The sequence below is a fragment of the Stegodyphus dumicola genome, chromosome 6 (assembly GCF_044657685.1).
Source record: "Stegodyphus dumicola isolate Sdum_Otavi_A_Nest chromosome 6, ASM4465768v1".
Taxonomy (NCBI): Eukaryota; Metazoa; Arthropoda; class Arachnida; order Araneae; family Eresidae; genus Stegodyphus; species Stegodyphus dumicola.
In genome coordinates, this window is record NC_140773.1 from 61,652,508 (window position 1) to 61,796,686 (window position 144,179).

The following is a 144,179-nucleotide window of genomic DNA, read 5'->3' on the forward strand; positions in this document are numbered from 1 at the left end:
AACACCCAATCAACAATTGATGCTCAGAACCTCTTAGCCATACTGAAATCATGTGCCCCATTGAAGTTCTCTAAGATCAGATGGAAAATAAAAACATTTTAGATTAAAACTGCCATTTAATTACACGATGTTTTGTACATTATATATAGTATACACAGAGATTTTTCTTCTTAAAGTAGCATGTTGTAAGTAGCGAAGAATCGTAATGCAATGAAATTAAAAATGGCACTTCTTTCATTCCAAAAGTCCAGCGGAATTTAGGATAATTGAAAGTTCAGTTTTCTAATTTGAATTCTAGAAAATAATTATTTTTGCGTGTGTGTGCGTGTGTGTGTGTGATAAAACCGCGTTACTATTGAAATAAAATGAACTGGTGTGAGTTGCAAATGGATAGGCGTTGGAGAGGACTGCGACTTAACTTGAAGACTTTGCTGCGTAGTTAGATGACACTCGAAGAAAACATATAACCATAAATTCCAAAAATAATTTTATTCCTGGATCATAATGCACATTATCACTGTGGGTGCGTTATGCACCACCTTATTTTGTTCAGCTTGCATGTTAAACAATGAACAAATTTAGGAAAGTAAACTTTGGTTAGCTTGGGGCACAGCGGAAAGCAGCAGAAGAGACGAGGGAAGAGAAGAAGAGGGAGTTGTGACGTAAGTACCCTTTTCATACCGAATTCCATTTCATATCAGGTGACACTTTAATGTACAAGATTTTGGGTTCAGATTTCATCGGCAAGTGCGCATCAGAACTGCAGGGAGTAAAAATTATTTCTGTTATTTTTAGAATGAAATGGAAATTAAAAGTCTATTTATTATTTGAAAGCTAGATTTTTATATTTTACATATTAGATATTTTATATTTTACATATATATATGTATATATCAGTTATAATTCGATTTTAATTTATGTTATTTTTAACAGGAAAAAAAATTCCACACTCCACAGATTTATTCGAAACACTAGCAGAAAAATCTGATATTCACAAAAATAATACGAAAATTCACCCCATAAAAAAAAGATTGCAAAGGGCGGGCTAGATAAGCATCGATTGTACTGTTATTATTTATTCCCTTTCTTGGCTTATTTTTTCCTACAAACAGTATGTCTTTTAGACTTACAGTATGCCTTTTGAAGACCTGAAAGCTGTCACCTTGTTTACAATATTATCTAGTTAATCAGTGTGTGACGAATCTGCGTGATTATTATGTCAAACAATGCTATGTTCTATTCCCAGTGAACCGCTGTCTCCTATGTTTCGGCCTCTGCTTCATCCAGTGCATGAAGTTTTGAATACCAAAAATGTTAACATATATAAGGAAAAAGCTCATAAAAAGATTTATGTATTTTTTACCTTATTTTTATGTTACTGTGAAATTCTAAAATATGTTAAAGTAATACCACACAGTAAAAATCCAAAAATAAGGAACAATCAGGAATTATGTCAATCCAGTTTTTAAAATTCTTGAACAGCATTTATTAAATAAAAAAGGAAAGAGATTACCAGGGGAGTTTTGATAACGTATTCACGAATAAGTAAAATACATTGCATTTATTAAAAGCAGTTTTAAAGAAACGTAATATCAATAAATGACAAAGATGAAAACTTACACTTTTTTAGGTTCTCCTTCGTTATTCGGTACTCACATTAATAATTAACTGGTACCTGGTATCATTAATAATTGCCATTTTTACGTCATATTTTTCATCTGTTGTTCATAAATATAGTCAGATGAATGGGATTCCTAGATGTGCGGTTTCATGGTTATCTCGATGAAAATAACCTCTATTTCGTCTATATAGTTGCTGACGAATGCATTCCTTCCCTTAGACAGATAGCTATAGCGTACTTTGCTAAAGCCTAATAAATCTAGTCCTTGATGGAAATTTTGTTCTAAGACTAAAACTGCTTGTCAGCATCATAAAAATTTCTTGCTTCTCAGTTCCAAAAATTCTTAACTCAATCGTTTAATCCCCCCCAATCCAACAAAGTTCCGATATTTATAATAATTCCATAATTAATATGACGGTTATTAGTCTCCCAGAGAATGAAATGGATGCATTAAAATATAATTTTTCGCAAAGTTGCAAACCTTTCTTCGCAAATAATCGCTTCTAAATTCAGAATTCGCTTCAAAATTCGTTTTTAAATTCAGCAAAATTACAGAAGCACAGACCGATACCATTTAATTATAACAACACACTACCACAACCCACCACTTAATTATCCACAATGTTAGCGTTAAAGTGGTCTCAAATTCAAATTGCATGCCGGCCGCTTGCACGACGTGAAAGCAGCTGGCGGATCGCATGCAAAACCTGCAATCAGCTGTGAGGATAGAATTATTTTTTAACAAAATTTCAAATAACTAGATCAGTTTTAACTTAATTTCAAATTTCACTTGTAAGGATCTTAAGTTTTACTAACGTTTATTTTTATTTTAAATCTTTACTATCACTTCTTATTTTCTACTTCCGGCCAGAATTATAAGCGTTAAGGTTTTTATGCAAAGTTGTCTGGCGAACGCCAAGTATTTAAGTTGTGGCTTTTTGCCAAGCGAGAGAGAGGAAGCAGTTGAGTCAAAGCAGGCCGCTTACCTTAGAAGTTACGCAGTTGCTGTTTGCCTTCCAGGCCAGAGGTTTTAATCCTCTTGATAAATTTAAACGTATTGTAGTGTTCACAGTCTCTGTACTACATACGCTTCCTGTTAATATAAGGCCAATCTTCCACGTTTATTAGTTTAAAGTTACATTAGAGTTTAGTTTTATTTTTTATACTTTTACGTTAGACCCCAAGTGGCGGGTCAGTGTATTCCGAAGTACGGAAATTATTGTATATAGAGAAAAATAAAGGGTTTTGTATACCCTTCATGTGTATCCTGTCTACTTACCACAATTAGTGAACATAACTTTAGTAAGCTCTCTGTTCCGAGTCAGGTCCTTGTATGTTCCCGAAGAAGGTAAGAAGGAACATTAATCCTGATAGTGGCGCCCAACGAAGAAGAATAACCATGGCCGAGTTTCAAGAAGAACCTGTGCTGCCTGCAGAAACGGTTCAGAATCCAGAAATGCCAGCTGCCGCCCTGGAAGGATTTGGTTATATCGTCCAGACCATGCGCGCTTCGATGAAACCAGAAGCATCATTTAATGGAAACTCACCGGTAACCAGTTTTTTGGAAAAATTGGATGACCACTTCATGCTCTACCCCGTGCACGAGTTTCAAAAAGTTACCTTAGCTACCAGCGCTTTGAGGGGCCAAGCGCTTAACTGGTTCAAATGTATAGGCAGAAGTCTCTTGGGTCAAGCAGGAAGTCCCACCTATACTTACGAAAATTTCAAGACTGCCCTACTAAGAGCCTTCCCTGTTGTAAGGGATCGTGCGAAATTAGAAACGGAACTTTTCAGTATATATCAACAAAGAATCGAAAACCTCTCGAGCTTTATTTTAAGAAAAATTCACGTTTTCAAACTCTTGTATGGAAACCGTCCGGATCCTGAAATAATTCAAGTGATTTTGCCGAGGTTACTGCCCCAAGTGCAAGACTTTATTGAATTAAGAAATCCGACTACACTGGAAAAGTTATTTGAGCTAGCAATCCAGTTTGAAAGTAGAAGAACGGCGGACGTCGAAAGAAGACGCCAGTATCAACAGCGAAACCAATTTGGTACGCCAAGACTACAGCAAACTCAAGCACATGGCTACGGAGAAAAAGCGAATCAGTGGGCAAGGAAACCCGAGCATTCAAAAACAGCCGGCGAACGTCGACAGTTCAATAACAACCCAGGAAAAAAGTCTCAAGGCCAGTGGAAAAAGAAGGAAAGCACGGAAAGGAAAAATAATTTAAACTAAAACGGATTTCTGCTGACGAGAGGGTGCGGAAATCCGAAGGCCACGAAAACCCCTCTTCCTACAAGTTAAATACAGTAATGGTGAAAAATTTGACTCTTCCGAAGATTGAAGTCTTGGTGAATAATATCCCAGCCACCGCACTCCTGGATACCGGCGCGCATTGTTCCTGTGTGGCAGAAGAGTTTTTTAGGAAGTATTTTCGCAAATACCGCATATATAATGCGGATAATACGACAGTGTTAGCGGCGCAAGGAGAAAAATGTAAGTGCGTAGGTAAAGTACCTTTGTATATCCGTATCAAGGACGAACAAGTAAAGGTGATGTTTTTTATAGTAAAGAATCTGCAAGCACATTTAATTTTAGGAATAGATTTTCTTTCAGAAGCACAAGCTACGCTGGATTTTAATGAAGCGTCCCTTAAGCTGACAATGAAACCAGTTCGTACAGAAAACGCTGAACCGCCGATGTTAAAACTTGACCACCTCCCTAATAACGAGCAAGGAAGAATCCGACAAGTGGTAAGTGAATTTGCTTCGTTATTTAGTGATATTCCAGGATTTACTCAGGTTACTAACCATAGTATTGACACCGGAAATGCAATGCCAGTTCGTCAAAAACCATACCGTTATGATAAGAATAAGAAAAAAATTATAGAATGGCATATTACCGATATGCTACGTAAAAAGATCATAACGCCCATCTCAAGTAGTTATGCTAGCCCGGTGGTTTTATGTAAGAAAAATAATGACTATCCTTTGACGCATCCAAAAAGATGGAGATTCGCTATTGATTACCGTAAATTAAACTCCATAACTAAATATCCGGTATATCCGTTACCGATTATAGAAGAAATTCTAAGGAACATAAAATCAACCAAATTTATGACGACTTTAGACTTAACGACTGGTTATTTTCAAATAGGGGTGAGGCCTGAGGACGTGCCTAAGACTGCTTTTATAACCAAGTCTGGCACTTATGCATTTTTGCGTATGCCGTTTGGCCTTTCAGGGGCCCCGGCAACATTTCAGCGATGCATGGACATTGTGTTAAGACCTGTTCTTGGAAAGTCCACATTTATCTATTTAGACGATATCATTATTACTAGTGATAATCTCGACCAACATGTACAGGATTTAAGACAGGTGTTTTCTTTATTAAATGAGGCCGGTCTAAAAGTTAATGTCGAAAAGTGCAAATTTGAAGCCCCTGAATTAAAATATTTAGGTTACAAAATATCTCAAAAAGGGATCGAGACAGATGAATAAAAAATAATCGCTGTACAAAAGTATCCGACTCCAAACACGGCAAAGAAGCTCCCTTCTTTTCTAGGACTTTGTTCATATTATAGGTCCTTTATAAAAAATTTTGCAGCTATTGCTGAGCCATTGTTAAAATTAAAAAGGAAAAAGGCAAGATTCTCGTGGACGGCCGAAGCCAATAGTGCTTTCGAAAAATTAAAACAAGCATTAACGCAAGCCCCTGTGTTGAAATTTCCTGAAAAGGATGAGAATTTAGAAATTTCAGCGGATGCTTCGGATTATGCGGTAGGAGCGGTACTTTCGCAAAATCAGCAGCCCGTGGCATTTTTTAGCCGAACTTTAAATCAAACACAAAGAAACTATTCCGCGACCGAGAGAGAGGCACTTGCAGTTCTGTTAGCAGTGCAAAAGTTCCGAGTCTATTTTGGAAAGGCGCCGATAACAGTGTACTCTGATCATGCGGCGGTAACTAGATTGTACTCAGGGAAAAATTTATCCCCCAGGTTAATAAGATGGGCACTCAAGCTGCAAGAATATAATCTGGTAATTAAGCATACCCCTGGAAAGGAAAATATCGTAGCAGATGCCCTATCAAGAATTAAAATAGACGAACAAGGAAATACCGTAAAGGTGGCAATGCTTACAGCATGTACAATAAATTCCCGAGAAACTGTAATAACCGAACTGGGTAAGGATCCTGAGTTTGGAAGCATTTATGAGTATTTGAAGGATCCTGAAAATTTTAGCCACCAAGATATTGTGGCGATAAGAAATAGGGCGGCCCATTACGAACTAATAGATGGTCTATTATTCTATACAAAAACTACGAATTCCAACAACGAATTTCGACCTGTTATCCCAGCTAGTCTTAGATTAAATATCCTGCAGGAGCTCCATGACAGCCCTTTAGCTTCTCATGCTGGTATTCGAAAAACTATCCAACGCGTACGCGAGGCAGTCTACTTTCCTGAACTGCAAAAGTTAACAAGGGCGTATGTCCAGTCCTGCCCAACATGTCAAGCAGTTAATTATATTAATTTCCGCCCGGCCGGGTTTTTAAATAGTATTAAATCCGAATTTCCAAATGAAATAATTGGCATCGATTTATTGGGCCCTTTCCCAAAAAGTCAGTTAAATAAAAGTCGCTATCTCCTTCTTATGGTTGATCATTTTAGTAAATGCACCGAAATTGTTCCCTTAAAACGAGCCTCCGCGAAATTAGTTACTGATTCTATTTTAAATAAATATATTTTAAAATACGGGGCGCCCCTAAAAGTTATATCGGATAATGGTCCTCAATTTGTAAGTAATATATTTGAAGACATGTGCCAAAAACTGGGCATACGTCATTTAAAAATGGTCCCGTATCGGCCGCAATCAAATATAGCGGAACGGGTCAATAGAAATATAGTGAAAATTATCCGTAGTTATGTTAAAAATTTTCATAAAAGCTGTTATAACTATGTCAATGAATTTGCTTTCGGCCTTAGGACCGCAAAACATGATACAACGGGCAAAACTCCTGCTGAGTTATTTCTAGGCAGAAAGATTATAAGATTATAACACCATTAGATAAATTATTTTATGTGCAACAAAGAGCCCCAGAATTTAACATGGGTGATATAGAAAAACTAATAAAAGAAGCAAAAAAGAATACGGAAGTAGCACAAAGAAAACAGAAGCTCTATTATGATTTGAAACGACGGGGAGTAACTTATAAAGTAGGGGATGAAGTTTTAAAAATTAAGCATTCACTTTCTTCAGCACCAGAAGATAAAACTGCCAAATTTTTTCCACGATTTGAAGGACCATATGTTATAGAAAAAATAACTCACGCTGTAGTAGTGTTAAAAGCCAGAAATGGTGAAACCTGTTCCGCAAACATTGATCAAATCAAGCCCTACTTCGATCGTAATAAAATGCAAATATTTTCAGATCTTTTGCAGGATCCGGCACGGCAGACACCGCAGGCACAAGCTCCAGAGGTGGAAAAACGACAAGTACAAGGGCAAGCCAATAAGAGGCAGGAGCAAGTGAAAAGAAAATTGCCCCGCGGAAAATTTGAAGGTAGCAAGAAAAAGAAGCCGTTCCACCGTCCAGAAAAGAGAGTTCACGAACACCCCCAGAATGAAGAAGGGAGAAGGACGACGTATGTGAAGAGAACCAGGAGAAATGACGGCAACTATAACCCGGCTCTAAAACGGAAGATCGACTCATCCGACAGGACTCTCCGCAGTAAATGTAGCCGAACTGCGGAAGGGCCATCAGCGGCGGAGGAAAAGTTACAAGGAAAATTTGAACGGCCAACAACGAGGTCCAAGCAGGAACACGACAGAAGTTTCCCGGTTCCGCCAAGACCAGCTGCCATCAAACGGCCAAGACCACAAGCAGAGGAGAAAAAGAAGGTATTCAAGGGTGGCCGAACTGGTGAAAAAAGGAAGCTTCCAGAGGAAAGCACTGAAGGGCGAGCCCGTACAAGAAGGAGGATAAATCACACAACTATCTGCAATACCTTTAAAGACTGGGCCCAGAAAAAGATGTCCGAATATCACAAAGATAAGTAAAATTTTATGTTACTTTGCAAACTTAAGTTAATCTTTCATCCTTACTGCAAGTGGCAGATTTCAAGAAGTTTTACCTCATGCGAGGTCTACCTTTATCGCCAAAAGGGCGAGAAATGAGTTGTTACCGATTTTCGTATTATGTTTTTAAATTACTCGCGCGTAAAATTAAAGTTGATGTATAATAGCGTTGTGTAAAGACTTAAATATTGAAAAAAAAGTTATTGTATAAATTTTATTTAAAAATTCTAGCAAGAGAGAAGTTTTAGTCTCAAAGACTTTTTGAAATGTAGTATTTCAATGTAGAAAGAATTGGCACTTGCTTTGAAAAGAATAGAAGTTAACAATGTACTACTAATGTATGTTTTCAAATGTGTAAAATTAACGGCATGTTGATATGTTCTTATATACAATGTGAACTGTTATTTTAAATGTTAAGAAATACCGTGATATGGTAAAAGTGAATGTTAAAATTTTTTTATTCGTGTGACTGTAAAAAGACTAAAGCATGGCGAATATGTGTTAAAGGTTGAATGATGTAGTTAGGCTCTCTGACGCTACACTTTAGAGTTAGCCACTTTGAGAAAAGTACCTCAGGGTTTAGAGTTGAAATTAGGGTGTGTTAAGAGGTCTTGTTATGTTGAATTTTAACACGTTAGTGTTTTGATTATAGGAGGAAGTGTGGAACACGTAGACAGAAACACATTCGTGTTTGGTGTTCTTTTACAACACATGTCAGAGAGCACGGGGAGAGATAATTAAAATAGTCATGAATGAAATAAGAATGTTAAGAGAAGTATAATTGTATATGTTACTTGCCATTTCATTGTGTAACATTTCATTAAACTAGTTTTCCTTCCAGATCTCTGGAAGGAACCAGAATTGAATAAAAGCTCCTGTTTAGATGCAGTACAGATGAAAAAAAAAAAAATTGTTGTATAACCTGGGAGCTGCTATTGTGAAAAAAAAAAAACAAATTTCTTTCTTTTAAATTTCTAGTTTCTAGCGAAGTATGTTTGTAAAAGATTGGCCTCGCGTTAGATTCTAGAGCTAAAAGTTTTCAACAAGGCCGTTTTAGACCTCAGTTTCAAACTAATTAACTCTGGCGGGAAGTATGTAAGGATCTTAAGTTTTACTAACGTTTATTTTTATTTTAAATCTTTACTATCACTTCTTATTTTCTACTTCCGGCCAGAATTATAAGCGTTAAGGTTTTTATGCAAAGTTGTCTGGCGAACGCCAAGTATTTAAGTTGTGGCTTTTTGCCAAGCGAGAGAGAGGAAGCAGTTGAGTCAAAGCAGGCCGCTTACCTTAGAAGTTACGCAGTTGCTGTTTGCCTTCCAGGCCAGAGGTTTTAATCCTCTTGATAAATTTAAACGTATTGTAGTGTTCACAGTCTCTGTACTACATACGCTTCCTGTTAATATAAGGCCAATCTTCCACGTTTATTAGTTTAAAGTTAAATTAGAGTTTAGTTTTATTTTTTATACTTTTACGTTAGACCCCAAGTGGCGGGTCAGTGTATTCCGAAGTACGGAAATTATTGTATAGAGAGAAAAATAAAGGGTTTTGTATACCCTTCATGTGTATCCTGTCTACTTACCACAATTAGTGAACATAGCTTTAGTAAGCTCTCTGTTCCGAGTCAGGTCCTTGTATGTTCCCGAAGAAGGTAAGAAGGAACATTGAACCTGATACACTGACTAAATATTTCTCAAAACACACATAATTAATAACATTAAAAAAAATTAAAATTTTCGTGATTATTTTCTACCTATAACAAATTTCGGTATTCTTCTGTTATCGGGACCGGATTCAGAAATGTATGTATGTATCTGGGTGTAGTATGTGTTCCTGTATGCACATATATATGTAGGTACGTATTTTTGTATATATACACACACATACACGCAGAAATATACATACATGTATTACTGACTTTGGCTCGATAACAGAAGAGTACCACAATTTCTGTTGGTTACATTTCGTAATTCAGATGTACTAGCAGCCGTTATAAGTTAAATATTTTTATCGAAGGGCAGAAAAAAATTTCCTATGACTATATGCGAATAATTATACATTTCTCTATTTTTTACTACAACTCGGCATTTGATGGTGTTTCGAGTCTGATAACGTTTGTAGTTGTAAAACACTAGGAGAAAATTTACTGGAAACTATCTTCATCACGGATTGTAGATGCTCATTGGTCAATCGGGCCCTTTTGCTAGACTTGCTAATTTTCAACTGCGAAAAACACTGTTCGTGTATTAAGAAAGTGATTATTCGTATTGGAATCATTCGCAACAATCATTTTTATTTTTTTGACAAGCAGGAATAAAAGTTAATCAGTATCTTTAAATCTTTGAATAAGATTTATATCACGCTGTCAATTAATTAGTTTCGCTTGTAGATCTTTTGATACGTATTCACGTTAGCTTTTAATGGTAATGAAAATAATTTAAAATCGGGCTCTAAATCACTAAATTCCTTTAATCTGCCTTCAAATTCTTGTCGTTAACATGCTACTTTTCTTGCTTACTCTTGAGGTTTTTCATTTAGATTAATAAGTTTAATTTTCAGTTTAAATTTAAAAGTTTACACAGAAGCATTACGTGTCAGTTTTATGTTTAGTTTTTCCTTGACGCTGTTTATTGAGAATATTTAAATTGCTGGCTAAATCAAGGCGAAAGACTAAATCACTTATCCAAATATCATTATGTAGTTTGTCGATGGTTTTATTTTATTGCATCATGAAATTTTGTTTATTAAATCAAAAATAGTTTTAATACAGCTTCTAGACTTGATCACCTCACCCCGTTATTATAAATCATTTCTCAGTACAGTGGAACCTCGAGATATGAGTTTAATTTGTTCCAGCATTGAGCTCGTATAGTGAATTTATCGTAACTAGAAACAAATTTCCCCACTGAAAATAATGGAAATCCAATTAATCCGTTCCGCGCCCCCAAAAATACCAACATAGAAATCAATTTTCATAATAAATAATACAGAGTCCTAACTAAGTCATAGAGCCCTGACTGGGGATAGGAATGTGAGGAAGACGAAATGGGTTACTGTGGGGAAGAGGAGAGTACCCCTCTGATTCAGGAAGGCTCTCTCTTCTTGAGAATTTTACCCTACTGGAAGCAGGTTCTGAATCAGAATCACTTAACTTTCTTTCACTTGCAGGTTGCTTTACCAAAAACTTATCTAAATAACATTTGCTTCTGTCTGCTTTTTAAGATGCCTCTAAAATGCGACACCACATTGTCATTACACAAGTCCATAGTGCACTCACACACTGTTTCATTACGATGATTTTCTTCAAAGAAAGTTTTCACTTCTCCCCACTTTTCTAACACTTCTTTAATCTTGCTAGAAGAGAGGGCATCATCTCCTGTTCTCTCCTCCCCTAACGAAAGCTTTTCTACCACCTCTTGCTGCTGTTTGTTAAGTAAAAGTTTGGACAAAGTTACTGGAAAATTTAGTGCACGAAAGTTCGTCCGTTGTTAAGTTCTTAACTATGCTCCTCCACTAACTAATCCAAATCAGCACCATCCACATCCAGACTCATACTTTTCCCCAGAGATACAATTTCTTCGACTTAGCTGCACTGTGTTGTCCACAGATTAATGATGGAAACCTAAGTCAGGAATACTCTGAGGCCACAGTTTTTTCTACGCTGAATTCAGGGTCCTCACTGAGACTTCTTTCCAAGCCATATTAATGAGGTTTAAACAATTTAGGATGTCGAAGAGATCCTTCCAAATTTCTCTGAGAATCAGGCTTGTATTTTGATCACTTCAAAACACCTTTAAAACAAGGCCTTCGTGTACAGCTTCTTAAAGTTGAAAATAACTTGCTGGTCCATAGTCTGGAGAAGTAGAGTGGTGTTGGGAGGAAGAAACTTTTATGAACTGAAATTCCTCCAGCAAATCATCTTCAATCCCTGGAGTGTGTGCAGAAGCATTTTCGAGGAAGAGCAAAGGCTTGAGTGGCAACTTATTTTTGTGAAGGTATTACTGAGGGACTAAAAACTTCATTGACCCACTCGACGAAAAACTGTCGTGTTACCCAGACTTTGCTTTTGGCCCACCACATCACATTCCTTTGATTTTTCTGCACATTCCTCCTCTTGAAAACTCCGACGAGTGGTAGACGAGCAACAGCTTGATTTTTCAAATCCACTTTCGTTGGCGCAAAACAAGAGGGTAAGCCTATCTTTCATTGGCTTGTGGCCAGACAAAGATTTCTCCTCTTGCGTGATGTAGGCCCTCTTAAGCATTTTCTTCCCAAAAAGACCTGTTTCATCCCAGTTAAATACTTGCTGGAAAGAAACCCTCACTAGTAATAAATTGTTGTAACTCTGGCCGAAATTTATCAGCAGCAGCTGTATCAGAGCTCGCAGCCTCACCATGTCGCACAACACTGTGAACACCGGTTGTCTTTTTAAACTTTTCGATCCATCCACGGCTTGCTTTAAATGGCTCCTCATCTTCAATCCAGGCACCTAGTGTTTTTAGAGAAGGTCCAAGTACAGATTGTTAGCCTTAGCGCAAAAGACAGCTTCCGACACCTAATCGCCTCTTAACTACTTCTCGTTAATCGACACCAACAACAACTTCTCAACGTCTTCTAGAAGTTTTGGAAGTAACGGTAATGCTTTTGGTCATATCAAAAAGTTTCTTAATTTCTTCCTTCTTCTTCAGAATGGTGTAGATCGTAGATGTTGAACGGCCGTAAATAGTCTTCGCCAATTCCGTCACTCTTACACCACGCTTATGTTTGCATGATTTTTTTTTTTTATTTTCAACGGCCATGGCTTCCTTTTTTTTCTTTTCAGCACTATCTGAGGACACAATCTTCTTGAGAGACATTGTGAAGTAATTATTTTCCCGTTAAATAAAAAAAAATTAACACACAAGCTCACAAACACGTAAATCAAAGAACACTGAGTGATCTGACGAGGGGATTCCCCGTGTGAAGCCGGATTGGGAAACGCGCCACGCATACCAACAGCCTGGCTCGTTGCTCATTACTCGAGTTATTGCTCGAGTTATCGCTCACACTGTCCTCGTATCTCGAATTTCTCGTATATAGAGGTGTTCGTATTTCGAGGTCCTACTGCAGTTCCTACGAGTGTCAATATTTTATGTTTTATTAGGATATGAAATACTCGAACTAAAAGCAGTAAACATCTCTAAGAATTTTCCTTTGAATGGCATAATAATTATTGTTGCGTGAATACGGGCTCGTAATAGATTGAATGCATAAGTCCGATAAAAGATTAATAAAATTTATTCTTATCAAAAGAAATATAACAGAACACTTGAATTTTCCTCAGAGATATTCGTACAAGTGTTTCACAATACCACGCAGTATTTATCAGTAGTTATACTTCAAACTACTAAAAACGTTAAATTGAACGCAATGCACAGTGCATTTAAAGAGAAAACTAATTCAAATATCTCAGTTCACACGGAACTAAATAAATCGCAATAACAATAACTAAGCAACTAACTAAATTGAACTGAGACGGTCTTTCTTCGGCCTTAAATAGTTTTTAACCGGCCGCGCGAGATTTTTCTAGTAAATTCTGCTTCTCGAGATTTCTGGAAAGAAAAAAAAAAAAAAAAATAGATAATGTAATTACGGTTATAACTAACATAATGCTCAATTACATTTATTCAATTTCAATACAAATTAAAGAGATACCTATTTATTGAATTTTAAATGCACGTGCTCCTGTTTTTTACTTTCCTTGCATAGCTTTCTCTTAATTTGTCTCGTAAATAAGGTTAATTATAATTCTATTAAAATTAGCTATCTAAATACAAAATTCGTAACATTATGTTTGGAATATTTCCGTTACATGATAAAATGCTCCAAAATTTCTATAAAAAATATATGCACCAACGTTGCGCCCTGTCACCGTTAAATTAAATATATTGATCTTATTTGTTATGAAGTTATACGGTATTTCGCCCGCCTTCTAAGCATGCCTTCGTGTTGTAAGGGCCGGCACGCTCGGCGCGTATTTGAGAGGTCTGTAGTTCGATTCCGGAAGAGGGCATTGCTCATTTTTCACATCTCCTACTTCCAAATAACCTAGTGACTCTACAGTGGCGCTTGAACTACAAAAGGTGGTGGATGATGATTCTCCACCACCAGGATCTGGCTACTGGGTCCCCTAGTTGTCAGTCGCCCTTTAAAAGGGGAGTATTATGGTACTTCTCCCACCTTCTTAGCATGCCTTCATGTTCATGGTGTAATTGCGCGTATTCGAGAGATCCGTGGTTCGAGTCCCGGCGAAGGCATTACTCATTTTTCACATCTCCTGCTTCCAAATAACCTATTGACTCTACAAAGTGTTGCAAATTCATTAAAAATATTTTAAAATGTGTCATTCTGTTTCTTTTTTCTTTCCGTTTTTGTTGTTTATTGAAATTATTCTATAATTTATATTCTTCTATAATCCCATAATATATTTCTTACATTTAGAGAAATTTTATCTCAATGGAAATGCCTGACGTCTTTCTCTGGAGGTATGATGTTGGGCATGTATCTCTCAGCAGAAAATTGTTCGACACGTGTTGCCCTATACCGGAAATGATCCATATTTTTCTCTAAAATTATTTGTATTGTTGAAGGAGGTGAAAAAAACAGCTTTTAATGATTTTTATATATCGTGATCTAACCATGTGATAAATATACTAAAAGCAAAAGCCGTTCTAAAAATAGTCGTTCTAAAAATAAAAAAAAAAAGTTGGAAATTTCTTATTCACTGGCTAATAAAACTTTCGCTTGAAAATGCTCGTTATTTTGGGAAAGAGTGTAAAAACTCTTCTCAGGGTCGAAACTCTTTTGGAGTAGATGCCAAACGAAATATTTTCTCGAAGTTTCAGCATGGAAAACATCGCGGTGACTCAGCGATATTTTTGTGTAATGTAACTATTTCTATTTTATCTTAAACATAAACATATGGATACAACATCTTTAATCTACAAGGAACTACTGTAATCAATGTAGAACAAAATAATGGAATTGCCTGTCACCTGTGTAAACTGATGTTCTCGGATTCGTGCTTCACTTAGATTGTGTTATCAGTATCATTTTAATTCTAAACGAAGGACGATACTTCAAGAATTATGCCAAGGCTAAATTTTGTCACATGAAGATAAAGTTTGTCCTTCTGATTCCTAATCCTATCATAATAATAAATTAGGAAAACTGTTTTTCAAATTCTAGATAACAACTTCGCAGAAATCGGAAAGAAATAATTTAAAAAATTTAATCTATGTTATTAAAAAATTAAGGATTTGTAAGTACGTGAGTTCGTCTCTCTGTGAAAACAAGCAGTTGCACTTAGAGCCACAAAATTCTGATACGAACACACGGACATACGCACTTCCAAGTCCGAATTTTGAATTTCGAATTTGTTTTATTTACTTTAAATTTGTATAAATTTAACGAATTTTATGTTTAAAAGGCTTCATGAAATCAATGCACATGTTATTTCCGCACGCATGTCATTATAACGATGCACTCCTCTTTTATAATCTTCAGCATGAGAGATTAAAATTTGAAAACTACATATTATAATAAAAATCTCAAATTTAGAAAAATGTTTTAAGAGAAATTTATTGTTAAATCTTTTATTTAATAAAACTGAAGCTTTCTACATAAATATTATTAGTATATTTGCGATAACTTACTATTATTTTGGATACGTTATCGTATTCCTCAGTGCCTAAAAGGAGCTTGTTGTTTAACAATTAAATACAGAATGAAATATGGAACAGCTTTTTTTTCCCTTCGGATCTCAACTGTATTTATTTTACCGTATTCACCCCCGTTTTCTTTTAGCACATGGCTCTGGAAATTTTTAAATATTCACGTAGGTTTTCTCCTTCCTCAAGGCATCCAGAAAGTGAGCTCCCGTAAATTTTAAATGGAATCTACCACGTTGTGATTTTTTTCGTCTTACTAACTGATTCTGTAGTGGATTTTGAGTGTATAGTGGGTCTATCTAATGCTCTTGATGGTTTGGAAGATCACTCCATGTAGGAAGACAGATTGAACGATGACAACGGTCACAATGCCGACAATTTGCAAGCTGTAGCAGACGACACAGACAACGGTTCCAGCAGCATTAAAAGATTTGAGGCCTAGGAAGTAGCAGTGGATAACAATGAGAATGGAACGAGATTCAAGATACAGAGAAGTAGAAATAAAGAAATTAGTTAGTTTAATGTTTATATTATTATACATTTTTATAAGAATAGACATTTCTTTCAAATCAGTAATATTGTGATAGTTACCGATAGCTTATCCATGAATACTTTTCATTTGCTGTGTTCTTACTCCAACCGCGTCCTTCGGAAATTACATTATTCACATAATTTTCCTGTCTCAGTTTTCGTACAGTAAAATTAGTAAATAAAGGGTGAATAGGGGAGCAATTATTAGCCCAGGTATCAATAGTTTGTTTTTTCTTCTGCTTTTTATTGAAGGATTCGATGGCTAGGGGATCAAACAGTGTTCTGTAGCAATCATCATACATATTTCTATAGTAAAATTACTTTTCTGTAGATATCTATGCAAGAGAGTCTGGCAAATCTTTCTCAAATGAATATCGAAAAATAACAAGAAAGGAGCTTAACGATATTAACATAAGATTTAGGTTTAGACTAGAGAATAACGAATACTGAAGAATTTCTACATGAATTATCAAGACGTGTCCGCTACTTTACTCAGGTGAATAAACATATTGTGAACTCAGTGATGTAGTAAACCGGGAAATTTCTTACACGTTGAATGATCAAACGAACGCGTTGCTAGGAGTGGCAGGGAAAAAGAGAAATGCTTTTTGAGTAAATATTTTTTCTTAATTTTGTTGTGCTAGTTCATTCTCTAGATACACGTACATCATTTGTGGGATTTTTTTTTTTTTTTTCCTTTTGAGCGATCTAATTCTAAGCTTTTCCTCTTTGAAAATCCTGGAAGAAAAATTTCTTGTCAAAGTAAGCAGATAATTAAAGTAAACGTATAAACAACTGTGTTTCATTGTTTCTTAAGAACACCTAAGGAAAGAAGTCAACTCCGGATTAACTGGAGTAATATCAAAGTTGACATACACGATTAACTCAAAATCGCAGTTGAGCTGATGACAGTTAAAAAAACACAGAAAAAAAGAAATAACCAAGTTGTAATTAATAAAGAAATACTATTAATGATTCACCTGTATTTCCAAGAAGTTTATTCTGGGAAAAAATTCATTTGATTACGAAAATAAATCAATATTCACAACAAAAAGAACACGCTATTAATAAAGGAATATCAAGTATTATTAGAAGTGAAGAAACTAAGTTATAAAATAACGGGTGGCCATAATTAAACTGACAGAGCTCACAGTATTCTGTAGCGCGATCTATTTGCGAGAATGACTCCACATTTTGTAGGAAGATTAAACAAGACGGGGGACGAAGGATTCCGCGAAAAAAAATAGTTCCAAAAGTCACCGCTAGGTGAATATTTGGCGCTGTGTAATAGAAAATAGAGTGTTAACAAATGCAAATCAATACGGAAATTACCTTTTACTTTGCATTCAAATGAGGTTCAATGCGGCTGCCGTTGTTGTGGACTACATATTGCATTCTGTGCATAGTATGCACAACAGCAAAAAGTAACATGTCTGCAGGAATCTCCCGTATAGTCCGTGATATGTTATCCTTCAACGTAACCAGGTCCTGGACCACTCCTTGATAGACCTTGGACTTAAGGTAACCCCATAGCCAGAAGTCGCATGGGGTAAGCTCAGGCTACCAAGGTGGCCATGCAGTTGAAAAGTAGCGGCTAATGACTCTTTCTGTTGTGAATTTCTGTCGTAGCATCTGTCGCACGCGTACAACAACGTGTGGAGGGGCTCCATCTTGCATGAAAATGATTTCCCCCATCTTGCATGAAAATGATTTCCAGCACTTCGCTGAAGTGCCGGATTGACAAAGCTGTTCAACATGTGGCGATATTTCTCTGCGGTAACAGAACAGGTTTCCGGTCCTGTCGGGGTAATGTTCTCATAGATGAATGAACCTACGATAAATTTTATTCCGCATTAATTTGCATTTGTTAACACTCTATTTTCTATTACACAGCGCCAAATATTCCCCTAGTGGTGACTTTTGGAACTAATTTTTTTTTCGCGGAATCCTTCGTCTTGTTTAATCTTCCTACAAAATGTGGCGTCATTCTCGCAAATAGATCGCGCTACAGAACACTGTGAGCACTGTCAGTTTAATTATGGCCACCCGGTACATAAAGCACAATGCATAAAAAAACAACGGGAGAAAGAAATCTGAAAGTGTTCGAATTTTAACGATTATCCAAAGGGCTGTTTAAAAGCTTAACATGGTTTCTTAGTAGAGATTATCAATAGACAGGGCCCGTTTGGAAACAGAAACATTTTATAGGATACTAGATGAATACAAATTAAAACCAACATGTGAACGATTCATATCTTCTGTATATTTCAAAGGCGAAAAAATACATAACGTCATTTTTTTTAAATATTTAATATTTTCAATTAGTTATGTCACGAATTAAATACATTTTTATTTAAATCAGTCAGAAAAAAAAAAGGTAAAACCAAAATAAATAAATAGATAATATTCTTATGAACTACCTCCTTTGATAATTAAGACACAATAACACGCCGAATAAATACTAATTCAGAAGACAAACAACAAAAATCAGCGTTATATTTACAAAAATTTCACAGGACTAGTTTCGATGGTTTTACCGAACCACCATCCTCAGCTGCAAAACCGCAAATGAAAACTGTGAAATTTTTGTAAATTTTCATTTGCGGTTTTGCAGCTGAGGATGGTGGTTCGGTAAAACCATCGAAACTAGTCTTGTGAAATTTTTGTAAATATAACGCTGATGATTTTTCATTTGCGGTTTTGCAGCTGAGGATGGTGGTTCGGTAAAACCATCGAAACTAGTCCTGTGAAATTTTTGTAAATATAACGCTGATTTTTGTTGTTTGTCTTCTGAATTACCTCCTTTGCTTTCAAGTAGCTAAATTTGTTAATCAATAACAAACACATCAAATCTGACTGATAAACTATCTTACATTTTGCAGAATGGCAACAGACTTAAATGAAAAGTGAAACAAAGCAAAATCATGTTTTGAGATTAATAGCCGTTTTGGGTTAGAAATATATATGAAAAGTGAAAAAATATATAATGTTGTTCTTGAAAAATCTGCATTTATTGTTTTTAAATAGTGTAGTTTTTTCATGAATAAGAGACAGATCAGATTTGAAAGATAACGAATATGAAAGATCATACAGTTTCCCAAATGGCAACAGACCTGAATGAAAAGTGAAGCAACGCATTAAAATGAAAGAGCGCAAAATCGGGTTTCGAGATTAATAGCCTTTTGGAGCTACTAAGATAATTTGAACTTTGTCATTCAGCAGCTCGAATTCGCATTTCTTTTCCTTTTTGGCATTTTCCAGTATGTTATTTCTCGCTGATTGTTTGTGATAGCAATTTTTTCATCATCTGAAAATAATTTTTTTTCGCTTTAATAGGCTCATTTTAATCCGCCAGCCGGTTAAGCCGAGTTAATCGAGAAATGCTGGCATTTCTAATTGAACGCCTAGTCTTACTTAAAAAGCGGAAGATCAAATGACAGAAATTATGTTACAAAGTTGGAAGGCTATACACTAATTGCCCAGTTAACGCTCAGAATGTATTCTTGGGGAACAGCGTTATAGGACTGAACTGGGCCATTTTAACTTATTAGATATAGATATACTCAACCAGCAATAAATATAGTTAAATTTAATTCTGTTTGATCTTTCACATTTAATCTTGAAAGTGTGACATATGAGTAATTAGTGTATAATTATAGTGTTTTTTACAAATAAAGAACAAGCTTAACATTCAAGCGAAGAATAACAGAATTATTTGAAAAACAGAACTAGTGATTCCCCCCCCTTTTCTTAATTCTTAAATTTAGAGCACAACGAAAATATTAACCGCAGATGAACTGCACTTCAATATTTATTTCATAAAAATGTAATGCAGTGGTGTACGTCCGTTTCGAAATACGTCCAACTTGGTATATTTCGTATTGGGACAGGTACAAGCAGAAGCGGACGGAATACCAGAATTTTACTATTGGTCGCCTGCCTAACTGTGCAGTTTCGTTCCAGTTTTGAGGCAGAACTTCCCGATGAGTTGGAACGAGAGTCTACCACCCCTCTTTCTCTACTGTCAACCTCTTGAGAGGCTATTCGGCTTGCTGTGTATTTTAAGTACCCCCTTGTCTTACATCCACTATACGCTTAGAAACATCCATGCTTTCTCCTGGTTTCGAGCCCAGGTCCGTCGGTACGGCAGTCGGCATTACTAACCACTACACCAGCTAGATATTTGTCTGCTACTTATGTTTGATATTTGACATTTGTTTGATTTTTACGATGATGTCTACGATTGTGGTAAACAAAGACGCTATTAAATCGGCTAACGTTGTGAAGGGCATAAAATCGATTGCCAAGCAAAGATCAGATACATTAGAGCACGTTAAATAGAAAAACATTTTAAGTTCGGTGCTTCATTTATGCGCAATGTTTATTTCACCCACTGCATTTGCATTTTAGAATTAAACAGTCTTATTGTTATTATTATAACAATAGGATTTTTCTATAAAAACGGATTCATTATTCTCCCTTATCGGAAAAGTTCGTTTGTATGCGTCCAAGGATCTGGAACATATTAATTACGTATACCAAAGTACCACTGTAGTTTATTTGTCCTACTCAACTAATGTGAGGACCAACATTCGGAAATAAACATTAATCTTAAATCATTTAATTAATTAATTAAATGGGAACTGAATAGTCAGATGTGCATTGTGTCATCCATCGCGAAGTGCAACAAAACGTATCCGTAATGCCATTCAATTGTACATTATCAACATAGAGCGCGTCGCTAATGTATTTATTTTTCTATTTCTTTGCTGACCCTTCTGTATTGTAAATGTAGTATTGCCGCGGAGAAATCTTCTACAGTTTGAAGTTGTTTAAAATTACTATTTATATTAAATAATTTTAAAAATGAAATTACTGATTATAGAAAGAGCGTATATCTTATCAAGATTTATGTTTCAAGTTGAAATGATATAACAAAAAGTTAACTGCCGTTTGTAACGACGCGAACTGCATTTAAGAAGGAAAACATAGGCAGTTTGGCCATACCTGATTTATAACACCGAAAACATGATTCTGTTCAAATAATTTTAAGTCGAAATTATTATGCTTATTAAAGCCGTAAAAAGTCCAAAATATTATTCAACTTGATGACTCCGTAACTCTATTTCAAGTTCTTTATGTACCAAATTAGGATTATAGTCTGTCTGTCTCGTTGCACAGATTTCAAGATTTAAAATATGGGCTTCAGATAAGTTTTCACAACGTAGAGAACGCATTTTAATTACGGGGAATTAGCGCTGCAGTCACTCTTCAAACCCTCTCCTTCTCTCCTGCTCAGTCAGTCAACGAGCTGCCGATGCACCTGTGCCATCTCTTCCTAGTACTTGACATACTATTTTAAGAATGTCTTGTTTTGTGTTGTAAATATTTTTTTATAGAAATGGATTATTTTTCATCTCATTACAGCTCATCTGCATCATGACCACAACATGGTGATCTGCTAAATCAGGGTTTTTTAAACTGTGGGTCGGGACCACCAAGGGAGTCACGGGACCAGCAGCAGAGGGTCACCAAAAATTTTAGCAGTTTTGATATTTCTTTAACTTGTAGGGTTTATATTTATTTTAACTAACATTTATTTTAAGTTTAAACTATCTTTCCTGTCAAGCCTTACTTTCCCCTGGAACTGCCAATGCCAGAATATGTAAATTTGAGTAGAACGCGCAAGCATTCAAATTATCAGCGGAAGTAGTATGATTTAAATAGAAGGAAACGAGTTCGGTGAGTTAGTTATTCTTACTTCGCGAGCGCGGAGGTAGAAATCGAGAATTAAAGAACCCCGCGTTGCGGCCTATGTGCTTGGCGGGAAGTAGCTGCAATTGTTCCAGTGAGCTTCGAGTCTGCTGAATTAGCTGCGGTATTTGTAAAACGCGGTGAGTTAGTTATTTTAGAGAGCCTCGTAGTTAGAATATTGTCTTTACTTTCTTTTCAGGTTTTTATTTTTATTTGACTGCCTAGTTGGTACAGTTTGTAAGCGTCAAGAGGACGCAATTGTAATTGAGTACGTTGAATAAAAAGGGACTTAAACCCTTTATAAGACTCTGTGGTTTATACAAACTTTCACAGTCACCTCTAGGTTGCGTGCTAGTTAGAGGCGCGCAACGTTATAAACTTATTATAATAATTTCACAATTACCAAATATTTTTACACAGTGTATCTGAAAATAGATAAAGCTAAGACAATACAGAGAAAAAAACGAAAAAGGTTTCGACGCATTCTTTTTATAATATAAAAGTACATTTTCCTTGCTTTGCACATGACGCTGTCATTTCGTCTGTTACTTATTTAAAATTTCGCATTTTTCTGTGTCTTAAAATTAGAAATTAAAGTTAATGATCTAAAACTGCAATAGTATATTACAGTACAAGTGAAAAAATTGACAGTTTCACTCAAGCGTGTGTCGGATTTGAGCAATACTTATGGGGTCCCACAACATTTTTAATATAAGTATTATTGGGTGCTAGGAGTCGCGAAGAAATCTCAGTGATAAAAAGGGGTCGCGACTGACTAAAGTTTAAGAAACCCTGCGCTAAATGAATCGGACTATCAAACGTAGCAATCGGCAGCTCTCTTATGCAATTTCTGGGAACCAACAGCATTCCTATCAGCGAAATTAGTCAACAAGATATTAGCTATTTATACATCAATAGAAAAAATTTCAACTCACGCTTCAAGGCAAAAAATTTTCTATCTACGCGGATCAAAATCCATTCATACACACTTTCAAACAAAAGCATGTTAAATGTTTGCACATCAAATCAAACATCTGGATTAAATATTTCAATTTTCGATGGAGATTATTCTTCTTTTAAAATGGCAAATAAAACATCATTGCTGATACATTATCTAGGACAGGCATAGGTATTATCTTACAACTACCTACACTTGGTTATAAAAAAAATTGCTGAATAGTTGCTTAACGATACTGAAGTGCCAATCACTTCGTCAGTCAAATTTATCACTGAAGTTGAAAAAACATTATTTTCACTTGAAGATATAGTATACCTGTTTTGTGAAACGTCAAACCAATATCCCCATCCTTTTCTTTCTAAATCTTTTAGACAATTAGTTTTCGAAAATTTACATTATCTTTCTCACCCTGGAACATCAGTTACCGCTGATTTAATTTCCAAAGGATTTGTTTGGCCTAGTTTGAGAAAGAAAATCAAAATGAAAGTTATGAAAGTTAAAATACGTGACAAATGTTAGGAACTAAGCTCTTTAAGCATACTAAAGCTCTAGTTAGTCTATTTGCTCTACCTGGCTCGTGTCTTTCTCACATACACGTGGATTTTATTGGACCTCTATCACTCTCGAACGACAATCAGTATTGTCTGATCATCACTGATAGATTCAGCCGATGACCTAAGGTTATTCCTACGTCAGATATGTCTGCTGAGACCACTATAAGTACCCTTTTGCACAGTTGTCTAGATTTGGAAGGCCTGTCACAATTACAGCAGATCAAGGAAGAAATTTTGAATCGTCATTGTTTGGAGAACTTATTACAACTATGCTAGATATCCACAAAATTCATTCAACTTCGTATCACCTTCAAAGCGACGGAATGATGGAAAGATTACACCGACATCTCAAAAGGGCTCTTACAGCCCGTGAAAGTACCAAATGGACAGAAATCTTACCATTTGTATTATTAAGATTGTGCACAACTAGGATGACCTAAATGCAACACCATTAAGATGACCTAAATACAGTAAGCTCTCAATTGGTATATGGCACTTCTTTACGATTACCATCCAATCTTATTTCTACAGATTTTCTCATACAATCTATTGCCACTACTTATGTTTCTAATTTAATTGCAATGATGAGAAAACTTAACCTCATTGTTCCTACAGGTCATGCCAGTATCGAAGCTTATGTAAATCCGTTACTAAAAGCCCGCAAACACATATTCTAAGCATCGCCCTCCGCTCGAACCTCCATACTCTAGGCCACACCCACTTACAAAGCGAACAAACTAAACCTTTGTAATATATTTAAATCAAAAACCAGCCACCGTTTCAATAGATAGACTTAAAACTTCCTTTCACTTTTTGGAAAATTTGGATTTGCCTAAACCAGCGATTCTCAACCGGTAGTACGTAAAGAAAGAATGTATTTTTAACTATTAAATTCAAAAATTAAATACCCCAACATCCTGTTTAAGTTTCTTAGTTAAGTTTATTACTAGCACTAAGAACATTGAAAAGAAAAGAAAAATTGTTTATAGAAAATACAATAAAGTTATTTATCATTTGGGTTTACTTGGAATGGAGATGAAATCGACCCTCAACCTCAGTGCGTTTTTTGCGATGAACTGTTATCCAATCAAAGTATCAAACCATCTTTTCTTAAAAGACATTTTGAATTTAAGTATGACAATTTAAAGGATAAATCTGAAGAATACTTTAAGCGGAAATTATCGGAGTTAAAAAATAGTAAACAAGTAATGAAAGGTTTGTTACTTCAAGTGAAAAAACTTTGGAAGCTAGTTATCTAGTAAACCAAAGAATAACCAAGACTGGGCAGGCTCACACTATTGGAGAAAACCCTTATATTACGAGCAACTAAAGATACCGTTTTAGGTTTCGGGAAGAGTCTGAACGATATCCGCTGCGTCTGCTCTCAAAGAAGCGGCGAGATGACAGATCTTAGCTTGGGAACCCCATCCATTCGCATCCGCCACTACGGAAAACTTTATCTTATACACTTGCCAGGAGGTCTTCCCATCGTATATAGATAGCTTCAGAGAGGGACGAGCAGACATAGGTAAAAATTTTAATCCTTTAGAACTGTTTTCTGCTGTTGCTATACACTTCTTTAAGGTGTCAACTTCTTTGGCGACAGCAGCAGAAAACTTGTCATCAATTTGGTGTTGAACGACAGAAACTGTTTCTTCAATTTCTCCAACTCTGTTTTCAACCGTGTCATTTCTGTCTTCCATAGCCTCAAATTTGTCCTCTATTACGCAGGTGATTTCTCTTTTATTTCCTCTTGGCCCACTTTCATTTCATCTTTAACAGCTTCCATCTTTTTGAACGGCTTGTATTTCTTCTTTAACAGAAACTTAGCCAGCTTTCATCTCCTCCTTAACGGAATCTTGGTAAGCTTTCATCTATCTTTAACTGAGTTGACAGTCCCTTCCATCTTTCCCTGGAATGCAGCAAATACAGTCATCAACTGTCTCATTTGTTCTTCCATCGCTCTTATGATTGCCATTCAAATTCCACTTTTGACACCAAAATTGTTGCGTGCGTACGGGTTCGTAATAGATTAAATGCACAAGTCGATAAAAAGTTAATAAAATTTATTCTTATTCCAAAAAATAGAACGAAATGCTGAAATTTCCTCATGGATATTAGTACAATATCACAATATCTCACAGTAGTCATATTTTAAACTACTAAAACGTTAAATAGAACACAATTCAAAGTGCAGAGAAAGCTAATCCGATCTCACCGCGATTTTACTATAATCAACAAGAACTAAGTAAACAACTAAACTAAGATGCTTCTCTCTGGCTTTTTAAAGCTTTTTAATCAGGCACGAGAATATTCTGGTAATTTTTATTTTCTCGAGGTTTCTGCAAAGCAAAAGACTACAGTCACAAGATATCTATTTATTAAATGTTAAATGTGCATGTTCCTGTATTTTTACTTTTCCGGCGTAGCTTTCTCTTCAAATAAATCGCGTGCTGCATTGCACGGGGAAATAAAACAATTTTAATTACAATTCTCTTAAAATACCTAACTAAGAACAAAATCCATAACAGTATTCATAACAGAAAATTGAGTAACGACTCAGTTGTCCGTTAAGGCTTGCAGTTAGGTCTATCTCAGATAAACACACCATCAACACACTGAATAATGAGCTTAAATCAAAGTTTAATAACTACTTGTATTTAAACCATGCCCATATTTAACTAAGCCATATGTTTTCAGTAGCTCACGTAAACTTGATATGAAACATAACAACCACAGGCGTGTCAGTGCAATTAAGAGCACTTCCACTCGATACTGAAAAACTTGCCTTAGCCAAGCAAGAATTTCAGTTTATGTTGGACAAGGGTATCATTCGGCAATCGAAGTCTCATTGGGCTAGTTCCCTACATTTAGTCCATAAAAAGGATGAAGTAATTATACTATATGCAATGCGGTGACTATAGACAGTTAAATGACCAAACCATGCCTGACCGTTGCTCGACTGCCAGAGTCGAGGATTTTTATATTATTTTTCAGACTAAAGTTACATTCTCAAAGACTGATCTAGTAAAGGCATACTATTAGATAACAATCGCTGAAGAGGATAAACCAAAGAACCGCCATAATTACCCCTTTCGGGTTATTTGAATTCAATGTCCCGAGTTTCGGACTCAGAAATGCGTCAGCTACCCTCCAGCATTTCATCAGTGAAGTTTTCTTTGGTTTGAATTTTCTATTCCCATATTTAGAGGGTGGGTTAATCGCCTCATCATCTGAGGCTGAATACAAACAATATCTGCAGATGGTATTTGAGAGAGTGAGCAAACACAATCATCGTATTAATGTATCGAAATCCGTTCTGGTTGTAGAACAAATTGAGTTTCTGGTTTATCTGGTTACTTTTAAAAATCATGTCCCCTGGTTAGCAAGGCTCAAGTTGTAGAGACATTAGATATTTTTTGGAAGCAAAAGTGATGAAAAATGAGCAGTGTCTTCGCCGGGAATCTAACTACGGACCTCTGGCATACGATCCCAGCGTTCAGACCACCACACCACGAAGGCAGGAGAAATACCTTATATACTACCCCCCTTTTAAAGGGCGACTGGGGTTTTTAGGGTACCCACTCGCCAAATCCTGGGTGAAGAGATTCATCATCCACCACCCTTTTCAGTTCGGAAGCCACATTAGAGACTTTAGGTATTTTTTGAAAGCAGAAGTGATGAAAAAAGAGCAACGTCTTCACCAGGAATCGAATCATGGACCTCTGGAATACGCTCCCAGCGTGCAGACCACCACACCATGAAGGCATGCCAAGAAGGCGGGAGAAATACCTTATAAAATCATCCTAGAATACCCACTGCCTGTAGCCTTAGAAAACTTGCGTAGCTTCTTGGGTATCATACATTTTTATCACAGGTATTTGGGAAACGCTGCTCAAACACTTTAGGAGTTTTTAAAGAAGAAAAAAGTAAAAAAGTTTCTTTTTTAAAAAAAGAAAGATAAAAGAAAAGTCCCATGGACTGAGGAGGCAATGCAACAATTTGAGAAATGCAAGCACGATTCAGTCAATACTGCCCTTTTATGTTTTCTCACATCTCGATGCCCGTTATCTTTATGCACTGATGCATCAGACTGAGCTATGGGATTAGTAGTGCAACAATTTGAAGCAAGAAATTGGAGGCCAATTGCTTTCTGTTCTAAGAAATTAAATGATGCTCAGAAATCTAACAGCACCTAAGATCATGAATTCTTGCGTATGTACCTTTCAGTGAAACATTTCAAGTATATGCTCGAAGTCAGAGAACTTGTGATTGTAACGGATCATACCATTGACATTCGTCTTTAAACAAACAAACACACACACACACACACACACACACACAAAAGGGGGGTAGAGAGAGAGAGGGAGAAAAGGAATCCCCGAGACAATTGTGCCAACTATAGTACATTTCGCAGTTCAGTACAGATATCCGTCCTATTAGTAGAGAAGTTAATGTGGTTGCGGACACTCTATCCCGTATCTCTGTTATTGATTACGAACAAAATGTCATAGAACAAAGTACAGATGCAGAATTTAAAAATCAAATGGAAAGTGATTCAACACTTAAATTCAGCCAGTCAGTACTTCCGTCTTCAAAAATTTTATGGTGGGATATTTCCCAAAAGAATTATTCGGCCATATATTCCACCTATTTTCAGAAGAAAACTTTTCTATCAAATTCACAGTTTTTCACACCCTGGCATTAAATCAACTGTTACGGATTTTGCATTTATTTAGCTACTTTTAGTAGAATTTGTAATTAAAATTGTTTTATATTCTCGTGCAATGCAGCACGATACTTATTTGAAGAGAAATAAGCTACGTCCGAAAAATTAAAATACAGGAGCATGCGCAATTAACATTTATAAATATATCTCTCGTAACTGTACTGTTTTGCTATCCAGAAAAATGGAGAAAATACCAGAATTTTATCATCTAGGATTTAAAAGCTTAAAAACGCCGGATTAAAACATCTGAATTCAGCTGTTTACTTAGACCTGTTATTTGACTGTAGCGAATTCGCTGTGAGATCGGATTAGCTTTTACGATATTGTACGAATATCTCTGAGGAAATTTCAGCATTTTGTTTTATTTGTTGTGATAAGAATACATTTTATTCACTTTTTATCGGACTTGCGCATTCAATTGATTACGAACCCATACGCACGTAACACTGCCATGAAACAGAGATGACTGCTAGTTTTGTGTGGCATATAATGAAAAAAAAATTTAAAGATTGGGCCCGAGCATGTATCAGATGCCAAAATTCTAAAGTTATTAGACATACCAAATCTTAATCTGCGGAATATCAAGAACCAGATCGTCGTTTCAGTATGGTGCACATCGACCTCATCGGCTCATTACCCCCTTCAAATCGGAATCAATACTGCTTAACCTGTATCGACTGATTTATTGGTTGGATGGAAGTCACCACATTACCATTCATCACTACAGAAATGGTAAGCAAAGCTTTTTATGAGCATTGGATATGCAGATTTGGCATCCTATCTAAAATTATTACGGATCAAGGAACACAGTTTGAATCACAGTTATTGAGGAGTTTGGCTGCAATATATGGGGCTAAGGTTCTTCACACTACAGCGTATCCCAATCCAGTGGGAAAACTGAAAGGCTTCATAGGACGTTGATGGCTGTCATAAAAGCGAATAATAATGCTCAGTGGACCAGAGTCGTAGCTAGGGTTTTCAGCGCTCAGGGACAACTGAAGATTTCGCGACCCCTACTGCTTGCCAAAGATGGAAAACATTTAATTCTAAAATGTCGTAACATCAGTTTGGCGCCTCTTGGATTCTGCGCCCGGAGACAGATGCCCCCTGCCCCCCTCTAGCTACGCCCCAGCAGTGGACTGACAAGCTATCAACAGTTCTACTGTGTCTCAGATCTGCCCTACGATGTGAGACAAATTACTCGATTGCCCAAACTGTATATGGAACAAACATTAAGCTATCTGTAAATTTTCTGCTCCGCTCAATACTAAAGTACCAAACAGATAATTTTGTCCACAGGTGTTTAAAGTCATGCTCTCATGTTTTTTTGAGAATAGCCCGGGTAAAAAACCCCCTCAAACAAACATATGCGGGACATTTCAAGTATCTGACAGAAATGAGAATTATTTTTCTGTACATTAAAGGCAAAACAGTTAATATCTGTCTTCACAAACTAAAGACCGCATACATGGTAACTGCTGATATTGATACAATTTACATATTTTAGGCAAAATGATAATGATAAACGAAACTAATAAACATTCATGCGAAACGCTTCCTCTAGCTATGGATAACAGTAAAAATCTTTCAGCCAACACCCGTTCCAGTAGACAAGTAAAACTGCCCTGCCGGTTTCCAGATTGAAATTGATAATACAACTTTCCCTTCGTTTCCCACCACGTAATTTTAGTGTCGTAACTTAGTTACTGGTGATTTGGAGTGATATTGGAAACAGTAAATAGTTAAGGTTAGGTACCACTAAGATGACGGCCGTGGTAATGTATTTAAAATTTCAACTAGATTATTACTGCATAAGTTCACGTAGTAAGAATGATGTAGCTAATTTCTAAAATATTTAACAGTAACTGTGTACATTGAAAATTTCAGTTTGCATATATCCTCTATTTGGAGGGCGCTGTGATCACGTACGATGGAGGCAGGATCTTGGAAGAGCTCCTGAATTTTCAAAGGTGTTTTCCGGAAAATCTTCATTTATTTCAGAAAATTTTCGCGAATATCCTCTGCATTGTCTCTTTCTCAAAGCTGGGAGTTCTCCTGTACCTGGGGGATCTTGTCTTCCTTGCAATCTTTTGCAGCACTAAGACGGAGCGTTCAGATAAGTAGAACTTCTTTTCTCTAAGCTAAATCAAATATCTGTCACTAAAGTACCTTTAAATTCATTCATTTATTATGATCATTATTATTATTATGCTCATTTTATTATGTTTTGGCATTAAATACTTAGTAATTGCTTTAAATCATGTGGTTCGTTTTTGGTTACCATCTCGTAGGGACGCTATCCTTATCAGTAGCCCTTTACCCATTGGGGCCCCTTTGAGGAATGTCTCGAGAGCTAAAAACACGATCTCGGGCCTCAATGAATGTACAGAGTTGTAGTTTTTGCTCCTTTAATCTATATTTCCTATCTATTTAAATTAAAAGCATATATTAATACAGTGCGCCTCAAATTGATAAAATAGTACACATATAATAAATTATGACCATTAACTTAATAAATAAATAAAATGCTTATTTTTTTTAAAAAAATTAATTAATAATAATAATAAAAAAACTCCGTAATTTATTTACTTATTTATTTTTGCTAATATGTTCTCGCCTTGTTTTGGATTTATGATTTTATCCGATGGTGTTTTCTGAATATATAAATATGTTGGAAACCGCAATAGATGATGTTACTTAGTTTAATGTATAACTTTGCATGATATTATATGTATCTTGATCTTATGTGTCTTCTGTTACTGTGTCTCAAGGTAGAGGCTAATATTGGTTTCCATGTAAAAAAATAAAAGTTTAAATTTAAAAAATTTTAAATTTTAGTTTCCTTGTTATAGCAAAAGTTAGCTTCTAAACTTGACTTATACTGTTATGTGACTGGACCCCCAAAATTTATTATTTTATTATTAATTTTCCCCATCTTTACCTCTATTCAGCTTTACAAAACACACTCATTACACACACCTGGAAGACTGTATTTAATGTAAATGATAACAACTTTGACTACACTCATGAACACAATCGTGTTTTTTTTTTTTTTTTTTTTTTTTTTTTTTTTTTTTTTATAAAACAAAATTCTCTTACTTCCTTTCCTTTTCTTTCTATAGGCCCTTTTTTTTTTTTAATTATAAATAATTTTTTTTTTCCTCTCCATTCCTTTTGGGCCATTTATTTTTTACTTTATTTTGTCCCATCTTTTCTTCCTGGCCTTTCGAACTCGTATAAAATATACGAAGTTCCTTTTTACTCTCCTCTGAAATACGAAATTGCCCACCTTTCTATATACCTTTCCTTCGCACCTATGCTTGATTTTTCGCCCATCGGTGCACAAAGACTTAGCGGGTGCAACAAAAGACATCTGTCTTGTCTGTCTATCCTCTATTTTTTTAAGGTGTTAGAGCCTTCATGCAACCTACAAACTAACAAAAATTAACAAAAAGGAGACTTCTAACAAATTAGTTTCTTGGCTATTATGTTATAAGCTCAAAGAAAGCCGTCTTCTGAGCTAAAACCAAGTACATCAAAATGTTTCCACCTTACTACCTTTTTACAGATGACGATTCCTTTAGAAAATGATTAAATTATAAAATACTAATTTAAACGACTGCGGTCTGGTGCTGCCCTCTCGGGGCTAAATTATCAGTTACATTCATATGTGTATTAGCAAGACGCCGGATGTTTTGATCTCGAAATGAAGTTTGTTGGAACACGTGTGTACTGATATTTGTTAACGAGATGTCGGATGGCAAAGCAACTATTTCAATCATTTGTATATTTTATTAATTTTATTTAAGCATATATCTTCTTCTTTAGACCTTTTTTATTCGTTGGAGAAAGCTTTTGTGTTAAAATGTGGACTGAGTTAAACGTTTATTTTAGTAACATTGTAAGAACTCTCATTTGTCTTTTCTTTGTTAGCGTTTTTATAGTATATCAGAGAATACACAAGAAAAAAAATGTGACACCTGTGAGAAGGTCAGCTGCCAAACTATTGATAGTTTTAGGTTCAGGTAATTTTTTATTTGAATTCCTTTGAAGTTTACTTATAGATAATAACGTTAAAAGTTTACAAATTTCGTTTAACTTCAATTTTTTATTAATAATAAACCAAGAGTTTTAAGTGTAGCTCCAAAATATTTTCAATGGGAACTTGTATTCTATAAAATTAACCACTTATATCTAAATCATTAATTGTTATATGAGAGTGAGCATTTTATTGATGAAGTGGGAGGAAGTTCTAAATGAATAATTTTTGGAATAATTCTTATTCTTCTTCTGCCTACGCTTTTGAGAAATTGTTAATTTATTGTCTTGTTCTACATAAATATTGAAAAAAATTAAGATCTATGTGACATACATTTGTATTAAGTGGGTACATAAAATAGCATGTTTAATATTAATTTTGTATTTATTTATTTTTTAAAGGAGGGCATACATTTGAAATGTTGCGCCTCATCAGCAACTTAGATGGAAAATTTAGGCCCAGGATATATGTGTTAGCAGATACTGATATACTCAGTGAACAAAAGGCTCAAGCATTCGAAGCTATTAAAACAACTAATGTAAGTACCATGCATTTCTTTTGTGTATTATAATAGATTTGTTTAGCTCTTAGATCATCATATTAATAGTCTATGCAGAAGTGTTAAATATTATGAGTACCAATATTATTAAAACAAAGTGGAAAGTGCAGAATCGCCCACTGCTTGGTGCGTTTTTAAGAATTGCACGTACTCGGTATCCATGTACACATCGACTTAATGTAAAAAAAATCCCAGAATTGCACAAAAAATGACATTGCACACTCCCTTGACTTAATCCATGTATAAATCGACGTATTTTCACTTAAAAAGGTCAAAGAAAATTGACAAAAATCCAATTCTTCTTACTCTTGTAAAAAGCGCCAAACAAGTGGATGATTCTGCACTTTAGCCCAAACAACTAATGTAAGTTTCATGTATTTCTTTTGTGTATTATAATAGATTTGTTTAGCTCTTAAATCATCATATTAATAGTCTATGTAGAAGTGTTAAATATTTATGTTTTGTAAATGAAATCATGAATTCCTCTCAATTCCTGAAGTTCTGTATGTATACTTGGAATATTACTGAATGTCTATCAATGTATACTTTTGCAGACAACATGAAGCTTTGTATAATTCATTGGCATATTACTGACAAAGCTGCTAAAATTACTAAATGTTTGTATTTATATTAAAATTCATTATAATACATATTATGAAAATTTTCTACAATAAAAGCATTTTTTAAAGACGGCTGTAGTTAATAAGTTTTGCTCTTATATTACATATGAATAAGAAGAGGAAATAGAGGAGCAAGAAAATGATGCCTAAGTATAATTCGGAATTATTCTTGTCAAGGCCGTAAGCTATAGCTTGTGTAGCTTATATGTAAATCAGACACTTGATGACAAATGTGAGAGATTGATTTGGTTTTTTCAAACCTGCTTATATACTCTAAGGTAACTGAATTAATACAAATGTTACAATTTAGTAGATATTTATTCTGATGTATTGTCTCCAGAATTTACTGTACAATCTATAAGTGCATTACAGTTATGTGAAGATGACCTTAAAAAAATTATTGTTCGCCAGAAAGGAACTTCCACTGTGAAATGTTACTTCTTTTTATTACTTTTTTTTTAATCATTCCTATGATTGTTGCTACAGTAGAAAGATTCTTTTTAAAGCTAAAATCATTAAAAATTATAGAAGAAATATGACTCGGCAGACTTTTGCTTTTTCTATTGAGCATGATGAAGCAAGTATAATAGATTCTTTTGCCTTTACAAAAGTTTGAAAACGATCACTTTGTTTAAGTGTTTCATGAATCCATTTATTATTGCAAATGCAACTTGATTAGTATTTATTCTTTTTTTAATTAGTTATGCTTATTGATATTGTTTCTGTTTGGTTTTGATGTTAATAAATTTTGTTTATTATTAAAATAGTCTTAAACTGCTTAAAAACATTACATAAAATTCAATTATATGACTTATATGGCAATTATATGATATAAATAAATTCTGCACAAAAATAATTATTTGACACCCTTACTTTAAGTTTTGCCTATGGGCCTAAAATTTCTAGCTACACCACTGTCTTTTGGATACTTTGGGGTAGAATAGGCAAAAGAACCAAAATTTCTTAGTACAGTCGAAACTCTTTAATCTGGACCTCAAAGCTACAAACTTTCTACACATTGCGTTTACGCATGCGCATAATAAGTTTACGCATGCGCGTTTAATGTATAATGCACGGTATAAGCTAAGTTAAAATTTTCTATTTCAGTTAATGTTGCAGATTACGTTGTTCCTTAATCTTCTAATGGGATCCAGCTTATCATTTTTTTGCAGACTGTTAGAGCAATTTAATAAAAGTAAGCTTGAACTTTTGATTATGTCAAAAAGAATTTCCGATTCTGAGGCTGCCAAAGGATCTACAAAGTGAAAGCATATTTCGATGTCCATAAAACAAAAAGTGGAATTGCTGCAAAAAATGGATAAAGGCATATCCTTTGTTTCTCTAACCATTCCGAAATCTGTTTATCAATTTCACGCAGCTCTGCGGGGTGGGGTGGGACGTCACTGCATGCAATGAACTGGAAGTTGATTTGTCAGCACTATCCTTATCTTCAGGGCAGATGTTTTTATTTTATTCGGCTTATAATTCCTTACTAAATGTAGTATTTCATCTCTATGTATTCCGTCTTTGATATGATTAAAATCAAATTCCTCATCATTATAAATATCACGAATACACATCAAATAGTTTTCTGGTTGCAATTTTCTAATTTCGATATATGCGCATGTGTACGCGTTGAAAGAAATATTTAATAAATATTAAGCTTTTTTTTTTTTTTGTAAATTTTGATACCCTTTAGATCTTAATTGCTCTTTATTTCATAAATTATGGTTCATATTTTTAATTTTATAGTTTCTGCATGCCCTCTTACCAGATTTAAATTGATGATCTGTAATCCGGAAAAACCGATAATCCGGAATCGCCGAAGTCTCGACGAGTCCGGATTAAAGACTTTTGACTGTAATGCTAATAATCCTTGAATTATTTTGCATTGAAACTTCTTTAAAGATGCAAAGTATATATTCCTTTATTTATTTATTTTTCAGAAATCTGAAGAACTATATACCATAGAAAAAATACCCCGCAGCAGGGAAGTCAATCAGTCATGGCTATCCACAATTTTTACCACTTTAATCTCATGCTTCCATTCATTTTTGCTAGTCCTCAAACATAAACCTGAAGCTGTAAGTATAAATTTAAAATAATTTAATTGATTCTGTATTTTATATTTAGGGCCAGATTTATTCATGCTAAGCTTCTAAGCTAAATAATTTTAAGCGTTTCTAAGCCAGGCATGCACTTGATAAAGAGAGTGAAATACATGAAAAAAAAAAAAAAAATGCAAAATCTTATGAGCTTTTTGTATATTTAGTTAATAATAGATGTACAAGGTGTTTCTAAACTAATGCCACAAATGTTAGCTCCCAATCACATTATGTTTCGGCTATGCAGGACTTGACGTCGAAAAGGACAATTCTCAGAACCTGCACAATTTCAGGAAACACACGTATCTAGGTTACCATTCTCACATACTATGAAGACTTGAACACCAAATACTACTCAATTATCGCTCAAATTGGGATCATGTGATCCTTCAGAAGCAGAACTTTCATCTGATTGGTTGTCTCTACCCAGGATCCAAGACATTTTCGGTGAGGTTTGAAAAATCCCGCATAGCCGCAACATTATTTCTGTAGCTAGGCGGGACTTCGCTTCCAGTGGGGCTCTTTTTTCTAGGAATCCTCCCATTTAAACCAGTGCTACCAGAATCTCGTTTCTCAGAAAAGTCCCATCTAGTAGGGACTGTAACTGTATGTGATAACTTCTTTAAGGGGTGCTAGAAAACTCTGAAACAAATACTTATTTCTATAGAATGTGTGGCAATAAGCATTTGTTAACAAATGCAGCAGTTAAGTGCTAGGAGATGCACTTAGGCATTCATATAAAAGCAAAGGTTTTCAATGGAAAATTTAGTCAAAGTACATTTATTTCAATAGGTATTTTTACCAAGTGTAGTTTGCTGCAACATGTCCACATTCCTGCCAACAGTGCATCATTATGAATATCATTGATCCATATCTCTTATTGGAAAGTCTGGATGGAACAATTTAATTGATATTTCTCCAACAATTGTTGCTGGAACTGTTACAGCATATACCACCAGCCCACCATTTTAAAATGTGGTTCTAGCATGTTGCCGTTCCAGCACAACAGTGCATGCTTACCTAGGTGCCACACAGTGGCGTAGTGAGGGTGGCAAGGGGGTGTATGATGCCCTGGGCGCCACTCACAGATGGGTGTCAAATGGTCTCCAAACAAGATTTTCATCATATCACTGTTTTTGGGAGGAGTGCCCAAAAGGTATTTTGCCCTGGGCACCAGTTATGCTCGCTACTCCACTGGTGCCACATTTCCAAGTAAATGGGTTGGTCATGGGTGACCTAACACTTGGACTCCATGCTCATTGGATCCGGCTCCTCTTTATTTATTTTTATGGAGACATCTGAAATTTCTCATGTATGAAATTTCCATTGAGTCTGCAATGAGGATCTTGCTGCCAAATTTTCAGTAGTTACCACAGAAATCTGGGATATGCCTAGTATTTTCTAGAGTACATGGGAATTCTTAGGTTGATCATGAGATGCTTGTGTAAAAGTGGCCATAGTAATTTGAACAGCCTGTGTAAATGTACACTACGTAAAGAAAAAGAAAATGAGACAGTTCTATATCTCCCTCTGTATTGGACCTATTGATGAAATTCAACTTGTGTTTTTCATGTCTTGAAACTGCTACTTAGGATATATATTAGATTTTTATATTGCATCATTTTAACATAGGTATTTTGACACAAATTGGACTTTATCTGAAATGACATGCCAATTTGATTTCCATATTTGAATTCTACGACTGAAATTATACCAAACTGCCAATTTTTGTAAAAATCTCACGAGTAGTTTTTGAAGAATTAGCTCTCAAAATTTTAGCTCATCAATGTTAATTGAATTTGATGTATATTTATTAATATCTCTTTTTTATTAAACTTTCTTGCTTCCTTTTTTCAGAATTAAAAATTTAGGCTGAATCCAAATATAATTTGCACATTTTTTACGATTTATTTTAAAAATTTGTATTTAAAATATTTTTTATAAATTTTTTGTATTATAAATCTGTAAAATTTTGTACATTATCTTAAAGTACATATATTTCTAGGCACACATGCAGAAAATTGGAGCGGAGCTTTTTTATTCAAAATTTAAGATGTACATGAATTGGTATTGAAAGGTATTGAATTGGTATATTTAAGATATACATGAATTAGTATTAACATATTGGAGCATTTTGAAATTTAGCATCTTGTTTTTGAGCGACAATAATGCCAAATATGGTGTAAGCACTTTGTTAAAAGCGTTTGAAAGTATGAACATAACTTTTTTTTGCTCATCTGAAATGAAAAAAAGGAAAGGAAAATAGGTTGCTATAAATTAAGAAGTTTGCCAAGTAAATTATTCTTGGCAAAAACTGAGAAAAATACGGCAAGATAAATTTTTGAATTTCTCCATAAATTTTGCACCAAATTTTGCAGAATTAAATATTTAAGTATAATTTGAGTCGTAGAATCAACATATGGAAAAATTGGCATGTCATTTCAGAAAAGTCTGATTTCGTGTCAAAATACCTATATTAGAATGATATTTTATATAAATCTAATATAAATCCTAAATCGCACTTTTGAGACATGAAAAACGTATTTTGAATTTCGTCAATCAGCCCTGTAGAATGGGAGATATAGAACTGCCCCTTTTTTTTTGCTGTGTGCAGTGTACTTTGTTTCAATAGTTTCTGACATTTATATAAGTTATTTCATTTATACAGTCAAAAGTCTTTAATCCGGACTCATCGGGACTTCGTCGATTCCAGATTATAGATCATCAATTTAAATCTGGTAAGATGGCATGCAGAAATTATAAAATTAAAAATATGAAACTGTAATTTATGAAATAAAGAGAAATTTTGATCTAAAAGGTATCAAAATTTACAAAAAAAGAAAAAAAAAAAGCTTAATATTTATTTTTTTTACTTTATTAAACATTTCTTTCAACGCGCGCATGCGTAAAGCATACATTACGCATAGTCGAAATTAGAAAATTGCAAAACCAGAAAACTATTTGATGTGTATTCGTGATATTTATAATGACGAGGATTTCGATTTAAATCATATCAAAGACGGAGTACATCGAGATGAAATACTACATTTAGAAAGGAATTATAAGCCGAATAAGATAAAAACATCTGTCCTGAAGATAAGGATAGTGCTGACAGATCAACTTCCAGTTCATTTTGCGCGTCCCCCCCCAATTGATAAACAGATTTTGGAATGGTTAGAGAAACAAAGGATATGCCTTTATCCATTTTTTGCAGAGATTCTACTTTTTGTTTGATGGACATCAAAACATGCTTTCGCTTTGTAGATAGATCCTTTGGCAGCTCCAGAATCGGAAATTCTATTAGACATAATCGAAAGTTCAAGCTTACTTTTGTAAAATTGCTCTAACAGTCTGCAAAAAATAATAAGCCGGATCCAATTTGAAGATTAAGGAAGAACGCAATCTGCAGCATTAACTGAAATAGATAATTAGATAATTTTAGCTTAGCTTATACCGTCGGTTATACATTAAACGCACATGCGTGAATGTCTGCGCATGCGTGAACACATTATGTGTTGACGCATGCACAGAAAGTTTGTAGCTTTGAGGTCCGGATTATAGATCATTCCGGATTATGGGTGTCTGGATTAACGACTTTGGATTGTATCTGGAAAAATAAAGGCAATTTTAAAAATTTTTCAGTCAATTTGTGTATAAATTTGCCAGAATGTAAGACAATCCTTTCCTGTCCTTAACTTGCCCCTCTAAAAATCTTGCCTGCCGTACATCTATTAAGATGATGTATCACTTAGCTTTCATGTTAAAAGCATATTTATTAGTTTTGTTTCCAAGTATGATATTCCGATAATTTAATTATCTTTCTTATGGAATCTGTTCCTTGTATGCTTACGTTCAGTTCAGCTCATATGCAGTCATATTATGTGCAGATTCTCTTTCTTTATGAAACTTTTAAAAACTTTGAATCATTTAATATATCAAGCTGTCTTATATTTGATGTAATATGATATATGTTTAATGTTATTATGTTATCAAGGCATTGAATATCTTTTTAGATCCTGTGCAATGGACCAGGTACATGTGTTCCTTTATGCATATCAGCATTTTTCCTTCATGTAAGTATTCTGCCCTTTATCTCAGATGTGTGTATATAAAGTTGCATTAGATTTCTGTACAATTTTCTTTTTTATCTTATGTTATTTTTCTTTTCATTTTTTAGGTTCTAGGTTGGAAGCACATTAAAATGATATATGTTGAAAGCATCTGTCGAGTTAATACAATGTCTTTGACGGGCAAAATACTCTACAATATAGCAGATCATTTTCTTGTACAATGGCCTGGGCTAAGAGAAAAATATCCTCGTGCTAAATATCTTGGGAAATTAATCTAATTATTTTAATTGTTATTTATTGTTTATTATTGTATAGATGATATATCTTATTTTGAAAAACGTGAACATAATTTTTCACATGGGTATGATATATTAATGTAATTTATAAAATGTGTCTTTAAATTTCTGTCTTGAATGATTACTCCAATAGTATAATAAAAAAGGAAATTTATTCTGCAAATTTAAATGCAACATAAACTAGATATATTTTTGGATAACTCAATTATGATTAAAGATATTTCTAATAATATCCAGAAATAAACGTAAATAGCTTAACAATTATCAAGGAAATTAGAAATTCTGAAATCAAAAAGGCTTGTAAATATTTGTTTCTTTGTTGAATAAGAATTAGAAAAACCCAAGTCTTATTTCCAATCCATATGTTATAGCCAGTCTAACCAATAATAGTCTTAGCTTTTCTTAAATAAGTTTGTGTTATATAAAATGTTTTTTAAAAAATCCATTTTATTGAAGATTCTTTTCTATGCTATAGCATAATTTACTAAGCAAAAGCAAGCATTTATTTTTATTTTGTTTGCACATTTTATAAAAGGGAAAGCTGCTCTCTAAAATGAACAATATTTGTAAATATTATGAAACATTTTTCTGATTATATAAAATTAATTTAATTTATAAATGGTTTCTTGGAATAAATTATTTTAAATGAACTTTATTGAAATAAATAATAAAATAGAACATTTAAAACCCTCAGAAATGGTAAAGATTTTAGTATTAAGAGAATAATTTTTTATGATTTTCTATTTTGGTATTTGACCAAAACTTTATAAAAAGTAGCTAGATTGATATTCATGAATGAGAAACTTATTGAGTGCCTTTTTAATATGGGTATTATTGCAGGGACCTTTTTAGATACTGATTCTAATAAATTTGAAATTTTGGCATGTGAAGATGGATGTTATGATTTTTTTTCCATTAAAAAAAAAAAAAAAAAAAAAAACCTCCAGAATTTTTTTCTTTTGCTTTGAAAAACAGAAAATTTCTTGAAAACATCTACAACAAGCAAAGGTTGCTTTTGTTGACATATTCTCTTCAAATAATTCTTCTGAATATTAAAATTAGGGTTACAGCAATTTCTAGAAATGTTATGAATAGTTTAGAAACAAACTTTTGCATTTTCCTAATTAAAATGCTGTGAAAATAACTATTTATATGTCATTGTTATTTTTATATTAAATTAGTTAAATTCAATTGTTATTTTGAAGAATAATTTTTCTCATCATTTAATGTTGTCAAAATAGCCATGGACAAAGATGATCACATTGAATAGTACCTACTGTAATATACTGACTGTCAACATTGAGATAATTCATGATAAGCCTAATAATTCCTACATATTTTGATTAACACAGTCATCACAGTAATGATGCACCGTCATCCTACTTCCCCCCTGCACTAAGAATTCCCCTCTAGCCCTAAAGTAAAAACAAAATGCGAATTCCTTTAAAATATTTTTATATCTATCGCTTCCTACAGCAATAACATATAATAATCCCTGTAACGATGTTAAAATATTAAAAATAATAAAATAAAAATCATGAATTTTATGCAAGTTCAGAATATATCTGAACCTATTCCTATTAGCATCTTGATTATTGCCAAAACTTTAGTGAGAGTTCAGATCAATCTCTTGACATTGTCACTAAAAATCAGTATTGCTAACAATGAATCACTTGACCAATAATCTTCAAGACAAGATTTCATGATAAGTCCCATTGCAAAAATAAGTCCTAAAAATTTCTCTATTTCTACTACATCATTTGGTTTTCAATGATGTACACAACATTTTAATTTTCTGTTGATTCATGAATACATTACTCCGTGTACCTGTTGGTTTCTGATACAATCATTTGCATAATTATTGTAGTGACAAATAAAGAAAAAAATTCTATGTTATGAGAAGGCTATGAGGTCTGCGCATTCTGAATGCATAGTGCCAAAGCCACCCTGAGAAATAATATCATTAGCCTCTCCCTATTTATTAACTTTATGCCATTCATATGATATTGAAGCTATCTGGGAATCAACAGTTTCACTTTCACTACTTTCGGAAATACTTAACTCTTTCAGCATCAGTATTTAAGCCTTAGGCATACTGAACTGACTCCATATTTGTTTCATCTTCTTCTGCAACTTCTTGGATGTCATGAATTTCATTTTTGATGCTTGAATTGGAAACACAGTCAGTAAATTTGCAACTGCTTTCCCTGCCCGAGTTTGTGTTGTCAGTAAGCTCTTCATCAGATAAACTGAGGTATTTTATTATCTTTTCAATTGAAAAAAGCTTTCATTTAACCAGTTTTCTTTCTAAAAACATAAAAAGTATATGAAACATATGACAGACCTGACAAGTGGCATGGATATGAAAATTGCCCCAAAGCACTAGGAATTGTGCAATTAATCCCAATCATGTAAAAACATAACAATATAAAGTGGAATATGCTGGAAATGTAATAAGTCACTAGACATGCTACAACAATGCAGAAAAGCATTTTATAGGGGACAAGTTATCTCGCCCTAGTGCACAGCGAATAATTTTGGGAGGCTGAGAATATTTCGTCCATTGCAGCAAAAGTGTTAATAGGTATTGAGTTCACACACGAAATAAAAGTTATGTTTGTTGTGCCTTCTAAACTGTGATATTTAAATTCTTGTTTTTAAATAAAAAGTGAATTTTAAATAACAGCTGTGTGATTTTCAGTACTAATTTAGACTTTCCTGTTAATAGATGCATTTGTTTACAGTCTACAGCAAAATGATGCCACTGATATGAATTTTTTTTTATATATACTGAGTTTAAAGAACAACCTCATATATTTTTGTATTTTTAAAATGCCTAGCCTGCTGCCCAAGTTTGGTATTTTTTCGTATAACATAACCAAACCTGCCTATTTTAGATCTGCTAGTTAAAGCAACAAATTTAGTTTATAGGTTTGCATAAAAAAGTTTATAGGTTTGCATAAATGTCCATAAATCTAATTTACTTATTAATTTAGATTTCCATGCTTATGAGCATGTAGATTGGATTTGCAATAGCGGTATACAGAAATAGTTGATAATAGCAAAAATACTTTATACTGCATGATCTTCCATAAAAATAAGTTATCTTTTTATATTCTATAATGTAATTGATTCTTTATTTCATAAATAACATTTGTGTGAAAGTTTCAGTAAACTGAGGTAGGAGATTTTGTTATTGTAAACACATACATGTATAATCAGGATTTTTTCCCCCACAGTAATTTTTTTATTACCTCTATGAAATGCATATTCTTGATATGAAGTAATTATTAAATTCTTGACAATCTTCAATTTTTAAAATCTAATCTCATTTGGTAATTTTCATTTTATTATCCATTGTGCAGTTTTGTTCTCTAGTATACCATAACAATATTTTTTTGTAATTAAGATGCTTTTTGAATTTATGATTTAATTTTGAATATTTTACAATCGTTGTTAAAACTAGTTTTTTAAAAAGCAAAAATTACAGTATATCTTCTTTCTCAAATTTTTAGATATGGGGCATATCTAGGAAGTAAATAAGAAATGGGAGCAACTAGTTGAACAAAATTTATTTTGAAAGAGTAAAACTTAAAATGGGCTATTATTCACATAGGCATCTATGGCACTGACATACTTATCATACTTAAGGACAATTTTTTTTATACTTTTATCATGCACAGATGATGCTAACCTGCGAGTGGAAAATTTAGCAAGCAATAAAGATGCTCAATATGAGATAAGTTAGTTACGTGTAAGCTTTGTATATATTGCATCACAACAGAAGTTATGCTTGCGGTTGTGAAAAAATTAGAATCTTTATTTATTTTATACATACTAGAAATACATACTTAGCTATGTGAAATTTACCATTAAATAATCGAATTTTATGCTGCTGATGTGATGCATAGATCAGCAGTAAAATAATGATGTCAGAAACTAAAGGATTGAAAAACACCCATTCATCAGTATCAATGAAATGCTGTGTGGCATTGATAAGAAAATGCAATACAATCGACTTATGATCACTGATGAATTCGCTGCAGTTTCTGTTATGTGTCAGTTCATCATGTAGACAGAAGCAGACGTGCACAGTGTGACAATGCATTTTTATGCTACAGAACATAACTTTTGTCATTTGACAACTTCTGATCTTCATTTGTAGTAGACAAAAATTGCTAAATGAAAATCGTAATATCCATCTGAGAAATTAATATTTATTGAAATGAAGTTTACTGAAGTACCCACGACATTCAATATTTATGCTTAAAATATATGATTATATAAAAACAAATTTGTATGTTAGATGTGGTTTAAAGAATTTGTAATTCTGTAGTTAAAAACATTAAAATCAAAATTATATTTATTTGAAAATATATGTGACTAAGTGTAGATAATGGATAACTTGTATCCATGCACAAAACCTAATTTTTTTAAGAGTGATAACTTTCTAAAAATATAAAAAGTTAATGCTTGTTTCTCTTAGTGTTATTAAGGATTCTTTCAAAAGATTTCCAGGTAATAACTCCTATTTTTCAAAACAATTTTCGAAAAATTTAATTAATATGAAGATTTGATATAGGAAAATGAAAAACATACATTTAATGAAAATATGTACATATATGGAAGTTTTTTTTTGGTAAAAATATTTTCATAGTATTAAATTTTTCTTTTTATAGCTTAAAAAAGTGCTGGAAATGTTTTTTTGGATACTTTATTACAGTTAAGTTATTCATTCAGTTGTTCCATTTTGCATATTTGTTCTGTAACCTTCTGGATTTAATGTCTGCCATCTCCAATAGTCTTCACCTGTTCAAAAGAAGGAAAAAATCTAAATTAAAAATTTCATAATAGTTAGTGTGATTTTTAGAAATCTGTACAATATATATCTGAAAAGAAAGTTATTAAATAGCAAGCCTGATTATAATTTAAAGAAAAATTATACATAATAAACAACGTAAATTTCTTTCTAATTATATGTAATGATAATGCATTTTGATACCATATTTCCTTCCAAAAAAGCAGTTGAAGCACCAAACTGTAAATACCTTTGGAAGTTATTAATGCTTCCGTGTAATATTTACCACCTTATTAAAGATTTTCTGCATGACAGATCTGCATTGCTCTCCCTTGACCATGTTTCTTCCTCCCGCATTTTGGAAAGAGGTTGCCAGACCTTAGGCCAAGGCTCGGTTTCCGGACCTTTATTGTGGAATTTAATTATGAATGATCTACTCAATAGACTCTCACATTGTCCGAGTTGTAAAACAATTGCTTTTGCTGATGATCTACTAATTTGCTTTCAAGAGAAGTGTCCCATTACTCTCTTTAATACGGCTCAAAACACCCTTAATATTATTTCCAATTGGTCCAGAGAACAGAAATTGGAATTCAATCCTAATAAATCTAAAATTATGATAATTAAAAGAAAGCATGTCAGCTGTATAAACCAACAACTGTACTTGGATAATACCTTACCCGAAACAGTGAATGAAATAAAATATTTAGGCGTTATTCTTGATCATAAGTTTTGTTGGAAAAATCATATTATGTATTTATCCAATAAGTGTGAAAATAGACTTAGAGGACTTAATCGTGTCTCTTGCAATACTTTTGTAATTTTTAATGTTATTGATATGATTAATTTTTAATGTTATGTAATAAAATTTAATGTTATTGATATGATTTATAAGCAGGGTATTGTCCCCTTTATTTGCTATGCTTCTAGAGTGTGGGGAACAGCTTTAGAAAAGAAGATTAATTCCCGTATACTTCGCAGAATTCAAAGAATTGTACTAAGAGTTGTGCATGGCTACAGAACAATTAGCTATGAAGCCTGTTTCGCAATTTCAGGATTTCCTCCGATTGACCTTCATGTTTTGAATGACAAAAAGTTTAAAGATACCATCAGCAAATTTATGTTCGATGCCAAGGTGTTGTTTGAAGATCTTCCTCATCCTGCCAATCGTTTGCCAATTCAAACTATCATTTATGACAATTCTGTTGATGATAATTTCCCTGTTGTGTGTTATACAGATGGCAGTAAAATTAATAATCGAGTTGGATTAGCTTATGTCGTTTTCCATAATGGTTCTGAAGTGGAATACAAACTCTTTAGAATTCCCAATGAATGCAGTGTTTTCCAAGCCGAATTACTGTGCATTAGTGAGTTAATTAAGTGGATATCTAACAACTGTTCGCTAAATTTCTTATTCGCACTGATTCTCTTTCATCCTTATTTTCTCTTAGGAATATCTTCTCATATAATAAATTAATTGTGACTTCCCATGCTCTTCTTAAAGACCTTAATAATAAAAGTGTTGATGTTATCTTTTTTCATGTACGTGGCCACACTGGCAATCTAGGAAATGAACGGGCTGATTCGTTGGCAAAACAAGCTACACATCTTCAAGTAATTACTCCAATGATACTTCCTAAGTAATTTTACAAGACCAAAAGTAGGGATGATACAATACTCGAGTGGAATGAACTATACAGGAATTCTACTACTGCCTCTTTGACTAAACTATATTTTCCTTCCATTCCTCACAGACTGAATAATAAACACTTTTTCTGCAATTTTGAAGTTACTCAATTTCTAACTGGACATGGTAAATTCAATTCATATCTGAAGAGATTTAGATTATCTAGTACAGACTTGTGTTCATGCAGTTTCGGGGGAGTGCACAATGTCGAACATTTGTTGTTCTATTGTTCATAGCTCAAGGAAGGACGAAAGGAACTCATTTCTAAGTTAAACTCTGTGAATATTACATTTCATCCCCCTCTTCATGTTTTTGTCCAACATAAAATGGCTTTCTCTTTTTTCTGTAAATTTATCTCTTACGTATCATCTGTGAATTTGTAAGTTTATTTTATTTTGTGTTGTGGTGTTGTATTTTTTTTTTTTTTTACTTACTCTGTAAGCCTTGTGTAATACTATGTGGTGCACAAGGATTTAAAATTTTCAATAAAAAAAAAATATATATATTAATGCCTTTAAAAGTGTGCAGATTCCAGTATATGGTAAAGAAGTTGTGTTTAAGAACCATTTCATCAACGTGAGAACTTTCAGTATTAATGATTTTTGATTAAAGAATTTAGTTTTATCATTGAGCTATTGAAGAATTTAAAATATTTTATGATCCCTCCAATTTTAAAAAAAAATTAAATGTTAAGAAGTAGCTTCTCATAGGGGATTGGGAGGAAATAAATTATCCATAGCTAGTCCAAGTTCATATTATTCCTCATAAGGTTTCTCAAACCAAACATAATTCAGCAATGCATTAGTGTAAATTTAGTAAACAAATATGAATTTTTAACATTATGAAATTATGCTAACTTAAAATGATTGAACTTTTGACCATCTATTTTTTATATTCAATGGCAACTTGTCACTGAGCAACTTACACATTTCTTTTAATCCATATTCTGCTTTCCATCCTAATTCTTTCTCAGCCAAACTGCAGTCACCCCAAATAGCTGGTATATCTCCACGTCTTCTATCTGTTATTCGGTAAGGTACCTAAAAAATCAAAAAGAGTCGAAATGAAATACTTTATTAAAATTTAAAATCATTACACTGCTAAGGAGTCATGAAATTCAACTCATTTTTATTTATCAAAATTTAAAATTGTAATTAATTCCTTTGCCTTATGTCTGACTATTAAATTTATATGAAAATACAAATTTTGCTTAGCCATTCTTTAAAAGCTGCTGAGAGATTGGAGAGGAGATTTTAGCTTAAAAAAGAATTTAGATGTACTGACATAGTTTAATACTAATGTTTATTTATGTTCTTAGATATATTTTTAAGTTTCAGAAGCGGCATGAAGTTTCAGCATGATGCGGATACCTTGAAAAGTTCACTGTAACTACACTATTGATAGTCATATAAAATATCTTCCCAACGAGATGCATTAAAAACATACTTGTCACTCTGCAAAATATGATATTACTTATTACTGCATGATGAAAAAAAAAAAGCACCTTTTCAAATTAGAACTATGTTAAAATGCTGAATTGCTGACTAATTTAACAATTTCTTTTGCTAGGAATTTTTTTCTTTTACTTACATGATGAAAATTTCTGTTATGATAGTTTTTAGTTAAAAGTCCACCATTTGTAGTTTTTTTTTTAATTTTTGTATAAAATTGTAGATTTTAAATGTAAAATGTACAAAATTTGTAATTCACTTACCTTTTTTCCACTCACTTTTTCAAAACATTCAACAAGCTGAGCAACTGTAACTCCCTGACCAGTTCCTAAATTATACACCTGTAAAATAACAATGAATTATTTTGCTGTTTTTATGTACATAATTTGCACACAACACAACTTTGATTAATGTACGAGTTAAGGGGAGGGAGCGGAATTAAGAAATACTGTTAGGTAAATTATTTTGTATTGCTTTTTGCATTATTTTTTTGTAAATCTTTCTTTAAAGGTAAAGTTAATTGCCTCTCGCCATATAACTACTAATGATAAATTAGAATTCTGAAAATACATGTATGGAGACAAGAGACCCTACATAAGATATTCTTCTTGTACAATCCTATCAAATAATAAACCCAATTTTGAAAGAATAATACTCAATTGGGATAGAAATTCACCTATACTTGGAGACTTCAACGCCCCCTCAGCTCACTGGAGTTATTCGACATCAAATAGTATTGGTTGTATGGTCGAAAATCTTATTGATTTCATTGAGAATGAAGGACATTCTCCAACTTTCCTTTCTTAAATGGAAGTGAAAGTGTCTCTCATCCTGATTTATACCTAGCCCACTCAGCTCTGTCATGCAAAAAACAGCTTGAGTTAATTGATAGTCTCGGTGGTGCTGGACATAAAATATTACTATCCAGTATTGTAAGATATTTACATGGAGCCTAGTCAGGTTTTCTTGTGGTTCAACTATAAAGGCCTCACTGATACATTTATAAACAACTGCTTAGTTTCCCCAAATCTCGAACATTCTTCAAAACTCTTTACCCATGCTATACTAAAGTGTGCTTCACTATGTGTCCCAAGAGGACAACAAAAGAAATATACCCCTTTTTGGAATAACAAATTGCAGAAGCTTTGTGAGGACAGATGTAAGGCTCGAAATACCGACTTTAGTGAGGATTGTATAGCTTTGAGACACAGGCTATATTAATACTTTGATAGCATTTGATGCCATCCTAATACTATATTTTGATCAATGTTTGAAGCAAAGCGTGCCTCGTATACAAACTTTCTAGAAAATCTGGGCTTTAGGAGGTATGCCACAAAGGCTCATAATTTTTGCCCTAGATAAACAATCAAAACATCATAAGAAATGAACGTATTAAAAAAGGTTTTAAAGAGCTCACTACTGATAAAGATATTTCAAACGCTTTTTGTGGGCATTATTAGCAGAGCGTCCTACAGCAGGCTTTAAATATTCTTAACACCTGGAGATGGTCGTAAATACTGATAAAAACCACCTTTCAACTGTTTTCGCTCAGTACAAAGCATCACGACATCCAACTTCAGTTTAATGACAAAGACCTGAATAGAACTTTTGATATTGTCTACTTGGGTATTCATTTAGACCCAAAATTAACTTGGAGGAAACATATTGATTGAAGCTTGATAAAGGATATGCCAGATCAAGACTATTGAAATATTTCGCTGGTGTCACTTGGGGCTCAACCCAAGATATCTTGTGTGCAGCCTATAAAAGTTATGTTCATCCTGTTGTTGAATATGGAAACGAGGCTTTGATAACCGCCTTAGATGCTGTTAAAAACAAGCTTGACCTATTCCAAAGCAACATGCTGCTATTAATCACTGGTGGCGCTAAATCAACCGCTAAAATAGTTGATATGGAACTTCAGATTGAACTAGAACCGTTAAATGAAAGGTACCAAAAGGGGGCCATAAACCTCGTTGAAAAAATCTTACGAAGAAAAAATAACTTTCTAAATTATTACAGACCAGCAAACGAAAGATTAAAAATCCACATTTCCTTCCTTTCTACTGTTCACGATCTTTATGATACCTATGATATTCCTACACACAATCAAAGCTGCTGTCGAGGAATCTAGTAATCTTATTCTTCTCCGAGGTATCAGCCAAACCATCAAGCAGAAAATTTTAGATAAATGGCAAGAAATCTGGGATGCACAATTAAATAATAAGCTAAGAAGTGTGAAGCCTAGAGTGCAATTTTGGGAAAGTACTCGAAACCGAAGGGAAGAAGTACTCTTGACTCGTATTCGAGTCGGCCACTCCAGAATCACGCACAATTATCTTCTCAAAGCAAGCAGAGAGTGAGCCAATTTGTCCCTACTGTGATAGCATTTTATCTGTTCGTCATTTTTTAGTGTCCGAATTTTAATAGACTAAGACTATAGCATTTTAACGAGTGTGACTTGCCTCTTGACTGTTTAATCGGGAAAGAGGCCAATAATAATTTATTACTATACCTGAAAGAAACAGGTTTCTATTATTTAATTTAATTTAGCTTTTATTATAGTGTAATTTTAATGTGTTTCTTCGCTTGTTACATATCATTTGCTGAGTTTTAATACCTACTCCTTTTAATATTCACCATTTTATTAGTTCATGTAGATTTTATGACTTAGCTAATTGTTGTTATATAAAGTTTATCCATCTTTTTATAAACTAACATGTGTTTGCCGTATGTAACCTTTCTGGTTATGCGCCATTAACTCAACTACCACCACCTACACACAATCACCAGATTTTTCCTCGGGAATTATATCCTGTTCTAGGTTTGTTTTTGGTTTGATTTAATATGATTTAAAATTTTGCAAAAAGCCAATAAATAAAGAAAATAAATTTGTAAAAAGACATTAATTTAAGAATTTACTATGCCTTCATGGTTCAACATCCTGATTCGCCGGTTCGTATCACGTGACCCGAAATGATCTGATCTCACGTAAACTACGCTACAAAAATTTAATTCTCTCAGTAATTATCTACATTAATTTCAAGTTAAATCTTAATTTGGAATACAAGTTTAAATGCAAGAATTATTTCAATTCGTACGAATAGCTTACTCAGAAATTATGTAAAACCGCAGTGCTTTACTTCGCTAGTGCATTCTCAGTAGAATTGATGAATTTAACCCTTAATTTTGCTTTTCCTTTATTTTCACCTTCGGGTGAGCGGTGCGATTGCATCCTAATTGACTTAATTACCGCAAATGGTCTTGAGGTATAAAATTTATCTTTTGTAAAAATTCTATGTAATTGTATGCCAGTATTGAAAGAAACAATCTGATAAGAAATGGCTGCGACTTGTTGTGAAAATGAAGCGTAAAAGGTTACCAGCGAAGATATTCCGTCTGGCATCAGTTGTACCATTATTGCCGACTTTATCGTTTGCACCGGCAAAACGGAAAAATACCGAAAGGAACTTGCTTTAGAACACTGTGTTGTGAAATTTGTAAAAGAATATCGTTATAGTACAAGGTGTCTGAAATGGAACTATCACGCTACCAGATTAGAACCATCATTTACTTCCAGATCTGTTGCAAAAGGTCAGCTATAGAATGTCACCACATCATGTGTACAGCTTAAGGTACTAATGTTGTATCATATGACACTGTGAAGATTTGCTCCTGAAAGTTAAAAAACAAGGACCACAGGACATTGAAGAAGCAGAGCGCTCTGGTCGGCCTACTGATGTTAATGACGTTCGCCTGCGAGCCTAAAGGTCCTGCTTTCATTTTTTCCCCTAACTTTATTAAAAACATATTTTGGCGGAAAACTTTCGTTACAACCAGATGTTTAAATGCACAATATATTACGAGTTCTTCAACAAAATTACGATATTCTCAAATCGTATAGAAAAGTAAGGAATACAAAGCAGCAAGAAGACAAAATACCCGCTGTTAGAGACAGCAAATCGACGTAAAAAAAATATTTCGGTACTATTCCGTTTTGAGGACCGTAAAAAATCGCCAAACTATTGTTGATGCCAGTGATGCCAAGAAGAATTGCGGCAACCCTAACGCAAGAAAGGAAGTATAATCTTATATATATGCGGCTTAAGTGTTTGTCGCCGATAGCTTATTGGTTGCTTGCGTAACTGCAAATTGTTTTATTCCCCGTGCAGTGCAGCACGTGACGAATATTATGAGAAAGCTAAGCCGGAAAAAATAAAAATACAAGAGCACGTGCATTTAACATTAAATAAATAAATTTAACACCTATATATAATAGAATTTGGAAATATCTAACCGGCAACGATGAAAAAACAAATAAAATGAAATAAATAAATATCTTTATTATATGCTGCTTAAGTGTCTGTTTGTCGCCGATAGTTTATTGGTTGCTTGCCTAACTGTACTAGCCAATGGGGTGAAGTTGTCACGGCACAGGGTTGCCGTTTCAATTGAGACGTAGACAATTGCCTGTAAAAGTTGCCTTTGCTATGACCGTCAATAAGTCTCTGGGCCAAACACTTAAGCGTGTTGGCATTTTTTTACCTGAGCCTTCATTTGGACACGGTCAACTTTATGTTGCCTGTTCAAGAGTTCGTGAAAGAATTGACGTAAAATTAAAAATAATGGATGGTCCTCTGCAAGGCGAGCTTAAAAATGATGGAAAGATCTACACAAGAAATGTTGTGTACAAAGAGATCTTTGACATATGAATTAACATTTTATTATTTAAATCATCTTTATTTAATGAGCTAATGGTGGCTCTTAAGAAATGTACCGCCAGTGGTTTCCTTCATTGCACTCTACTTTAAGCAATTAAGCAAGTAGAAAGGGGAAACCCCGTGGGGCAGTAAGCAAAAGGGCGTTCTAGCCGCCTGCCGTGTGTAATTCAGTTTGAATTAGAAGTTACCTTTGCACGAATTATTTTAATTACAATTTATAATATCTAGAACAGCGGTCATTTCATATGACCGCCAGGCTTTCTAGTAGTAAATAGTTATCTAAGATTATTGTTTTAATTTAGATAAAAGGTTAATTTCATATAATACTTTTTTATTATTATAATTAAAAGCATAAGAGCAAATAGCTATTTCAGATCATTATTATAATTTATATAAAAAATATGATGTGTACACCACATGACTTCATTGTACGGAATATTAAATTATACGCATTTTTTCTTGCATTTCATTTAAACTTATTGGATTGAATTAAATCTACTTCGCCGACAACGCATAAACCACAATAGAATAAATGCATTCTTTAAAATTCACTCTATTTGTTTACCATAGCGACACTCTGGCGCTAGGTTCACTTAACAGTATTATATTTCGTTCATATTATAACTCAGAATGCACAAAATTTATATCATTTAAAGAATTATCTAATCGTTGCCATATGTTCTATTCATATACTATGATAAATATAGAACGATGTATAAAATAAATTAATCAAACAAAACAAAAAAGAAACAGTTTTTAACAGACGATTGAGTATTTCTAATTCAATTAATTCAGTTCTCACTTCGCAACAAGGCAAAAATACATAAAAACTCAAAATATCTATATTAAAAATTACGAAGTAAATCTTAAACACTTATTTCCTCGAAAAAATTCCAGAAAGGATTAAGCATGATTTAATTCCAATAATAAATGAATGCGTTATCTTTGTTGTTGCGAAGCTAAGTTTCTCTAGATTGGCAACAAATCCACTATCCTGCTGTTTCAAATGTAAACAAGCAATGGCTGCCATCAAAAAAAAATATTAAGCTTAGCGGCACTTAAACAACTTTAAAATTGTTACTAATTCTAAAATTATTGCATACAGATTTACTAAAGGCATAAAAATCTTAACCGGATGATAAGAACAACATAACTCAATCATTTTTAAAGCAAAAAATGTACAATTTACAAACATATAAGAGTAAAGAAACAGATAACTGAGCAGGGTAACAGAGTGGATATATATATAAATATATTTATATGTGTTTATTGCGGCCGATTGCAACCAAAATACGAGGTGCACATCTACATATTATAGCAGTCTTATATACAAAATTTCAACGTTCTGAGGATACTCGTTTTTAAGTTATGCGAGATATATACGTTCGTACAGACGCCACGAAAAATTCTCTTCAGAATTCATTTTAAAGCAGTTTTGTAATTTTTTTGGAGGAAAAGAGTATTTTATTCTGTCCTTATGTACAGATATCATGCAGAAACATCGTTAAATTGCATTCGATAGCGGTCAAAATGGATATTTTCGTTGAAATATGCTGCCTGAAACTTTTCGCGATTACAATACTTCCTTTTTGCTTCGTACAAGGAGGTAAAAAGGCTAAACATAACTAGGTGGCTACCAAGTTATCGCTAAAGCATTATTTCATCTCGTTGGTTGTTCAAACATAATTTTCTATAATGAATGATGCCTTTTCTTTGAAAAAATTCTATTGCAGACTTTTCGTAACTGGGCAATTCCCACATAGTTAAATCCACAGCGTTTTCAAAAAAGGATTTTAAAATTAAAGTAGTATTTCAATGGTGTCTTAAGAAATATAGAACTGTCTAAACTTACGCAATTTGAAATCAGCGTGTACGCTATATTTGGCGCTTTTGCGCATACACTTTCGCTGCAATTTTTTTTACGGTCCTCAAACGGAATAATACCAATGATTCTACACTGGTTATCATAAATTAAGGAAAAATCACAAAAATAGCGATAACTCCCACAAAAATAAGCCAAACCGTGTAAAATTTGAATATGTTGCCAAGTAAGAGTAGCTGAGTAAAACTGCGATATGCAAATTAGTTGCGCTGCTTTCGGAATACGTCATCTGCGAGGAGCATAAAAGTCCATGTTTGAGAGCAAGCCCACATATTTCACTGTGACAGTGACGTCAGAAATCTGAGATAGCCAATTCGTAACAATGACCTCCAGGCATCATTTGTCTGCAGAACTGCGATGGAGAGCCATTGGGAGACTAGAGGCAGGATAAAGTCAAACAGAAGTGGCCAGATGGCTAAATGTGAGTCCTTCTGTGGTTCATAGACTTTGGAGGCAATTTCAAACCACATATTCGGCATCTAAGGAGGTTCAGCCAAAGACGGCCAACTGCTACGACGAGCGCCGATGATCGATATTTGACGTTATGTGCACGCAGGAATAGAACCGCTACTCCGACTCTTCTTAGATCCTCTCTTGCTGCAGCCACTCGATGGTTCGTGTCAACGTCAAGGCTTCACGAAGGTGATCTGTATGCGAGGCGAACAACCATTTGCGTGCTACTCAAGTTACGCCATAGGAGGGACTGTTTGCAGTGGGCGCGACAACATGTCCACTGGATGCCTGAGCAATGGAGGGCTATTCTCTTTACGGATGAGTCCAGGTTTAGTCTAGAAAGTAGGCGATATTTGATATGGAGAGAACTTAGAAACCGTTATCATCCGTCAAACATCCGTGAAGGAGGTGCATACGGAAGAGGCAGTGTCTGTGTTTGGGGTGGCATATCTTTGGGTGGATGCACAGACCTACATGTTTTTCCAAGGGGAACCGTGAATGCTCATGTTTATAGAGATGACATCCTTGATGCTTATGTGCGCCCATATGCCGGGCAATAAGTGATGCTTTCCTGTTACAGGACGACAATGCAAGACCACACAGGGCTCGCATCGTATATGATTATCTTCAACAGGAAACAATTATGCGCATGGAGTGGCCAGCTCGATCCCCGGTCTTGAATCCTATCGAGCACGTTTTGGATGCTTTAGGGAGACGTCTAGCTGCTCTCAATCCGCCCCCTCAAACCCTTGTCGCGCTTGCAACTGCTTTGCAAGAGCAACGGCTCTCGCTTCCTATGAAACTGATAGATCGCATAATTGAAAGCATCACACATCGCTGTATATGCTGTATTGCTTCTAGAGGCGATCATATTCCATATTGAAGATACTTTTCCTATAGCAAACTGACACCTTCGATTTGTTCATTTTATACATGTGCTAATTTCTGTACTAACATATTTGTCTGGTAATTTCTTTTTATGTTATTTGATACTTTACTATGTGTTGTATATTGTGGGTAAGTTTCATTAAATTCTACATGTAACTTTTCAGTAATCATGATTTTTGTGATTTTTCCTTAATTTATGATAACCAGTGTAATTGAAAATAAAGCAATATGAGACCGGAAATGGTGGCGGCATATAGTGTAGCTATGCTAATAAATCGATGCATAGAATTAAGGAAATACTATTACCTTTTTATAGGAATTTATTATTACTTCTTATTAAATACAACATCCATTTCTAGAACTCCTTTTATAAACATCATTTGTGACAAAATTTGTTATGTCTATGGCTCAAAGAATATTTGTGAAAATAGAAACGGAAAGTCTATGAGCGGCTATTGACCTTCAACAAAGCTCAGACCGCATAAATTTACGAGTGTTAGAGAAAAAGTTGAAACAGGATGTTGGGGTATTTAATTTTTGAATTTAATAGATAAAAATACTTCGTTTGCGTAGTACCTATTTTTCTGTTACGTACCATTGGTTGAGAATCGCTGGACTATACAATTAGACAATGACGTACAAAATAATTTATAATTTAATTTGATATTTTTTACCAATTTTGGGACAAATACGAGAGAAATTACCGATATAAATATTGTAAACATTGTTTTCTGATAACAATAAAATGTGATTAATACTAGGGGATATAAAGGATTATAAAGTACAATTTTTACTAAAAAAATTTATTTTGGGTTGCATCTTACGGTCTGAAAGTAACACAGTATGTAGAAAATAAAGATTCCCCCCCCTCCAAAAAAAATTATCTTGTAAGTTTGGAAAGCGTCTCATCGTCGAAAAAATACGGTAACTTAAGATAAAGTGATATTAGTGGAAGGTTCTGCGCCGAGATACTTAAAATCTGTTCATTCTAGTAATTACAATAATGCTGAAAATTTGCACAAAAATTATTAATTGGATGTATTATAGAATAAATGTATTTCAAATTATATTATTTTGTGTTCTTAACTAAACTAGCGGCTTAAAGCGGTTATTGTGAAACGAGAAAACATATATAATGAGTTTAGTGTTATTTCACAGGTTCAGCTAGTAACTGATAATAACAGAGATTAGAAATTGCATTTACTGATTTTAAATTGCTTAGTTTGTTAATCAATAACAGATTAAATCGCTATATATTATTACGGTTGATCTTTACATTACGGTAACTTGGCGATTTTTTGGCGAAAATTTGGCGACCAACTCCCCTACAGCAACCCTCTATTTTTTTTTTCCCCGCCGCCATTTTGTCTTCACGAAGTAAAGACATGTTTCTTTTCTTCTTATCTACTGAACACTTCTTCCAACAATCTACTAGCCGAATTACACTTATGCTAGAAATTTTATCAAACAAAACTGCTTAATCATGACAAATATTCACTGCAAAATTCAGAAAAAGTGCACAATACCATACACCTTACGCGTTTTTCAAAATAACACATACACATAAACCATGTACACGCCGACTTATTTTTACTTAAAAAAAACATCCCAGAATTGCACAAAAATGGCATTGCGCACACTCTTCACTATATCCATGTACACTGCTTTTTTCTCATAAATTCGAAAAATTTCACGAAAATACATGACAATTTTCTCAATCTTTAAACCCGGTAAAAAGAACATATATGAAATTACCTGATCGCGAAAAAGTATTTACCCTTTACAAATATGAACATTTCCACATATAAAATAAATAAAATATCCAAAAACTTTTACCTCTAAATCATCTATTACATTATACACGTCACCAACGAATTCATACATGAAGCATTACAAATATTTAGTATCAAATATTTAAATTATTTCCATGCACGTTTATTTCAACTTAAACGTAAACCAAATTCCTACAAGCATAAAATTCACAAAATAACTATCATTTCATTAAAATATCACTGAACCATGTACACGTCGACTTATTTTTACTTAAAGAAACATCCCAGAATTGCACAAAAATGGCATTGCGCACACTCTTCACTATATCCATGTACACTGCCTTTATCTCATAAATTAAAAAAATTTCACGAAAATACATGACAATTTTCTCAATCTTTAAACCCGGTAAAAAGAACATATATGAAATTACCTGATCGCGAAAAAGTATTTACCCTTTACAAATATGAACATTTCCACATATAAAATAAATAAAATATCCAAAAACTTTTACCTCTAAATCATCTGTTACATTATACACGTCACCAACGAATTCATACATGAAGCATTACAAATATTTATTATCAAATATTTAAATTATTTCCATGCACATTTATTTCAACTTAAACATACACCAAATTCCTACAAGTATAAAATTCACAAAATAACTATCATTTCATTAAAATATAATTAAATTCAAAAACACCACTTAAAATATACATGAGCACATACATTCAATTAATAAAAATTACCTTACAATCCTAATTACTTTAAACTAAATCATTGCTAATAACAATTTTCCCAATAATACCAAATTCCTTTCCACCTTACATTTCCAACAATGCATAAAAATAATTAAAAATACTAACTTACCTAATCTCCTTCAGAATCTTCATTACGTGGCGGATACACTTTTCTTCATTCTCTTTCAGAATCTTTAAAATCATACTTATCTTTCAAAGCAAGATACCAGGTAAAATAAATAACATAATAAAACATGTTTATTTCTCTCTCACACAACCTTAAAAAACATTTCTTACTATCCTTTTCAATACCACTAAATACCCATTTCGAATTCACTTTACTTACGGCCATGGGATCCAAAAATTCACAAACACTATTTCACACAACACAGAATAAAGCCAAATACAAAATTTCCAGATTTTTTCCCGATTTCCCCCCTTTTCCGATTAAAGAACCGTAATTCGTCCATTAATATCACATGACATATCCCATGATCTCGCATTTCCCCCACACAAAATAATGCGTAATCGGAACTCAGTACTGCTCACATTATTACCAAAGTCCCAGGTAGTAACCTTTATCGCCTCCAAAATGTCGCCAAACTACCAGTTACCGTAATGTAAAGATCAACCATTATTACTTCTTTACACACCTAACTACAAAAGGTTCTGACATATAATGTATAGTCAATTATGTCAAAATAAAATTACCATTCTCATACTCTGAATATTTAATACTGTTCTGTTTACAGTACATTTACAAATTATGCACATCCACAATAACATAAAATCTCTACTGCATGCCGAGAATAAGGCTAGGGCGCTACTCTTAGGAAAAGCACGCCAGGCTTATTCCGAAGTTTACAGCAGCGGATTTCTTTTCGTATGTCACCCAACAAAAAACTACAACTCAGTTTTATAACCTCGTGTTTAAAATTAACTTTAGAACGAGATGCTGTCAAACACATGAAAGATTTTTAATGCTAGCGCAAAATTCTGTTACCATGGTAAACCACTGCCGTTGTTTCCAGGCTGTCGCACATGTATGAGACACAACAACATGTCTGTTAAATTGCTCAGTTTTGTGATTAAATCTTTGCCGACTATAGTAACCCATTCTTTCAAATCGACGAGGTTTCTGATTAAATTTGAAAGAACTTACGCTCAGCAACACATCGCTTTTAAATCATTGAGTTTTTTAATCAAAATATATACGCACAAAACAGGAAATTTAAAAAAAAAAAATCCTAAATTCGATTTTCGATGTGCGCATATTCGGATAGAGTATTACGTAGTACATAGAAAATCTGTTGGCTGTAGATGCCGCTATTTTTCCAAAGTACGAGTAACATACATTCGTACAGATTCTTCATTATTTAATAATAAGATTTGGAGGTTAAGTTGTATTTATGGCTTTTAAATCGCTCTGTTTATAAGAAATTACACATTGATTAAACTTAATATATAAAGCTCTTTTGCTTGCTTAAATGGCAACCCTCTGAAAACCAGGTATTTGTATAAGAGACTTTTCCTTAAGAAAAGACATTTTTCCCGCGTGAAGAATGATAAACATATGTAGTAAAATGCAACATTTTTTTTTTTTTAAATTTAGAAAGATGAAGCGCAATTAAAATGTCTTACAAATTGGACAGTATCATGATATGGACGACAGAAAAAAGAAAATTTCCTGAAACTTAAAAAAAAAAAAAAAAAAAAAAAAAAAAAAATACGTAATATAGTTTTTCATTGCACTCGGCAACTTATGTCAAGTACATAAGTTGTCAAGCGCAATAAAAAAAACTAGATTATGTATCCCCCTTAATCTACTTACTTGTTTTCAATCAGATTAATGCTTTTTTAGGACCCAGAATTACTCTTTAGGTTCAGAGAGAAAATGGTAGTGTATTTAATTATGGCAAAGCACACTAGGGCTATCTGCCTAAGGGAAGGGATGCCTTCGTGGAGGACTTTCTAAGGGAAACTGGCTCGTGTACACGTTACACATGGGGAAAACCACGAAAACACCCATGCAGCCAGCCCGTTCGCGGGATTCGAACCTCGGACCGAACTACCAGTGTTCAGTGACTTTACCGCTCGGCCGCTGGAGGGCCCCAGAGAGAAAATGAACCCAATGATATTTTTTAAATGTTTAGAATTTTTCAATCAATGGTGAGATACATATTTCCCAATATTTATCACTTTTCATCTATCTACTTTATTGAACTCACCTTATAATGAGGGTTCTTGTCAAGCTTCTTTAGGGCAGCTACATGACCTGTCGCCAGATCCATTACATGGATAAAATCTCGTACACCTACGACGTAAAGAACATGTATTTATAAATAATTATACTACGTACTTTTAAACATCGTATCTAATTTATTTCATTTGAAATTGAACATAAGTTCATAAATCAAAGGAAATGTATTTTAACTCAAACAAAGGAAATGTACAAAGGAAATGTACAAACGAAGGAAATCAAAGGAAATGTACAAACGAAGTAAATTAAGATATGCCTGAATCATATCTGTTAATTTTACTTCAAATATTATCTGTACACAAATATATCATTTGAATAAAATTGCATTTTAAAATAGTGTTTCGTCGTTTTTATACTAAGGAGACCAAAATAAAAGATTTATTATAAAAACAAAATGCAAAATTTACCAGCTAATTAAAATTCAAAGCTGTTTTTTAAAACTCAATATTTTTTAATCTTTTTATCACATATATTTTTCAAATTTATTACTTAAGTTAAAATATCTGATGTGGACATCACACGACTTCCTTGCACAGAATATTAAATTATACTATACTCATTTTTTGCTGCACTACAACTTAATTTTTTGCTGCACTAAATTCGAATTCTCCTCGAATTTCATTACAGAGATATTTTTCATTCAATCATTCAGTTCACTTCGCGGCCAGGCAAAAATACATGAAATCTCAAAACAGCTTCATTAAAAATTGTAAGATACAAGAAAACCTAAAATATCAAATACAGTTAATTTAAAAAAATTAAAATCAAAATTTCTACACAAAAACAAGTAATTTGGCGAACGGGCACGAAGACCAAATTTTTGGTGCACAAAATTGAAAGTTAAATTTTGGTCCCACTGGGCAAGACACTAAATTTCAACATTATACGGCTACTCATTTTTAGTTATGCGAGATGCATACATACGTACAGATGTCACAAAAAAAAATCTCTTCTGAATCAATTTTAAATTCATTTTACAATCCATTTTTGAAAAAATTAATCTATTCTGTCTGTACATACAAATGGCATGCAAAAAACTATTAATATAGATTCGGGAGCGGTCAAAATGAATATTTTCATTGAACTAGGATACCTAATGTTTTTCGTGATTACAATACTTCCTTTACTTCGTACAAGGAAGCGAAAAGAAGGAATAACATTTTAATAGTCAGTTCTGGCAGGATCATTAATTATATAATTCGGTGTTTGCTTTGCACATGCAAAATATTATTAATTTTTATTCCAAAGCTAATCGTTTCACCATCTAAGTTTTTGCTGTATCATTTGTAATTACTATGTACCATTTCATGGCTTGAAATGCTGTTGAAAGTTCTTCAGATATCTTCCCAGATGCTCATCAAAATCACATTTTGGTTACGTAGTAACACACAGGCACGAACCTTAAGAGGGCAGGGTAAATAGCAAATTTCCTTTTCAATCAATAATGGTCTTATACTCAATAAGGAAACTTTTCCGAGAAACACATGTGTTGTTGTTGTGATTTATCCCACTCGTCTGACAATAACATCAGAGCAAGCCCACGAAGTTCATCGTGGCAAGGGGTGCAAGATTGCTACTGTCCCTGACAAGATCCTTGAGCATCATATAGATGACAGCACGACTTCGCTCAATTCCGCATCCAATTTTGATGGAGAGCACCCCGGGAAGGACGGATCCGAGAGTCTTCCAGCCCTCTTTCCCTATCACCATCCTCTCGAGATTTTCGGCTAGCCGCATATTTAGAGTGCCCCCATGCCGAGCAGACATTATACATTTACAAACATACATGCTTTCTCCGGGATTCAAACCTGGGCCTTTCGGTACCACAGTAAGCTTCCCTAACCACTATATCGTCTGGGCGGCTCACGAGAAACACATTCCTTCCAGCAATACAAAGGACTAATTGATTCTACTGATTCCTTTTCTTTCTTTCCTACGTGAAACAACTTCTTCCTCCAGCGTTATTAAATATTGCGGAAGAAAGTCGATTCTTGGAAAACTTACTCCTCTCCTCGTCGCTGGATATGATAAAGCTATTATAGGATTTCGAGAACGGAACTCAAACATTTGGCGAATATAATCCTCCAAATCTCAAGCCAGCGTGTACACTTTCAATTGGCTACCCTAAATAATTTTGAAATTTATCAATAGTAGCAAAGTTATGTAATTTGAATTTTCAGACGTATTACAGCTACAGGTACTTGGAATTACAAGGAACTTTTCAAAGATATACTAGAGTTTAAAAGATGGCAAATTGTTAGTGTCGTATGGCTGATGCATCTGTTGGCAAAGATAGCACACATTTGTGATATATTGAAGGCCACACTATCCAGATCCGTATTTATTTATTTAGTAAAAACGCGAAGAATTTCGTCCATTCCGAATGCCAACTGCCAATGCAACATGAAGTTGTATGCAAAGCATTTTAAAGTGTTGAAGATATTTGTAACCAAAAAAGTAATTATTCAAATAACAGAACATTGCAGTGCGCCATGGCTCAGACCAAGGCCTCTAGTAGTTTCTCTCCGGAAGCCTTCCAAAAGGGTCCGAAACCCCAGAGGAAGACTGTTGCAGAATCAAGCATCTGGCGATAACACAGTCGAAATTTATACTTGACAATATCGTTATAAGTCTCTGCCGCGCCTGAACGGACCACCGTATTTACGATGGCTCTAAATCCTGTGAGGACAGCTAATCTTCCCCATGTCTGCTACTCCCAATGTATAGACGAAGCGAAAATTTAACATTCGTTTGATCAAACATAGTACTACAACAAATATATTCATCGTCAGGACAGCTATGGTTGAGCGACTGATAATCAGCGCTTACCTTAAATGCTGGTTTAGGACAGCCAGATATGAATAGTTCACAATGCAAAATGTGTATTATCCAGTTTCAGCTTCTTCCTCCAATTCAGGAACAGTGTGCGGATAGTTTGTGTGCGAAGAGAACTCATTCAGGGATAAATGTCCTACACCGTCCAGACCGAGAGGGAATTTCATAGCTTCGGGTGTGGGGAAGGAATGCTATCACTTTCTGTTTAGCTCTAAGTGTTCAGTTTTAGTTTATGAAGATAAAAAACTCTTTTTATTCAAGTTTTAGTATTTAATAACATTTTCTACACTTTGTTTTTCAAATTTTTAAAACATGTTTAAAAAATCTCTAAGTCTGAATAAATGTATACATGTGTTTTTCGAATTGTAAGAAGGAGGGAAGAATGAACTTCAAGCAATGGTCAAAGAGGTGCGGAGAGCAAAACAAAATGAGAATCATTATTCTAGTCCCAAGAATGAAGTAAGTATGGAAACAGTGGTGAATTTATGAATCAAGCGGATTTTATCTAAACATTTAAGGCCTTTCATTTTAAGACACACAACATGTTTAGTATTAAAAAAAATAGCAAATGATTTGGGAGTCGTTTGAAATGCAGGCCCCTCGCGATTGCGACTTTATAACTCCACTTCTACTGTATGGAGGTCACATGGTGACTGTTTGGGCTTCAGTATTTTGAAGGTCTTTGTAAATACCGATTGTTCTTGATGGTCACATCATCGTCCAAACCACCCAGCTTTTCTAACTTTATGTTCAAAAGCACATAATCATGCATCAGGATGATAAAGCATTAGTTCATATCGCGAAATTGGTGACAGGGTAGTTTCAAAAAGACAAAGTGAGCATGAATATCTTCCACGTTTAAGTAAGCACTATCTTCTTATCTTAATACCATTAAGTCTGTCTAGCGTATGCTAGAAGATAGAATTGGAGATCACTTACCTCCTCTACTGTCATAAAATGAAATTAATGATTGAGCAAAACTTGTATCAGCCATTTCGAAAGAGAATCGCTGCAATAGTGGTCTCAAAATATACAGCCTGTGTCATATTTTTAGCCTTTTCTTAAGCTTTATCGATCTGTTTCAGCTCAGACATATTACATTTCTAGAAGCACATTGGGACAAAACACAAACGAATAATCTGCAATGTAAAAATCTTGCATTTTCATATACATGGAGAACACATTTGACGCCGTTGTTCAACGTTGATATTATTGGGTCCAGAATAAAAATCTCTTCTCGAAGTCGTTACATGCGTAATTAATCATGTAATAAATTGCGTTTAAAAGTACTTTTTGTATACTATGACAGTTAACCAAACGAGTTAAATCATTAATTTTTTTCAATTAATTCCTTTCATTTAAAATCGAAAGTTGATTAATGACGCTGCCAGTTTGCAATCTTAGATGATTTTTCTGTACTACATTATTAATGCAGGATGCCCATAAATGTTTACCCTAATTACAAAACGTAATAATGAAACTCGCAATGAACCTCAAATGCATAAACCTCCGCAGGTTATAATCATATTGCAAACATTTAATAAACTTCCACGTGTGCATCCTTGGTAGCATGCAAAATATCCAGAGTGCTTAATTTCATGCCACACACATCTGACATAATTTCCTCCTAGATTTCTTTCTTTGGGAATGTTAAAGTCATTGTGTATCATACAGCAGTTCCTGATGCTGTGAACTTACGACACCACATCAAAAACGCCTTTCGCACAATGATACTAGTAATGCTGAAGAATGTGTTCCGTGAGATTGAGTACTCATTGGATAATTTGCTTATTACCAGGGATGCATTTGCGGAAGTTTATTAAATGTATTCAATATGATTATAAACTTTGAGAGTTTATGCATTTAAGGTTCAATGCATGTTTTGTTATCTGTGCAAAATCGAGTTATTACGTGTTTAATCAGTTTATGGGCATCCTTGTACTTCAGTGCGAATTCTGTAATGTAATTTTTGCCACATTCACTCAAATCAAATTGTAGCATTCATAATAACCAGAGAGAAGTAAAGTTCGGTTGGTCGACTAATATTAATTCAGTAATTATAATTACAGTTTTAAAAAGCAGACTTTAGGATTTGACACTGACAACTTTAGATACCACTCAGACATGCTGTTTATCAAGACTCATAGCTTTAAATTTTATCGAAACAATGCTATGCTCAAAGCAAATTTTCCTAATCAAAATTAATGTTCACTAGAATTGGAGCAGGTTTCATGCATAATTTTGGCTTTTACTGTAACTTTTAAGCATAGTAAAGCATATAACCGTTTTCATACATAGTTGCATGAAACATAATAATTGGATCGAATTAAAAGATTTGCTGAGTAGTTTTATTTGAATTCAAAGAAACTGATCTTCTGAACAAACGAACATGAGTAAATTTTACATTCATATGATATGGCCATTAGTGATGTTTAAATGTCATAAATTATTGGATATGAGTTTGAAAATCTCGGGTAAGGTATCAACATTTGTGATGGTTATGTCTGAAAGAAACGGAAGCATATTTAAAAGTCGATCCGAAAAGTTCTGTCAGGACGGTGATAAAAGAAGAGAGATATTAGATTCCATTTTAAGCTCGTTCAAAGCTGAGGTTGAATATAAGGATGCAGGCCTCGGTGTTGTTTGCCTTCTAAAAAAAGCACAATTTTGTTATATTTTAAATGTTATATTTAGTCAGTTAAAACATTTCCTTATCCTAATTGTCTATTTATTACTTTCTTTCATAAAAAATTGTATTACATCAAATTTCGTATAAATCATTCTTTCGAGGAAACTTTTACAGGAATGAATTCATTTACGACACACGTGAGGTATTTGTGCGAGGCTTGTCTTAAATATTCATATCTTCTGGGAATCAGGTACACCGTGACCTTTGTGAGGAGTTCATGGTACAAACGTCTTGATATACTTCAGGCAAGGTTAAAAGCTTGCTAAGGTTATCTGTTTTGAAGAAAGCGGTGTTATGCATTCTGATCCAGGTACAGGCGACATATCTCTGCTCCATGTACAGGTGTAGGCAAAACTATTCTTAGCTAGCGCTAGTGTCTCAATTGAGAGATGGTGGTATAATATTTAAATACTGCTTTGTGTCCTAGGCGAAGGATCGCAATAACACCTCAATTGCGTCAAAAAGGAAGCACAAGCCATGAGTTTATTGTACAGCAAAATCTGAACTTACGAATTCATATTTTTGTTGCGAAAGGTGAGGTTCGGTGTATGGAGGTTAATAACTGAAAGCTGAAGTTATTTATTTCTTTAAAAAAAAGTTTCTTCCATTTTATTGCAATGATTTTATGAGTTTATTTTATTATTATTATTATTAATTAGGTTTGTGGCCCCTTTATTGCGAGGCATAATTTTATTTTTGGAACTGATTCTGTAGTTTTTTACCTAAAAATTGTAATTGGTTATCTAAAAATTGTGTCTTGATTGTTCAATTTTGTTTTGAATCTCTGCTGTTATAGTTACTTTGCTTCCATATGTTAACTAGTCATCGAGCCATTCCCCGATTTATCTTAAGTAATAAAATATCTGCAGTTCATTTGAGGATCTCGCGTATTTCAGTATTATCATTAACCCCTCCCCTTTTTGATTTATTTGTAAGCCTAATTAAAAGAAATGAAAAAAATCAAAGACAATGAATATATAAGAAGATAAGACGGAAGGAAAACATTAGAAAATGATCCGATTTTCATAATCAGTTTTTAAATGATAGTACTTATGAAAGCAAAAGCAAAAATTAGTATTTGGAAACTTATTTGGAGCAGAAGTAGGCTGTATAAATTTTGAAAATGAAAAATGCATTCAATGTAATGTAAAGAATATGTAGAATCTTCGGTACCTGCTAAGAAGCTCTTCAAATTTGCCCATGTGCAAGCAACTAGAATTGGTCGAAAATCTGACTGAGATGTCAACAACTTGCCCATTACACATGCACTCTAGAATTCGAGCTCGCGAAATGCCCATAAGATTTTCTGCTTCCAGTGGAAATTAGTTGGAAGCGTTAATCACATGAATTCTGAAAATCATAGACCAGATTCTTTTAGCAATATGAAACAAAAGTTTGCAACAGAACGTGTAATTGGAGTACTGAAAACATTTTTTAAAGAAATAAATAATTTCAGGTTTCAGTTATAAACCTCCATACACCGAACTCATCTTTCGCAACAAAAATATGAATTCGTAAATTTATTTTCTAATTTTTCCCTTCCGTCTGATCTTCTTATATATTCATTTAGTCTTTGATTTTTTCATTTCTTTTAATTAGGCTTACAAATAAATCAAAAAGGGAGGGATTAATGATAATACTGAAATACGCGAGATCCTCAAATGAACTGCAGGTATTTTATTACTTAAGATAAATCGGGAAATGACTCGATGACTAGTTAACATATGGAAGCCAAGTAACTATAACAGCAGAGATTCAAAACAAAATTAAACAATCAAAACAGAATTTTTAGATAACCAATTACAATTTTTAGGTAAAAACTACAGAATCAGTTCCAAAAATAAAATTATGCCTCGCAATAAAGGGGGCACAAACCTATTTAATAATAATAATAACAAAAATAAACTCATAAAATCATTGCAATAAAATGGAAGAAACTTTTTTTTAAAGAAATAAATAACTTCAGCTTTCAGTTATTATACACCGAACTCACCGAACCTCACCTTTCGCAACAAAAATATGAACTCGTAAGTTCAGATTTGCTCAACAATAAACTCATGGCTTGCGCTTCCTTTTTGACGCGATTGAGGTGTTTTTGCGATCCTTCGCCTACGACACAAAGCAGTATTTAAATATTATACCCTCATCTCTCTATTTAAAGGAGGTATTTAAAAGGAAGAAGCATGGTATTATAGTATTATACAGAAAAATAGTGGAAGGGTAAAGATTAGTAATCGGAAGAATGTTCTAAAGGGATTGATGATAATTCATAATTCTTGTCAAAATGGCTTTGCTCTAAGCAGAATTATCAGTTGTTTGAAGAAGGTAGTTGAAATGTTTTTGAACAGGTTGATCCTTTATATTGACAATACATATCTGCAGTACAGAAGCATTTCCAACGAACTGCGATGAGACAAATGAAACACGTTCATTATTTGTCTAAGAATATTATTTTGAGTAGAAGAAAACTAAACATTGAGCAAAATGCTGAATCGTCAAGGACAGATCTTTGATCCTCCTTCTCTGCACGCTGGATTTGAGCTTTAAGAAGCAAAAATTTTTGACAGTAAAATATGTTGAAATAATCAGAAACACTTTCAGATCTGAAGAACGTTCACAGATTATCTGGAAATCAAAGATTCTAATGGCCAAGGGTTAACGGTTTTATTGCTCTAATTTTTTAAACCAAAAATCTTCAGCTTAATAACTCTAGAGATCTCAGAGCTATGATAATGGTATGAACAAGAAAGACAAACATGTGATATTGTTCGGCTGATTTTGAATTTAAATAGAGCAACATACGGTGTATGTGTTACTCCTTAAGTTCACTACTTATTAATCGCTTGTAAACATGAAATTTTATTTTAATTCTCCAACTTAACTGTATTTTTTCTTTTTAATCTGTAAAAAGATGAGAAATTTCCTGCTTTCGGGTTGCTACTAAATCGCTTAAATTCTGCATTAGGATGGGAAAAGTCGATTTGAGTCCTTTCCAAGCGCATCTTTGTGGACAAACTCTTTTGAGTAATTGCTACTGCCAGATACAGCAGGAAATGTATCAACTAAACCAACGGCTATTTCTTCTCTAGTGCTTATCAACTTTCCATCTTTTTCTAGAACAGAAAAGGAATAATCATTATATAGTCCAGAGGCTTTGCGGACTCTTTCCCAAACCTGTTTGCTAGACATTGAGGAGGTAATAGTGGACACGTAGGCTGACTATGATTTTCTCTGACTTTGCCGCCTCACTTTTCTTGCATTCACCTTAGCTTTTTTAAAGGACAGAAGATTTGCCAGTGTTGAATATCGGCGAAAAATACGCCAAGATTTCTTTTGCTCTCTCGAAGTTTCATGAAAATCACTGTTCCACCAGGGTTTAGGGAATTTTGTCGAGGACTTCGGAATACAGAGTTCATCTGTTTGTACAATAGTATGAGAGACCATTTTTACTGCTACATTAACGTCCATATCGTCAACCATTTCTTCAGTTAGCACAGCACAAGATGCAAAAAGATCCCAATCAGCTTTATCGTAAAGTAAGCATGTTTGTCTTGAGATCACTGACTTTCCTGTAATATTTATAATCCATGGGAAATGGTCACTATCGTTGAGATTCTCCCCTACACTGAAAGAGCAAAAAGGTAATAGAGATGGAGAACAAAGAACCAGATCAATTGCAAGAAATGTTCTAGTCGGCTGATGAAAGTAGGTGTATTCTCCATTATTAAGGAGACAAATGGAATGATCTTCCTTTAATTGTTCGATCTGCCGGCCCCTTGAATTAGTGTCCCTACTTCCCCATAAGGTACTATGTGCATTGAAATCACCTAAAAGGAAAAACGATTCTGGGAGCTGCTCTATTATTCTGTCCAACTCTCGCTGATCTACATACGCATGTGGGGGTAAATAAATAGTGCATACTGAAATTGAAAAACGTAAATCAATTTGAATCGCCACAGCTTGAAGGGACGTCGTCAAAGGGAGAGCGGTGTATGGGTGATTGTGGAAGGCGATAAGGCCCACACCACCACAAGCACGATCCACAGATGAGTTGTCCTTCCTTACTCTGGTCTATCTCCGTATCTTAGCATGTCTGCTTGGTTTTAACATGTCTACTGAAGTGCAAAGCAGGCAGGTTGATAGATGTTGATTAAATCCTTGATATAATCCAGGTTTTGACGGAAAACCGGGAAATTCCAAGAAATAAATGTACTTATAATGGATCAGAGTCGTAGCTAGGGTTTTCAGCGCCCAGGGGTAACTGAAGATTTCGCGCCCCCTACTGCTTGCCAAGAATAGAAAATATTTAATTCTAAAATGTCGTAACATCAATTTGGCGCCCCTTGGATTCTGCGCCCGGGGACAGATGTCCCCCCTTGCCCCCCTCTAGCTACGCCCCTGTAATGGATGCTTTTTTTTGGCGGTGTTGTTTTTTTTTTTTTTTTGACTTTCGAGGCAAAAGATGTTCAGGAAGGGATAACCCTTGCTCAACGTCCATTTCGTCTGAGTCGTCTAGGCGTTCTGAACTCATGCTAACAATAGAACGTTGGCTGGGGGTCTTGGGTTTTTGCTTATTTTTCTCCTTGATAACATCTTTATGTTTGTTTTGTTGGACATTCTGTTTTCCTTTGAACGCAGTCACCGGCATACTACTTTCAACATCAGTCTTTTTTCCTGATTTTTGGTTTCTAGGATCTTCTGTCATTGCTAGTTCTTTTTTCTGTGCAGTTATTGTGGTTTGTGTTGATATTGATCTGAATGATTCTGTTGCGGATGCATAAGATTTATTAGGTCTTGGCTGATTAGAGAGAACAAGTCTTTTGGCTTCTGCAAATGATATTTTTTGTGTAACTTTAATGTTTTGAATTTGTTTTTCTGTCTGCCATTTCGGACATGATCTTGAAAAAGCTAAGTGCTCGCCATTACAATTTATACATAAGGGAGCAGCAGAGCAGCCTTCAATGGCATGACCTGCGATGGAACATCGAGTATACGTGGGGCTACCGCGACAAGAGGTCTTTCCATGTCCAAAGCGCTGACATTGGAGGCAACGCATTGGATTCGGTATATACGGCCTGACTGAACTGTTTAGGTATCCAGCTTTGATGTTTTTAGGCAAGTTAGAAGACTTGAAAATAAGTATGACATGTTTAGTGGACATAAGTTGACCGTCTTTCCGTATTTTGATCCTACGAGCACCACACACGTTTTGCTCTGCCAACTCTTTAACGAATTCCTCTTCAGTTACTGATAGTAAGTCTACTTCAGAGATTGTTCCTCGGGACAAGTTCAGAGTGTTATGTGGATTAATTTAAAGGTTTGCTTGTCCTAATTTAATTAGTTTCAAAAGACTATTAGACTGCTTTCCGAACACAGTTTCTATCAAAAGGTCTCCAGACCGAAGTCTCTTAATATTTTTCAGTTCTCTTACAGAAGACAAAAGATGTTTGTTTATTAGGGTGACATTTTTTCAATTCTTGAGAGCTGGTTATAATTAAGAAAGGTGGACAAAATACATCTGATTCAGTGCTTTCTATGTGGTTTCTTAGTCTTTTGGTCACAATCAGAGTATCGTGTACATTGTTGAATCAGGAAGGTATCACAGTATTCATATTTAAATGGAAAAAGATTCGGGTCCGACCGCCCCACCCACCATGGAGCCCAACAAGGGGACGCAGATTCATACGCCAGGGCTACCGAACCTATACGCAAACTGAAGTCCCACAGTCGGCTTTTCTTTAATACACCACGGTCTACTTCCTCCAGGATTTTTTTACAGCTCTTTTTTTTTTTTTTTTTTTTGCCTGTTTTCTTACTTTTGGCCATCATGGATCACACTCTCTTACTGCTTGGATAAGGTTAGTTGTCGCGTAATTCTGTTACCTTCCTGTTAAACTCCAAACAGAGATGTTTTATGGAAGAGAAGACCTCTCATTCCATAAGTAAAAGAAAACAGATATTTCACTCAGCCAGTTTTAATTTAAAGGTAAAAGTTATGCACTGGAAAGAAATACCGCATATGCACTGAAAAGAAATTCCGCGTGTCCGAATATTTTTGTTTTGCCAAATTAACTATATACTGAGTTGGCTAATTAGAATTCATAAGATACAGCTTCAGTTACTAAAAGTTCAGAGTTTCTGAACTTTTAGTAACATGACAGCTGTAAGCATGTGATAGCTCAATGGGAGAGTATTTCCGCTTCATTAAGCCAGAAAACGGATGCGAAAAGACCGCGCAGTTATGATAAAGAAGAATGTACTTATTACTGCATCCTTAATTTAATGGTTTCCAAATCATCACACTCAGTTTGAAGGGAGAAAAAGAAGTAGAGCGTTAACGTGTTATGGCTTCTTATTTTTACTTTTCCAAGTTGACTTTTTCTTTTCTTTTTTCATTCACTTAATTAGCTTCCATGGCAAGTTACGCAACAGCTTTCTAATTAGTAGTTTTTAGTTTAACAGTTTCTCGATGGAATGAATATTAATAATTACAAATAGGTTAAGCCAGCAGACTACATTTTCCTGTAAAACTCAAGCACGTACGACTGAAAATTCTTTCCCATTCCAAGAATGTGTTTATAGTTTTGATTTTAATGCAAGTAATACAAAATCGCTGTACAACAAATATCATGCATCTATTCCAAATGGAAAATAACCTGGCTGATTTTCGATTCACGAATGATACGAATGATATAGTAAAATGTAATAGTAGACGTACTTTCATACTAGATAAAATATTTTACAATAAATCATGCGCTAGGTGAGATTATGCATTTCATGGAAAAAAAAAATTGTTCGTATTTATTCCAGTATCTGAACACAGGAAGAACTACTCGCTCAGAATTATGTGCACAATAAAACCTTTAAAGATCAGCCATCACTGAGAGAAGAAAATAATTTTTGTCATTGATTTGATTTTAAATTAAAAAGGAGCAAAAAGTGTTAATTTAAATGAAAAGTTACCTTAACATTTTATATTAGGTTTAAGTATTTGTTAAAATAGCAAAAATTAATCAGTCCCGCTTAGTTTCAAAATAACATATTATTCAGATAAATAAAATCTTCCTGATATTTTAAACAATGGTTGAGTAAATAAAATCGCTTCACACTGATTGTTCGGCACCCTATAACTAGCCTAGGTGCATGGAAGTTTTTCCATATTTAACATGATTTCTCGTCAGTTTCATAAGAAACTTACCCATCAAGGCATTCCTCTTAAAGTACATGATTTCGCTTGCTTTTTCATAATCAATTAACTGATCAATAAGCCCATGCCTTAATAAGCCTATGCCTATACTATTTTGTAACGAGTCAGCTAATTCAATAGTGTTCTAAGAAAGATGCATTAGCCTGCTATGTATGTTCCAGATGTTTTCCGGATGGTGATATGTTTGGAAGCATAAAAGGCTATGGAAGTATATTAAATCTTTGAAGGCACAGGTTAGAAAATTATGCAATATATGGCCGTAGGGCACATGAAACCTGACATAAGCAGAATCAACTGAAGAATGTCATCGATAAACATGCAAGCCATCAGACTGCCTTGCAGTTTAACTAGAGTAGATCGGCTACAGCAACAAATGGTGCCCGGACTGTTCTAACACGTGCGACATGGGTCCGGGTTCGAGCCCCTGAATCGTTATAAATGTAGGTTGATGATGGTTATAAATGTAGAGGGTCGTTCGGCATGCTGGAACTCAAAATACTGGAGAGCCGAAAATCTTCTCGAGTGGTTTGGGGCTAAGGAAAGATAGGTGGGAGATCTTCGGATCGTTGCCCGGGGTACTGTCTATCAAAATTGGAAAGCAGCCGCACAGTTACTGCGGTGAAACTGTACCTGTAAGATCGATGGTGAAATTCTTAAGTCCCGCTCACTTGTACGCTACTTGACAAGAAAATGGCATAACCTTCAAGGTTTTGGGCCAGAATCCTACAATTACAACAAATGTGAGATCAGAACCCTTCCTGGTACTTTTCCGTTTCGCTGGCGCAAATCGCGCCAAGCAGACTTTGTTGGCGACAGCATACAGTACAGCGGTGGTCAAAATTGTGGACACTTTTGGAAATTTTTATGTTTTTGAACTTTGTACGCTTATAGAAAACGTTACGTTTCACAAAATGCAAACTTGTATATATCATTTTAATGAGAATTTATTACTGAATTCAATACAAAACACAAAATTCAATTATTTACAATACAAAAAAGTTAAACGATAATAGATATCGATATACATTAGATAGTGATAATTGCAGTGAGTTATCAGTACTTAGTAGGGTACCCTTTATTTTTGATTACAGCTTCACATCGACGTTTCATTGAGCTGACAAGAGTTTTAAGCTTTTCTTTCCTTATTACATGATGCCATGAAACAATTATAGCCTCAATTAGTTCCTTTTTATTTGATGGGCACGTCATTCGGACAAGAGTTTACAAACGGTGCCACAAATTTTCGATAGGATTGAGGTCAGGACTGTTTCCTGGCCATGACAAGAATTTAATGCTCTTTGTACGAAACCACTCTTTCGATATTTTGGCCGTGTGGCAAGGAGCAGAATTCTGCTGAAAAATAAACGAAGCATTGTTGGGAAAGAGATCTCTGATGGAAGGTAGAAGTTTTGGTTCTAGAATAGTGTCAACGTATTTTCTGGCATTCAGTGTCCCATCGATGACATGAAGGCGACCAATACCATCTGCTGACATGCATGACCAAATCATAACACTAACTGGGTTCTTCACAGTTGCTTGAATGCAGTCAGGATGTAGCTCTTCTCCTATTCTACGTCTTACATATTTTCGCCCATCACTACCGAATAACGATATCTTAGTTTTATCACTCCATATAACTTGTGACCACTGATCATCTGTCCAATTAATGTGTTCCTTTGCCCACTGTAGTCTTTTTTTTTTTTTTTTTTTTTTTTTTTTTTTTTTTTTTTTCGTTGCTGAAAATTGAGATAAGGCTTTTTTCGTGGAATTCTACCTCTCAGTCCAACACCTGTTAATCTTCTCCTGATTGTTCTTGAACTGACAGAAACACCAGTATCATTCAGGTCACTTCTGATGGCCGCTGATGACATTTTTCTATCCTAGAAACATAGTCTTTTGATTCTTCTGTCATCACTAGATGTGGTGAATTTTTTTCGGCCTTTTCCTTCTTTGTTTTTTATTGAATTTGTCTTTTGATATCGTAAACAAAACTTTCGGACTCCAGATGTAGTCACTGAACCACCCACCTGTCTTGCAATTTCAGCATAGGAAAGACCACTTTCTCGTAACACAATAAAATTACATCTCTTTCTAGGTGTCCAATCTACTCTTTTATTTGATGTCATTGCTTCTTGACTAAATATTAAAAATTTTTACAAAAATTCCTACTTGTAATTGCAGTGTATAAGAAACAGGTCCTCCTTCTACAGAACAAAGCAAAATAATGAATTGTTTCAAGTGTAAACATGATGTCAGCTTCTACTGGCAGTTACTAACATTTGATTGGTTCTCAGAACAAGAACAGTGATTGGCTAGGAAAGCTAGACATTACAAACCACTTCATAACTGTGTTTTTTATTTATATTATAGTACATATAACTTTTTTTTTGTATTGCAAATAATTGAATTTTGTGTTTTGTATTGAATTCAGTAATAAATTCTCTTTAAAACTTTGTATTTTGAGAAATGTAACATTTTCTATAAGCATACAACGTTCAAAAACAAAAAATTCCAAAAGTGTCCACAATTTTCTCCACCACTGTATATACATAAAAAAATTTTAGTTCTAGTTAATTTAGTTTTTTTATTTTGAAGGTATAAACATATTAATATGATTTAAAATTTTGTAAAAAGCCAATAAATAAAGACAATAAATTTGTAAAAGGATATTAATTTAAGCATTTACTATGCTTTCAAGCTTCAACATCCTAATTCGCCGGTTCCTACCACGTGACCCAAAGTTATCTGATCTCGCGTAAACTACGCTACAAAATTATAATTCTCTCAGTAATTATCTACATAAATTTCAAGTTAAATCTCAATTTGGAATACAAGTTTAAATGCAAGAATTATTCAATTCGTACGAATAGCTTACTCAGAAATTATGTAAAACCGCAGCGTTTTACTTCGCTAGTGCATTCTCATTAGAATTGATGAATTTAACCCTTAATTTTGCCTTTTTTATATTTTGCCTTCGGGTGAGCGGTGTGATTGTATCCTAATTGACTTAATTACCGCAAATGGGCTTAGGGTATAAAATTTAATTATCTTTTGTAAAAATTCTATGTAATTGTATGCCATTATTGAAAGACACAATCAATCTGATAAGAAATTGCTGCAACTTGTTTTGAAAATGAAGCGTAAAAGGTTACCAGCGGAGATATTCCGTTTGGAATCAGTTGTACCGTTATTTGCGACTTTATCATTTGCGCCGGCAAAACGGAAAAGTACCCACTTGCCATTTCACCATGCATGCATATGGTGGTCTTCATCATTGAATAAGAAGGGGGATTCGTCGCTGAAGAAAAAATGCTTCCAGACGAACATTGTTCGGAAGACAATACAGAACCAGTCCTGACGGCTTTTCCTATGTCGGAAATCAGTAGTGGATTCCTTAATGGATATATAGGCTTTATTTTAGCTTCTTCCAGTCTGTTTTGAACAATACTCTTTAATATTGTAGAATGTCAAATGCCATCAAAATTAATGAAGATGTAGCCATTGGTCCGGTCGTATCTACTATCCTGACTGTTCAGGTATGTCTAGTACTTGCATGTCTGGAGCATTTTGAGTGTCTACATCGCCTACATATGCCTCCTCTTATCTACTATTGCCAACACTAAACTACTAAAGCGTTCATGTGATCAAAATATGCTCTATAAAATTATTGGCGCTGAAATTTAATTATTTGTGAAATCTTCAAATGTCATTTGCATACTGATTTTCTCGACTGCAGTTCGTTTCTTTACGGTTTCAAATATATTTTGTAATAAAATATAACTTTAAATGAACACAAAAGATAGTTTAATAAAAATTATATTTTCTCTACTTTCAAATTTCATATGAATTTTGAAAACTTTTGGTTGTTTATTAAATTTTCAGCTCATATATAAGAAACTAGTTTTCTTCATTATTTTATTTTTAAAAATTTGAAATTATTTACTTGTTCCATCCTCAGTATTGTAATCTCCACCATAGATGATTAGTTCCTCTTTTTTGCCAGTTGCCACTTGGCCAATGAAAGGCATGAGATTGGTGAATGGTCTTGTAGGATCTTCGCCTACTAAACCAGAAGGATGAGCACCAACAGGATTAAAGTACCTTAAAGAAATGATATTCCATTGCTAAAAAAAAAAAAAAAAAAGAAGAAGAAAACGCAATTTAGAAAGTATTAGTGTAACTAATATTAAGAATGTCTATTCCAAAGTTTCAGTGAATATAGTATTTTAACGCTGAAGTTATATGTCTCACAACAATGTGACATAGAAAGATTTTTTTTTTCCAATGATCTAAGTTTAGTGCTATTTCGATAATGATAAAACAAAAATGGAAATATTGTTCTAGACAGTATTTTATATTAATTGATTCCTAAATTTAATACCGAGTTCTGAGTTAGGGTTAAGGTATTTCTGTGCTATAGCTTTCCTGTGTATTATATAGTGTTTATGACGACTTTTCTTTAATAAATTCTAAATACGTAGTCAGTATTTAGTAAAATTTCAAAGGGGTCTAAGAAGAGGGAACTCGAAAATCTCATGAAAATTACTATCGTGCTTTAAAAGTACTTATGTAATAAAAAAAGCCAGATAATTTTGGTTTCCACATAAAATATTCAGCTCATAAAGTTAGCATTATGCGTAAAAGAAATTATGGCCATTATTGCGAGTATAGACTTAATACCTAATTTTAAAGTTAACGTTTAGGTTAATAAACATTCAAAATTATGTTCTCTCTTTTCTGTAAGGTATTGAATTTTAAGGTATCTATATGGATATTTATGTAATATTGCTAATTCGATAGCAATTTATTAACTAACGAACACTGCTATATTTTTATTAGATGAACTATAATATAAATCATGAAACCTGATCTGCAAGGTGTTCGTTTAAAACTTATTTTTAATACGCATTTCATGTGAAAGAGAATAGAGTTAGTAACAACTTACTTAATCTGAGATACAACAAATTTACCGAAAAAATTAGCTAACTTGAAGGCACAAATGCATCAGTGTTGCTTCTTCCAAAGACTGAGCTCAACTAATATATTAAAGATTTCCAAACGTTTCTGAAGAAGCCTCAGTTTTTAGGGAGTATAAGGATTCCATGTTCTGGCCATTAGTTGGCAGCAAGTAATTTCGTCGGTAGTATTCTGCTTCAGATTATTTAGTCAGTGTCAGGTAGGGTAGAATGTCAGTGTCCTAGGCATGTATCATTCGGTTTAGAAATCCAAATCCTCCAATAATCTGTGTCGTGTAGAGTAGAACTCCAGTGTTCTAAAGCGTATAATATAGGATTTGAAGCAGAATATTATTAATGATATCAAAGGTATTGATTTCATACCTTTTGCAGTTCTTCTACAAACGGCCAGAAATAAGGAAACAACATGTGTTCAGCTGTGCTTTCAGTGGCGGAAGGCCTTATTTAGCATGTAATTTAGCTGTTTCCTACAAACAATCTGCATCTGAGATGTGATAAATTATTGCAAACTTTGTTTTCGCTCACATTAAAAATTATCATAGAAAATATCAATGTTTAAAATATCACTATCTTGTATATATCGCTATCTAATGTCATCCTTTTTGTTTTCACCTACGTTGTGTTGCTTAAATTATATCTTATGAATTTTATGCGAACGGGCTGTCTGCATGGGTGTTTTCGTGGTTTTCCCCATGTGCAATGTGTATACGAGCCAGTTTCCCTTAGAAAGTCCTCCACGAAGGCATTCCTCCCCTTAGGCAGATAGCCCTCGAGGCTTTGTCGTAATTAAATAACCTAACCTGTGAATTTTATATTAAAAATTCATTAATTATGGGAAAGGGTATTTACGAAATGCGGGGGAAGTTGAAATTGGAATAATAAAATCCCATGCATTTCAAAAACAACCAATTCGGTAAACTTCATCTACTTTACTGTCTGTTACACATGTTTTGGGGGGGGGGTCCAAAGGGGCAGTTTGCCCTGAAGGACTATTATTTTCGTTTTGGCGTCTTGCGTCGGCACTATAAATGTCCGATTCACTTTTCAAATTGTTGCAACCAAATATTATCGCCCTGTGCTATATTTAAAGAGATTAAATAATGAAGAATCTGCATAAATGTGTGTATGTTTCTCGCATTGTGTTAAAACAACGGCACCTAGAGCCATCCAATTTTGAATAACTTACGTTTCCACACGAATATGGACATTTGGAAGCCCAAATTTGGAATTTGTTTTATTATCTATTTCATATTTTGTAAAACTTTAAGGAATTTTTGATTAAAAAACTCAACGATTTAAAAGCGAGCAATGGCAACACTCTACGGGGAAGGGCGGTGGAAGGTCTTTTTATCTCCAGCGCGCGAAACTATCGGAAATTCTAATGATACGCTCATTTTAAAATTATTTTGAGATATTGCTGTTGAACTGAATTTTATGGTTTAAGTGCGAAGAACATGATATTTAATAAATAAATGTAACTCGCAAAACGTTAAAAAAAAGCCCCTTTGGACGTAATTTAAAATCCGAAACCTTTCAGATTTTTATTTTATTTTATTATACGAGTATTTTTTTCCCAGCAAAACTGAAAATCTTGTCAAGCAAACCGTTTAGCATATATTATAGCATGACTATCGTTGCTCTTCACAATCCTAATTTGTATCAATATCCTCCCTCACAGTACGCACAGCCCGTAGCACCATTCCGTTCACCCCATCATTCTCTTACACCATTCTCGACGAATATAAAAGTCTAAGTATAGACAGAATTACCCTCAGAAATCTTAATTGTTGAAGAAGTAAACAATACGCTCAGAAAGGAAATAATAAGCACTGCGAAAGCACACAGCAGTTTTTGTTTGTGGTAACAAAGAAAATAAATGCGAAGGGGAAACCTTTTTCTCGTGGCTCGGCCATAATTCATATCTTTTTCTTTTCCTTTCCTGCCCCCTCATTCAGCGTCTAAATTTTGATCTAAAATCGTTGTAATAAAAATTAGTGTTTTAATACAGAACACGTGAAGTCCAATATCTAGCGATGCCTCGCCATAAGAGGCCTGGAACTAAAGTAATGTTACTGATCACACAGCGGCCTATACGGCTATTATACACAGGGGAGCAAGGTCAACCGCTCATATAGCTTCAATTCAAGTTGCAACTTTAAAGTGTTCCTATGTGCTGCGTCAATCTCGTTTTGATTCATCGTTTCAGCGCATCACGAAAGTTAGTCATCTGAGTTTTTAGTAAGGATGCCTCATGAAGTTTCATTTCAAACTGGGGCTCAAGGCGACTAATGTTTATAAAATAGATGTACGGAAACTCTGCTTTCTCGACAGCACAGCTTTTTCAAATATTTAAAGTCTTTTCAGAAGGCGGAGGATTAACTAAAGATGATCCTCACTCAGCGAGGTCTTCAACAAAAAGAAATGATGAAAATCTGAAGAAAACTGCGGTCGGACAGTTGATTGACAATGAGATTAATCATAGGAAAGCTAAAACCACACAAATTGTTTATCAAGTTTTAATGAACGAACTGAGAATGAGAAATCATGACTCAATGCTCCCAGTCACATGGCGCTTTCCGTATGGCATCCTTGGCTGAAAATACATCCATTTTTCTCTCAGCTCTTGTATTCACATGAACTTAATTCTTTTGATGTTTTGCTGTCCCCAGACTGATATTCCGTTTGGAACTACCAAAAACATTAAAGGTCTTTATGATCGACCAGTTGAAGGTATTTCAATTTCGGAGTTCTAGCACTAGAAAATCATCCAAGGTGAAGTGCGAGTTCCCAAAAAAAACTACAGGATATCTATTGGGTTTGTAATTTAAATAAAAAGTTTTCCTAGAAAAATTGTTTGGAAATTGGCCACTGTTCGTGAAGACAAAATTCTTCCAGGGGAAAAAAAAAAGCTCGCATTCTTATGACGTTAAGTTTCTATTTAGAAAAAAGTAACTGCCATAAACATATTGGCACCTTTATGCCAACAGCTATGCAAGTAAAGGTTTTCGCAAGTTGTACTAGTCAGAGTAGCAAACTGAAACCACCTTCGGCATAAAGTTATCGACACCTTTTAGGTAAGTTGCTTCGTAGTCTTCGTAATTTGCTGAAATGCTAATTTCGGGGAAAATGGTTTACAGGAGAAATTCTGTATTGACTTAATTAGGAGAAATCTTGGAAAAATTCAATATTTCAGAGGAGTGAATTTTAAATTTTAGTTTCAGAACTCACCTTTTCTGCTCTGCAGATATCAGCCAACATTTGCTCTACAGCATATTTTGTTCGCCCGTACACGTTAGTGACATTACCGATTGGATGTGCTTCGTCTATGGGAAGATACTGGGGATTACCGTATACCACACACGAACTGCTGAAAACCATATTGTAAACTCCGTGTTCCTTCATCACCTGTAAAAGAAAAAAAAATATTTTCTTTCAAATAATTTTATTTTAATGGTATTAATGAAATAATATTTGAATTTTACGAACTATAAGCAAAAATCGGAAATGTAAAACCAATTAACTTTTTAAGAAGCACTAAAATAAAAGACAGCAAGAATGAATATCATGAAAATTAAGTTTTTAGATGAAATTTTACAACTGGCAAAATTTGAGGAGAAACGAGCAATTGAATAATTGAAACAATCTTCAGCGAAAATTCAGGGAGTCCTGTTAACAGAATTGAGTATTTTTACGGAAGACTAAAGTGTTCATAATTTTTTTGATAATAACTAAAACTTTCTTTCATTATATGACAGGCAAACACTTATGATCAAATTTTGGATCCTCTTCTACCATAATTTTTTTCACACTTGGGATATAAATTTATTAAATTAAGAACTATTGAAATAAACTAAAGTCTCTGCTTTTCCATTTAGTACATTTAACTTTAGAGGTACAACAACGACTTAATGTACACGTACTTTTGCAAAAGAGAAAAAATCCATTTGCTTCATTCAGAATTCAAAACCATCTCAGAGTTGAATAATCATGAATGTCTCTTTTCCGCTTTACGCGACATGTTTTATTTATCCTTTGGCAATAACTTTGCTGAGTTGTAAGATAATTCTTCAAGACCTTGGATGAGATTTAGTAACCTGTTAGTATCGTTCTTTTATTTTATTTCTTTTATGCAATAACATTTAGTGACTCAGCTTTTTTGAACTTTTAGCTTTCTCAAGATTCGGCAAATCCCGAGTATTAATTTATTTTATCGAGATTCTATAGTAAAAATTCGTAGGATTTTAAAACGAATTCTTCAATTTAAAAAAAACTTGTTTTACTTTGGGAAAGGAATATAAAAACTTTCGTTCAATATGATCGCCTACCATGTCAACCACTTGAAACCAAATTATTGGAAAGCGACATATACCATTGGTGCGTCCACTTGTGTTGATGTTTTTGCAGTGACCACTTTAATACACGATTTACCACCTCTCAGTCATTATGGATCCCTTGCGATGGTTCTTTAATTTTGGTCAAGAGATAGTATATGGACTTATATTCATGTAGGTATGGCGGGAATTGCAATACTTCGTATCGCCTACGTTGCAAGAGATTGTGATATTATGGCACCACGCATTGTCATGACGATTCGTCATCAGACACATCATTTACTATCACTGAGGAGAGAAAGACTACACTTGTTGGTGATGATTCTTATCATCTGCGCTTTGTCATAACGCGAATGCTATCACAGATCTCCCGCGATGGTGGCAATGGAAAGTATTGGAACACTCGCCAAAATGGCCAAATACGAGTTCGTGGTAATTACATCGCTTCGCCAAAATGAAAGAACCATTGCGAGAGATATATTACGATAACAAAGAGGTGTTGGTGGTGTATTTAATTATGGCAAAGCACACTAGGGCTATCTGCCTAAGGGGAGGGATGCCTTCGTGGAGGACTTTCTAAGGGAAACTGGCTCGTATACACGTTACACATGGGGAAAACCACGAAAACGCCCATGCAGCCAGCCCGTTCGCGGGATTCGAACCTCGGACCGAACTACCAGTGTTCAGCGTCTTTACCGCTCGGCCGCTGGTGGGCACGATAACAAAGAGAAGGTTATTCGCGCTTCATAGGCCGGCCACTGCTATTGATCAGCAGAAGAGGATGTGCTAATGGTGTACATCTTCCAGTAATTTAGCAGAAAGTGGTAAACTTGGCAAGCGGTTATACTGAAGGATTCAAAGCATTTGTACTTATGGTAATAAAGCGTTTTCAGAACCACTGACATGTTGCCACTCCTCTATATTCAACAATTGTTATAATTTTTCAGAGAAATTCTGACCTGTGATTGTTTTAACTCACTAAGCAATAAGCGCAGGAAAAATTTTATTTGAGAATCGATGGCTATTGATAATATCCAATTTCAAGACTTCTGGCATAGAATTTTAGTTGTAATCCACAGAAAAGTAATAATCTAATATCTCTAAGTTTAAATATCATATAGATTATTGTCTGAAATATATATGTATATAAAACATAAATGTAATGTTAGTTTATAGGATGATATACAAAATAAAGTATCTTTATAACTAACACAGATTCTGAAACACATTACAATGTTTTCAAGTGTGAGTTATTAATAGTACAGCATATATAGAAACGAAGTTCGTCAGTCCATCACTCGGAGAACTTCTGGAGTTAATGTTTGTAACAGCTATCGTGATTATTTCTTTCAAACGGAATATATATATTTACAGTGTTAAGATACAGAAAAATATACCTTGTCACAGTAAATATATTTTACACTCATGTAAATGAATTAAGGATAATTCAGAATCGCATGGAAATCGAAATCTAAAATAAAACTTTCATCTGCAGATTTATCACACACATTTTCAAGAACAATATGCAAATTTCAGGAAGCCATCAGATGACGCCGATACTACGTTCCAATGGCGAGAGTGTAAGAGAAGTGTATATAAGAAATTGTAGAAAAGAAGTAAACTTGTTCATAAGCGTTTTGTAGGCCGCTCAGTGCCACAACCGAATAGTTATGACACAGAGGTTAATGATTTTTTACGTGGTAGAATTAAATTATCGCCGCCTGTAATGTGGGCGTACTCAGATGGAAGTATCCGAGGAACTGAAAATAGCCCAAAGTATCATCTCTGGACTTAAGCAACGACTCCAAAATGATGGAAATGTCAGTAGACGTTACAGTACAGGTCGTCCCCAGAGTTACAATGCCTAACGACGATCGGTATTTGGCAGTAATTGCCAAAAGAAGCAGACGGAGCACAGCATCAGACCTATTTCTTCAGCCACAGGTACGATAATTTCAAGGCAAACCGAGTACAGACGTTTGGGACAGATTGGTCTATGTGCTCGCAGACCCGTCAGATGTGTTCCGCTCACAGCAACTCACTGTCGCCATCGTTTAGCCTTGAGCAGAGAACTTGCAATGTGGACATCGTCACAGTGGGCTTGCGTGATGTTTTCCGAAGAGTCCAGGTTCAGCTTGCAGTCTGATTCCCATCGGACTTTCATACGGAGGACTGCAGGTACCCGCTACCACAAAGATATTATTGAATGACAGGTGACAGCAGATCCGGACACCCGGACGGCTAATCGGGTATAGTCCGGGACCCGCTCCATCTAGAGCATAACATGTTTACAACATAAAATACCTAGAGTTGCATTACCTACACGACAGGAGAGCATTGCATGGTGACATAACATAGCTCAGCACAGACATAACATGGCATAGCATTCGATGGGACATAGTATAGAATACAGTCATTGCATAGTGACATAACATATTTACAACATTAAATACACAACGTAATGTAACTTACATGACAGGTGGATATAGTATAGCAACATAACATAGTTAAGCATAGATAAAACATAGCGACATAACATATTGTGGTTACATATTTACAACATACAATTCTCAGTGTGGCATGACCTATGCGACAGGTGGACATTGCATGATGACATATCATAGCTTAGCGTAGACATAACATGACACAGCATTAACATTGCACCATCATGTGACATAGCATAGAATAAGGATTACATATTTACAGCATTAAATACACAACGTAACTTAACTACATGAAAGATGGGTATAGCGTAGCGACATAACATAGCATCTCATAGACATAATATACATAGTAATGCGACATAACATATTGATATCACAGATTTACGACAAAAATACACAGCGTCATATAGCCAGCACGGCATACATAACATAGCCTTGCATAGGAACATAGCTCAGAGGCATGTATATTGACAAAAAATTTTTATAATATATATATATATATATATATAAACAGCATAACATGACCTGTACAGCAGGTGGGCACACCGTTACGGTGGTGTATGATTGCTTGTTTGGGATGGAAATTCTCTCAGATTTGACTCCGATACAGCATGCGTGGGACATGCTTGGCCGACGAATTGCAGTCCGCCAAGCACCTCCTACATTTGTACCGGAACTTCGGAGAGCACTGCTTGCTGAGTGGAGTAATGTTCCACAAGATCAGCTTGATAATTTGATACTCAGCATGCCTAGACGTTGTACGGACTGTATTTCGTCGTCTGGGAGACATACAATGTACAACCATTATACCAACCATATAATGTTAAGTATTTGTAATAGAGATATTTTTTGTAATTGCTCCTGAGAGCAAAAATCATAGTTTTTATGAATGGTATCATATACACACCAGCTTTTTTGTTCAATAAATGGGCTTTATGAATAATTTTCGTTTGTTTTGTTTCTGAACCTTTATTTGCCGGAGCTGGCATTATCCTTAATTTATGGACATGAGTGTATTATGACCCCAAAAGAACGTATCTAGCTGGTCAGATCCGTGCTTCTTGAAGGCCAGTGAGTAGGTCTCTAACCCAATTCCATAGTCCATAGAAGCGAAAATTTATATATCCCGTACAAATGTTGAGAAAGTGTGTTCGCGTTTCACCCTGGTAAATGAAAATAGGATCGCATTCCTTCAACATCTTCAATGAAGCTGAATAAAAGAGTTAAATCGTATCTAGATGTGTACCTTCATGAATAACTGCACAAAGCTCGATGTTACTTAATAGTTACCTCCATATACAATGACATACACGAGAAAGTACATATGGTGAAGTAAACAGATCAGATGAATCTGCCTTATAAATAAAACTCGTCATGAAGTATTTTCTAAAAAAAAAAAAAAAAAAAAAAAAACTGGCTGGCATATACATGCATTCCCTCTTATATAATACTGTATGTTGTAACTTATTACAGGCTTCGTTTTTCTTGTGATTCTTATTCCATTAAGCATTTGGCAGCTTTTAGCAGTTACCTGCTCTACAGTAATATTTGAAGTAATAACTGTCGTGTAAGAATAACATTTTAGAGAACGTTCTTGGATAAACTATTGCATCCATCTCTAATTGTCAATTAACTCAATAAACTTCATTCATTCAGTAGGTAACAGGTAAACAAATTCGTTAGCTTCCTGGATGATAGATTCAATTCATGCAGAATTGTAGAAATCATAAGCATTTAATTTTGGAGCAGGAGACGGGGAAAATGTGCAATACCTTCGACGGGATTCAGACTCCGAACTTTCCGATTACTAGTCGGACGTACCAATTACACCATGAAAGCACACGATAAGGAGAAAGAAAATCTCTACAGAATTACTGAATTTCCTTCCAACTTTTAATTTCTTAATATTTTTAACAAATAATCACTTTTTACGTTTGGTATAAAATATAATGATATGTTACTTACTTCAAGCAAATAAACTGTGCTCACAACGTTGTTTTTGTAGTAGAACAATGGTTTTTGCATCGATTCTCCCACAGCTTTGACTGCAGCGAAATGAATCACAAAATCGATTTTATGCTGAAATAATAATGGAACAGTTACGTTCTGATTAATAAAATACAGGATGTTTCAAAAAGATCAAATTTTGTTTCCAAAAATTTTATATAATACAAAATAATTATTTCATACAATATAAAATATTATCACATAAGATGTGATGGAAAATTAATAAGACTCGTGTCAGGAAACATAAATTATAAGTTAAGTTATAAATCAGCGCTTGTTCGTATGAGGCAAAACTAATTACAGAATAATTATACCAAAGGCAATAAAAGTATTATTCTGTCCCATTAAGTAGCACATTTGCTCTATCAAATTCTGCTGCAGGTAAAAAAGGAAAAAATAATGATTACATTTTCTAAGATAATAATTTTAGTATTGTGCTCATGAGTTGCAGAACTTCAAAACACAAATCGAAGCAAAATAAATAAAAATGATTACTGCACCTTTGAGAATATTCCAGATAATCGTGGCTTGTCCATCAAATCGCATTCATAAAACGTCACCTTCTTTCCGGTTATTTTCTCGGCTCGTCGGAGACTAGGTGCATCCCCTTTTTGACCTAAAATATTTTTCATTTAAAATAAATGTAAATATTGATAAATATTTCAATCGATTAATAAATAAATAAATCATAGTCGACGTTCATTATATTTCCGACTTACTTCCTACCTCCATGGTTACATAATGGGGGGCCGACTGGGCATTGGCCTCTCCCGAAATGTAGGAAAGCCAAAAAAATTTTTTTTAAAGAAATAATCGAAAAATATTTACGATCTCAGATGTTTGCATGAATGAGGCTAATACTGTTTTTAAAAGGAAAGAGATGTTCAAACTCTGCGATGATTTTTGGCAATGAACTTTTAGATCGTTTCCTAAAGTAAAAAATAATATTCTTTCGAAATTCTGCATAAAGGTGAGTTATAATAAAATCTTTCAGAATTCGTTCTAAAACAAAGTTCTAAAATGACGTTCGTTCTTCTAAAACGATTTCTGCTTTAGTTTTAATTGCGCCTTTGCAGTTTTTAATTCTTTCATTTATGCAAATTCAGTAAACTACATTTTCCTTATTTCTATTCAGAACTCGATATTGATAACCTTTATAAAGGGCTCGAAAGGAAACAAACGCGAGGATGTCCTCAGGGATTGTGTGCTGGTCCGCATCTGTGGAATCTGACTTTATTAAGGGCTAAAAGTTTTTTTCCCCTTTTAGTTTCAATAATGTCTAAAACATCCATATTGATTAACATGAGATAACAGCTAATATTGTAGCAGAATTACAAATAGAATGAAATCAAAAATTTCGAGAGGAGCCTAAACTAAAGACACGTTTTCAATATAACGAAGACTAAATTTATTCACAAAGAAACTGTATTCATCCTAAGAAACTTCTTAATGACTCATCGTGACATTTCCTGAGGAGCTGTGGGAGGGGGACTGTACTCTCCGATTTCGCGGGAACAGGAAGAATTTTGAAAAACATGGAAAGAAGAATCGCGGAAACAGAACTAATTCCTCTTTCGGGCTGATGTTACATGGCTGATAAGAATACACTAAATCCATTCCCATTACTATAGTCCGTCATTATAGCGATCTTTTTTTTTAGGACATATGTCATTATAACGAGCATAGATTATATCAACTCATTCTCTTCGGCTCAGTCTATAAATCTAGAGGAGAAAAATAGAACTTAGACATGTAGGAATTATTATATACTGATTCTGTATTTAATAATATGTAGTTTAGGAGTGACAAAAATTCTTTAACTACATAGTAGCGAAAGCAGTTATGTAGTTTATTTTGACAGTGGATATCGAAGCATAAGAAAGAACTTGGCCTTAAAAGGAGAAGGCAAGCTACATCCCCTCAAAGAGAACTTTTGAGCTGAAATTGATTACTATAATTACCTGTAAAGAAAACAACGAAATCCCCGAGAACCGTCTGTTCAACCGCCCGGAGTCGAAAAGAATATAACTACCAGCGTTTAGTGTTTTAATCCACTCAAGCTGTCTTGAGAAAGTTATACCAAAAACGTTTTCCGCCTATATTATTAAAATAATAATAATAATAACAAAGATCACAAACTGTCTTTTACAGTAAGGTATAAAATTTATTTTTCTCAGTTATATTTACGAAATGTTTTTGCCGTCTTTTCGTTACTGTTGTGATTTTTCCAAAGCAACGATTTTTTCAGACGTGTAAAAAAGTCTAACAATTAAAAAATATAATAAACATAATTAAAAGTATACTACTTGTATCTATACAGAAGTTTGTATCTTGTTTATCTTAATAGCTATAGCTTAAAATATATTTACTCCTTGATGAAAGCAGTATATTTAGTCATCTATGACGTCCGACAAAAGGAAATAAAAATTACGAAATTTTTAAATTTAATTCAGTTTGGTATTTCCTCTTGCGTCTAAATTTTTGTGCAATGCGTAAAAAACAAACTCTCAGGAAGTTACGACATTTTGTTTTTTACATACGCTATATTATAATTAAAAATACTTATGAAATAAACGACTCAAATTGCTAACCTGGAAAAAAAAAAAAAAAAAAAAAGTATTTTCTAGGAATTTCGAAAAAACACAAAATTTTGACTTTTCATATTACGCTAAGAGAATACCGTTAATAATTATGGCAGAAACGAAATTTCATCGTCTTATGTGGAATTAAATTAAGCTATTGCAAGAAATATTAAATGGCACATCAGTATCGCTTACTATCAAAATGGTGAAACTAACATAATTTTGAATTTCGTAATACGAAATTGGAACATAAAGAAGTGAGACTGTCACAAATCCACTCGATATCCATCAAAATAATTGTTCCCTTGGGAAGCCATAAATCGCCTGAACATTGTTGCCAATCGTCTAAACAATGCTGGAGCTTAAACTGAAATGCCCTTCACCTGGGCGATAACGATCTCTTATTTTATTTATTTAATCTGTGATTCCAAAATGGAGTTCATTCAAATTGTTCTTCAGCCTGGAGAAGGGAAAAATTCCTAGGGATTGAAGTCCGAAAAATACCAGGGACTGGGAAACAAAAGAGTTCCGTTTCAAGCAAAAACTCCGTTAGAGCAGGGGAGCATTGTAATGACCGAAAAATCTAATTCTCTTTGATGTGCGACCTCGCCCGAACTACCGTTTTCACACTCTGAGATTCTCACAATCAGTCAATTGTGTGAGCGCAAAGGGTTCCCGATTTCTTCGACATTTTCATCAGTTCTTTTTGTTGATGGCTTGCCAGAGCAAGGACAGCGTTTAGTTGGTTCTCTGCTTTCTGGAAAGGATTTAAACCTCCTGAAAACATTGCTCTCAACAAAATTTCCATAAGCGTATTCTTCAAAATATACAGTCGCTTTGTACCCCAGATAGAAACAAAACGTGATGGCGCATCGTCGCACAAATTCAGATCACTCGTTTTTGTAACTTTCCCCTCCCCCCAAAAAACTCACTTCATGAAAACGCAGTAACACAATATATACGAACTCTACGAAGTTGCTGCTTAAAACTATGTAAGGGGTTTATACCTTTGTGCCTTATGAAGGACAATAGCACTAAGTGAACTGACTCATCAGTTTACAAACCTCGTATGCGTAATTTATGAGCTCCAGCAATTTTCTCAACAGTTTTAAATAGTTTATTTCAGTGCAATACTAAAAATGTATTGCTTTCCCTGTAATGTATGCAAAACATTTCTACTACTTCTTAAAACCTTAGAAACGGCAGAACTTGGATGCAGAATACAAAACAATAAATTCTTTAGTAATGAAACGTAAGTATAAAACAACAAACGTGGAACTTTTTGAGAAAGTTACAACGGTACAAAAAGGTGGATTTTTTAATTAATATATAAATCAATATCTGTCTTAAGGTTGATACTCGCAGCCAAATTTTGTAAATGTCTTAAAATGTGCAGAAACATTTCGATACGCGTTTCAGGGATATTGCTGAGAAAAAAAAGCTTTGACACAAGCCGCAAAGCCACCACGAAAAATGAACATGCACTTAGTGCTACGGGAAACATGCTATGGGAAATGAATATGCACACATTTTCAAACGCAACATAGCATGAATTTTGAACTTAGCGTCTAGTTTTCCTAGCTAGATTTTTAAGGAATGATAGACAATTAGAGCTTTAAATTATTAAACCCAAAAATCTTTGAATTGTTTTTATTTCGGGAGTCCGAACTATTTAATTTCGGGTGTCCGAAAATTTGATTCTGATGATTATTTTTAAGATTTATCCCAGGACTAATGTGAATAGTTTATGTTATTAAATCATCCACAAAAATCATTCTTCTTAAGGTGGCCATCAGCGGCCAAAGAGCAAAACCGCTGAATGCTAGTAGTTCGGCTCGGGTCCAAATTCTGGTGAATGGACTGGCTGCTTGGAACCTTCGTTGTTTTCTCATATGGGATAGTTTCCGTTAAAATACTCTCTCCGAAGGCCTCAGTTCCCTTAGGTAGACAGTGCCATGTGCTTTCCATGGTCTAAATAATCCTTCTTAGAGTAGACAGCTCTCGAGGGCTTTGTGAAAGAATTTTTTAATTAAAAAGTTATAAAAAGTATGTTTAGAAAATAAGCATGTGATTAAACTTTAGCTGGATGAAACTGTTTACTAATAATCAAGATCTAAATAGCTGATGCCAGTATTTTGGCGATGCTAAGAAAAAAAGTGTTAGTCGCTTAGCTCTTTCCTTTTGAAGAAAATAACATGTAAACGATTTTCATAATATATTGTTCCTGTAACAATACCACTCAAGCCAATGATAAAAAGACAGAAAACTAGTCTTATTTTTATAAATAACTCAAGAATTCTTAGCAAATATTTAGTCAAATTGTTAAAATTCTGAGCCAAAACTAAAGCTAAAATCAATATTCAAAAGCTTTCCTAGACTCATTATAAACTTCAAAGTATGGCTACTGCATTCAATGAAATTTAGTCACTCTTTAATACAATTATCCTTTTAGAGCTCTTCAATAACATGAAAAACGCAGAAGTTGCTTTTAATTAAATAAATTCAATGGACAATTATTATTTATTATTTTTTTTCGGAAAATGTTGCATACATTTTACTCATAGTTGATTTCCGTTTCAGTTGCACTTGTGGATATTTTTCTTGTTTCTTTATAACCTTAAGGCACAAATTACGATGGCTGACATCAGACTGCCTTTAGCATAAATTATCACGCTGGGAGAGACCTTCAAAGATGTTATCTGAAGTCTTGTCGCAATCTTCAATGGAAGTTCAACAGTTGAGGAGTAAGATGTCGAATGTAAATTTCCTTTGATGTCCTGTCTAGATAATACTTACAGTTTATATACTTATTTACAATCATGTACATGGCAATTAGTACATTCTTCATTTTATGTGAGTGTAATTAAAACCAAGTCTATTATAAAATAATATTTTATCGAATTAAAACTGATCACGTTACATAGAGAAAAATGAAATTTTATAAAGTTACATTGGTTAGATACTTTTAACTGAAAACTAACGTCGGATAAGTTTTCCAATAAATTTTTCTGTGTCTCTTAGATTTGATGTGATTTAATTTCGTTATATAAATAAGTTATTATTTAATATCTGAACTATTATTAATAATAAATTTCGACTTGCATTCAAAATTAATTAAAAAAATTAATAGTTGTATTATTCCATAGCAACACTATTAATTCCTATTTTGCATTAAATTTTTATAAATTATTTTATTACCTCAGAATCGGAGGGAAAAAAGATTTTTCATGTGATGAAAACTAACCTGTTTCCAGTATTTTAGATGCCTAAGAATATTTTAATGTATTTTGCTGTTTATGAATATTGCAGTTATATAAGTATAAGAAACAAAAGCAGTTTTTCTAGTTCTTTTTTATTATCAAAAGTAAAAATTATTAAAGAAGTGGAGATTTTCAGTTAACGATACATAATGAAGTACGCTGCAAAAGTATCACATAGAAAAGTGTGTGTGTGATTATGGCAAAGCCTCGAGGGCTATCTGCCTAAGGGAAGGGATGCCTTCGTGGAGAACTTTCTAAGAAAAACTGGCTCGTATACACGTTACACATGGGGAAAACCACGAAAACGCCCATGCAGCCAGTCCGTTCGCGGGATTCGGACCGAACTACCAGTGTTCAGCGATTTTACCGCTCGGCCATTGGTGAGCATAGAAAAGAAAGTCTTCCCCAAAGATACGTATATTTGCTAATGATGCGCTAAGCCTATTTACTTAGATACATATAGATGAGTCTCGGTATTGCAAAATAACCTAGAGCTGCAATTGTGCATTAAATACTTCAGCATATGAAGGAATGCAATCTGGCTGTGATATAACATGGGTTTAATAAGTATGATAAATATAAGAGAATCTATATTACACACAGAAGGCCGTTCGTACTTTATGAAAACGATTTCCTATTTAAATTTTCTAGTTAGTATTTTGAGATTAAACATTTAGTATTTTCAATATAATCATCTACTAGCGTTTTGTTTTGTTTTGTTTGGAATGTGGCATAAGAGATTTAATTTGGAAGTGGTTCCTAAAATTCGGAGATGGCATAAAGGTTACGTAAACCCACTTTCCGTGAAAAAATATTCGTATAAACTTATTGTAAAGCAATATATCAAAATCGAAGTTATTACATTCCGAAGAAAGGTATCTTTAACATATTAAATTTGAAAGGGAAAATTAAAATAAAAAAAAAGCTCTAAAACCCCATCCTAAGACTCTCCGAAAGCTGGTAAATATCAAAATATCAAGAAAGGGAAGTCTCTGATACTAAAAGAAAATACACCGGCTCAAAGAGCAATTGAATCGGAAATGTCTTTTAGCACTTTAATTAAAATTCTTCATACAGATTTGAAGCAAGCTAAAGTTCGTCTGCTTTTGCCAAAGCTTATAACGAAAAGAGAAACAAATTACAGAAAATGATATTAAAGAATCTAGCTGTTGATAAATGGAAATTTATGATAACATTCGAAAAAGCATATTATATTTAAGCGAGCAAGATTTTGTTACAACGGTAAATAAGAACTCAAAAAAAGTCTCTAGTAACGTTTAAATTGATTCATTGTATTATCAGCAAAATATTTTAGAATGAATTTTTGAAGAAGAAATTCGAGCACTATATGGAAAGAACATCAATAAATTTGAACTTCGTAAAAAACAAAGTTTCTAGAAGCATACCGTCGTTTATTTAGCAAAGAAAGACCAAGAAACAGGAATAAAATGTATTTAATTCAATAAAATATCTTTAAAGTCACCTGAAGCTTTTCCTTTGATGATGAAGGATTTTCTGCCGCAAAACCTAAAATGTTACGATGCGCCAAACGCACGGTGATACATTCGCTCTTACTTAACGAAACCATAAAATGTAAAAGCAACTAAAAGCAAGCTTTTCCTATAGACTTGCGTTTTCGGTTTGTCAAAACGAATCTTAGGAAAACACCATTCCAGAACACTAAACGGACTTTAAGAAACGACCCACGAAAGAGTGGGATAAAGCAAATATGATGGAATTAAGAAAAAGTTTCCTTTCGGTGAAAATTTTGAGTTAGAGCTACAGCCAAGAATCAAAGCTATTTGAAGAAAATAGTCGCAAGAAATACACCCTTTATGCATAAAAATTAATTATCATAATCGCTTCCATAAAGTGTGAACGACTTTCTTTTCAGGATAGGCGCAAGAGTATCTGACGGCCTAAACAAAGAAAAATTTAGGTATATTTTTATATAGTGAATCCTCTCCGAGCAAACTCCTTTCTAAGAAAATCCCCTCTGAAAGTGATCAGCATTCTTGATAACATAAATAACACGTCCCAAAACAATCGCCTTCACAGAAGACCAAAATTGTCTGGAATTGCGAAGAATATACATCATGAGGTCTTATTTCCGCAACCGTTGGTCGTAGACACATACTTCCAATTATAATTTAAATGACACGAATGTTCATTTTTTGGTATTTTGAAATTTAAAAATCAATCTTGTAAAAGCAATGAAATTATTTTTTAAAACGTTTTCCTGGTCTTTATATTTAATAAAATAAAAAGCAAAATGTTTTACTCCCGTTCGACAAAAATTGACCGAGGTATTTAATTTTGAAGTCCTTTTCTGTTTGCCATGAAGGGTTGATTATAAAAAATAAATTTGGATAATTTGAGGTTTGCTTCCTTTTAGTACCATTCAGTGATATCCTTTTGTGATTTACTAGAGTATAACATTCTTTAATTTAAAATTTTGTTACATATAATATGCGGAAAGGATTTTCACACTAGCAATTTTTCAAGTTTTCAAATGCTAAAAATACATTAACATTCTAATGCAATTTTATTACTTTAGAATCATAATCTAAACTCGTACAAAAATGTATTAAACTAGAAATATTTTTCGTTTCTAATTTGTGCAAATAATGTTTCGAGTTACTTATGGGCCAGCACTGAAGCCTTCTGTTGTTTTTTAGAGCACGAGTTCTCCAAATAAATTCCTTCCATTTTTGGGAGGGGGTTATATTGATTCAATACTTTACATGACAATCTGCATAGCAACTTAATCTATTAACACCAGGAAACTTTTTCGAAATCGATACTTCCATTTCGTTTTTGTTATGAGCAAACATTTCACTCTTGATTTTGTATACAAACCCTGAATATGATAAGAAATTTTAAAAATTAAATGTCTCATTCAATTTTTGTCAGACGGGAATCGCATTTTTGAATTTTTTTTTTATTAATGACTATAAAAATTTACTATATTTAAAGACAGACTAGAGGATCTTATTAAAAAAGTTGTATTTCTTAATTTATAAACGCCAAAGTGGAATATATCTACGACCTACGGTTATGTAAATAAAGGCAGCTTAATCTTTTTTTCGTGAACGAAAGTGCGTAGTACCTGTACAGAAGTGGTCTTCAAACTTTGTAGATCTTCGGAAACTTATTAGAACTATAAAGTTTTTTTGGGGGGAACCCTCATCCTACTCTTAGCAAAATGTGTAAAACGTAATGTTTAAAATAGATCAATATATTATAGATACATTATGTAAAGGCAATTAAAGTATTGTATATTTTATTAAAAATTGTTAACACAAGATTAACGTAATTTATTTTTGAGTAGCATAAACTCCTCCAGGTGTCACTACCGCTTGCATTATATTTAGCGACAGGGGTGTGCTTGCACTTTTTAAACAAACTGTCGAAGACTAGCTGTATTGATGTTATCTGCAGTCTCATTTCATATTCTGCAATTTAATTGTTTTTATAGTCACATGCGTTGAGAAAGATTTTTCGCTTAAATACGTTATTCCGAATGGCATTTATACGTTTAGAGCTCTGTGAGAAACTTCTGGGTATTCTGCAAGAACCTGCAACTAAAAATGTAGAAAGTGCTCTTGCTTAAATTTAAATTTTAAGGCTGATTTTGTTGCTATGTCGATAAGTTATTCCCTTTCCTTCAGTGGCAAGTCTTCTAATTTATCGTAGTACTCGAAAGGATTATTGATTCGGTCATACTTAGTTTTTTTTCCTTTTCCTGGGAACTATTCTCTTACAGTTTTCTTCAACTGAAAAAGGTGTTCCAATATATAATTTTGAACATTGTCGTCAAAACTCCAATTATTTTCAAGTAGAAAACTATTCAGTTTTCTAAAGCATTGTAAGTCATCCTCTTTGTCATATGACCACCACATGTTAGGTTTCAAAATCAATGATTATTTTTTTTTTTTTTATTCTTATAATATGTACATTCAGTCCTTATAGGGATATATTTACTTCGTTTAGAACGTCAGCAGCCCACACACGAAGCTTCTAATTAATTTTCAAAGATAAAATTAAATGTATACTTAGTTAATAAATATTAAGCAACTAGTGGGAGTACTTCATAATTTTATTTTGATTGGTCCCGTGTTTGACATGTGGAACCCCTGGATTCCGGGGAACATGGTTTAAAGACCACTGCTCTACAGTATATAAAATGAAACCTTACTATGCCGACTATCTATGCTTTAGTTTTCTTTACTTTTTAATGTATCTTTTAAGTACTTGTCTTAGAGACCATCCATGGCGCTCAGTATCGTTGTTCAGTTGTAATTTCAAAAATTACTGGTCAAGTTCAAAGGCAGGCGACTTACGGAATTAACCGCTTTGAAAGATTTCATTTACAATACTCAAGTATTATTTATTTAATATTAAATTAAGTAATATTTAATTAGATTTAATTAGAAATACTTAGATTTAAAAAGTGAAAACATTATCGATTTTTTTCCCCTTCTTTTTATGATGGGAAAAAACTGCGATCTGGAATTTCTCGCCCCTAGGCGACGGTTGGGTTCGCTTACTGGTAAAACTGCACATCTCGACAGGTGAAAGAAGGAACCATGCGCTTGAATATGTTCTGCTAATTTGTGTTATATCGGATTAAATTATATTTTTCAATGAAACAGCTGTTTTCTATGAAGGAGACATTCTTACCATTCAGGAATTAGTTACTGCCTATTGTGTTCCAGATGTTTGTGGTAACACACAGAAATGCTTAATATATTAATAAATCATGAAACATTATTTTCGTAAAATGGACCGTAGGGCATGCTGCAGTTAGAAATTCTGCGATCAGAGTAGTAAGAAGCACTTAAGTAAACTATTTGAGGACCATTTCCTGATGACAAGATGCACGAGGGTAAACTAAATAAATAACAAAAATCCTTTAGCCAATGGCTTTTTAACGGCTGAACGGTTAAGTCTCTGAACGCTGGTAGTTCGACCTCGATTGGATTCCAAGCAAGCGGACTGGCTGGATGGCCTTTCTCCACGTATAACGTAGATACGAGCCAGTTTTCTTTAGAAAGTTTTCCATAAAGGCGTCCTTCCGCTTAGGCAGGTAGTCCTCGCGAGCTTTGTTATAATCAAATAAACCAAACCTTCAGCCATTGAGGTCCTTAAATAGAGCTCATGCAGCTTAATTTTACTCTGGGTTGTGGAGTCGGAATCGGAGTTAGGCAGATTTCTAGTTAAAAGTAGTCGGAGCTGGAGTCGCTAAAAACACTCGGATTTCAGTTTTTGTTGGGCAGTTTGAATTTGAAATGAAATTAAGTGAATTGAAAAAAAAATTAATGACAAACTGAGTTATTTTTTTATGGACTAGGTACATTAATAAATATTTAGTCATTTCCTATTTTATTGTCGTATTAATAAATAAATATGAGGAGAATGGATAATGTTGCTGAAGAGACATCAAAAACTATCCCAAATGGAGCAAATGCGTTGTGCAGTCCTTACCTTGCAGCTTGCTGTTAGAAATGAGTTGAAGGTCATGGTACAAATCTCAGTGGTAAATTTAGGCAAGCAGCAATAGCAACAAGAACTCCCAAAATTGGTACCATTCTTATAAGGCGGGCAGAAAAAGGAGCAATTAAGCAACGCGATGGAGCAGTACATATGTGATGATAAAGAGGTTGTTAGAATTAAGAACGTTTTTAGAAAATATAGATAACCCTAATGCTTCACTAACAGAAAGACTGTAGAATGATGTTGCAGAATTGGAAACTCTTCTTTTTACACCATATATAGACCCCAAAAAACTGCAATTTGAAGAACTAGCGGGAGGCTTGTTTATGTGAGAATGAAAGAATATGATATTTATTCTTTCTAAAATGAGAGATCTTATTGTAGAAGAAATCATTTCTTCAATGAGTTTGTGAAACAATAAGATCTTGCTGGATTCAATATATGTAGATCCAAAACACCGAATTTTGTTGGCTAACGAGCAAATTAAAAAGGCAAAGAAAGACGTCTTTGAACTTTCACTAAGAATGAAATTATTCTCAGAGCAGTTGGAGTATTCATATCAGGACAGTCATACTGCAGACATTGCAGTTGGGTCTCTTTCATCCCCTTCCAGTGATGAATTAGATTTTGAGAAATATTTGGACAATACTGTAAAGGCTAAGGCAAAGTGAATGAAAATAAACAACCAAGAGCCTTTAGGTATAAAAATGAAAAAATACAAACAAGATTTCTACACAACCCTTGAAGAAATACAGAAATATGATCGCTCTTGTAAGACACCTCTTTTAGAACTTATACAAATCTATCCTGAAAAGTTAAAAGAAGTAGCCCTAACAGCAACGGCTCTTCCTCCAACTCAAGTTAGTGTGGAAAGACTATTCTCAGCTCTGAAGTTTATCATATTGGATCTACGGTCCTCTATCAAAGAAGATCGTACCGAAGCTATACTGTTTCTTAGAAATTAGCAATGCCAGTTTTTTCCATTTCATGCTAATTAAATAATCTGATATGCCATCAAATTTTTTTCTGTACCATCTATTACTTCTCTTATATTAAAAAAAAAATAAGCTGTAACGCATGTGTATATGTTTACATATATATGGAAGAGTCGGAGTCTTTAAAATTCCAGGTGTCGGTCATTTTACCTACCGACTCCACAGCCCTGGTTTTATTCGCTAAACTATACGCAAGTTCGCTGTGCCTGAGATTGAATTGTATTGATAAGCGACCATTTAGGAATATACAGATCCAATATAAAGATCTAAACAGATTACGCTCCAGAATACTTCCACTGCGTTTTCTAACCGCGGGGCATTTTGAAGATGAAGCAACACTAGCTAACAAAAAGATGAGGATGATGACTGGAAGGTCAAACAAGAAAGCGAAAGTTAAAAAAAAGAAAAGGGAACTTTCAGGAACTGCAATATGCCCTTCAGGTATTTTCGTCAAAGGCAAATGACATCAGCCAGTCTTGCAAGTTTTTCGAAGTACTTACCTGAGACAGCATTCACGAAGTTATCTACGACTATAACGTCGTAACCCGCCTCTAGCAGCTCGATGACTGTGTGGCTGCCAATAAATCCTGCTCCCCCGGTCACGAAAACAGTCTTCTTCGAATTCATACCTGGAAGACAATAATGACGTTAACCACTCATTATATGACATGACTTCAACATTCAGCCGCAATAAAATTTTTTTTCCCCTTCATCATTACTGTTTTTAGAAGATAAAGTGAAAAAGGTTCAAGGGCACATGAGTGTTAAGTATACAATCAAAAATAGTTTTGAAGCGTCTCGGACCCAATTATAGTTCTTTTACCTTACGAGTTAGCTGAAAGCAAAATACTTCGAATGCAAGTGCTCAGTTCTAGGTAATGATAATAAAATATTGCCATAATAATTATGGATATGATGAAATTTATTCATTTCCTGCACTTACATGATAAAATTAACATACGTAACAGGGTTAAGGTTTTAGTTACATTAATTATATTACGTATTTTTCGCCAAATTTTTTAATTATTACAATTTTAAAAGACTTATAAAGACTGACTTATAAGATTTATAAAGACTGACTAAAACCTGGTATTAGTTTCAAATAAAAAGATTCAGTATTTTCTGAGATAAAAAACTTACTATAACGTCAGTATGTTTAATTTTTTAGCAAGAATTTGGAAAAATCAATGGTACCTTGACTGGGAATTGTATGTTAACATACAAAACGTTAAAACACGGGCCTTTGTGCGTAATATAAAATCTAAAAGCCTTCAAATTTTTAAAAATTTATTTTCTGCTTTTTTTTTTTTTTTTTGTTTTATTTATTCATTTATATATTTATTTTTATTTATTTATATATATTATTTATTAATTTTATTTATAATTTTTCTTTCCTTCATTACTTAATGTTCCTTTTTATTTTATTTTTTTAAATATTTTTGTTTGTTTGTTAAGTACTTATTTGTAAAGTTTAATGAGCAACTGTTATTATTATTGTATTAAATACGTACTTATAACTCAGCATTATACGTAGCATATCAATGCAAGATGTCATTGCTTATGTAACGCTACTACGCTATGTACTTTCTGAGTTTGGGAAAAAATGTCGTTCGATTTGTCAGCCTTACCCTGGTGGTGGCGGCTGCTGGATTTGTAAATCTGTCCGCTGCGCAGGCACTATTCTGTTTAGTATATAGCTTAGGTAAGAAACCTGCTCATGATAAATAAATAAATTAGGAGGATAGCCTGCGTGTGTTTTGTTGTATCTTTAAAAAATTCTAGTTGATATCAAAAACTCTCCTAATGGAAAAATGGGAAGATAAAGTTAATGATTGGTTAACTGATTAATGCAAAGCACGCTTTCGTGCAATACTTTCCAAGGAAAATTAGCTCGTATTTATGTCACATACAGCGGAAACCACGAAAACGCACATGCAGTTAGCCCATTTTCCAGGGTTTGAGCCCCGGTCGAATAAAGAGCATTCAGCGGTCTTATCCATTCGGCTACTGGTAAGCGAGATATAGTGACTCAAAGTAAAAGTCGGACGCCTATATTTTTTATACTTTATAAAGTAATATTCAGCATAAGAATTTAAATAAAATGTGCTCTAGCCATTATAAATCAAAGTTCGAAAACGTATTGATTTATAAACAAAAGGGAAAGTTAGTCAACGCTAGTTTTTTTATACATTTTAAAATTTAATTTAAACTTATAAAGGGTAAAAACTATTTACAAAATAAAAGTCGGACAGTCTATAATTTTGTTATTTTTCTCATTTAAATTTCCAATATTTTGAAACTTTTCACTAGTTTTCTTTTGTTTGTAAGTATTGAGATATTACCTTAATATTTTCTTTGCTAGCTAATTTAATTTCTATGATTAAATGGGAAGGTACTGGCTTTTGAAAAGCCGTGATACGTAAAGTATTTTAAAAATGGGTTGCCAGGAAGAGATAATATTACAAAAATAGTAAAATGAAGTCTGTGTGCTGTGCACCAGAATTTAGAGACTATAAATTTTTTAAAATTTAATGAAGCACTGAGTTGACAATTTAGAACCCGCAAAAACTGCTCCAGTCGGCAAAATGCCTAAGGCCGGCCTTTAGTTACTCACTATATGTTCATGAAGATACTGTGTTACAAGAAGAGAAGTAAATAACATTGTGAGCTTTTTTTTTTAGCAAAATATTTACTCCCAAACTTACAAAAAATAGGATCCAACAAAAACAGGTGATAAAGAATGAAATATTTTTCTCTCGGATAAGAAGGCAAGCAACGAAATATGTTAAAAGCATTTTCATCAGCATAAACAAGATAGAATATTGGATGTTAATAAATGGCATAAGCGACGAGTTAGTTTCAGAACTGACCTTCAACCGGTTCGGTGCGGGTACCAGGGACAAAAGCGTCATGTTTTGACCTGACGACTTTTTGAGAGGAAGAAGGGGGGAGCTAACCTAGCAACATTCTTTCTTTTCCAAAATTCTCTCCTAAGGAAAAAAAAAAAAAAATCTTCCGATTTCTCATTTCTCAAGAAATTGCATATAATTGCCCAAAAAATATGCTATAACATATGTAGAACTTAAATCTATTATTTTATATTATGATTAAAAAACAATACTGTAAATGCTCTAAAATTCTAATCTCAATATCAATAAGTTCTCGATTTTGAAACAGACGAGATTGAAAATACCCATATATGATGAACAAAATGTGCTATTATTCAGTGGCTCATATTTGTTTTCGGACACATGTGTTTTCCAGTTTTATTTACAAATATCAGTTATTAAATATTAGCAAATATCAGTTACTCAATAATAGTAAAAATTGGCCAATGCCTATAATGGCTGGTGCTCGCCATTTGAGGAGGGATATTAACAAAATGACTATTTTTCTTTACATATATATTACATCATCTATTTTAAAACCTGTTTATTTTGAAAAAAAGTTACTCAAAACGTTTTTCGTAAAATTATATAAATTCTGCAATAGAACTCGCATAAATATTCGGGTAGCTTGAATAAACAGTTTGTATTAATAAAAACATGAAAATAACGGGATGTTTAAAATTTCTTTAGATATCCTTTAGCTAAAACGATCTTTTCACGCGCTTTGGTGCGGATTCAATTCATTTTTTCCCTGTAAAAATGTTCCTTCCCACCCCCCTCGTGTAAGAATTCTTTTTAGGAGAACCTTCGACGAAATATCATGTTCTCTCATCTTTTCTTTCTTGCATGTTCGATAGGATTTTACGTTCGAGTTTTGGTAATTTTAAGATATTTTTTATAATAATCACAAGCAAATATTTAGGACTGTAAATGTTTATCTGGAAAGATTTTGACTACAAAGTTTTCTTATAGATATTTTCAGGTTTTCATTAAGAATATTTTCACTAATCCATTTTAGTTTTGATAAATACCAAGTTTCTTATTGCACAGGCAGCGAAACATCCACAAATCATTATGCCCGTACGTCCGTTCGTAAGTGTTCGTGTTCGTCCTATAAAAATTCGTCTATCTTGCCCAAATATATTAAATTTTGACTTTTCCGCAAATACAACATTGTTCCGTTCATCTCAAAAGTCAGCTTAACTTCAAATTCGTTACATTTTTTTAAACAAAGCCTTTGAAATAAGTAGGGATAATTTCAGGGAATTCCTCTATGCAATAATTTAGTTTTATAAATACTTGAACTTTTATTCATTACATAAACAACAAATAAATTTCTGAAAAGTACTATTTATTTTGATATATATATATATTCCAAATTATCAAATATCTTTTATTTTACCAGTTTCATATTTATTCCTTTTTTTTAAACAAAACAATAACATTTTTAGTGTATTAAATAAAGAAATCAATGGACAATACGTAGTAAGAAGCTGATGCTGGATCATTTTAATATAGACTTGTAACGAAATCAAACTGGATTTAAGTACATACAACATTACCAATAAAAATCTCGAAGATACAGAGTAGAATTTCTTTTCTCGAGAAATAAAGATCCTTGTAATCAAGAATACTACCGGGATCTTAAATTCTTACTTCGTTTCTTGCGGAAACACTTAACTCATTCCTTCTTAAAATCAAATTATTAATAATTGTTATAAATACCTAGTTATATACATTCGAGAAGAGTTCGTAAGATTATAATTTTATGTACGGATCGATCGTCCCGCTCATGCTCAGCAAAACACAAAATTTTCACCATACCAGTTAAGATTTATACTCACAATAATACATTTTTAGATATTTTGTTCAATTTTTACTGTCTCTGGGGAAGGAAAAAAAATCCTTTATCATTAAAGGAGACCCCCCATGCAATTTCTTTCTCTTCGAAAGTATAACAAATACGAAAAAGTCTCTTTTTAATTTCTGCACGTAATTGCAAAAACATATTATGAATGACTTAAAAAATCCAAGTGATTGATTTGAATCGGAAACGTTTTATTTTCTTATTTAAAAGATTTATGTGGATTCTTCGAGACAAAAATGCATCTCAAAATTAAGCTATGTAATAGGTATTACATTTTCCCTCATGAAGAGTTCTAAGTGTGTATATGCAATTCATTAGATAGAGCAAATGTTAAAAAAATGAATTTTTTTTATAAAAGTTAACTTAAATCACTAAAATTCACAAAAAATTTTCACTTAAATTATAAAAAATATGAGAACGTGTATTAGAATGCAAATAACGAAAGAATTGCGAAAATAATTTAGATTAAGTTAAGCAGTTTAAATTATTGAAAAATTAATAAAAGCATTTTAAAATAAATCTCCAAAAACGAATTATAAAAGTATCACATGCTTCTAAAGTTATATACATTTTCATAATAAGCAAAAAACTTAAAATCTAAAACAATCAGATGACTGTAATCAGTACAGTACGTCAAATACTTCCGAAATTGTGTTTCATCGTCAAGTTCTAGCAAAACATATCGCGGCAAAGGATTTCTAGTTGCTAATGCCTCCCGTTTCGATGGGCCTTATTTTCACGATGAGTGTTATTTAAAAGTGCTGATAAATGTTATTAGAGACAAAATCTAGATCTAGATGATCTAGTGATCAACTTGCTTTAGTGTATTTAGAACATTTTAAGGACTTTTAATTCATCCACTGACTTTTCGGATATATTTCCATGTATACAATGGCTCCAAATAAGTAGCGAATTTAATTTTTTTGAAAGCAGTTTTGCTATTGTTTGAATTTACATTCACTTTGAATAAAAATGTATTATAATAATAATAAAAATTTATATGTGTGTAATTAAAAAACACATCAAAAGAATGACTACACACAGTTACATAATACGCAACGACAGCATTTTAATATGTATTTACTAAAGGAAAATTTTTAGAGATCTTGGGAGGGAACCGTATTCTAAACATTATAAATGAAATCTGAAACAATATATATATGTATTTATTTCCCTTCCTGTACTCAAACATTTTTGTTACCTGGAATAAAAATTTAACACAAGATAAAAAATTAACATTTTACAGTGACTTAAACTAGTTATCTGTCGAAAAAATAACAATTTTCTTCTAAAATGCTATGCATTTCCTGAGACTTTTTTACAGACTGTTTTAAGACATTTTTCTTTAAAAATAGATTTATTTTTGGATTATAAAATATTATCTACTTTATAAATTTTATTTTTTAAACAACTTGCAGCTGTGTTGAAAGAGTTACTGCTAAAAAATGTCACTCGTAAAATAAAACTGTAATTAAAGTATATTTGACGAACGCATTAATGCTTGTTAAGTACCGTACTGTATTCTAAAAATGATTCTTTACAAGAAAATAAAACATAACATTTCCACCCTAGATCATTAAAACAGCGCAATCCTTTTAAAAGTTTTGCTTCAAAAACACTTCAAATTGTGTACTACCTAATTATGAAACTGTAGAAACCTTTTTCATTTTGGATGCAGCTACCTTTAACAAATAAATGTGAAAAGGATAGAATTCCAACTGACCTGAAGTATCTTCTTCTGTTCCCGACACAGCCTTTTCTGGCTGTCCGTGCAATGTTTGCATCAACTCGCGTGAACTCACTTGTTGCGTTGCTTCCTGCCCGGATCAAATATGAAAAAGTTATTCTGATTGGATGGCCGGGACAACGAGCATTGAGGTCACGCTTATGAAGGTTTCTCCTCCCTCCCGTCAAGTATAAATACGCTTTCACTGTCAAGCACTGTGAAAGCTACAATTGGTATTATATTTCTTCGAAACAGCTTCAAATTAATTGCGCATCCCAATAAAAGGGGGAAAAAATTCAAATCACTGACCAATATAGCCTTCTTTCATAAGTTATAATTTTTTAACTACTTATTCTAACTTCTTATACCATGGTTATTTAGAAAAGACATGAGTTGAATACGTACATACGTTTTAACTATCGTAATGAATTCGTACTAAAGCTTCTGTTCGTTAACAACGAAAAATTACTCTCCGTGACACAACGAACTATTTCTTGTGGAACAACACCTTGAGAAACGTTCTCGGTAATGAGATAGTCAAATAACAGATGGGAGTTGTCTAATCCCAACGAATGTTTTCAGCCAGAGTCCGGCGGTTAGATTGAAGACAAACCAAAAATTTTAAATATAAGAAGAAAAAAAAAAAAAAGAAAAGAAAAGAAAACAAATTACAGTAAACGTAATTTACTGAAATTGTATATGAAGTAAATTTTCTTATTTATAATACATTAATTATTTAAAATTTTTTAGCATTGTATGCTAAATTGAACACTATTATGTAATCGTAACTTCGATCCGATCCGATCCGAACAAGTATGGCTGGAGTAGCCCCTCATTTGTCTAACAATAGCATCGGATCAAGTCCACGTGTTTTATCGGGGCGAGGAGCGCTGAATTGCGCCTTTCCTTGGCCTTAGTTACCTTAAAGGTGACAGCAGGACTCTGGCCAGTTCCGCCCCAGTTTTGAAAGAGAATCCTCTGGGAAGGACGTGCTCAAGGGTATTCCTCCTCTCTTCCCCTACCACCAAACCATGGCGGTAAGAAAGAAAGAAGTGGCCAACCGGCACTAGAAGTGAAGCACTGCTTCGAAGCTTCGGTCACTAGATGGGGTGTTCTTTGTTTACATTCAGAAGCTCGCTTGACAGTGTTCTGATAGTATTTCGACACATGACAGTTCCATACAAATCGAAAAAGGGACACTTTGTATAGTTTAGTGACATTTACGCAAAAATCGCATCTTGGTTATTTTTCGATAACTAACAACAGCGATTTTGATTATGAATTTGTTTTTTAAAATTCTAAGCTGTTGAACTACAAAAATATAAATTTTAACAAAAATGTATGCTTAAAGAATGAAAAATACCTTACGGTACCTTTAAAATTGTATATGTCTTTCGATACCCTTGATAGAGTATTCGCTACTTTTATTTTATGTTCCAAACGCTAAATGTTTTAAATAAAATAAATTTTTTTCACATCCATATATTATTGTAACATGTACCTTCTAAAATTTCTTAGAGGACAGGCTTTACTGTTGCTCATTTTAAACTCATCATTTTAATTTTATATATCTGAAAAATAATCCCTTTGGGCTTACACGTTTTACTTATTTGGGTTAATTAAAAATAAAATATAGTGAATGCACAGAAATTAAAGATTTGCACATGCCGGAAATGAAAAATATGAAATATGTATGGGTATTTATGCATGTGATTGCAGAAAGCATGTATCTGCCTTTAACAAAATACATAAATATTCATTAAATTATTTATAAATATATTTGAAACGAAGAATTTATTCATTTATAAACAACTGTGAAGAAATCTAATTATTAAATGTATCTAATTTATAATGATTACAAATGTTATCTAAATATATAATAACCTTAATATTGAATTGTAAACATAAATTGAAATCCTGTTGACAAATATGTTATAAAACTAATTAAGCAAGAATTGTTCGTACTGGAAAATAATCTGTTAAAAGGCATTGTAAAGCAAATGCTATGAGATGTGCACTTAAGAAAGTAATAGTTTTGGAATATGTATTGTTGAAATTAATGGTAAAAAAATCTGATAATTATGATGATTAAAAGAATTATTCCCCTTACATTTTATAACTCAGTTACAAGTTTTAAATAATACTTAAAGAAATCCTTATTTTATTCCCTTTCAGAAATGTTTAGAGAAAGTTAAGTACTATTTAAAGTATTTCGTTAATTTCTAATAATTCTCTAATGTAAAATGAACCGAATAGAGCATTAATTATAAATTGACTTATATTTTTCGATTTAAAAGATGCCTGAGAAACCAAAAAATCATGTCATTATTTAAGAAAGTGTTTTAGGAAGAAGCTCTATATGTAGACAAAGAAAATATATAAATTTATATGTATATTTACGACGTAATTACAAAATATTTACATCCGATCGCGTCAAAACCCTTTGAACTTATTGGTAAATGACTCAATGATTTGGTCACCACCACGTAGTGACCGCCAGTGCTTCAGAGCAGGGTACGGGAGAAACCTGTTTAGGGCTACTCCATCTTACTTCCTACCTCCATGCACCAAACTACATGAAAGAACTTTCGTCTAGCCGTGTATTTTAAGTACCCTCCCCTCCCCCATGTTAGAAAGACACTATACGCTTTCAAACATTTAAGGTTTTTCGGGTTTCAAACCCGGGCTCAACAATGGAATAGCCAGCAACACTAAACGCTAAACTGATTAAAGAACTTAGCCATATTACTTTAAATTAGTGCTGTACTGCTTTAAATTAAGAGACATTATATGAATGCCTATAAATTAAATGCTAATTATAATTGTTAGTTTATATTTCTGACGTTAAATGTTTAGACACATTTTTACGCCGCTGGGCCCGAGTTCGAATGTGGAGTAAGGCATGGATGTTTGTCACAATAGCGTCTTTGCTTCATGGGGTACTTAAATCTGCCGAGTTGACAGCTTTTTTGAGATGTCACTCATATGGAAAAGGAAAATACGAGACCTTCAAATTCCGTCCCTCAGGAATTGTTCAATCTTTTTTCATGGTTTATGAACTGCGCTGGTGGAGCTAAGGGGGAAAATCGCCTCCAGAGGACAGTACTGTACCAAAAAGAGAAACTAATATGTGCGTTCTGGCCTTTGAGGTGTAAGTAGTGAAAAATACGAGAGTTATGAAATTAAAGATACAGTCTTTACATTATAATGTGTTTCCAGATTTTATTGAGTGGATGTGAGTTATATTAAATTACCAAAGCCCGACAGAACCCGAGTTAAGAACGAATCGGGGGCATTTAATAGTAAAAGCATGAAAATCAAAACTGTACTTTTCCAAAATTTTTATATTGCGTAATTTGCATTCCTAACGGAAGAAAAAATTCGTTAAAGCGTGGAAAAGCCACTCTAAATCACCCGTTTAGAAACTTTTGCAGGATCTGTGACTGAACCGATAAATGAAGATATTTTAACCGAATTAGACGTCCGATTAGAAACCACATGCACCGTGAAACGATGTATAGCTGAATTACAAAAGAATTACTTTAAATTACCTATAAAAGTGGATATAGTGAAGTATAAGAAGACATCGAAATTTGTCTGTCTTACATAAATTAAATGTCAAAACTTTTTTGAAAAGTGCAGAAGATTAGAGATGGGAAAAACCGCTTCTTTAATATCCCAATCACATTATGTTTCGGCTACGCGGGACTTGACGCTGAAAGGGACAATTCTCAGAACCCGCTAATTCCAGGAAACCCACGTAGCTAGGTTACCATTTTCACTTACTACAAAGACTTGAACGCCAAACACTACCCGATTATCGCTCAGATTGGGATCACGTGATAATTCAGAAGCAGAACTTTCGTCTGATTGGTTGTCTCTACTCGGGACAGAGCTCCAACCGAGACATTTTCGGTGAGGTTTGAAAAATTCCCGTGTAGCCGCAACATTTTTCCGTAACTAGGCGGGACTTCGCTTCCAGCGGGGCTCTTTTTTCTAGGAATCCTCCCATTTTAACCAGTGTTACCAGAATCTCGTTTCTCAGAAAAGTCCCGTCTAGCAGGGACCTCCTAGCCACATGTCTAGCAGTCCCGTCTAGCCATATGTGATAACCTCCTAAGGAATCAGATGGGAACCGTTCGCTCACTGAAGTGAATCAGTTCTTTAAAACGATTCCCCGCTCACTAAAAATGACCTTGATGAACGCGCTCGGAACAAGCGTGGATCAAGAGCGGTGTGAAAACATGGGGGAAAAGCAGAAAGAACTGAACAAGGAGTGGGATCGTTGGAACTAACTCAACCAAACCGCTCATTCTCTGGACTGATTTCTTTCAGTTGTACGTTTGAAATTCCCTAGAAAAAACCTTTCTATATCGAACAACAATAAAATTCTGGAATAAGAAATTGCTAAAAATTAAAAATAATGAAAACTAAACTGACTTTTGTTAAAGATTACATTATTTTATTACTATAATTGATATTTGTTTTGTGCAAAGCACAGTGTAAAAATAATTTTTTGATTGGAGGCAGATCCCAAAGAGCAGAAACTGTCTGCTGACAATACCAGCATTTTCTTTTTTTCTTTTTTTTTTTTCTTTATTTAATTTGACAAAACGATACCGAATATCGCTCGACGTTCTTCTGTTCGGTAGGGGTCCACATTTTGTTCTGCAACCTTGAAAAAATACATTAGATGGAAAAATTTATGTTTATTACTATATCAGGTTCAATGTTCCTTCTAACCTTCTTCGGAAACATACAATGACCTGACTAGGAACAGAGAGCTTACTAAAGCTATGTTCACTAATTGTAGTAAGTAGACAGGATACAGACGAAGGGTATACAAAACCCTTTACTTTTTTCTTTATATACAATGACTTCCGTACTTCGGAATACAATGACCCTCCACTCGGGGTCTAACGTAAAAGGTATAAAAATAAAACTAAACTCTAATTTAACTTTAGAATAACACACGAGGAAGATTGGCCTTATAATAACAGGAAGCGTATGTAGCACAGAGACTGTGAACACTACAATACGTTTAATTTATCAAGAGGATTAAAACCTCTGGCCTGGAAGGCAAATAGCAACTGCGTAACTTCTAAGGTAAGCGGCCTGCTTCGAACTCACTGCTTCCTCTCTTTTGCTTGGCAAAAAGGCCACACTTAAATACTTGGCGTTCGCCAGACAAACTTTGCATAAAAACCTTCACGCTTATAATTCTGGCCGGAAGTAGAAAATAAGAAGTGATAGTAAAGATTTAAAATAAAATAAACGTTAGTAAAACTTAAGATCCTTACATACTTCCCGCCAGAGTTAATTAGTTTGAAACTGAGGTCTAAAACGACCTTGTTGAAAACTTTTAGCTCTAGAATATAACGCGAGGCCAACCTTTTACAATCATAACTTCGTTAGAAACTAGAAAATTTAAAAGAAAGAAATTTGTTACAATAGCAGCTCCCAGGATCTAGAACAATTTTTTTTTTTTTTTTTTCATCTGTACTGCATCTAAACAGGAGCTTTATTCAATTCTGGTTCCTTCCAGAGATCTGGAAGGAAAACTAGTTTAATGAAATGTTACACAATGACATTGCAAATAACATATAGAATATACTTCTCTTAACATTCTTATTTCATTCATGACTATTTTAATTATCTCTCCCCTTGCTCTCTGACATGTGTTGTAAAAGAACACCAAACACGAATGTGTTTATGTCTATGTGTTCAACACTTCCTCCTACAATCAAAACACTAACGTGTTAAAATTCAACATAACGAGACCTCTTAACACACCCTACTTTCAACTCTAAACCCTGAGGTACTATTCTAAAAGTGGCTAACTCTAAAGTGTAGCGTCAGAGAGCCTAACTACATCATTCAACCTTTAACATATATTCGCCATGATTTAGTCTTTACAGTCACACGAATAACAAATTTTTAACATTACTTTCACTTTTACCATATCACGGTATTTCTTAACATTTAAAATAACAGAACACATGTATATAAGAACATATCAACATGCCGTTAATTTTACACATTTGAAAACATACATTAGTAGTACATTGTTAACTTCTATTCTTTTCAAAGCAAGTGCCAATTCTTTCTACATTGAAATAATACTACATTTCAAAAAGTCTTTCAGACTAAAACTTCTTTCTTGCTAGAATGTTTTAAATAAAATTTATACAATAACTTTTTACAATATTTAAGTCTTTACACAACGCTATTATACATCAACTTTAGTTTTACGCGCGAGTAATTGAAAAACATAATAAGAAAATCGGTCACAACTCATTTCTCGCCCTTTTGGCGATAAAGGTAGACCTCGCATGAGGTAAAACTTCTTGAAATCTGCCACTTGCAGTAAGAATGAAAGATTAACTTAAGTTTGCAACGTAACATAAAATTTTACTTATCTTTGTAATATTCGGACATCCTTTTCTGGGCCCAGTCTTTAAAGGTACTGCAGACCGTAGCCTGGTTTATCCTCCTTCTTGTACGGGCTCGCCCTTCAGTGCTTTCCTCTGGAAGCTTCCGTTTTTCACCAGTACGGCCACCCTTGAACACCTTCCTTTTCCCCTCTGCTTGTGGTCTTGGCCGTTTGAAGGCAGCTGGTCTTGGCGGAACCGGGAAACTTCTGTCGTGATCCTGCTTGGACCTCGTTGTTGGCCGTTCAAATTTTTCTTGTACTTTTTCCTCCGCCGCTGATGGCCCTTCCGCAGTTCGGCGACTTTTGCTGCGGAGAGTTCTGTCGGATGAGTCGATCCTCCGTTTTAAAGCCGGGTTATAGTTGCCGTCCTTTCTCCTGGTCCTCTTCACATACGTCGTCCTTCTCCCTTCTTCATTCTGGGGGTGTTCGTGAACTCTGTTTTCTGGACGGTGGAACGGCTTCTTTTTCTTTTTACCTTCAATTTTTCCGCGGGGCAATTTTCTTTTCACTTGCTTCTGTCTCTCATTGGCTTGCCCTTGTACTTGTCGTTTTCCCACTTCTGGAACTTGTACCTGCGGTGTCTGCCGTGCCGGATCCTGCAAAAGATCTGAAAAGATTTGCATTTTATTACGATCGAAGTAGGGCTTAATTTGATCAATATTTGCGGAACAAGTTTCACCATTTCTGGCCTTTAACACTACAACAGCGTGAGTTATATTTTCTATAACATATGGTCCTTCAAATCGTGGAAAAAATTTGGCAGTTTTATCTTCTGGTGCTGAAGAAAGTGAATGCTTAATTTTTAGTACTTCATCCCCTACTTTATAAGTTACTCCCCGTCGTTTCAGATCGTAATATAACTTCTGTTTTCTTTGTGCTACTTCCGTATTCTTTTTTGCTTCTTTTATTAGTTTTCCTATATCACCCATTTTAAATTCTGGGGCTCTTTGTTGCACATAAAATAATTTATCTAATGGTGTTATAATCTTATAATCTTTCTGCCTAGAAATAACTCAGCAGGAGTTTTTCCCGTTGTATCATGTTTTGCGGTCCTAAGGGCGAAAGCAAATTCATTGACATAGTTATCCCAGCTTTTATGAAAATTTTTAACATAACTACGGATAATTTTCACTATATTTCTGTTGACCCGTTCCGCTATATTTGATTGCGGCCGATACGGGACCATTTTTAAATGACGTATGCCCAGTTTTTGGCACATGTCTTCAAATATATTACTTACAAATTGAGGACCATTATCCGATATAACTTTTAGGGGCGCCCCGTATTTTAAAATATATTTATTTAAAATAGAATCAGTAACTAATTTCGCGGAGGCTCGTTTTAAGGGAACAATTTCGGTGCATTTACTAAAATGATCAACCATAAGAAGGAGATAGCGACTTTTATTTAACTGACTTTTTGGAAAGGGCCCAATAAATCGATGCCAATTATTTCATTTGGAAATTCGGATTTAATACTATTTAGAAACCCGGCCGTGCGGAAATTAATATAATTAACGGCTTGACATGTTGGGCAGGACTGGACATACGCCCTTGTTAACTTTTGCAGTTCAGGAAAGTAGACTGCCTCGCGTACGCGTTGGATAGTTTTTCGAATACCAGCATGAGAAGCTAAAGGGCTGTCATGGAGCTCTTGCAGGATATTTAATCTAAGACTAGCTGGGATAACAGGTCGAAATTCGTTGTTGGAATTCGTAGTTTTTGTGTAGAATAATAGACCATCTATTAGTTCGTAATGGGCCGCCCTATTTCTTATCGCCACAATATCTTGGTGGCTAAAATTTTCAGGATCCTTCAAATACTCATAAATACTTCCAAACTCAGGATCCTTACCCAGTTCGGTTATTACAGTTTCTCGGGAATTTATTGTACACGCTGTAAGCATTGCAACTTTTATGGTATTACCCTGTTCGTCTAATTTAATTCGTGATAGGGCATCTGCTACGATATTTTCCTTTCCGGGGGTATGCTTGATTACCAGATTATATTCTTGCAGCTTGAGTGCCCATCTTATTAACCTTGGGGATAAATTTTTCCCTAAGTACAATCTAGTTACCGCCGCATGATCAGAATATACTGTTATCGGCGCCTTTCCAAAATAGACTCGGAACTTTTGCACTGCTAACAGAACTGCAAGTGCCTCTCTCTCGGTCGCGGAATAGTTTCTTTGTGTTTGATTTAAAGTTCGGCTAAAAAATGCCACGGGCTGCTGATTTTGCGAAAGTACCGCTCCTACCGCATAATCCGAAGCATCCGCTGAAATTTCTAAATTTTCATCCTTTTCAGGAAATTTCAACACAGGGGCTTGCGTTAATGCTTGTTTTAATTTTTCGAAAGCACTATTGGCTTCGGCCGTCCACGAGAATCTTGCCTTTTTCCTTTTTAATTTTAACAATGGCTCAGCGATAGCCGCAAAATCTTTTATAAAGGACCTATAATATGAACAAAGTCCTAGAAAAGAAGAGAGCTTCTTTGCCGTGTTTGGAGTCGGATACTTTTGTACAGCGATTATTTTTGATTCATCAGTCTCGATCCCTTTTTGCGATATTTTGTAACCTAAATATTTTAATTCAGGGGCTGCAAATTTGCACTTTTCGACATTAACTTTTAGACCGGCCTCATTTAATAAAGAAAACACCTGTCTTAAATCCTGTATATGTTGGTCGAGATTATCACTAGTAATAATGATATCGTCTAAATAGATAAATGTGGACTTTCCAAGAACAGGTCTTAACACAATGTCCATGCATCGCTGAAATGTTGCTGGGGCCCCAGAAAGGCCAAACGGCATAAGCAAAAATGCATAAGTGCCAGACTTGGTTATAAAAGCAGTCTTAGGCACGTCCTCAGGCCTCACCCCTATTTGAAAATAACCATTCGTTAAGTCTAAAGTCGTCATAAGTTTGGTTGATTTTATGTTCCTTAAAATTTCTTCTATGATCGGTAACGGATATACCGGATATTTCGTTATGGAATTTAATTTACGGTAATCAATAGCGAATCTCCACCTTTTTGGATGCTCCAAAGGATAATCATTATTTTTCTTACATAAAACCACCGGGCTAGCATAACTACTTGAGATGGGCGTTATGATCTTTTTACGTAGCATATCGGTAATATGCCATTCTATAATTTTTTCCTTATTCTTATCATACCGGTATGGTTTTTGACGAACCGGCAATGCATCTCCGGTGTCAATACTATGGTTAGTAACCTGAGTAAATCCTGGAATATCACTAAATAAGGAAGCAAATTCACTTACCACTTGTCGGATTCTATCTTGCTCGTCATTAGGCAGGTGGTCAAGATTTAACCTTGGCGGTTCAACCTTTTCTATACGCACTGGTTTCATTGTCAGCCTAAGGGACGCTTCATTAAAATCCAGTGTAGCTTGTGCGTCTGAAAGAAAGTCTATTCCTAGGATTAAATGTGCTTGCAAATTCTTTACTATAAAAAAACATCACCTTTACTTGTTCGTCCTTGATACGGATATATAAAGGTACTTTACCTACGCACTTACATTCTTTTCCTTGCGCCGCTAATACTGTCGTATTATCCGCATTATATATGCGGTATTTGCGAAAATACTTTCTAAAAAAGACTTCTGCCACACAGGAACACTGCGCGCCGGTATCCAGGAGTGCGGTGGCCGGGATATTATTTACCAACACTTCAATCTTCGGAAGAGTCAAATTTTTCACCATTACTGTATTTAACTTGAAGGAAGAGGGGTTTTCGTGGCCTTCGGATTTCCGCACCCTCTCGTCAGCAGAAATCCGTTTTAGTTTAAATTATTTTTCCTTTCCGTGCTTTCCTTCTCTTTCCCCTGGCCTTGAGACTTTTTTCCTGGGTTGCTATTGAACTGTCGACGTTCGCCGGCTGTTTTTGAATGCTCGGGTTTCCTTGCCCACTGATTCGCTTTTTCTCCGTAGCCGTATGCTTGAGTTTGTTGTAGTCTTGGCGTACCAAATTGGTTTCGCTGTTGATATTGGCGTCTTCTTTCGACGTCCGCCGTTCTTCTACTTTCAAACTGGATTGCTAGCTCAAATAACTTTTCCAGTGTAGTGGGATTTCTTAATTCAATAAAGTCTTGCACTTGGGGTAGTAACCTCGGCAAAATCACTTGAATTATTTCAGGATCCGGACGGTTTCCATACAAGAGCTTGAAAACGTGAATTTTTCTTAAAATAAAGCTCGACAGGTTTTCGATTCTTTGTTGATATATGCTAAAAAGTTCCGTTTCTAATTTCGTACGATCCCTTACAACAGGGAAGGCTTTTAGTAGGGCAGTCTTGAAATTTTCATAAGTATAGGTGGGACTTCCTGCTTGACCCAAGAGACTTCTGCCGATACATTTGAACCAGTTAAGCGCTTGGCCCCTCAAAGCGCTGGTAGCTAAGGTAACTTTTTGAAACTCGTGCACGGGGTAGAGCATGAAGTGGTCATCCAATTTTTCCAAAAAACTGGTTACCGGTGAGTTTCCATTAAACGTTGCTTCTGGTTTCATCGAAGCGCGCATGGTCTGGACGATGTACCCAAATCCTTCCAGGGCGGCAGCTGGCATTTCTGGATTCTGAGCCGTTTCTGCAGGCAGCACAGGTTCTTCTTGAAATTCGGCCATGGTTATTCTTCGTCGGGCGCCACTATCAGGTTCAATGTTCCTTCTAACCTTCTTCGGAAACATACAATGACCTGACTAGGAACAGAGAGCTTACTAAAGCTATGTTCACTAATTGTAGTAAGTAGACAGGATACAGACGAAGGGTATACAAAAACCCTTTATTTTTTTCTTTATATACAATGACTTCCGTACTTCGGAATACAATGACCCTCCACTCGGGGTCTAACGTAAAAGGTATAAAAATAAAACTAAACTCTAATTTAACTTTAGAATAACACACGTGGAAGATTGGCCTTATAATAACAGGAAGCGTATGTAGCACAGAGATTGTGAACACTACAATACGTTTAATTTATCAAGAGGATTAAAACCTCTGGCCTGGAAGGCAAATAGCAACTGCGTAACTTCTAAGGTAAGCGGCCTGCTTCGAACTCACTGCTTCCTCTCTTTTGCTTGGCAAAAAGGCCACACTTAAATACTTGGCGTTCGCCAGACAAACTTTGCATAAAAACCTTCACGCTTATAATTCTGGCCGGAAGTAGAAAATAAGAAGTGATAGTAAAGATTTAAAATAAAATAAACGTTAGTAAAACTTAAGATCCTTACATACTTCCCGCCAGAGTTAATTAGTTTGAAACTGAGGTCTAAAACGACCTTGTTGAAAACTTTTAGCTCTAGAATATAACGCGAGGCCAACCTTTTACAATCATAACTTCGTTAGAAACTAGAAAATTTAAAAGAAAGAAATTTGTTACAATAGCAGCTCCCAGGATCTAGAACAATTTTTTTTTTTTTTCATCTGTACTGCATCTAAACAGGAGCTTTATTCAATTCTGGTTCCTTCCAGAGATCTGGAAGGAAAACTAGTTTAATGAAATGTTACACAATGACATTGCAAATAACATATAGAATATACTTCTCTTAACATTCTTATTTCATTCATGACTATTTTAATTATCTCTCCCCTTGCTCTCTGACATGTGTTGTAAAAGAACACCAAACACGAATGTGTTTATGTCTATGTGTTCAACACTTCCTCCTACAATCAAAACACTAACGTGTTAAAATTCAACATAACGAGACCTCTTAACACACCCTACTTTCAACTCTAAACCCTGAGGTACTATTCTAAAAGTGGCTAACTCTAAAGTGTAGCGTCAGAGAGCCTAACTACATCATTCAACCTTTAACATATACTCGCCATGATTTAGTCTTTACAGTCACACGAATAACAAATTTTTAACATTACTTTCACTTTTACCATATCACGGTATTTCTTAACATTTAAAATAACAGAACACATGTATATAAGAACATATCAACATGCCGTTAATTTTACACATTTGAAAACATACATTAGTAGTACATTGTTAACTTCTATTCTTTTCAAAGCAAGTGCCAATTCTTTCTACATTGAAATAATACTACATTTCAAAAAGTCTTTCAGACTAAAACTTCTTTAAAACTTTCTTTCTTAGACTAAAACTTTCTTTCTTAGAATGTTTTAAATAAAACATACAATGACCTGACTAGGAACAGAGAGCTTACTAAAGCTATGTTCACTAATTGTAGTAAGTAGACAGGATACAGACGAAGGGTATACAAAAACCCTTTATTTTTTTCTTTATATACAATGACTTCCGTACTTCGGAATACAATGACCCTCCACTCGGGGTCTAACGTAAAAGGTATAAAAATAAAACTAAACTCTAATTTAACTTTAGAATAACACACGTGGAAGATTGGCCTTATAATAACAGGAAGCGTATGTAGCACAGAGATTGTGAACACTACAATACGTTTAATTTATCAAGAGGATTAAAACCTCTGGCCTGGAAGGCAAATAGCAACTGCGTAACTTCTAAGGTAAGCGGCCTGCTTCGAACTCACTGCTTCCTCTCTTTTGCTTGGCAAAAAGGCCACACTTAAATACTTGGCGTTCGCCAGACAAACTTTGCATAAAAACCTTCACGCTTATAATTCTGGCCGGAAGTAGAAAATAAGAAGTGATAGTAAAGATTTAAAATAAAATAAACGTTAGTAAAACTTAAGTTCCTTACAACTATACTAATTCTAAAGAAAATTAAAGAGAAATCCACAGCTCTTGATTACAAGGCGTTAGTAAAATTAGTAATTAAGTAAAACTAAAATTTATTATTTTACATAAATATTACAGTAATATTGTATAGAAAAGGCAATACCTAATGTACGTAGCTATACTATGACACAGTATTCAGAGAATTGAAATGAAACTCAAAGGAATGGCTCGGAGAATCAAAACTCCACAGGAGCCACATTTGCGGCTACAGCAAGAGCGATGAAAAGAAAGGCTCCGTCGAAATCAGATTCACAGATAGAGTGATGAAAATCACAACTCCGAAGGACACAGCTCTACGACTAGAGCCGGAGCGCTGACAGCTGGGAATCCGAGGAACTAGTTCGTATAATCTACATACTTTAAACAAATCCTTGCACTGCCAGATGAGGGGGGGGGAACTCCATCCATTTGTAAATGGAGGGGCGTCAGTTTCGCTTTCGCTGAGATGCACTGGTTTATTTAATGCTTTGGTTTTTAAATACTAGATGTAACAGAAGCCCATTTCAGTAAATAATAAAGGAAAGAATGCTAGTGTTTACATTAAGAGGAAATCAAATCTTTGGGCACGCTTCCCAATAATAGCTCTCGGTGAACTGTTAAAGAACTGTCGTTCCGTTTTCGCTGGAGCGCTAATGATTCGTTCAGTTGAGTGAATCGGTTCTTTGAATCGATTACGGAGCGGATCGTCCATCTCTAGTTCTTACCCCAATATTAACAAGACTTACAGCAAGTACATCTGCGGTCAGGCGATTCTATCGGCTCAAATGAAGAAGCTATTTTGTTATCTGTGTAGGTGGTGTTGGTGTTGGTGGTGTATTTAATTATGGCAAAGCACACGAGGGCTATCTGCCTAAGGGGAGGGATGCCTTTCGTGGAGGAATTTCTAAGGGAAACTGGCTCGTATACACGTTACACATGGGGAAAACTACGAAAACGCCCATGCAGCCAGCCCGTTCGCGGGATTCGAACCTCGGACCGAACTACCAGTGTTCAGCGACTTTACCGCTCGGCCGCTGGTGGGCCATCTGTGTAGGGCTTTATGTTTATTAACTTGTTGTCTAAACATTTTCATTTTACTTTAATTTCTATTTTCATATTCCACCAGAATGCAAATCAGTTAATGTATTCAGGCAGAATTTTTGAGTTCAAGATAGAGTTTTTGGCAGCTATCATTGAAAGTTTCGCATTACTTCTCCCAATGACTGTCTTACTTTCACTTTTCGTCTTTAGCTATGCTTAATCTTACTGTTTGGGAGAGCTTCAAAACCTGAGCTGAAGATTTCAAGCGCACTTTGTGTTCCAAGTAATATTTAAATTTTACTTAAAGTGTTATCTATAATTCTTTCGCAAGCTGAGGAGATTTATTTAGTACACACATGCTGTATAACCGTCAGTCTTATAATTAAATAAAAAAGTCTTATTTTAAACTTTGTCCTAAGTTGGAGATATTTTACTAAGAAGTTTAAGGCAAAACGATAAATCGCGTGACTGTCTTTATGTGTTCAGAAGTTAACAGCTGGCATAAGGTTGATCCTGGCATCTGTGTGGCCACTCAAGAAATAAATTATTGTGTAGACGTCTGCCATGTCACAAAGGGCTTCCATTTCGAACATATGTGCATGTCTATAGAAATTTGGAGATTTAAATTTTAATATTATTATATCTTCATTTGTGAAATCAATTCATCAATCAAATCACATGTATGTTTACTTTCTGTTCCTTCGATTTTGAATACCTCGTATTTGAAAGACAGTTCAAAATTCAATATCCATTGCTAAAGATTTAGACTATCAGACAATAATTGTAATATGTGCACTACGCAACGTTTATTTACCGCGCCATGACTAGCTAGATATATTAATACTAGATTATCTGTGTCCAGAAGGCTATTCAGACGATTAGAGAAATAGTTTAGGGAATTTGGAATGACTGATTACTTAAAAATTCTGCAAATTCCGCTGCATGCCATGCTGAAAAAGTGTAGTATTCACGTTTGTCATGATTGATACTATTGAATCAGATACCACTAAAATTAGTTTAGGTTTGGTTTATGCGAGTACGGCAAAGCCTCAAGGGAAGAGATGCTTTCGTAGAGGACTTTCTAAGGTAAACTAGCTCGTACACGTTACACATGGGGAAAACCACGAAAACGCCCATGCAGCAAGCCCGTTCCCGGGATTCGAACTTGGACAGAACTAACAGTGTTCAGCGACTTTACCGCTGGTGAGCTCCCCTAAATTTTGAATCTCATTCTTTTTTTAGTGAATTCTTCTATATATACATGGAATCAACAAAATCAGTGAGTCCAAAATTTTGAATTTTTGCTTAACAATTTTTTAAATTAGGATTCATAAGATTCGAAAATCGAAAAAAGCTCTAAGATTCCTGGCCTGGAATTTAAAAATAAAAGATTCGCGAGACCAGCTTTTCATACAGTCCGCATCTAATGAATTTATTCAAACACCTAAGGCTAGATTTGATAGCAGTATGTTGGAAGAAATGCATTTTCAGGAAAGCTTTCTTATTGCGTTGTGAGTTGCAAGATATGATTATTAATTAGAGATGCAAATGCATTTGACATTTTTAATGGATAATAACCGACGTTCACATTGTGAAAGTTGATGAATTTATTGAAAATGTAGACAGTAAGCGAAAAAAACCGGCCAGCTAAATGTTTACTCCAACAGCATTCACGGGACACTTTTCAAAGAACTGCCTAAATTCTTCCTACAGAAAATTCATTTCGTGACAAAATTCTTCTCGACACCTCAATGCTTGTTTATGTAATTAAATAAGGCAAAACACGCGGAGACAGTCTAAGAGGAGGGATGCGTTCATTGAAGAATTTTCTAAGAGAACTCTCCCGTTTTTACGTTGGTGTCCGCCGAAAACATCGAGGACGAAAACGTCGCGGAGAAAACAACGCAAGGCAAAACCGTCGCGGTACCAAACATCGTGAGAGAAAAGAAAGCAAAGAGGTAACATCGTGGTACAAAATATCGTCATCGGAAATAACGCGGTTCAAAAGCTTCGCAGTTTAAAAACATCGTCGTCGAAAATATCGTGGTAAAAAATAAAGTACCTAGAAATCATCGCATGACGATAATACATGCTTTTTTCAGGTTTTCAAAGCCGTAAATGCATTTTCGCACGATGATTTGGGAGCGAAGAAGGAAAGAGAAATATTTTTAATTTTATATTTCACATTTTTGAATGAAATAATAAACTTTTACTGAAGTAAAAAGGAAACTTAAGCATTGAAAAATTGAAAATGAGTAGAAAATTAATGGAACTTACATCACTTAATAGAATTTTAAATTTACATAGTTAATTTACAAAAGTTCATACATTAATATTTGTTTTATAAATTTTTACTCATAATTTTTCAGAAAAAATACAGCCTAAAAATGTTTAGAAAAAAGAAGATAAATAACTGCATAAGGTTACCTCTTTAAAAATTCTTAGTTAATTATCAGATTACTTTCTTTCACGTTTGTTAATCCGATATTATTGTGGTGAAAATTATATTTTGTTTTGCTTCCGTTTATTCTTAAAGTGTCAGTAACATTTCTTGCGCTTCCAAATCTTTATGCGAATATGCATTTTCAACTTTTAAAACTTGAAAACACATATGTGCGATGTTATCGCCAAGCGATAATTTTGTAGGTGCTTTATTTTTACCATGATATTTTCGGATACGATGTTTTTAAACTGCGAAGTCTTCAACCACAATATTTTGTACCACGATGTTTTATAACTGCGATGTTATATTTTTGCTTTTTTTTCTCCCACGATGTTTTGTACCACGACGTTTTCGCCTTGCGTTGTGTTTTCTCCTCAATGTTTTCGTCTGTAACCTTTTACGTTACACATGGAAACATCTGTGTAGTCAACCCGTTCACTGAGATTCTAAATATCTTAAGAGTGTAGAGACATTAGGTATTTTTTGTAAGTAGGAAAGATGAAAATTTAACAACGCCTTCGCCGGAAATCGAACCGCGGACCTCTCAAACGCGTACAGACTCTGAGCGTGCAGACCACTACACCACGAAGGCTCGTTAAGAAGGCGGGAGAAATACCTTATAAGAGTATGCTAATGGAGTTAATGGAAATGCTTTCCCCAAACTTTGATCAACGGTCTTATTGAGAATATAAAATCCACTGTGAGATGTGTGTATGACTCTCCGGAGATCACTTTCCAGATTACTGTTGAACACTTGTCCACATTTGTTTCCGAGGTATCTATTTTTCTTTCCAAAATTTTATTGACAGATATTCAATTTTAATTATTTCATATCATAATTTTTTCGCTCGCATTCATTTTTATCATTTTAGCTTTTATATGTCAGGATGCTGTATCATCCCAAATAAATTAATTTAGCTTTATTCAACAAGTCAGAAATTAATGTTTTACGCATGTAGCTGTAGTTTTTAACTCCACTGATTAAAATTTTTTTTAAATAATTTATACCCCATACATTTCATCATATCTTTTTTAGGTAACTTGAAAATTTAAGCTTCATTTACCAGCTGTTCAGTACCTTTCTATGTGTCGTATTTTACCACCTATATAAAACATTTTAACATTAATTTGTTATGTTACACAAAGTCTACAGGTTATGTTTCGAATGAAATAATCGTTTTTGCTGGGATTTAGATTGTTTAATTTAAGCAAAACTCAAATGTTCTGATCAAGAACATCCTAGGGGACCATCCTGGCTAGGAATAAGTGCACTAATTAATATGGGTAACTTTATCTGAAAAATAGTTTGAATAAATTCAATTGTTTTGCATTAGAATAATTATTTGATATGTATGTAAAATAAATAAATAAAATCTCTTCAGAATGGCAGATTCAAGGAAAATCAAGATACTGATACATGGAAAGAACCTAACGTACATAATTGAGGGCATTTTCAACCAAGGAATTGTGGGGTGTTGCTTAAATGTGTTGGATGCGGTGCCCTTGAATCCCTTTTTATTAATTATTGGAGCAGCGGGTTCGAAACCATGGTGTTATGTCGTGGAGCAAAAACAATTTTACTTTACACTGTATTGTGGTGAAAATTATATTTTGTTTTGCTTCCGTTTATTCTTAAAGTGTCATTAACATTTCTTGCGCTTCCAAATCTTTATGCGAATATGCATTTTCAACTTTTAAAACTTGAAAACACATATGTGCGATGTTATCGCCAAGCGATAATTTTGTAGGTGCTTTATTTTTACCATGATATTTTCGGATACGATGTTTTTAAACTGCCACTGGCTCCTACATAGCAATGTGAATACTCTACATCTAAAATTTTAAACACCATTCCAGAATTTTAAATGTTTATTTAATAGAATTCTATTCATATATTTACAAGTTATACACTATAAACACAATAACAAAATTTTAACTTATCTGCACCAGCGTGAATAAGCCTGGCATAATTTCTGAATTCAACGCAACTTTAGGAGGTAAAATACCGCAAATTCAAACACAAGGGTTTCATCCTTTTCAACGCAGCTAATTTTCTAAATATATTTTACTAATATCCGCAGCGGGGCAGCGGATTCCATTTCATTCACCCAAAACACAAATTTTGTATAGCAATAGTATCGCAAAAGACGCAAAAAAACATCGACTCAAAATCAAAATATCTATAGAATATCATCCGCTGTTGCCATTCCAGCACTGCCAAGTTTTTCTTCCTGCAGCTGTTGCCACACTTATCCTCGCTGTATGTGAGAGGTACAACACATGGAAAGAAAATATCTTACCTTTTCATATCTTACAATCATGCCAACTTTTAATAGGTGTTATGTACATTAGATGGAGCCAGTAAAAATACCGTTTTCACTTATTCGCTCCAAATGATAAATAATTTCAGAATTCTTTCATTCGAAATGAAATCACTCATGTAAAAGGAAAAAAGTATACAAAATTCCTTATTAATTTTGATGGAATATATTGCCGGGTTTATAACAATTATTTGATGGAAAATACGCAAGACTAACTTTTCCAAATCCTGAGCTCGTTTTGGAAATCTCGAAGGTAGATATTAATTGAATTAACATATCGAACGTAGTATTATTCATTGCATCCAGTGGTCACTCAGTTAATGTGATAGTCTAGGTATTTCACCGAAAATTACCCATCCTTCTCACTACCGGTTATAGACCTCCGTCCTCCCACGTGTAAACTAAAACTTGCCGCCTTTTTTATTTTTACGGAAATATAAATATGCTTCATAATAATTTCGCCGACCATGTGCTGTGCACCATCATGCTTCCCGCTAGCATCGGCTGTGATCCTACTATATGGAATGCACTATAAGCAATAATTTTTATTCATGGATCTAATAGGAGCATTTTTGACAGGATGATCAACAGAGCGGAAGCAAGAATCGTACAGTAGGGATTTCAAAAGACATTTCTTATTGAAAAGGAAATCCGAGAATTTACTAAAAGCAACATTTAAAAGCATTTTTTTTTTAAATTTTACTTGTAAGTAAAATATAATTTTAAATTATTTAAATTTTGTTCGAATAGTATTTAAAGATCTGAGAATTAAGATCGAGTTCTAGGGTCTTTTGCTCCACTTCGCGCCGCCAGTTAAGTATATCCCCCAAGTAACAACTAAATAAAGGAAGAGTATTTTAAGTTACAGATATATTTAATTTATATGGCACTGATAGCTTAGGGCGCCAAAAATGCTACAGCCAAGCTGATATAAAAAATCCAATCCAATCAAGAGTCACCAAAAACGTTCAATCTTTAAACAGAAATGAATTTTGAAACTTGAACTAAAAATTATCTGAGCTCGCAGAAATAATGCTTTGCGGCCTTGGACTTACCGATAATGAGCCGCCTGATGCAATTTTAGTCCCACCTCATCGTTTCGTAAGCAATGATTATCCAATGAAATGGTGAAGTGGGAAACAATATGTGCAGAAAAGTATCAGTTTGAAAAATTGTTTCGGTTTACATTTGAAAACTAATCTTTTACTTTTACTTCGACTTTTTTTGCTTGCGTCAGTTATAGAAAATTTGTCGTGCAGTATTCGGTGACATACATGTAGAGTAAGTTTATCAGATATTTTTAAAATTACATTAAAATAATATAGAGCATTATTTGTTATTATATTGATTTTGTTATGTTCAGTAACTTAAATTAAGAAACAGGTTAAATTATTTTCATATCTCTTATTATAGCACTGAGGAAATAAATAATTTCCATTTTACTTGCTACAATGAGATGTAACAGCTTGATACTATAATCTAAAGTAAGACTGTGATTAAAACTTTTTAAACGGTAATTTATCTAATATATTGAAATAAATATTTTGAAAAGATTATGCTTTTCTCCACCCTCTCTAATTTTATAATCGTCTATAAATTTAATTAAATATTTGTGCAACATACCAGGACCAAATTTTCACGTTTACAGTTATCAGATTTCATTTAGCTATTTCTTCACTTTGATCGAAATGTAAATGTACGCACAATATAGAATTAAATATATATGTAAACTTCTAATTAAATATATTTTAAGGCAAGTGTTTTAAATATTAGCGCTGTAGTAACTTGAAATACTAATTTTTGTATCCAGGGCAATAATGCATGCAATGATGTTTTCTTTAAAAATGGAAAAGTACAAATATATAGCTTTATCGATCATTCATTCTAAAGATTAGATTTAATAGAAAGAGTATAATAAATAAAGTTAAAAATATAGCTTTAGTATTTCGGTATATTTATATTTAATTTTTAAAACCACTCCAATGGAATATCTTCGCAGTTTTTATTGTTTTCACTCAGCGGATTTGGTCTTTTAGGAAAACAGAAAAAAAAAAAAAAAAACATATGCCACGTCAGATTAAAATTTGGTATAAGCCTCATGCGCAAGTAACCTACTGAAATAAATGCACAGCTAAATTTTGAATAATTAATTTTTTTTTATCAAATATGTTCATAAATCTCCACGGGATGTTAATTTGCTATAAAACAGCATATCATAGCAAATTTTTTATCTCCCTTTTGACATCTTTTCTTTGATTTCTAACTATCATCTTAAATAACAGATTTTGTGTTCTACATTTTTAATTTCTAAAAGTTTAATCCTTGCATTAAAGCTTATGGCTTAGCTTAAATTTTTTTCATTACATTGTTCACTGTATTTAGCACAGGTTTAAATGCAATAGCGGAATGTATAACACGAAGACAGGATTGAAATTTCTTTTTAATTGCATGGTTTTTCTATTGTTTAATTATTTTATATTCATTTATTTTTACTTTTTGAAATTTTAATGTTAAATTTTTCAAAGTACTTCTTCGAGACTAGCCTGTAATACGAGGTTTTTAGACCGCAGTTTTTCTTGGTTTTAAAAAGAAGTGATATCATCAATGATATGGTTCTACTCGTAATCCATAGCTTAAAAGATATGCTTTCGGCTACGTACACAAGGTAAAAATTTCAAACAAATTTTATTAAGTTTGCTGAAGCTTTATTTCAGTTGTTAGCTATAGGAATTCTTTAACTCAACTCGTAAACTTCGATGCAATTCATCTAAACTATATTCAGAAATTATCTTTGAAAGTTTTAAATTTGTAGCTACTTTGGCCTAAGGAATTATGGAAATAATGCGTTCTTAAAAACTAAGCAATATGTTGGATTACTTATTGTAAAATTTCTCCAAATTTTATATTATTTGGATGTTTAAATGATTAATCACTGATTTTACTCCATAAAATGTTTGAAATCTAAATTATTAATTTTTTATCACTTGCAAATGGAAAAATATTTTATTAAATGTTTCATTGTTATGGAAGAACATTCGAGGGCTATCTGATTAACAATAGGTTAGGTTATTGGGATATAGCAAAGCCACGAGAGCTATCTGCTTAAAGGGAGAGATGCCGTTGTGGAGGACTATCGTATGGAAACTGGTTCATATTTACGTTACACATAGAGAAAACCACGAAAACCAACCATGAGCCAGCCCGTTCGCCAAGGTTCAAACACAAGCCAGGTCGAACTACCAGTATTGAGCGGTAATTGGTTATCTGACTAAATAAGGAATGACCTTATGGAAGAATTTTTCTAATGAAACCTGGCTCATGTTTATGTCACATATGGGGAAAAACACGGAAACGCCTATGCAGCCAGAACATTTGCTGGGAGACTCGAACAGGGTCGAACTGCCATGAATCAGCGTACTAGCATTATTTATTCAGCAGATAGTGGTAAAAAATATTTCATTAAATCTCTGATATCCCAACTTTAGTTTCGACATCAAAAGAATGTATTTTCTCTTTCATTTCCCCTCAAATTTTTTATTTATTAATTTTGGAAAAATTAACTTCTTTCAACAATTGCTTCTTTGTTATTTAATTACGTAATTTCTCTCTCTCTCTCTCTTTTTTTCCCCATTTCTTTCAACTCTGTTGGACCAACGCGTAGGCAAAGCAGTAAGACTGTTGAAAATTGGTTGTGAGATGGAGGTTGGAATATTGGCGAACGACCTGGCTGCATGAAGTTTTCGTAAGTTCTCTATGTGTAACGTTCATACAAGCCAATTTCCTTTACATACAGACTCCTCTTCCTTAAGCAGATCTATCCCAGTAGTGTCCGAGGGGTTAAGACTTTAAGACTTCTAAATACTGGAAATTCAACCTAAGTTTGATTCCAGATGAATGAGCCGGCTGCATGGTTGGCTGTCATGGTGGAACGTGAATACCAGCCAGTTTTCTGTAGAAAGTCCGCCATGAAGGCATTCTCCCTTTAGTTCCTTCCAGATAGTTCTCATGTGTTTGCATATTTAAATAATCTAACCCAAGCAGATCACCCTAGGCTGCCTTGTAATAACTGAAGTAATCCATTGCACACTATTAATATATTATTCTATTAATATATTCATCTTTAAAGAAACTCTCTTTTCACAGACATATATTTCACTTGCAGTGAAGGAAGAAATGTTAATTTTCTTTACAGCATTATTCACAATTGTAATTTTGACTGAAAAGCTTTATTTACTGTTGCTGGCAGTATTAAAGAATCTTTCCCGTTATAGGACACCACACACCATATATCAAACAATTTTTTCTAGAAAAATATAAGTGTAAACTTGGAACTTTCAACGTGAATATATACTTTCACCGTCAGCTCATTTCGACAGTGATAAATGTTTTATAAACATAAGAGATATATTTAATTAGTTACTTAAAAAAAGGGGTAAAAACCAGACAGTAAAGTAGAAAGTTGGTCTGGCTTCATTTGATTATGGCAAAGTACTCTAGTTCTATCTGCCTAAGGGAAAGTGCTTTTGTGGAAGGCTTTCTGGGGTAAACTGGCTCGTATTCATTTTACACGGAGATGGGGAACTTTGAAAACGACTATGCAGCCAGCCCGTTTGCCGAGAATCGATTTCTGGTCCGAACTACTAGTTGTCAGCAACATTATGTCGGCCACTAGTGGGCTAAAGTCTAAAGACACACTTTGAAAACTTTTAATTGGCAAAATTTCTTTTGAAAACAAAAATGCTGTTATCAGAGATTAATAGGACATTTAAGTTAACAGCAGGCGATAGGCAGTGTCGGCGCATACATATCTTTCTGCAGAAACTTGTTTGGTGCAAATTGTTCTATAATGGGAAAGATCCATATTAAATTTAACTCACAAGCGGTCGAGCAGTAAGATTGCTTAATGCTGGGAGTTTCATGCAGGTTCAAATACTCTCGAACAGGTTATCTGAGTGAGAGTTTTAAAGTTATCCCCATGCATGAAGTGAATACTAGACAGTTTTTCTTAAAAAGTCTTGTCTTCCATGAAGGCATCCCGTCTATTAGACAGGTAGCCATCGAGTGCTTTGTCATAATATAACTAATCAATTTAAATTATATTTTGGTAAGTTAAACTATTTTAAACTCATTCGCTTCAAAATAATATTAATTCCAGTTTATTATAAAAATAATTAAGTTGATATCATACCTTTCTGGCAAACTTCTATTAACTGTGAATCTGATTTCACCATTGTGGTTGCATTTGAAGCGTATCTTATCTGTGGTTGTTAGACATAGGTATGACCCTTACCCAATTGGGAAAAGAATGTATTCAGCACGGACAAGAAGAAATGCTACGATCGTAAAATTTATAAGAATGGCATTTTCATATTCTAGATGATTATGCTTGCATAGTACAGGAGGGTAAGCTGCGTAAAGGTATAGAGATAACTTAATGGAGGAAAACTGATTGGAAAAAAAAAAAACAGTGATTGAGTAGATAAGACTGCTGAACATCAGTAGATCTGATGAACATAACGGCGAATCAGTATACTTCATAGCTCTGTGCAGTGTAAATTAAATGCCATTAAAAAGTGTTACACTTAGGCAGATAAAATTTGCTAGCTGTACCTTAATTAATTAACCAACTAACCATTAATAAAATCTTAGAAATTTGAATATTCAGTACTTCTGAAGAAATATCATGTGGATGTGTTCATCTGGAAAGGTAAAAATCTTAGATTTCGAATTTCGTAAATATGTAAGTAGTTAAAAAATTAAGAAAAGAAGGATAATGATATGTGACGATGCAACGCTATTTCGTGACTTAAAATTTCGCTGTGCTCTTTCTCGGGAAATCAAATGATCTGTTTTGGAATGAAAATTAAAATAATAATAAATATATATATACATATAAGGAATCTTAATTTGCACGTATCCTATTCATTTTGTGTTTCATTCATTCATTCATGTATTTATTACGTACAGGAACCAACAAGATTGTTTTTATTTGTGGGTACCACAATGAATATTCAGTTGGTGTTCGCTTATATTTTCAGAAAAATTCATACAGAAATACATCTATTGTTTTTTTAATAATAGTCAGTATGAAAAGGTTAACTGGAAATGAAACAAACATAATCTTTGAAAATTCCAGTCAGACTGCACAGAATTTTGGAAAACACGTTTTTTTTTTTTTTTTTTTTTTTTTTTTTTTTTTATGAAAGATGCCTCGTATTATATTCACATTGAAGCGATACAACCAACATGCACTTAATGTGAAAATGAGCACAATGATAACTGACTGATAAGATAGTATACAAGGTATATCAAAGTCTGCCTCTGTGTGGCCTTTATTTTCAGGAAGTGTTTGTGGTAGAAATATACTTCCAATTACAAAAATGGTTTAAATGATGCAAATACTTATCCTATGATATTTTTAAAAAATAAATTTTGTAAACATTAAGAAATCTAACCGCTCCATGGTCCCTATAGTTATATTTAGTAAACGTCTATATTCATTTTAAGGAATAAAAGATAAAATTTTTGCCCCCATTAGATAAAAACTGATAGAAATACTTAAAATTTGGGATTTCTGAGCACCAAATTAAATTTTTATCTCTTTTCTTGACGGCCCGGTTAAAAAGTAAATTAGGCTGATTATTCTTCCTTTTAATGTCATTCAATGAAACAGTTTTGTGATTTACTAGCATGAAAAATTTTTAAATATATTTATTTTATTTATAATTTTGTTACATTAGGTACATTGAAAGCATTTTTATACAAATTTAACAAGTTTAGACATGCTAAAACATTTTAAGAATATTCACATGCCGTTTTATTACTTTGGGATCATAATGTAACAGTCACAAAAAGAAATTCATTGGAATAAAAATAATTTTCATTTTTAATTTATGCAAATGGTGTTACAAATTGACTACTTAATCAAAGCTTTCCACTGTTTTTTAAAATAGGAATTTAATAAGAGTATATAGAGTCATTAGGTTATTTTGATATTGGACACGTGAAAAATGAGTAGTGCCCTCTCTAGGACTCGAACCTGGATTTCTCGAATACGCGCCGAGTGTGCCAACCGTTATACCACGAAGGCACGATGGAAGGAGGAAGAAAATACCTTATCTATAACCTGAACTCAATACAACGCAAGATAGAAAAAGTTTTAAATTATTATAAAAATACTTTTACTCCAATCACTCTTTCTGACAAAAGATCTACCGTGAGGGACATTTACAAAAATGTTATTATACCGAAAATTCTTTATGGTATTGGCGCATGGGGTGATTGAGCAGGGGAGCTAGTCAAGACAAAGCATAAATTAGACTCATTGCAGAGGGCCTGGACACTTGTAATTACAAGATCATTTAGAACAGTCCCGACGGAAGTTGCGTGCTTACTGGCTGGTGTACTGCCTCTCTCACTACAATTTAAATTTACTTATGACAAAATTTGTCTGAAATATAATAGAAAATAGTGGATGAAGATAAAGCAATTACTACGAGGCTTTTTTAGGGCATGATCTGAGTTCAACCCATCCTAGCAAATGTTATGGTATATCCTACGATAAAGACTATAATTCAGCTCGACAAATTGAAATTTATACAGATGGATCAGGGTTTGCGGAGAGCGTCGCTGTCCCTTAAAAAACGTTTACTTTAAAACCAAGAAATTCAGTTTATCAAGCAGAATTGTTGGCAATTAAAATGGCTTTATCCTGCATCAAGAAATAATGCATGGGGTATTACATTAATTTATACTCAGATGCTTTATCTGCTCTTATGGCGCTCTGCCGCTCTTTTCAAAAGAATAATATTGTTAATGAATTTAAGCATTTATATTTAGAACTATGAAAGAAGCATATTTTGAATTTACTTTGGATCAAAGCTCACGCTGGTCATTATGGGAATGAGCGAGCAGATGCTCTAGCGAAAGATGCCGCCCTGGGGGTTGGGACCGAAAAGGTTTCTATTCAAGATTCGAAAAAGAAGGCATGTACTTATAATATATGACAAGCTTATTAGAGACTAGAAAAATCTGTGGGATCTTTCTGAAAGAACAAAAACTATCTATGGTGTTTAAAAATTAGCAAAAAAAAAAAAAAAAAGAAAGAAAAGAAAAAGGCGAATTTTAGGAGATGTAAATGTCAATCAAATTCTCACTGCACATGGAAGGTTCCCTGCTTACTTAAAAAGGTTCTACCTCCAGGAAAATGATATACGTAAAGTTTGTAGTAAATTCGACGATTCAAAGCACTTCGTCGAGGACTGTTGCCTGACTGGAAGTGTGAGAGGAAAATATAAATTTGCGTAGTTTGAAGATTTATTTAGTAACTATAAATTGTTTAGAAAACTTGCAAGAAATATTATGCAAACTGTGAATAGAATAAGAAGAATATTGGTATCGAGATATAACAAAGGAGAAAATCTGAAAACAGAAATAATCGAAGTAACTTATAAATTTAAGATGAATTTTGATAATATAAAGGAGATTTGAATGATAATAACTAATTGAAAGTAAAACTTATAAAGATATAGGAAAAAACACAGAAATGGAAACAATACATCTATATAACTAATTTCACCGAGAGTGTTTCGAATGTATGTATCTGCTTTACGTTTTTTTTTTTTTTTTAATAAATAACTTTTTTTTTTTTTTTTTTAGCTTTTATGTTCGTTTTATGTGTTGCACGATCTGAATTTATTACCAGATGTATTTTCCGTTATGTTAACCTTTTATTTTGTTATGCTTTGTGCTTGGCCTGTCCCGTCATAACCATATGGCAGATTTCGCCTGCTAGGTGAGCTGGGGGCCAGTGCTTAAAACTAACTAACTAACCTTATCTAATTTTCGCCTCATCTTTTCGAGTGGCAACAATCTCGCACGCTGGAGATAAAAATCTGCTTTATTTCGAGAAGTGTTGCCACTGCTCGCTACATTTTGTTGATAAAAATTTTTAAGTTTTATGATGAAATTAAAATAGCATTCCCAAACATTAAATACATTATTCCCGATTCCAAAAATTCATGGGAAAACATTTCGACTGATCCCATCTTCGTACAACTTTAATCAGCCCAGATATTAATTAGAAACTCTAAAAACACTAATTTTTGCATTCATTTTCACGAGTGGTTATCATGCGCTTCGGAGATAAAAATGCTTTATTTCGAAAAGTGTTGCTATTACTCGCTTTTCAAATCGTAGAGTTTGCTAATAAAAAATCTAAATAAGTTTTACAAAATCTGTATATATAATGAAGAATGTCTGTTTGTGTTTTCGCGTTATTGATTTCTGATCAATTATGATAAATGTTTTGCCACATTTAATCGACTAAAATTGTATATAGGTGAAATATTGGATGGAACTTGAACTTTTACGACCTTTTGTTTAAAAGACTAAAATCATTAAAATCTGCGTGCCATTAATGCTGATATAATGAGAGAGAATTAGTTTATTTTTCTATAGAAATTTTGTATGTGGGTTCCATATCTCATCAGACTGAAAAATGCATAACTATGAGTCGTATTTTGTGCGTTATTAGAGAACGATTACAGCGGTATCGTTCTCTCTGTTGTTAAATACATTACTTTCAATCTAACTTAACTGGCATAGGGTACTTCCGCTAGAAAGTATATAAATAAGATATCGTTTTTGAAAAAATTTGTGTTGATCAATTTCACAACAGGCTGCCTATTAGCGCTCATCACTTTCTCTATTAATATCAGAAACTCTTTCGTAAACTAGTATTTAACTTATAGTTACAAAAAAAAATTATGAATGCTGCTTTTCAGTTTGTGAACGAGTCCTGATTTTCAGAAAGCATAATATGGAATTTTAAAATTAAATAACTCGGTCAGCTTTTGTCGTAACGGAGTCGAACTTTTTATGTTCACTTTGTCACAAAAAAGTCTATGTACCCAGAAGGAAACGAACTGCTATCACGAAACTTAACATGTATGTAGTGTATGAAGAAATAAACAAATGATTACAAATTCAAAACAAGATCGTTTTATTAAGAAGTTATGGCATGAAAAAGGCTACAAATCAGTAAGCAATGTAGCCCCTTCTGGCAGCTATACAAACCGAAACACGCCATGGCATCGAATCAAGTAGGTCACCTAGGACCCCCTGCGGAAGATCATGCATATTCTTTGCAACCGGGCAGTTAATACACCAATATTTCGGGATGCCTACAGTTACCTTCCAAGCATGTCCAAAATATGCTGTATTGGCGAGAGGTCTAGTGACCTGGAAGGCCACGGGAGTACGTCATATCCTTGAAGACATTGGTGGGAGAGTCACGCTGTATATGGACGAGCCTTATCTTGCCGAAAAATGGCACCTATCGACTTAATAGCATAGGCAGTACAGCTGGTTTTAAAATGTCGTCCACGTAACTGCGAGCCGTCATAGTGACTCGAAGGACGACTAGAGGTGATCGTGTGTCCCAACAAATCGTTCTTTATACTGTCACACCTTGTGTAATCGCCTATGCAGCTCGAGAACAAATACCGGATCGAACCGCTGGAATGGCTGCCTTTTCATTCTCATGCGCGTTCTCATTCTCATTCTCATGCATTTCATTTTCATGCGCGCTCATTTCTGTTCCTGGGACGGCCTGGCCCTCCGGGACGATAGACTATTTCTTCCGTGATCCACTGTTGCCAACACCGAGAAACTACCATATCGCTCCAACCGAGGTGGCGGCCGATACGCCTGTTCGACCAACCTGCTTCTCTGAGGTATACTATACGCCCCTTCTCAAAGTCCGACAATTGATCGTACTGCCGCCGGTTACGTCTCAGAGGCATCTCTAGTCACAATATCATACATTCAAGTCTACAGATTCGTTTGAATAGCCCTAAGAAACGAGCAATCATGGTTTTAAACTCCCATCTGCGCATCTCATATGCGTATGGCGCGCTTACCCTTATCTCACTGGCGTCAAAATCATTTGCGTATTTCTTAGCAGATTACTTTCCTGCCAAGTTTCGTGATTGTGGCTCGATTTCTTTTTGGTGCATATATTTTTTGTGAGAGTGTATTTTTAATAATGGGTATAAAGGTTTGCTAAATATAACTTTAGTTCACCGGATTGTGGCTCGATTTCTTCTTGGTGCATATATTTTTTGTGACTGAGTGTATTGGGTGTAAAGATTTGCTAAATATAACTTTTCGGGCGACAGTATAAAAAAATTAGTTTCGTAATTTTCACAAAACTGATTCTTTTTTAAATTTGAAAATGTCAAAACATGAAATTTGCATCATTTAAAACATTTTTATAAGGATTTCAATGAGTAACGTGTATAATGCAGATGTGATGCAGCAAAAGAATGATCAAATTCAAAATATCTCTCTATATATACATCACATTAGTTATGTTTATTAAATTAAATCAAAGTTCAACATTTTTCTAGATAATTCTAGTTTACTCCCCAAATTCAAATTCATCCTGTTGATGTCCATGAAGACTCTCCATCCAGCACCGGTGCTGGGCCCGAATTACCACGACGAATGCAAATTGGCAACGCTCGTTCTTCTTGTTGCCTTTATATACAGATATGTCCAATATGAAGTTGTACGCAGAACTGGCATTCATCTGAAAAAAAGAGAGAGAGAGAGAGATGCGATGCCACTCCTGTGTCTAGTGTCGCACCACTGTAAGCGAGCCTGTCTCTGTGCAGCGTTAAGGGAAGCCGTAACAACGGTCGCCGTCTCGACAGTCATTGGTGTTGCAGACGTTGTCACCGTCCTTATCGGACCACCGGACACTTATCGTCTTGCATATGAGCCAGGTTCCTTACGATGATCATCCGTAAATGATGTAGCTGCATGATCCTGCAAGGACCAGAGGGCACCACGTATGTTCTCTCGTGTGCTAGTGGCTTGAAGGATAGACATATGAATGAGATCCCACATGGTGTTCAGTGTGATTTTTCCGGATTCATCGATTACATATTCATCTAAAAGTCATGAGATTTTCACCAACACAACAGCAATGTGGCGTAACGATAAACTGCACTTCCTTTTGGCCACCATCCTGCTACAGTCGAATTCGAACACTGGGTGGTAGGAGTTTCTTCTTACACAAGACATAACTCAACATTTACACCAACAAACAATGCTTAAATGAAATTTCCAATTAAGAATTCTGCTTTGTAATCTTTCCATTCATACATAATATAGATGGCATTACTCATACCTGTTTTGTAGATGCACTAGAATGCTAATAATTTGCATATCCCATGTATGTGTAGTAACGTTCACGTAAGTTTGATGTTTGTTGCATACCACCTTCATGGTGTAGCAATTCTAATGGCCAGCAGGTAAGTTAATAGTTTATCTTATTGACTAAAAATTAGACAAATTCTGGTACATTTAAGGAGAGGATGCACCTGCCGAATCTTGGTTTGGATGTAGTAAGATTAAGTACGGGATCAGACTGTACACGAATTCAATTTCGGGAGTTTATTTTCATTTGAGTTAGTGATAAAAACTTTTTATCACACAGATATTGTAGAATAAAACTTAATTATTTTTAAAGAACTATTGTACACACTGGTTTTTAGGCCCAGAAATTAACCATACTTTCTGTTTGGAACTTTGTTTTAAATTGGATGACATTTGAGATTTCAATTAACCGTTTCCTTTCATTCAGTGACAGTTTATTATTTTCGATATCACAATGGAAAGGATTATAAACTCATGAAAATACATTATATTTACCACTTGGGAAATAAGTTTTAAAAGTTTCGAGGTGCATATATATATTGTATAATATATGCTTTGTATAATTATTTTCCAATAATAACATTTTCTAAATACTAAAAGAGATTCTAAGTTTAGATCTGGTGAAACATTTTTTTATTTTAAGCAACTAACCCCAAAATTAATTTTCCTATCAGACCCCTTTAACTTGTGGGCACTGAGAACAGTTACAGAATTAACTTATAGCCAGAGATTCTGTTCATTTAGTTTTGAAAATACATCTAAAAATATGCCATTGTTACTTAGTTATATGTCATCAGCAAGAAATGATGCAAAATCTTCGTTTACAAATAACAGAACTTTATATCTTAATTAAAAGAGCCTTGTAAGTACCTTGTCTCATGAAAGCCAGAGAACTTCAGAATGTAAAAGCAGCAGTTTTGTGTACACTACCCATGTCATCCCAAAGTAGATTCTGCTTTTCATGGTGTAGAATTGCTACACCATGAAGGTGGTATGGTAATGAAGGTGGTATGGTAAGGTAATTTATATTAAAAGGTCCAGGTAACATTAATGACACAGCACATTAAATTAGCAACTTAATTAAAATGTTTTGTTTATTTTTTCTAATTTGCCTTTGGTATCGAGTTTTATTTTCAAGTTTTGTTAATGCTGTTTGCATTCTTCATGTTAGATAGCTGATTATTATCAATTCAGTGCAGTTTAAAATTATTGTGCATTTCATTCACATTAATTTCATAGCAATTTGACGACTTTAATAGTTTTTAATTAAATACTTTACTACTATTATTCTCTCTCTCTTTCTCCGTATATCTATCTAGTTCTCTCTATTCTATATATACAATATATATCTTAAGGTAAAGTTTTATTGTATGAAATGATTATCAGATGATGTAACTTTCAATTTTTAATAATGAAATATTTTTACCTATAGGTACTAAACATGTATAGCTAAGATTTGTAATCTGAAGTATAGAAAATATAGCAACACCAGAAGCTCTTCAGATCTTTGTATTTACAAATTATTCAATAATTATATTTTCTTTGTAGGCTATGGAGCAATCATTTCAATGTTCTGTCTGTAAGACTTCTTATTCAGAATCCCGATATCTATTGGAACATTTTGAGAGCTTAGAGCATGCTGATAGCATACGAAAAAATTCAAAAGAAGCAGATGATAAAAATGTAGTTTTAAATAAGCAATACCTCTCAGAAACTGATAATGGAATTCCTGATCGCGATGATCGAATCATAGCAGATGACCAAAAGCCTATTTTTCCACAAACCATTCCCTCACAGTTGTGCAAAACATCTTCAACTGCTTACTATTCTTTCTGTGACATTTGCCAGAAGCATTTTAGTGGCCTGGAACCTTACCAACAACATATTGTGAGCGTAGCGCATATGAAAAAAAGTCTTCTTCAGAAATGCTCGCTGGGTAGTAATACGTCATCAAAGGGTAATACAAATGTTCTGACCTGTGAAATTTGTAACAAAAACTTCTCTGGCCCAGTTCCATATCAACAACATTTGAACAGTGAAGTACACAAGAAGAAGCTGAATTCTCAACTTTTACTCGAGAAACTGAATGACACGCCAGAAAATAAATGTGACAATATTGCAAAAGATTTGCAAGGCAGCAGTTTGCCCAATTCATTGGATGTGTCCAGTAGTGAAGATTCAAATGTTAATGATTTGAATAAGCTAACCGAAGTAAATAATGATGCTTTGAAAAATGATATAGCGAATACTGTTGTATGTCCCAAATGGTATTGTATTACATGTCATAAACAATGTTCAGGTCCTATCCCATATGAACAACACATGTCCAGTGAACTTCACCGCAAAAATATGAGAACTGAAGATCAATCTTGGATAATCAAAACCCAGGATAATGAAATACCAACCCTGGATTTATCGCAAAAAATTCCTGAACGAGAAAAAAGTAATGATTATAAAGAAAATTCAAATTTGCAAGATTCAAACACCTTAATCTCTCCCAGTTGGTATTGTAATATATGTCAAAAGCAGTGCACTGGACCTGTTCCTTTTCAGCAACATATGTCTAGCAATGTTCATCGTAAAAACCAGTTGAAGGCTGAAATAATAGCTCAGTTACAAGCACTTCAAGGTAAACACACTGAAACAAGTAAAACTGACTCATCTTCTTGTCAGCCTGAAAGCAATTTCACAGCGAAATTAAGTTCTCCTTATCAGCAAGGAGTTGCTACGGAAAAAGTTCCTATGAACTTGGAAAAGAAAACTGAGAATATTGTTTCTCCAAGTACGTCATCGATCCAATCAGAATATCCCATTGATGATCATTCGTTGCAGAATGTAGATGCATTAGCATCAAAGAATTCTGATACGTGTACTTCGAATGATAATTTAAATTTGGATAATCAAGAAAAAAATAACTGTCAGAAAGATATAAGTCGCGCTATTTTACCTAATGATACAGGAATGAAGGAGAATAAAATAATCAATAGCATGAATTTTACAGTATAAGATACCGATGAGAAAAGCAATTCCAGAAATGAATCAAGAAAGGACTGAATGAAAACAGGCAAGGAATCGAAAACAACTACGTTTAAAAAACAAAGAAAATTTATGAAGAAAATAATGATTACATTATAAAGATGCACTATTTGTAAGGAACGTTAGACATTATGAAAACAAAGCATGATTAAAAAATTTACACTATTAATTTTTGATAATAAAGTCTGATTGTAAAGAAATAACCTTTTCATTTATAAATTAAATTATATATCCTCTTTGCTTATTTAACATTAATTATATGTCTGGATGTATTGAATTTTCATTTATAATGATGTAAATTATAAATAACTTTTAAATATTAATCTTAGAAAATGCAACATGAATGTACGCTTATGCAACTTGTAATAGGAAGGAATGTGTATTTTTAATTGCTAAAAAATTAACTTATTACATTATGAATTTGTTTATATTATTTAAAATATTATATTATTTTATTAAAAAATTATATTATTTAAAATGAAGGTTAGGAACGCAATGAATATAAGGCTATAAATAAGCTAATTTCTTATTCTAGACTGTTAAAATTTCATTTAGATAATATCTCTCTAATATACATATAGATCTAGATGATAGTTATAATACCACGGGCAAAATATTTGCTGCTGTTTAGATTATTTCATTCACTTAAAGATTTAAACAAATAGCAATTGTTATGCATTCATAAATTGTGCTACTGATAAAAACTACAAACACACAATTAATTATACTGAGATTTTATACAATGTTGGCCTCATAAAATATGTGTAATTGCTACTCTAGATTATTAAACTTATATTTTGCTTCGGTCATGGAGGATGATGAATTTCAGGAACGATGGCTTTACCTTTGAGCTGTCAAACACTTTAGTAAAATATCATTCAAGGTTACCAAACATAAATTCAGTGCATATCTTTTCAGCACAAATTTAAAAAAAAATTACATGTAGCAAAGGACAAATATATCAGTTATGTTACAATCTGTTAAGCAAAGAAGCTTAAACATTAATCGAATATTAAAATATTAATAGCGAATACTTTTTGGTATCAGTCTGTGACAGATCTTATTACATTGTTTTAATACAGAAGGTGATTCACAATTCAGTAAATATTAAAAAAAATATATACTTTTGTAAAAGTGCAGCATAGTATAATGTAGAAATATATATAAAAATAAGGCCTTTTACAAGGGACTGCACTTTGCAAAATTTGTTAATTACAGTTATATCCACCAAACTGAGTTTCATTCAAATCATCCATATTACAGGTAGCTGAATATGAATACTGACTGATGGCAATTGTTAGAAATGCTATTTCTAAGCCTTATCTGGAAATAAATATTCAAATCTGAGAACCTGGCAATGAAAATAATTTTTGTTTTTCTTCAGGTCACTGTAATTCATTTTAGCTGCTAGTTTTTATCTAGTTCTGAGAAGCCGCTAGCCATTTTATTAGAGCTTGCTTTTCTGATGTTAGATTTATGTAGCTGTGAATAAATGTTTATATTTTAATTCTCTGACTTCGAAGAGTTGATTGTATAACATTGGCGTCCGAGAGAGGATAGGAATCTGCAATCTTCTGATTGATGAAAAAGTATCCTTTGCTCTCCCTGCCCCCATCCAGTATTCTGTTTCAGCTTCAAAACCATGAAGACGATCTCCTGACCAAATTGCAGCGAGAAAATATCAAATACTAACTTAAAAATTTAAGACTTTTAATTTTTGGACATATTATTTTGTTTGATGTTTGTAAAGGTGGGAGTATGTTAGAAATAGCATTTCTAACAGTATCATCATTAAGAACTGCCTAAAAAGCAGATTTGAACAGAAACAATTTTTCTATAAGAATATTTGGTAAAAGCGCAGAATAGGCTGCATCAACAAAGTTGAGAAGGCGGAGCTGTTTGACGTCGATAAATGGGTGGGACTAAGCTTGTGACGTCGCAATGTATTCTGCATGGACCTTATAAGAGATAGACTAACCCAGTTGGGCCAACACCTCCTTATAGAAGGAAGTCGGGACACTGGATTGTGACGTCACGCGTAGTCGTCTATGTCGAAACCCCGAGAGAGCAAAGAAACAAAGCGCTAGTGCCGTACTTAACGTTGATTTCACTATTTGATATAGATACTTGGGTGGAATTTTATTCAGAGATTCAATTATATATAATGAATAATTTAATTACTTCAAAATTTAACACAATAAAATTTGACATAAATTTAAGAATTTTTTGTTTCTTATTTCTTGACTTTAATGAATTATACTTCCTTGTAGGTTTCACAGCAGCATTTAAAAAGTTAAAAATCAGCCATACTAACTCAAAAAAGGAATTTCTGACTTTTCCCTCATAATTTAATATTGCTTTATATTTTTCTAATATTTATGAAAAAAACCCAAATTATCTGCATACAAACTATTACTTATCATTTCATTTTTCTTCCAATCAGTAATTTGTCTTTAAAAGAAAATGGTATAAAAATGCACTAAATTTTGTCTATAATATGCTATGTGTCTTGCAAGTTTCAAATAAATTAGTATATCAGAGGTTTGCTTAGCAAATAATTCAATGTGCAATTTAAAATTATTGCTTAAATCTGTAGAACCAATAATATTAGTTGTATATGTACTTAACTGTATTGTGTTAGTTATATAGCTGAACTTGAAAATAAAGATTCACAAGTGAAAAATAAAAAAAAATTATTTACAATTTTATGCAAGCAGTCAGCATAACAACACAACACCTAAGTTATAACATACAAATAAGTTAAAACCAGATGATCTCTTTTTATCAATAAATTATTCAAACTTTCTTGTAAAAATTGAAGCAGAAATCTCATTAAGCATATTGCCATACTAAGAAATCTCATCAATTCTTATTTATTAACAGGTGTGAAAATTTCAAAACTGCTTCTATATTAATTGGGTCTCATCGGAAACAATAAGATGAGACTATGTGACCTTAATATTTAAATTTTGATACTGCAAGTTCAAGTTTCTATTCGTTAAATTTCAACCCATTTTGTCTGGCAATTACAAACACCGTTATTAACTTTTTACAACAGCCAATTAATAGTTTCAAAATGTATTACGATACTGCCATAATATGGATAAATATCGGGCAAACCCTTGAGAAGACCGTCCATTACCATTTAAAACACTTCAGGTGCACAAATGATATTAAATTTTATACGATGGCTATTATTATTTATGAAGCATATAAAGATACATTCAACAGCAAATGGATGTCAACATCACCAGTATATGTAAAAACATTTATTGATGTTGTGTAAAGGAAGTGATTATCAGTTAATGTTTCAAATATAGAAAATAATAAAAATGTTTTACCTATGCACCAGTATCCAATTTGAAAGTATCTGGTCACTACATGCAACACAATTTTGTTGTAATTTTTCCAAGCTAAAATCGTGATCTTCTAAGTTACTCGCTATCAGGCTTGTTTAATTTAAGCAAAGAATATATCAAAATGATTTGTCCAGAAAGCCACCAGTCTTAATTATGGGACACCGGTAATTTCAAAATGCACATGAAAATCACAGGTTTGTGAAATGAGTGCTCCTAATCAGAGACACCCTTTTTTCAGCCAATTCCCAGAATAATAGTAGGAGTTATTACAAACCTGTTATTTTGTCGCCATGCTGAAACCTGTTATTTTGTCGCCATGCTGAAACACATAACTGTTATCTTGATAAAGTAATTTATCATATGGTAACATGAAAATTATACTCAAATGATATAAGTAATGGCCACTTAAAGACACAACATAGACCCTTTTTTACACAACAACAAATTAAAGACAAGGAAATGAATTTTTCAATATTTTTAAGTGTAAAACAGTCAGTACATGCCCATATAAAAAATATAAATTATAATGACCCATTCTCAGTATAAAAGCAGCAGTTACCATAAACTTGTCATCTTGTAAGCATGCTGAAACACAACTTTTATCATGAGAAAGCATTTTACAGTATGTTAACACCAAATGATAACCACTTACTAAACATTAAGTGGTAGCCATTTAAATACAACCCAGATACCATTTTATGCAGCAAACACTCAACAGCACGAAAATGAATTTTTCAATATTATCATCTTTCAAGTGCTCTGAATATAAAACAGTCAGTGCATGTCCATATGAACAAAATTATAATGACCCATTCCCAGTATAATAGCAGCAGCTATTATAAACATACAATTTTCTAATCATGCTGGAAACATATAACTGTTACCTCGATAAAACATTTTACCATATGTTAACACAAAAATTATATCAAAATGATAAGAGTAGTGGCCACTTAAAACATAACCCAGACACATTTTTATGCGATGACAAATTAAAGGCAAGGAAATTCCTTCTTCAATATTTC

At 33.9% G+C, this 144,179-nt stretch overlaps 3 protein-coding genes across 8 annotated transcripts; 2 read left to right on the plus strand and 1 right to left on the minus strand.

The window, feature by feature from the left end:
- Positions 1–31,292: 31,292 nt before the first annotated feature.
- LOC118197324 (UDP-N-acetylglucosamine transferase subunit ALG14-like) lies at positions 31,293–40,515 on the plus strand. Of its 2 annotated transcripts, XM_085818355.1 has the most exons (6): positions 31,293–31,961; positions 32,377–32,513; positions 35,101–35,238; positions 37,928–37,997; positions 39,273–39,332; positions 39,437–39,603. In XM_085818355.1, the coding sequence occupies exons 1-6, from the start codon at positions 31,802–31,804 to the stop codon at positions 39,457–39,459; spliced, it is 588 nt and encodes a 195-aa protein (XP_085674481.1). In that variant the 5' UTR covers positions 31,293–31,801; the 3' UTR covers positions 39,460–39,603. The 2 variants fall into 2 exon arrangements, with proteins under 2 accessions (XP_085674481.1, XP_035224708.1); XM_035368817.2 differs by lacking the exon at positions 37,928–37,997 and having other exon boundaries at positions 31,304–31,961; positions 39,437–40,515.
- Positions 40,516–44,323: 3,808 nt separating this feature from the next.
- LOC118197325 (UDP-glucose 4-epimerase-like) lies at positions 44,324–105,721 on the minus strand. Of its 2 annotated transcripts, XM_085818354.1 has the most exons (11): positions 105,579–105,596; positions 101,971–102,090; positions 99,601–99,729; positions 87,268–87,383; positions 86,726–86,839; positions 81,214–81,390; positions 76,953–77,133; positions 60,247–60,332; positions 47,825–47,902; positions 47,036–47,150; positions 44,324–44,434 (listed from the first exon to the last, which is right to left on the minus strand). In XM_085818354.1, the coding sequence occupies exons 3-11, from the start codon at positions 99,725–99,727 to the stop codon at positions 44,358–44,360; spliced, it is 1,071 nt and encodes a 356-aa protein (XP_085674480.1). In that variant the 5' UTR covers positions 99,728–99,729; positions 101,971–102,090; positions 105,579–105,596; the 3' UTR covers positions 44,324–44,357. The 2 variants fall into 2 exon arrangements, with proteins under 2 accessions (XP_085674480.1, XP_085674479.1); XM_085818353.1 differs by lacking the exon at positions 101,971–102,090 and having other exon boundaries at positions 105,579–105,721.
- Positions 105,722–125,668: 19,947 nt separating this feature from the next.
- Positions 125,669–143,144, plus strand: LOC118183411 (uncharacterized). 4 transcript variants are annotated; one of them, XM_035352929.2, is made up of 2 exons: positions 125,669–125,818; positions 138,311–143,144. In XM_035352929.2, exon 2 carries the CDS (start codon positions 138,314–138,316, stop codon positions 139,766–139,768), a length of 1,455 nt encoding a protein of 484 aa, XP_035208820.2. In that variant the 5' UTR covers positions 125,669–125,818; positions 138,311–138,313; the 3' UTR covers positions 139,769–143,144. The 4 variants fall into 4 exon arrangements, with proteins under 4 accessions (XP_035208820.2, XP_035208822.2, XP_035208821.2 ...); XM_035352931.2 differs by lacking the exon at positions 125,669–125,818 and adding an exon at positions 125,876–126,021; XM_035352930.2 differs by lacking the exon at positions 125,669–125,818 and adding an exon at positions 127,063–127,202.
- Positions 143,145–144,179: the final 1,035 nt, after the last annotated feature.

Excerpts from the sequence above, each read along its gene's own strand:
- LOC118197324 (XM_035368817.2), top strand. The coding sequence starts at position 31,802 with ATGTGGACTGAGTTAAACGTTTATTTTAGTAACATTGTAAGAACTCTC. Across the intron at positions 31,962-32,376 it reads ATTGATAGTTTTAGGTTCAG|GAGGGCATACATTTGAAATG; the intron begins GTAATTTTTTAT and ends TATTTTTTAAAG. Across the intron at positions 35,239-39,272 it reads TCAAACATAAACCTGAAGCT|ATCCTGTGCAATGGACCAGG; the intron begins GTAAGTATAAAT and ends ATATCTTTTTAG.
- LOC118197325 (XM_085818353.1), bottom strand. The coding sequence starts at position 105,639 with ATGCAAACATTGCACGGACAGCCAGAAAAGGCTGTGTCGGGAACAGAA. Across the intron at positions 87,384-99,600 it reads CTTCGTGAATGCTGTCTCAG|GTCAAAAAGGGGATGCACCT; the intron begins GTAAGTACTTCG and ends AAAATATTTTAG. Across the intron at positions 47,151-47,824 it reads AAAAAGTGAGTGGAAAAAAG|GTACCTTACCGAATAACAGA; the intron begins GTAAGTGAATTA and ends TTGATTTTTTAG.
- LOC118183411 (XM_035352927.2), top strand. The coding sequence starts at position 130,221 with ATGTGGATGTGTTCATCTGGAAAG. Across the intron at positions 130,245-138,310 it reads GGATGTGTTCATCTGGAAAG|GCTATGGAGCAATCATTTCA; the intron begins GTAAAAATCTTA and ends TTTTCTTTGTAG.